The following is a 144,179-nucleotide window of genomic DNA, read 5'->3' on the forward strand; positions in this document are numbered from 1 at the left end:
TCCCTTTAATGCCAGGAGATAAAATAAACCAAACAAGCAACAGAAAAGAACTACCACCATTCCCAATTTCTCCACACTGGCTTTGTGCTGGAGCATTTTTTCCAACATTAGCTAGGCTTGGACTCATCCTACTGATAATCCTGAAGTGAAAGCTTAAAGTTTTCTCAGGTTCTTACTGAACATGCCTCTTGTCTGAGCATGTATATGGCTTTCTAAATTATCCTGTACATGCTGTTTTGATGTTTAAACTAATTAGAGAAAGTCTTTTTCCAATTAAGAACTATGATTTATTTTTATAATGTTATATTATAGTAAAATGATAGTATTTGCCATGTACTAAGAATCTATTACGTTCAAACAATTGTGTCACAACTTGCATATACATTAACAATCTATACAAGAAATCTGCAAGGTGAGTATTATTACCTTTGTTTTGTAGATAAAGAAACTGAAGTGCATAAAAATTAATTAAATTCCCATTGTCACAAAATTAATGTGGCACATTCAATTCTGTCTGTTCAAAAGCCTGAGCAATTTCTACTACACCATTGCACTTTGCTGATATCTTGAAAGACTGAATGCGGGTTTCAAAGTAAATATTCAACTATGTACTGTTCTAGAATAGTCAGATTAAGCAATTACACACGTTTCAGTTCCTCTGCCTTCAATTTCCACCTCTGCAGCATTTATATCAACAAGTCATTTGGAACAGAACCTCACCATAAACCACTGTCTGAGTACCATGTGTGCAAGCTATAGAAATAAACATAGTGAGATCATCAATTTGAATAGAACTGAAGTATATAAAAAGACAGATATTTCATGGTAGCAAGTCTTGTTAATTTGCCTCAAATTCCTAAAGGGCATAAATTTTAGAGAAGACAGAGATCATATACCTTAAAAACAAAACAGAATAACAAAGGCACAATGTTTATTGATTATTTCTACCAGAAAATATTTTGCAAATATAACTGTATCTGATATAACAGATAAATAATAGCTTATCCACAGAAAACTCATCTTTGTTTATAGCACTCATTCTGGAAATAGCAATGCCCACCTCTTGAGGCTCTAGGCATTGGTAAGGTGTTATGTTAACCAAAATGTTACTTATTTGTCACTCTAATTTTCTATCATTCTCTCTCTCTCTCTCTCTCTCTCTCGGTGTGTGTGTGTGTGTGTGTGTGTGTTTGTGTGTATCTTGCAAATTCTAGGAAGGCCCTAGATTATCCTGCTTGGACCTCACTGAAGGAACTGATTTGCAAATTCTTTGTCAAGATCCCCATCTTTCAATGAATCATTTTCATACAAGAAGGACAGAAAATATAGTCTAAGCAGAAAGCACTATGCCATTCTGAACTCCTTTTATCTGGCAATACAATAATTCTGAAAAATTACTGAGTTATATCAACCGTAATAAAAATCCATTTCTAAACTTTCAGCAGTATCAAGTAGTATGAATAAACACTTAAAATATATATATATAATGCAAACCTAAAATAATCATACTAAATGAATCCTATTTTTAAAAGGAAATGAAAACACTTATATAGAAAGTAGAGCTATATCAAAAATAAATTGGATAGATTCACAGGGTGACAGCTCATAGGACATTTTCAGGAATAATATAGTACTTGCATGCTCTCAGATTCCTGCAAAATAAATCTCAGGGTTTTCCAATCAGCCCACAGGCAATTAGACCCTTGCTTGCCTACCCACAAGCATATTCCAGCCAGGCCTTTCTCTACCAATTTTCATATTCTGTGAATGAATTATGAATAAAATTTCCAAATTCCACCAAGCCGACTGTCAGTGTGTATCACCATCCTCTATTTTTGGGCAATAGTGTCAGAAGATACTTTTATGAGTTTTAAAGCTTTTGCAATTTAAATGAGCTTTTTGAAGGACCCATTATTTTATGAGTAAGAACTACTGATAAATAAATATATTTGCATTGCCAGTAACAAACATAGTCTATAGTTTTATTACCACATGACTGCAGGCTAAAGTTTAGGTGCTAAGCTGTGCTAAGCTGTTTCTAGTTTCATATCTCTCTGAGAGCTTTTAAAATATGGAGTATGCCCCCTTGCAGCTTGCCTTGCCTTTTTAAATTAATAATTTAACTTACATTTATTATTATCTCATTATTACTTATCTCTTTCATTAAGGAATCATTACAGCATTAGAGTTTATAGCTACAGGCAAGGGAAATATAAGTATTAACAAGTAGCTTTACTTTATACAGACATAGCTGTGATTTGCAAGCTGACCCAGAAGCAATGTGGATTTTTGTGTCATTAGAAATAATTTTATTAAAAAAAATTAAAATAGAAGAAAACATTTTAATTATTCCTTGGAATAATTCATATCCTGCAGATTTTTTTCCTGCTCAGTAATGAATGTATAATATTAAGATTGAATATATAAATAATTTTCATAATTCAAGAGAAGATAAATATAACTACCTGAGACATTTAATTATGAATGTGATTCTGTTACAGTATATAAAGTAATATACATTAATACTAACGAAAATCTTGAGAATTCATTCTTTAAATACTCATTTCTGTATTTTATGTAAATTGTACTACTCCAATATTGTGGCCTAAAATATACTATTTCATTGGGGAAAAATGGTAAATTATAAGATACATGGTTTCTTTTTTGGCAAACTATTTTTGAATGTTTATTTTTCTGACATTACTAATCTGTTTAATTTTAGAATCTATAATTCGAATTATAGGGTATTTTTATTATTTTTGACAGAGCATTATAATCCACTGACAAATGTTGTAAATTCCATTTTATGTTAGAATATTTTGGATGCTAAAACTTAAGTGTTCTACATAGTAATCATTAGCGATAACTAGTATTTAAAATGCATGTTACTAGTAAACCAAATTATATTAATTTTATGTATTATTGGTACATGTATCTTGCAATCTGCGCACCCCCCTCCAAATTTCCATTCATCTCCAAAAATATATTGTATCTATGGTGTTTTACAGTTTTTTATTTATAATATTAATTCTATCAAAATATAACTTAAGGATTTATTTACAAATATTCAAAAGCAGAAAGATATTCAAGAAAAAAAGTATTAAGTCTTGATAAACTTTACTTTGAAAAAAATGAATTGATAAATTATATATGAGGCCACATACCTCAAAATATCATAGTACTTTGTCATCAAATTCCATAATTTGATTGGTTCATGCTTATCTTAGTTGTATCTAAGTTATCTTATGACATGAAATGTAAAAATAACATAGTCCAAAGTTTTGTTACCATAGTTATAATTACTTGCTTTATGTTTTATATAAATTAAATGGTTGTGTTTGAGTTTATTATAGAGCACTCAGGGCACAGATAAATTGGAATATTAGGACAACATTTAGTGTATTCCTTAATATAGATCTAGCATTTGTCTTAATATAAATAATCTCTCTTACATTAGATGTAATAAATAATAAGGTGAAAATGTAAAAGCTGCTTTTTTATATAGGTTACTATTCATAGAGATTTTATGGCAAGCTAAACCAGAAGAGATACACGTACATACACACACATATGCATGTATGTATTCATTAAAATGTCCGAAAATTGTATTAAACCCACACAGGTGAAAAATGAGTGCTTTACCACACAGCTCATTGAAGAGTTGGTATTTTGGAGATTCAATTTTATCATATGTGTATAGACACATTTAAGTATATACCAATATGCAATAAATGTAGTTCTTATTGGCGAAAATATAAAGATCTTATGAGGTATTGGTTGTATTTAAGCGGTACTCTGTGGTATTTCAAATATTTTCTTTATCAGTTCTCAAACCAATTTTGCCACTCAATTTGATAGTATTATAGATAGAGAATAAGGTGCATTTCAAACTATTTTGCATGTGTGTATATATATTAAATACAAATATAATTTATGCATATAACTAATAGTGTGAAAAATAATGAGAGAAAAAGATATATGAGCTAGTCTATATATAATTTTCAGGTTTGGCTTGGTATTATTTTAGTATGGCTGTCTATATTAGTCTTTTCATAATTTTTTGAAATGTGCTTTATTACTAAGTGGAAGATTACTAAGAAATAGCAGAAAGCCTAATATTTCAATTCAAAACAAAATGGTATTCAAATAAATGGTTCAGTCTCCAGTTAATATGATTTGGGTACTAATATCTTAATAATCACCCTATGTCTAAGTGTCAGTTGGGGAATATACAAATTATTTGACAATGACAGAGCCACAGTATTAGTTGGACTCATTGTAGCCATCTTAAGAAAGTAAGCATTTTAAAACAAAGTCATATTTCTTTTCTTTCTACAGTCTTAATTTTCCCCTACTTTGACCTACTATTTGGAATGTTGCCTTAAGGCTATATCACTGCTGCAGAAGAATGGGTGGGACTTTGCTAGAAGACTGTTAATGCTGTTTCTAATTGGCAGTAGGAGTCTGAATCAGGCCCTCCTCACCTGAGGGTTCAATGCATTCCTTTTGCAAAATTTGTGACTCCATGTGCCCAGAAAATTGGACAGTAGCCTTGGTAATCAGACAGTATTCAGTATCAGCTTGTTAAACAGAAATAACTTGAGGACTTTAAAAATTTTAGGGAGAAAGATAGAAGACTGTCCAATATACGTATTCAAAATACTCACAACTCAAAATTTAGAAGCATGTTCCTGATTATAATATTGCCTTCATCCAAAAACATATGTAATTTGGGGAAAACAGCATCAGTAAACATTTTGTCTTATAACAAAAGTGTCTTTTAAACCTGTACCCTCAGACAAAAATAAGGAAAAAAAGAATAAAAATATAAACAAAACCTTTGAGATGCTTAGGACTACATAAAGTGACCCAACATTCAAATTATCAAAATTTCTGATAGGACAGATCAAAGAGTTTAGAAAACATATTTAAAGAAATAAATCCTGAAAATATCCCAAGTCTAGCAAGAGAGTTAGATATCCAGATATATGAGACCCAGTGATTCCCAGCCAAATACATTCCACAAAAGACTGCAATGCTGCATATTATAACTAGAATGCCTAAAGTCAAAGTGAAAAAAAAAAGAATTGCAAAATCAGATAGAGAAAAGTGTCTCATCACCTATAAAGGAAATGTAATTAAACTATGATATGGTTTTGCTCTATGTCCCCATGCAAATCTCATGTTGAATTGTGATCCCAAGTGTTGGAGGTGGGGCCTAGTGAGAGGTGATTGTATCATGGGGTAGTTTCTAATGGTTTAGCACCATCCCCCAAGTGCTATGTTGTGATAGAGTTCTCATGAAATCTGGTTGTTTGAAGCGTGTAGCACCTCTGCCTTCTCTTCTCTCTCTCTTCCTCCTGCTCCCACCATGTAAGATGTTCTGGCTTCCTGGTCACCTTCCACCATGATTGTAAGTGTCCTGAAGCCTCGCCAGCCATGCCTCCTATACAGCCTGTGGAACTGTGAATCAATTAAACCTATTTTCTTTATAAATTACCCAATCTTAGGTAGTTCTTTATTGCAATGTGAGAACAGACTAATACAGACTAACAATGGATTTTTAGCTGAATCTTCACAGGCCATAAAAGGATTGAATGACATTTTCAAGGTATAGAAAAAACAAAACAAAACAAAACAAAAAAACCTTTTGGTCACAAAATTTATATCCAGCAAGAATAAGCTTCATAAATGAAGGCAAAATAAAGTCTTTCCCAAATAAGCAAATGCTGAGGGAACTATTCACCAACAAACCAGCCCTATAGAACATTCTCAAAGGAGTCTTAAACATGGAAATGAAAGGCCAATATTCATCATGATGAAAACATTTGAACAAGGAAGATAAGTGAATCAGATGTCAATATGGGAGAATTTCCCCAAACCACAGAGAAAAAAAGGATCTATGAAACAACTAGAATACAATTAATAATATGAGAGAAACAAAACCTTAAATATCAATATTAACCTTGAATGTAAATAGATTAAACATTCCATTTAAAAGATGTAGATTAGTAGAATATTTTTAAAAAATCATTCAACTATATGCTGCTTATAAGAACTAATCTATAAAGACACAAATAGACTGAAAGTAAAGTAGTTGAAAAATATATTCCATGCATGTGGAAACCAAAGGAGAGCAGAAGTAGTTATATTTATATCAGATAAAACAGAATTTTATTCAAAAACAGTAAAAAACAACAAGGAATGTCATTATATAACAAGGGGATCAATTTAGAAAAAAAATAACAATTTTAAATGTATACACACACCACACCAGAGAACCCAGATTTATAAAACAAATGTTACTAGACCTAAAGAGAGAGACAGAGAGACACCAATTAACAGATGGCAGGGAAGCTTAATATCCCACTTACAACATTAGACAGATAAGATAGAAAATCAACAAGGCAACATTGAACTTTAATTGGACTTTAGGACAAATGGAACTTACAGACATCTGCAGATCATTCTACCCAAAAACTAAAGAATATATATTCATCTCATTAGCACATAGAGAATTTTCTAAGATAGACCATATTTGTTGAGAAAACAAGTCTCAACAAACTTTTTAAAAGTAAAATTATATCAAGTATCCTTTATGACCTCAATAGAATAAAACTAGAAATCAATACCGAGAGAAACTTTGGAAATTATACAAATATGTGGAAATTAAACAACATGCTCCTGAATGATCATTGGGCCAAGAAAGAAATTAAAATTGAAATGTTAAAAGTTGTTGAAACTAATAAAATTGAAAACACAACGTACCAAAACCTGTGGGATACAGACAAAGTAATCTTCGGAGAGAAGTTTATAGCATTAAATGACTATATTAACAGAGTAGAAAGATTGCAAATTAACAACCTAACATCACCTCTCAAGGAGTGAAGAGTAAGTACAAACCAAACCTAGGCTGGGTGCAGTGGCTCATGCCTGTAATCCCAGCACTTTGGGAGGCTGTGGCGGGTGGATCACCTGAGGTCAGGAGTTTGAGACCAGCCTGGCCAACATGGTGAAACCTTGTCTCTACTAAAAATAAAAATACAAAAATTACCCAGGCATGGTGGCAAGTGCCTGTAATCCCAGCTACTCGGGAGGCTGAGGCATGAGAATCGCTTGAACCCAGAAGGGGGTGGTTGCAGTGGGCTGAGATCCGGCCATTGCACTCCAGCCTAAGAGAAAGAGCGAGACTCCGAAAGCAAACAAACAAACAAAAACAAAAAACCAAACCTATAAACAGCAGAAGAAAAGAAAAATTAAAGCAGAACTCAATGAAATTGAAACAAAAATTATAATGATTTAACAAAATGTTTTTTAAAAAAAAGATAAACAAAATTAATAAACCAGTAGCAATAAAATCCAAGAAGACAGAGGATACAAATAAACAAATTTGGAAATTCAAACTCAACTGACATCAAAGAGAAACAAAAGATCACCAGAGACCATCTTGAACAACACACTCAAAAATTAGAAAACGTAGAGAAAGTGGATAAATTCTTGAAAACATACAACCTCCTAAGACTGAATCAGGAAGAAATAGAGAACCTCAACAGACCAAAAACAAGTTCCAAGATTGAATCTGGAATAAAATAGCTCCAAAGAAAGAAAACCTCAGAACCAGACAGGTTCACAGCTAAATTCTACCAAATGTACAAAGAAAAACAAACAACAATTCTCTTGAAACTGTTAAAAAAGAAAGAAAAGAAAACAAGGAGGAGAGAATTTTTTCTAACTCATTCTATGAGGCCAGTATGATCCCTGATGCCTAAATCGGACAAGGACACAACAATAAAACAAATCTAAAGACCAATAATCAATGTGTATGATAAACATACACATAAAAATTCTCAACAAAATACTAGAAAAGCAATTCAACATCATATCAAAAAGATAATACATAATGATAAAGCAGATTTTATGCCAAGGAGGCAAAGATGGTTTAACATAGGCAAATCAATAAATGTGATACATCACATTAACAGATTTAAAGACAAAAACTATATCATCATTTCAGTAGGTGAGAAAAAAAGCATTTGATAAAATCCAGCTTTTTTTTTTTTTTTTTGAGACAGAGTCTTGCACTCTTGCCCAGGCTGGAGTGCAGTGGCGCCATCTCGGCTCACTGCAAGCTCCGCCTCCTGGGTTCACACCATTCTCCTGCCTCAGCTTCCCGAGTAGCTGGGACTACAGGCGCCCGCCACCACGCCCAGCTAATTTTTTGTATTTTTAGTAGAGACGGTTTCACTGTGTTAGCCAGGATGGTCTTGATCTCCTCACCTTGTGATCAGCCCGCCTCAGCCTCCCAAACTGCTGGGATTACAGGCGTAAGCCACGGTGCCCAGCGAAAATCCAGCATTTCTTTGTGATAAAAATTCCTCAACAAACTAAACCGATAAAGAACATATCTCAAAATAATAACAGTCATATATGACAAACCCATTGCCGACATCATACTGTATGGGGAAGATTTGAAGGCATTTACTTTAAGAACTGGAATAAAACAAGGATGCCTATTTTTACCATTTCTATTCAAGATGACACTGGAAGTTATAGCCAAACCAATCAGACAATAGGAAGAAATAAAAGGCATCAAAAGTTGAAAACAGGAAGTGAAATTATCCCTATTCGCTAATGATTAGATCTTACACCTGAAAAATGTAAAGACCCCACCAGAAAACTCTTAGATTTGATAAATTAATTCACCAAATTTCAGGATACAAAATGAAAGTACAAAAATCAGGAGCAGTTTTATACCCCGATAATGACCTAGCTGACAACCAAATCAGGAAAGCAACAAAACTTACAATCACTACAAACATAAACAAACAAAATACCTAGGAAAATATTTAACCAATGAGGTGAATGGTCTCTACAACAAAAACTACAAATGACTGATGAAAGAAATTATATACGACACAAACAAACAGAAAACTTCCCATTCTCATGGATCAGAATAATTAATACCTTTAAAATGACCATACAACCCAAAGCCATTTACAGCTATAATGCAATGCCTATCAAGATGCCAATGCCATTTTTCACATTGTTAGAAAAGCAATCTATTCTAAAATGTATATGAGACAAAAAAGAGCGTGAAAAGCCAAAGCAATCCTATGTAAAAATAACAAAGCTGGAAATATCACATTATTTGACTTTAAATTACACTTCAAGGCTATAGTAACAAAACCAGCATTGTGCTTGTATAAAAATAGACACATAGATTAATAGTGCAGAATAGAGAACCTAAAAATATTTAAAACCACCTGATCTTCTAAAAAACTGTCAAGCACATATGCTGGGGAAATGACACCCTTTTCAATAAATGATGCTTGAAAAATTGGACTGCCAAGTGTAGAATATTAAAACTGATTACAAAATAAATGTAAGAAGAATGAAAGACTTAAATATAAGAGCTGAAATTATAAAAATACTAAAAGAACACCTACCGAAAACTCTTCCAAACATTGGTCTAGAAAGAATTTATGAGTAAGATCACAAAAGCACAAGCAACAAAAACAAAAATATATAAACTAAAAATCTTCTGTGCAGCAAAATTAATAATCAGCAGAGTGAACAGACAACCTGCAGAATTGGTGAATTTATTTGCAAACTATGCATCTGACAAGGGACTAATATTCAGAATTTACAAGAAACTTGTAAATTAACAACAACATTAACAACAACAACACAAAAAACTCCAAATAATCCCATGAAAAAGTGGGCAAAGGAAAAGAAAACACAAAAGTGGCCAACAGGCATATGAAAAAATGTTCAACATCACCAAATGTCAGAGAAATGCAAATTAAAACTGCAATGAGGTATCATCTGACACCAGTTAGAATGGCGATTATTAAAAAGAAGAAAAGGAAAAGATGTTGGCAAGCATATGAATAAAAGGAAACTCTTACATACTGTTGGTGGAAATGTAAACTAGTACAACTTCTATGGAAAACACTGTGGAGATATATTGGGGATGGGACCCAAGTCTAAATATGAAATTTATTTAATGTTTACATACACCCTATATACATAACCTGAAGGTAATTTTATACAATATTTTAAGTAATTTTGTACATTAAACAAAATTTCGATTCTGATTTGATTGCACCCCATCACATGAGGTTAGGTGGAAACTTTTCCACTTGTGTCATGGTGGCACTCAAAAAGTTTCCAATTTTATAGCATTTTAGATTTAGATTTTTGGATTGGAATGCTCAAACTGTAATATACCATATTTCAAAATAGCTAAGATACTAAAATTTAAATGTCTCACCACAAAAAATAGTAAGTGGGGTGATTAATATGTTAATTAGCTTGATTTAGATATTCCACATTATATACATATATCAAAACATGATATTGCACCCCAAAATATATACAATTATTATTTGTCAATTTGAAATATATGAAAACTGTTTTTGTAAGCAAAATGGAGGTTGCTTTAAAAAATGTTTTGACCTATAAAAATTGTATATATTTAAGGTGTACGATGTAGTATTTTGATAAACATATACATTATGAAGTGACTACCATTTTTAATGATAATGCAAACCATTTCCAATGAAATAAAATGAAGTTATATGTAAAATTATGAAGCATCAAATATAAATAATAACAATGATAATAACGAACATTTATTGAATTTTATTCTAAGTCAATCTGCCTGCTAAATATTTTACATGTATAAAATAATATGGTGGAAATTCAAGATGAAATAAAAATAAAAACAATTAAAGGAGTATAAAACTTTCACAGTCACTCTCAGTTCTCACCTGATCCAGCAGACAATTAATAATTATGTTGGTAGAGGTTTTGATCTATATTAATATAATTTGTTCTAATAGATATATTTAGAATGCTACATCTTATAAACATCCAATACAACAACCTCTCTTCATACCTCTATCAAAAAAATATAATAAATGACTCATTTTATAAATATCTCAAAAGTACAAAAAAGTAGAATTAAAACATATTATCTTACCACAAAACACAATAACTACAAATAAATAGTAAAAGTGAAACAAATAAGTAAAAATAAAAACATGTGGAAGTAAACTATTAATCCTTTTCTCACCTGAAATGTTCTTTGAACAAAACAGCCATTGCAGAATTTCCAGAAAAATAAATACTAATTAAGAGCCTGCAATAATTGTATGGTCATATTAGTCTCTGCATTTATTTACATATTGGTTTGTTTTTATTTTTTATTTTTATTTTTAAAATTTAATTTAATTTCAATAGTTTTTGGGGAAAAGGTGGCTTTTGGTTACATGAATAAATCCTTTAGTGATGATTTATGAGACTTTGGTGCACCTGTAACCAAAACAATGTACACTGTACTCAATGTGGTGTCTTTTATCCCTCACACCCCTGCCACTCTTCCCCCTGCATACCCAAAGTCCATTATATCATTCTTACATCTTTGTGTCATCATAGCTTAGCTTCCACTTATAAGTGAGACCATACAATATTTGGTTTTCCATTCTGGAGTTACTTCACTTAGAATAATGGTCTCCAACTCCATCCATGTTGCTGTGAATACCATTATTTCATTTCTTTTGATGGCTGAGTAGTATTCCATGATATATCACATTTTCTTTATCCACTCATTGGTTTATGAGCATTTAGGCTGGTTCCATATTTTTGCAATTGTGAATTGTGCAGCAATAAGCATGTGTGTATAAGTGTCTTTTTCATGTAATGACTCCTTTTTCTCTGAGTAGATACGCAGTAGTGGAATTGCTGGATCAGATGATAGTTCTACTTTTAGTTCTTTAAAGAATGTCCATGCTATTTTCTATAGTGACTGTACTAGTTTACATTCCCACGAGCAGTGTGAAAGTGTTCCCTTTTCACTACATCCACACCAACATCTACTGTTTTTTTGATTTTTTAATTATGGCAATTCTTGCAGGAGTAAGGTGCTATCTCATTGTGGTTTTAATTTACATTTCCCTGATAATTAGTGGTGTTGAGTGTTTTTTCATATATTTGTTGGGCATTTGTATATCTCCTTTTGAAAATTGTCTATTCATGTCCTTAGCCCACTTTTTGATGGGATTATTTGTTTTTTTCTTGCAGATTTGCTTGTGCTCCTTGTCGATTCTGGATATTAATCTTTTTTCAGATGCATAGTTTGTGAATATTTTCCCCCACTCTGTGGATTGTCTTTTTACTCTTCTGATAATAATTAATCATTATTATTAAATTAATTATTATTATATAATTATATAATAATATAATAACATAATTATTATATAATAATATAATACTATAATTATATAATTATTATATAATAATAAATAATATAATTATATAATTATTATATAATAATATAATTATATAATTATTATATAATAATATAATAATATACTTATATAATTATTATATAATAATATAATGATATAATTATATAATTATTATATAATAACATAATGATATAATTATATAATTATTATATAATAATATAATGATACAATTATATTATTATATAATAATATAATGATATAATTATATAATTATTATATAATTATATCATTATATTGTTATATAATTATTACATAATAATATCATAATATTATTATATAATAATTAATAATGTAATTATATAATTATTATATAATATAATTATATAATAATTATATAATAATATCATTATATAATTGTTATATAATAATATCATTATATAATTATTATATAATAATATAATAATACAGTTATATAATTATTATATAATTATATAATTATATAATTATTATATAATCATGTAATTATATAATTATTATATAATCATGTAATTATATAATTATATGATTATTATATAATTATATAATAATATAATTATATAATTACTATATAATAATATAATAATATAATTATATAATTACTATATAATAATATAATTATATAATTATTATATAATAATTATAATAAGATAATTACATAATTATTATATAATAATTATAATGATTATATGATAATATAATAATATAATAATTATATAATAATATAATAATATAATGATTATATAATAATATAATGATTATATAATAATATAATAATATAATTATTTTATAATAATATAATTCTTATATAATAATATAATTATTATATAATAATATAATATAATTATATAACTATAAATAATTATATAATTATATAATTATAAATAAGTGTATAATTATATAATTATAAATAATTATATAATGATATTATATTATTATAAATAATTATATAATGATATTATTATATTATTATATTATTATAAATAGTCATACAATTTTATTATATGATATTGTTATTATAAATAATTATCTGATAATATAATATAGTTATATGATTATATATTGTATAATATTAATTATATATAATATTATTATATATAATATTATATATAATATAATTTTATGATATATAATCATACACAATATTATTATATATAATATTAATTATATATGATAGTATTGTATATAATATTAATTATATATAATAGTATTGTATATAATATATAATTACATATAATAGTATTGTATATATTTTATATATATTTTATATATAATGTATTTTACTTATAATATATAATATCTTATATAACATATATAAGATATAATATTTATAATATATAACATATATATAATTATTATTATTTTGCTGTGCAGAAGCTCTTAGTTTAATTGGGTCCCATCTGTTTATTTTTGTTTTTGTTGGATTTGTTTTTAGGTTCTTGGTCATGATATCTTTGCCTAAGCTAATGTCTAGAAGTTTTTCAGATGTTATCTTCTAGAATTTTTATGAGTCTTAGATATGAGTCTTTAATCTAGCTTGACTTGATTTTTGTATAACGTGAGAGTGGAGGATCCAGCTCATTCTTCTACATGTGGCTTGCCAATTATCCCACCACCCATTTTTTGAATAGGGTGTCCTTTCCCCACTTTATATTTTGTTTACTTTGTCAAAGAGCAGTTGGCTGTAAGTATTTGGCTTTATTTCTGGGTTCTCTATTCTGTCCTATTGGTCTACTTGCCTATTTTTGTACCAGTATCATGCTGTTTTGGTAACTCTAGTGTTGTAGCATGATTTGAAGTCAGATAATGTGATGCCTCCAGATTTGCTCTTTTTGCTTAGTCTTGCTTTGGCTTTATGGCTCTTTTCTTGTTCCATGTGGGTTTTAATATATTTTTTTTTAGTTCTATGAAGGATGATTGTATTTTGATGGGAATTGCATTATTGAATTTTTAGATTGCTTTTGGCAGTGTGGTCATTTTCACAATGTAATTTCTACCCATTCATGAGCATTGGATTTGTTTCCTGTGTCATCAATGACTTTTTTCAGCAGTGTTTTGTAGTTTTCCTTGCAGAGATCTTTCACCTCCTTGGTTAAGTGTATTCCTAGGTACTTTAGTTGGTTTTTTTTTTTGCAGCTGTTGTAAAAGGAATTCATTTCTTGATTTGATTCTCAGTTTGATCGTTTTTGGTGTATAGCAGCACTATTGATTTGTGTACATTGATTTTGTATCCTGAGATTTTTCCGAATTTGTTTTTCAGTTCTAGGAGCTTTCTGGATGCGTCTTTAGAACTTGCTAGGTATACGATCATATCATCGGTGAACAGTGACAGTTTAACTTCCTTTTTACCAATTTGGATGCCCTTTATTTATTTCTCTTGTCTGATTGCTCTGGTCAGGACTTCCAGTACTATGTTGAATAGAAATGGTGAAAGTGGGCATCCTAGTCTTATTCCAGTTCTCAGGGGGGATGCTTTCAACTTTTCCCTGTTCGGTATAATGTTAACTATGAAAATATTTCAAGAAACGATATAATTGTTTATGATTACAGAGCAGAAGGTAGATGTTATCAAACCCCAACAATTAAAAATACAGATTTATCATGGGCATTGAAAGAGGGAGAGGAGGACTGAAGGGTAATATAAGGGCAAAAATATTTTCACTTATAAAGAGGTTGTATAATGATAATGTACAATATTGGTAGGGCAATGTTATTCTATGAATATGTCAGCATTCTTTCTGTTTCCATTAGTATAGTTATACCCAGTCCACCTGCTAACTTCTTTATTATGTTCTCTTTTTAATTTATCCAATTTGCATTTATGTTTATTTGTCTATAAACATGGGATGGATCTGCAACAATATACACCAAACTACTAATGTGAATAATTACTTGGGTTTAGGTTATGCAATAAAGATTTTCACATGCTACTACTATATATATTATATATAATATATATTATATAGACATATTAGAAATATGAATATAAAAGCAAAATAAGTAAGTGATGTCATATTGAGTTATTATCTAGAAACAAAATAAATACATAGAACAAAATCCTGTTTGATGCCTATCAGAACAAGATAAGGCATTCAAGAGAAGTGAGCTAAGAGTTCAGGAAGAGAAAAAGACACTGCAATGGAAGTTATTTATTTCCAGCCTTAGCTCAGAAAGACATAAAGTAGCCTGAGAACATGGGAGTGTGACAATGGTATGCTACTTGCTTCTCACATGAGCCAAATGATTGCAAGACTTGCAGGCAAATAATGACTAGCTGGTGGGAATAGGGAGGAAAGAGGCAATAGGACCAGGTGAGGTCCACACCCGCTTTTACCATTTCTGTTGCGTCACTAAAACCGTATCAAGTGGCTAGCTTAGAGTGATTTTAAATGTTTCTTCTTTGTCCGCTTTAAGCAGATACAATTCCTCGGTTTTTGCTTTTATTACTATACTTCATTCTCCTGTTCAGCATTTCCAAGTGTCATACGTGAGAGCTCCGTAGGGCCCAGGAGGCACCAGCTGCCTTGCATGGTGGAGGCCAAAGCCACAGATTGAGGGAGGCCCTGACCCTTTTTTGTCTGTGTCTGGCAGAGACGATGTGAGACCAAGACAATTCTTCCTGGCTGCTTGGATAATAAAGAATTTTGGCTGGACCTTTGAGCACACACTGGGATAGTGAGGAGCCAGGGAAAAAACACAACTATGTAACTGAAGCAGATTAATAAGGAATTTAGGTTTTTTGTCCTTGGCCCTCTAGCACAGTGTTCTGTTGGATGTGATAGCTTTCATTGGCAGGCTACGATTATAGGACCTCATTACAGCCTATATCAAGGTGGGTGTGTTCTTCTTGACAGTTCATTTTCATTCAGACTACTCCTTCAAACCACCTAAGGTTGCATTTATTACAAGAATTTATCATCCAAACATTTAAGTAATGAGACCATTTGTCTCAGTATTTTAAGATCACTGTGGTCTTCTGCTTTAACATTTTTGAAGTTATTTTTACATCAATTTGTTCACTGTTATGTGATCCAAATCCAGAAACCCCCTAGTGCTAGAGATTGCAAGGACCTATAAAACAGACAAAATAATAACAGAATGTTTTGGAAATAGACTGAGAAGTACATCATACAATGCTTCCTTAAAGTCAGAATAACCTGCATTATAACTGTAATAAACTTTATTGTTCCTACTTTGATTTTCTTATGCAGCTGCTCCCCTATCATACCTCATCGTTTTAATTATTTTTTAGTCTCCCTCCATTCAGTCACATGCTTATCAGAGAATTCTTAAGTTCTTACAGCTTTGGACAATAACTTCTTTTAGAAACTATAAACTAGTTACAAGGGAAAAGTTACTCAAGATTCAGAAATTTGAAAAAATGGAATATGTGTATTATGTGACCAATGTCTTCACTTTACCTTAGTATGAGACTAAAACGATTCCTCACTGCTCTAACATGCTGAAGAAATCATCTGCGGGGGAGGGAGACAGATACTCAGCTATGATATCAAAGAAAGCAGCATTACTCAGCAGTATCCATCCATGTTTAAACTTTTCAATGTTAGAAATTTGAGGTTGCGTGGTATACTTTATGCTCGTAACCGTTGTGGCTGGAGAATTGGCATTGAATTTACAACATCAGTAGAACAGAAAATGTGATGTATTTTATGCATGTCAATAAAGTAATGACCTGTTCTTGTTCTACAGAGAATAGAAGAAAAAAGTTCCAAACTTTCTATATTTAATGGTCCTGGTGAACAGAGATTATCTTCTACATATTTTCCAGGGCACTTATTTCAACAGGAATCAAATATTAGCTCCCACTGGAACTTCAAACATGAATGCTTATTTAAGCCCCAATGTACTTTTAATAGGAATATAAAAGGCAAATATTATTAAACACAGGAAAATCATAAGGTCTAGATGCATGTGTTTAGAGACTTGTGGTAATGTTGCTTTATTCTGAGTTTTACTGCAGATCTGAAAGGTGATCTATTGTGGAAAAAAAAAACAAAAAACCTGTACCTTTAGTGGAAAGATCCATGACATGAAGTCAATAGACCCATGTTCTCATTTGTATCATACCCCATGACTTGTGCCTTTGGGTAAGTTACTTAATTTGCACCTCAGTTTCCAGATCAATAAAATATAGTTGTTGACATGCTGTTTTCTAACACATACATCCAGTTCTTTGTGCTGTGGTGGGAAAATGTGAACTTTTGACAAATCCAGGTTTTAATCCTGATTCTATTCCTTATCACCAATCACATTAGACCAATGATTAATATCTTTTATTCTCAGTTTCTTCTCTCTATAAAATGGGAATAATATTATCTGACTTCTAGAATTGTAGAGTTAAATTTCATTAGGTAATATATGTAAAGTAAATGGCATAAATTAGGCACTATATATTTGTATACATAATATACACATATATATTTGTTATCTTTATGTTGTTACTCTTTTTCTATAATTCTAAGATAGATATACTTTTTCTTGAAATGATGTGATAGTCACAGCCATATAACTGTCACTTTTATACTATACTATTCTTTAGTTAAATAATGAAGATGAAACACCTAGCAACTGGGGATATTTTTCAAGTTAATAATTTCCAGGGACCTAGGTCAGAGAAATCTTTCTCAGCTGAGCTAATAAAAGCAAGGAATTAGTCTCACTCATAGGTGGGAATTGAACAATGAGAACACATGGACACAGGAAGGGGAACATCACACTCTGGGGACTGTTGTGGGGTTGGGGGGGGGGTTAGCATTGGGAGATATACCTAATGCTAGATGACGAATTAGTGGTTGCAGCGCACCAGCATGGCACATGTATACATATGTAACTAACCTGCACATTGTGCACATATACCCTAAAACTTAAAGTATGATAATAATAAATATAAATAAATAAATAAAAGCAAGGAATTGACTCCAGTAAACAGCTCATTGCAGCATTAATAGAAATTAATTGACTGCCAGGCTTCTCTGCACACCCAAAATACCATCACCAATATCATGCTATGGATTACAATGACAAGCACTATAAGGTATTGGTAAGTACAATCTGAGGACCATGCATATGTTTCTAGAGTACGTGGAATGACTTCACATGCTTTCAAAAATGCTGTCCTATGTAGAATTTGGTCTCAGTTTTAAAGCACTTTATCTAATAAGCTATCACTGAGCCACCATATGTAGGTTAGATGTTCCTCCTCTGTACCCGTATAACATCTATTCTTCCTCTCTCATTGTACTCTTACCTCAGTTTATTTTAAATGCCAATAGCACTCCTTAAGTTTTTACTAGACTGTAAATTTCATAAAGGTAAAGGTCATAATGATCTCATTTACTACTACATCATCCGTGTTTAAAAATAATGCCAGAAGTATAGTTTAGTAAATATTCAGCAAGTAGAAGTTAAATGAAGAGGACATTGGTATGAAACTAAAGTTAGAGGCAACATAAAAAATGTTTGGATTGGTTAAAATTTTGAAGTTGCAATATAATCTAATTTTCAATGGTACTCTTTTCATTTAAAAATTATTCTGACAGCCAGGCATGATGGCTCATGCTTGCAATCTCAGTGCTGTGGGAGACCAAAGTGGGAGGATTGCTTGTGCCAGGAGTTCCAGACCAATTTGGAAAATATAGATGTTGTCTCTACAAGAAAATAAAATGGCCAGGTGCAGTGGCTCACGCCTGTAATCCCAGTACTTTGGGAGGCTAAGGCGGGCGGATCATGAGGTCAGGAGTTCAAGACCAGCCTGGCCAACATATTGAAACCCCATCTCTACTAAAAATACAAAAAAATTAGCCAGGCATGGTGGTGGGTGCCTGTAATCCTAGCTACTCGGGAGGTTGAGGCAGGAGAATCGCTTGAACCTGGGAGACAGAGGTTGCAGTGAGCCAACATCATGCCACTGCACTCCAGCCCAGGCAACAGTTTGAGACTCCATCTCAAGATAAATAAATAAATAAAATAAAATAAGCTAGACATGCTGGTGCATGCCTACAGTCCTAACTAATCAGGAGGCTGAGACAAGAGGGTCATTTGATCCCAAGAGGTAGAAGCTGCAGTGAGCTATGACTGTACCACTGCACTCCAGCCTGAATGACGATGTAAGGCTCTGTCTCAAAAGAATTTTCTCTCTCTCTCTCTCTGTCTATATATATATATATATATATATATATATATGTACACACACACATGTATATATGTATATATATACACACACACATATGTATATATGTATATATGTGTGTGTATGTACATAAGTGTCTGTATATATATATGTGTATGTGTATATATATATGTATATGTATGTGTTCTGAGAAAATCTCCATCACTTATTGTAAAGGAGTACAGAGGAGGAAAGTAGACAGGACACTGAACTAGGAGAACAGAATATGAGATCAAGTTTCACCTTTTCTACTTACTGAGGCATGCAAAGGAAATGAGGATCTGCTGGGTTAAATTGCTTAATTTTTCTGAATTTTAGTTTCCTCACCTGTAAATGGAAGATGCAGATGAAATACACTCTCTTTAGATTTCAAAGGGCACTTGTGAAGCTTAGATACTATGATGTAAAAGTACTTCAAAAATTGTCAAAACTAATGCAAATGAAACATTTATTCAGAATTATATAGGATTATTGAGACAATTAGTATAAAACACATTTTAGACTTATCAAAGCAAGAGCATAATCTGTTTGTATAATTGCAATGTTAAAAAGCCCAATAATGATCCCCAGATATTATATAAAAGAAAATTTTCTGTTAGCCAAGGAAAGGAGTGGTATCAGAATTTTAATCAAGAAGGGACAGAAGTGTTGAGGAAGTATAAGAATATATGCTTCTGATTTTATGGAAACAAGAAAGGCCAGTACCAGAAATATTTGGAACTTACTATAAACTAGGAATTGTCATATGTAGGAAAATACTTATGCAGCTCACATTTAATGGAAGTGACAGATAGAGAAAATAGTGACAGAATTCACCCACGAGCTCTCCGGTGCTTATTATCCCAATAAACTTCATCATCCTTTCTTTCCAAATTCATTTGTATGAGCAGATATTCCATTTCCAACCTCTCAACTCTTCAACTAATAGTGAAATGATGGATAATTAATTTTGTGCCCATTTAAAGTAATTTTACTGTTAAAAATACAAATAAGGATTGTGTTTTAGGTACTTTGATCTTACATATCCAACTCTCCTTCTTACTTTATCAGTTATTATTGCACAAATAAATATATACTCATTCAGAGGTTATGTATGTATCTTAGAAACTTAAAATTCTTTCTTAGTGCATATATTCCTCTAAGTAAAATATTAAACTAATGGGGTAATGAATGTGAACCGAATTTGTTAGAAACCAAGAGACAGAACTTTAAAAGTCTAGTTAACCTAATATGATAGTAGGGTATATATTTTTTTAAACTTTGTTTCGCACAGGTCATATAAGGTCAGTAAATCATGCAAATTCTGAGATAATCAAATTCAACTTCTATTTTCTATAAAGCTGAAACAGTATAAGTATATGCCACAGTGATTGATATTTGTATTTCTTCCTAGATTTAACATCATCAGATATGACATTTTCTGATTATACAGATAACATTTTATAATTCATAATGCCTTTCGAAACCCAAAATAAACTTTCTTATGTTTCTAATTAGATTAAAAATAACTTTGTTATTTGAGCTAATTTTATATTTTAGCCCCCCAAATGCAGAATATATTTTCATTTACTCACAACCCACATCCCTCTCACTCCAGATTGTAGACCGTTCTGTTCTAAATACAAACTCTCCTTTTTAATTTTTTTTTCTATTTAAAAACTCTGTGCTTAAGATTTAAAAACGTGTCACAAAAATTAGTTATTCTTACTAGTAACAGATTATAGATAAAGTAGAACTGAGAAAAAGGATTCATTCAAAAAGCATTTGGAAAATACTTTGTATAGGCATGAGTCAGTATCCCTGACTACATGCAGCTTGCATTTTAAGACAATATACCATAAAAATAAAGCACAGGAAACTCGTATTTATCCTGGGGAGGGCCAACAAATGCTTTGGAGAGCAAGTTCTATTTTAGCTGCACTTTGAAAGGTGGCTATGCATCTATTAGGCAAAAAGTAGAGATATTCACATTCCAGGGATAAAAAGTAGCTATTTCTGAGAAGGGATGCAGTACAGCAAGTTTGAAGACAAGAAATAATCTTCATGTAACATAAGAAAGCAAAAATGAGCATGATATGACATGAGGCTAGAGTGGTAGGAAAGGACGAGAACATGAAGGCTTTTGTGGATTACATTACAGAATTTTTCTCTCATTATAAAAACCATGGGAAGCCATTGAATGGTTTTATATTTGTATCTTTTAGGGGATTAATGGCATGAATACAATCCTTTCTCTTTGCCTGGTATAGTGTGAGGTGAGACACATTGAACTGACTGGATTCACTTTAAATGCGTGATCATTGACAATGAGTGTGTGTATTACTTTGTTTTTACACTGCTATAAATGACTACCTGAGACTGGGTAATTTATGAAGAAAAGAGGTTTAATTGATGTACAGTTTTACAGGCTTATCAGGAAGCATTGCTAGGAGGCCTCAGGAAACTTGCTGTCATGGCATACAGTGAAGGGGAAGCAAGCACATCTTACATGGTGGCAGAAGAGAGAGAGAGAGAGCAAAGAGGGAATCACAACACAGTTTTAAACCATCAGATTCCATTAGAAATCACTCACTATCACAAAAACAGCAAGAGGGAAGTCTGCCACCATAGATTCAATTACCTCCCACCAGGCCCCACCTCTGACGCCTGGGGATTACAATTTGAGATGAGATTTAGGTGGGGACACAGAGCCAAATCATGTCATACCACTCCTAGCCTCTCCCAGATCTCATGTCTTTTTCACGTTTCAAAACCAATTACGCCTTCCCAATAGTCCCTCAAAGTCTTAACTAATTCCAGCATTAACTCAAAAGTCCAAGTCCAAAATCTCATCTGAAATAAGACAAGTCCCTTCTGCCTATGAGCCTGTAACATCAAAACAAGTTAGTTACTTCCAAGATACAATATGGGTAGAGGCAATGGGTAAATGTTCCCATTCCCAAAGTGAGAAATTGGCCAAAACCAGGGTCTACAGTTACCATGCAAATGCAAAACCCAGCAGGACAGCCATCAAATATTAAAGCTCCAAAATGGTCTTCCTTGACTCCATGTCTCACATCCAGAGCACACTGATATAAGGGGTGGGCACCCAAGCCCTTGGAAAGCTCCACCTCTGTGGTTCTGCAGAGTAGAGTCCCCATGGCTGCTTTCATGGGATGGCATTGAATGCCTGCAGCTCTTCGAGATGCACAGTACAAGCTGTCAGGGGATCCACCATTTTGGGGTCTGGAGGACAGTGGCCCTCTTCTCACAGCTCAACTAGGCAGTGCCCTAGTGCGGACAATGTGTGGGGCTCCAACCCCACATTTCACCTTCACATTGCCCTAAGACAGGTTCTTCATGAGGGCTTTGCCCTGTAGCCAACTTCTGCCTGGACATCCAGGCATTTCCATACATCCTCTGAAATCTAGGTGGAGGCTCCCACACCTTAACTATTGCCTTCTGTGCACCGCAGGCCCAACACCACGTAGAAGCTACCAGGGTGTGGGGCTTGCACCCTCTGAAGCAATGGTCTGAGCTGTACCTTTGTCCCTTTTAGCCACAGCTGGAGCTGGAGTGGCTGGAATACAGGGTGACATATCCTGAGGCTGCACAGAGCAAATGGTCCCTGACCCTGGCCCATGAAACAATTTTTTCCTCCTAGGTCTCTGGGCCTGTGATGGAGTGGGCTACTGTGAAGGTTTCTGATATGCCCTGGAGACATTTTTTTCCCATTGTCTTGGCTATTAACACTCTGCTTCTCTTTAGTCATACAAATTTTTGCAGCCAGCTTGAATTTCTCCCCCAGGAAAAGGGCTTTTCTTTTCTACTACACGGTCAGGCTGCAAATTCCCCAAACTTTTATGCTCTGCTTCCCTTTTAAACATAAGTTCTAATTTCAGACCATCTCTTTGTGAACACATATGACTGTACACTATTAGGAGCAGCCAGGCTATTTCTTGAATGCTTTGCTATTTAGAAATTTCTTCCAGCAGATACCCTAAATTACCTCTTTCAAGTTTAAAGTTTCAGAGATCTCTATAGCAGGGGCAAAATTATGCCAGTCTCATTGCTGAAGCATAACAAGTGTGACTTTTGCTCCAGTTCCCAATAAGTTCCTCATCTCAATCTGAGACCACCTCAACCTGGACTCTATTGTCCATGTAACTATCAGCATTTTGGTCAAAACCATTCAACAAGTCTCTAGGAAGTTCCAAACTTTCCCACATCTTCCTGTATTCTTTTGAGCCCTTCAAACTCTTCCAAACTCTGTTCATTACCCAGTTCCAAAGTTGCTTCCACATTTTCAGGTATCTTTAGAGCAGTGCCCCACTCTCCTGGTACCAATTCTCTGTATTAGTTCATTTTCACAGTGATATAAATAATTACCTGAGACTGGATAATTTATGAAGAAAAGTGGATTGACTGACTCACTGTCCCATAGCCTTAACAGAAAGCACGGCTAGGAGGCCTCAGAAAACTTACAATCATGGCAGAATGTGATGAGGAAGCAAGGACCTTCTTCACTTCATTGTGGAGAGAGAGAGAGAGAGAGAGAGAGAGGCAACAGAGAAAGAGAGTGAAAGAAGAGGGAAGCACTAAACAGATTTAAACCATCAGATCTCATGAGAATGCACTCACTATCACAAGAACAGCAAGGGATAATCCCACCCCCCTGAATCAATTAACTCCCACCAAGCCCCTCCCCCAACACATGGAGATTAAAACTCAAGATGAGATTTGGGTGGGGACACAGAGCCAAACAATATCAGTGTGCATTTCACACTGCCCAGCAATATGATTATATTTTCCAGGCCCATACTCTCTTCTACTTACTACGGACTATTTCAAACTTTCTTTTCACCTCAAATCTTCAAAATCTCACCACATTGCCACTCTCAGTTAATTCTCTTGCCTCTCATTTCAGTAAGAAATTGGAATAAATCAGGAGAGAATATCCAGCCCCTTCTACCACATCTACCAAGCTGATTGGCAACTGTGCACCAAAGGGACTCATAATTTAATAATATCATACAAAACAAGAAAGGCTTTACTGATAAAAGCTACAAAATGGTGGTCAACAAGAAGAGTATCAAGAGAAGCATATGACGTTCACAGTCCTTTCATCATCTCATGGAGAGGCATAATGAGATTTAAGTAATCTATAAGACATGCAGTAGATTTTTATTCCAGTGTAATGACACTGACCACTCTTGCTCTCCAATTTTATAGGGTACAATAGAAAGAATTTTAAAATTACCCCCAGTAACCTTCATCCTTCTATAAGCCCTTTCTCCTGAAGTAGGGGTAAAACCAGTGAATGTGATGAAGGATCCCTTCTGTGATCATATTATTAATAAATTATATAAGCTTATCCTGAGTTTGCCTGATGTAAGCAAGTAAGCTCTTCGAAAGCAGAGAGCTTTCTTTGCCTTTCTATTTCATAGAATAGGAAGTCAGAGAGATATTCAAAAGCAGAGAGCTTTCTCTAACTTTGTTTCATAGAATAGGAAGTCAGAGAGACATTCTACAACTGGCCTGGAAGAAAGCAAACATCCATTGTTGTCAACTGCCTATGAGTTCCACATGACAAATAACTGCCAACTGCCTTTAGGAGAAGAGAGTGGTCCCTGAAAAACAACAGGAAGATGGTGCTACAGTTTTATAATCACAAGGGAGTAAATTCAGCCAGCAAATAATGAGCTAGAAAGAGGCCACCAAGTTCCAAATAAGAACCAGACCCTGAAAAACAGCTTGATTTCAGCCTAGAAAGACCCTGATCAGAGAATCCAGTCATGCCATGCCCTTATTTCTGACCAACAGAAACTGAGATAATACATTACTATTGCTTTAATCCACTAAGTCTGTGCCCATTTTATTATGCAGGAATTGAAACTAATACACATGTTGGTACCTAGAAATGAACTACTGTCATACCAAATATGTGTAAATGTGGAAGTGGCTTTGAAACATGAAAATGGAGAAAGGCTAGCAGAATTTTCAGGAGCATGGAAGAAAAAAGTCTAGATAACCCTAAATACGCTTTTAATACAATTATGAGGTTAAAGATGCAAGAGAAAATTATGAACATACTTTTGGAAACTGGAGGAAGGTAGATGATTGTTATGTAGTGGTAGAATGTTTAGCAAAATTGGGTCCTGCAGTTATGTGGAAAGCAGAACTTGTAAGTGATGAACATAGACATAAAGCGTATTAGGCCATACACACATTGCAATAAATACCTGAGACTGGGTAATTTATGAAAAAAAAAGAGATTTTATTGGCTCACAGCTCTGCAGGCTATATAGGAAGCATAGCAGCATCTGCTTCTGGGGAGGCCCCAGGAAACTTACAATCATGGCTGAAGATGAAGGTGGAGCAGGCACATCACATGGTGAAAGCAGGAGTAAGAAAGAAATGGGGGAGACAGCACACACTTTTAAGCAACTAGATGGTATGAGAACTCAGTCACTATCACAAGGACAGCACCAAGAGGATGGTGCTAAACCATTCATGTAAAATCCATCCCCATGATCCAATAAGTTCCCACCATGCTCCTTTCCTAACATTATGGATTACATTTCAACATTTGGGTGTGGATACACATCTAAACTACATCATATAGCTAAGGGGATTTCTGAGAATAGTTGTGAAGGTGTTGCCTAGTTTCTTTTGGTTGCTTACAATAAACATGAGAAAAGAGAGAGATAAATTGAGGATACGTTAAACAAAAATAAAACAGCATCTGATGATATTTTAAATTCTTAGCTTCTCAAGATGGCAAAAGGTTCTAAAAGCAAAACATAGCTGTTGAAAGTGTGGCATAGAGGAAAGCTGAGTCTCTATGATTTTTTACTAAAACCTCAGGGAGGTTAAAAGATAAAAATATTCAGTCAGATAAAAACCTCTTGAAACAGTTTAAGATTATGAGTTGGAGCCTCTCTTAATCACACCAGAGGTCCTCTAGAAAGCTTAAGAAGACTATGTCTCAATCATTTGAGCAGAAGCTAAAAATATGTAAGAAATTATTTCAGAAAGATATGTGGGCCAGGTTTTAAAATTTATTTTATTTTTTTATTCTTTATTTATTATTATTATTATTATTATTTTTTGAGATGGAGTCTCCCTCTGTTGCCCAGGCTGGAGTGCAGTGGCACGATCTCAGCTCACTGCAAGCTCCGCCTCCAGGGTTCACGCCATTCTCCTGCCTTGGCCTCCCGAGTAGCAGGGACTACAGGCGCCCACCACCACGCCTGGCTAATTTTTTTTTTTTTTGTATTTTTAGTAGAGACGGGGTTTCACCATGTTAGCCAGGATGGTGTCGATCTCCTGACCTCGTGATCCACCCTCCTCGGTCTCCCAAACTGCTGAGATTACAGGTGTGAGCCATCACGCCTGGATTTTTTTTTTTTTTCTGTTGGAGTGAAACCCAGAGCAATTCATGCAAGATCCACGTGGTTCTTGAGTATAATATATCAACAGAAACACTGCCAGGTATATCTGAAAGACAAAAGGAATACAAAATAAAAGAAAGCTGTCAGATCCTCAAAATTCTACTGGCAATGAGCAGGTTAATAAAACCACTGGATGCAAAAATATACCAAATTTCATAAAAAGAAGAGGGACTCAGAGAGTAGCATCAAGAGCCCAGGAAAATCCAAAAGCCCAGTGAGTCTATGCAAGAAGGCAGAGAGGAGAACCAAGAGTGTAAGGAAATTATTTCCAGGTTTTAAAACCCAATCAAGAAAAATCCAGCATTTGCCTGGTTGGATATCCAACTGTTTAGACACACGACTCCTTTTTACCTTTTTTTCCCCCACTTTTTGAATCAATGTCTAAAGCTATTTTCCTATGCTTGTTCCACCATTGTATGTTGGGAGTAGTGAGAAAAAACAACTTGTCTCATTTCCTTTGTTGGTCCTCGTATGGAGAAGATTTTCATGCCCAGGAGCCTTATTTCCACCTGAGCACATAAATTACATAATAAGATTTTGAACTTTGAGCTAAGATAATCTAGGTGAAATTTTTCAACTTGAGCTAATGAACTACTAACACTTGGATGCAGATGATGAAATTTTGAATTGGAGCTCATACTGGGAAAAAAGGTTGAGACACTTAGTATGGAGCAAATGTATTTTGCATGTGGGAGGGAACTATATCATGGAAACCAGAATCCATACTGTGGTAGGCAGAATTATCTAGGTCCCCTGATGTCAGTCTTGTGATTTATATGATGTGGAAAAATGAATTTTGCAGATGTAATGAAGTTTACTAATAAGTTGACCTCAAGAAAGATCTGAGTGGGCTTAACCTAACCAGATGAGTCCTTTAAAAGCAGAGGGATTCCTGGCCAATTTCAAGAGTAGGAGAGGAGCATGTCAGAAAGATTGGAGCAGCCTGAGAACATTCAGCTCAAGAGAGATATCCCATTGCTAGCACTAAAGATGGAGAAGGTTACACGGAAAGGATCTGAAAGCTACATATAGCTTCCAGGTGACAGCCAGCAAGGAAACAATGACCTCAGCTGAAAGAAAGTAAATTATGTCAACCTCAATGAGCTTAGACGTGAATTCTTCCCTAGAGCCTCCAAATAAGAACATAGTTCTACTGACATATTTATGTTCACCTTGTAAAATCCTAAGGAAATAATCTATGGGAGCCCACCCAGACTTTCAACCTACAAAAAAGTATGAGATAATATATATGCTGTTGTTTTAACCTTCTAAGTGAGTGGTAATTTGTTAAGTGGCACTAAACATGAGAGACACCTTATCTAATGAAAATATATTCAGACTACTGGAGTGCCAAGATGTCTAGGCTTAGGTGACAACAGTTTGAAAGAGGTATCTTGGAAAGGGAACTGCCTCGTATCTACATCTTTGCAAAGATGTAGCCCCTTCTGTTTGAGTTACAGAATGGAAAAGAAAGCTTCAGTCACCTGTGAACTGAGTTCAAATGCAGCCCATCCTGCTGGGAGATGAAGTTGATCAGCAGAACCAGCTTCATCATTGCCCAGGCATCCCATATTGCATTCTTAGGGTAATTTTCAGACATTCCTTCATGTCTCACCACATCTATCTGCATCTATTCAAATATAATCTACCTTTCCTTAACATTACTATGTTCAACTATTCTGTTCTCCTTTCTAAGACCAGATACTCCACTTGTGCACTCTAGCCCATGTAACGTAAACTACTCAAGCATATCCCTCTAGCAATATTCCCACTTCTCTTAATTATCAAACTTTCCTCTACTGGATTATTCTCATTAGTATGCAAACATCCTGTTAATCCTATAATCTTAAAAAATACAGTAGTATGTAGGGATACATTCCACGATTCCCAGTGAATGCCTGAAACCACCACCAATATTGATTCTTATGTATAGTATATATTTTTTCTATACATAATACATACCTACAATAAAGTTTAATTTTATAAATTAGGCACAGTAAGAGATTAACATCAATAGCTAATAATAAAATAGAACAATTTTAACTATATGAATATCACTGCTCTTGCACTTCAAGGCCATTATGAAGTAAAATAAGAGTTACTTGAACACAAGTACTGAAATACCAGACAATCAATCTGATAATGGAGATGACTACTAAATGACTAAAGGAGGGGTACCATAGACAGCATGGAGTAGCTGAACAGAGTGGTAATTCACATTCTGAGCAGGATGGAGCAGGATGGCACAAGGCTTCACCATGCTACTTAGAAAAGTATGCAATTTAAAAATTTATAATTTTTTTCTTTCTGGATTTTTCCAGTTAGTGTTTTTGGGCCATGGTTGACTATAGGTAATGGAAACCATGGAAAGCCAAATCTCAGATAAGGGGGATCTACTGCAAAATAAAATGAAATAAAGTCTTTTTTATCTCTCATATTTCTGTAGCTACTAGCTGTTTTTTTGTTTGTTTCTTTGTTTGTTTTTTATCTACCTTGCTCATGCAACACTCCTTGAACAAATAGTTGATACCTTGCTCTCTACAAATGCACTCCATATTTTCTTGGACTCATTTCAATCAAAATTTTGCCACTCCACTCTTTTCAGGACTGTCAATGACCTCTATAATGTTAAATTCAATAGCCACTTTCAGTCTATCTTACTTGACCTATCAGTAGCATCTAACACAGATGATAAAGTGTTCTTCTTCTATCTCACAACCACTTCTTTTCAGCCACATTGATGGCTCTTCCTTATCTACTCAACAATTAAATATTGCAATATTTCAGTATTATTTGTTTTTGTTTTTCTTCCTGGAGCAGATCCTGGTTAAATACCAATAAGAACACAGAGAAATAAAGCATGGAAAGAAAACAACTAGGCCAGGTACGGTGGTTCATGCCTGTAATCCCAGCACTTTGGGAGGCCGAGGCGGGTAGATCACCTAAGATCAGGAGTTCGAGACCAGCCTGACCAACATAGAGAAACCCTGTCTCTACTAAAAATACAAAAAAAAATTAGCCGGATGTGGTGGCACATCCCTGTAATCCCAGCTACTTGGGAGGCTGAGGCAGGAGAATCACTTGAACCTGGGAGGCAGAGGTTGCGGTGAGCCGAGATCATGCCATTGCCCTCCAGCCTGGGCAACAAGAGCAAAACTCTGCCTCAAAAAAAAAAAAAAAGAAAGAAAGAAAGAAAAAAACTAATGTAGGGTGAGTTATCAAACAAGTTTTTGTTGTATCTTAGAGGAAGTTTATCCCAGTAGGCATTATGAGAGGCAGTGTAGAACATACACCATGTTGTTGTCCCACAGAAGGTGTGAATGAAAAAAGATATTTCACAACTCTTATCATGGACTGGAAGGTGCTCCTGAGTGAGTTTTTAGTTTTCTGTGTGTAAGGAAAGATTAGACTTTAGTGTCCAGAGGTAATCTTTAAAAGGAGACAAAGGAAAGATGCATAGTTGCTGACCATTGGAAAGTGGGCTGGTATACACAAAAATTATAAACGTCAAGGGGATATGGGGAGGGCACTGATACCATCAGCTATTCTTGAGATATGGTTTTAGGACCCTTAGTCTTAGAACCCTTTCTATTTTGTCACTACCAAGTCCCTTTGTGACCCTAACCAGTCTCATGGATGTAAATATATTCTGCATACTGTTGACTCCTAAGTTTATATCTCTAGCATGGACTTCTCTCTTTACCTTCAGACTCATATATCCAACTACTTCCTTGACATCTCTAGTTGAATGTATAATCTGCATGTCAAATTAATATGTATAAACCAAACTTATGCTGTTTCTCTCCAAAATTATTTCTTCTTCATTCTTCTGTGTATCACTAATACTGTACCACCAACTACCTAATTGCTCAGGCTAAAATCCTGGCATTATTCTTGATTTTTCTTATTCACACCCCAGTTTGGTGATCTCCCAAATAATTTGATCTTCCAAATGGTCTATTTCTGCTTTTGCCCCCTGCTTCAAGTCTATTCTTGACACTGCAGCCAGAATGGTCTTCTAAAAATATAGGTCAAATCATGTCATTTCTATGCTCAAGATTCTCCAGTGGTTTTCTATCTCACTCAGAGAAAAACAAAAGAAATTTACATTAATTTTAATATCTTACATAATTTTATTGCCCTAATGTTACTATTATTTACCAGATACAAATTCAAATGTGTTTGAGACCATAATTTATGCTGTTAAGCCTTATCCAATCATACTTCCAAAAGCTATGTTTTCTTCCTTAGGCTCACTCAAACATACTATGTTCTATATACATTTTTAGCAGTAATTGTTATCCATCTTTGCTTATATTAATTTCAGTATAAACTATTATTGCTTTACATTTATACTTTTAGATATCAGATAATGATAGTTGTGTACATTTAGGAATTCTTAGAAACACAGTAGTTCAACACTTCATTTACAAAGGAAGACATTGGGATCTAGAAAAACCAAGTAACTTCCTATAGTTGATAGTAGACCTGCACTTAGAAACCTGGCTTCATGTCTTTTTTGCTCTTCTTTTCACTGTTGCCTACCAAGTCAATTATGCTATATCCATAAGAACAAAAGAGAAAACAGAAAACAAGCAAAAACTGAGTCTCAAAAACCCTGTTTTTGTTTCATTGTTTGTTTTTAAACAGACATGGGTCTTGCAGTGTTGCCCAGGTTGGTCTCAAACTTCTGGCCTCAAGCAATCTGCCTGCCTTGACCTTCCAAAGCGCTGGGATTACAGGAGCCCTTGCACCTGGACAAAACTCTATTTTATTTGTTTTTTCTTACTGTTAATTGACACATAATTGAACATATTTATAGGGTACGGTGTGATGCTTTCATACATGTAACCACTCTGTGTATTTAGCATATTTATCACCTTTAATATTTATCATTTCTTTATGGTGAGAACATTCAAAATCTTCTCTTTTGGCTATTTTGAAATATGCAATATTGTTAACTATAGTAACCCTACTAGGCAGTAGAACACCAGAGCTTATTAATAACTTTTTATCTGGCTGGGCATGATGACTCATGCCTGTAATCCCAGCACTTATGGAGGCTCAGGTGTGGTGGCACACCCCTGTAATCCCAGCTGCTTGGGAGGCTGAAGCACGAGAATCGCTTGAACCCGGGAGGTAGAGATTGCAGTCAGCCCACTCCAGCCTGGATGACACAGTGAGATTCTGTCTCAAAAAAAAAAAAAAAAAAAAAAAAATGATTGTACTCATTTACATTCCCACCAAAAATAAAGTTTCCCATTTTTCTGAATCTATGTCAGTGTTTGGTGTTTTTTTTTTTTTTTTTTTTTTTTATAATGGCTATTCTAATTGGAGTGAGGTGACATTTTACTGGGGATTTGATTTTTATTTCCCTGATAATTAGTGATTCAAAAACCCTGTTTTGAGCCTTGCGATCAGGAATTTATTCAAAGTAGAGCTAAAATAGCTAATAATTCACAGGAGAAAATAAATGATTTTATAGAGACAGAGTCTGAGTATAGACGAAAAATTAATGCCACATTTAAATTTGTTGATTTCTCATACTATAGAGGATTAGAAAGTGTAACATAAGGTAATTATTTCTAAAGTTAATATTGAAGGAAGAAACTAGCTATATTCTCTGATATTTTGACTGTGTCCAGTAAATTGTAAGAGGTCGAGATATGACCTACAGTATTCTTGGATCTATGTCACAACAAATCATGTTTAATGGGATTCTTAATACAGCATATATTTTTTCTTCAAAAGGTGACTTCTGTAGAATCATCCTCATATTGTATCTCTTGCCAGTCAACATGTGAGCTTTAGAAATTAATCACACATCATTGCTGAGGCTTTCATTTCTATCAAAATATTTTCTACAAAAACAAAAGTGGTAAATAATTTAACAGTTGGAGAAACTAAAGCGGATTTTCAGCAAAAGCTCTCCTTTGCCTAACCCTTTGATGTGGAGAAGAGCAGGAATAAGATGAGAGTTTAGTCAGTGTAACTTCCTCAATAAATCTACCTATATTCAGCAGCATAAAGTACTTTTTGAAATCCTCTAAACATAGCAGTCAGAAAAAAATGAAAGGAGGAAAGCATAAAGCAGCAAGAAATTAGATTAACTATCCCAGTGAAGGTACCCTAGAGGGAAAATAATTTGATTTTTCACAAACATACCCAGCGCAAAAGATGAATAAAAACTACCTGCTTTTATTGTATTCCTGCCTGCTAGGATGGCTTAATGCTTTGCATACTTCATAGCTATTGGTCTTCAGAAAGAAACCTGTTCGAAATATAGTGCAGTTTGGGGTTTATATCCAGTGATACTCTGAATATATCAGAGGGTGGAGACAGGAAAGTAATAAAGGAAATTTAAAGTCCAGCGGGTGCTTGATGGTTTCTAGGTAGTTAGCATCCTAATTTAGAAATTAATTGGAAGATTAAGCAGGAAATGTTCATTGCCAGCTTTGTCATTTATTTGTTTGCATTTTTCCTCTGCCAGAGTACTTAATAAAGATGAATAACTCTTAAATATGAAATTATGATAACAAATGGATACCACATAGTATTACTAAAAAGAGTAAGATCTGAATTGTTTTCCCCTTCAGAACTTAATAGTACCGTCTTTTTAATAAGCAGAAACAAACAAACAAACAAAAATGAACAAAACCAAGTCTCTGGGGTGTCTTTTATATGGGTAATTTAAAGGTTTTATATAGGCTTTGCAGTAGTTACTCCTGAACATTCCATTTTTTCACCTCCTTTCTTACCATTTGATTTATGGCAGAGATCTCAGCAGCAACAACGGAAGCCAAAAGAAAAATAAAATAAAATAATATCATCAAATGCTGGCAGAAAAATAGCTTTTAATCTAGAATTGAGTACCCTGAAAGTTATCTTTCAATAATGACAACTATACTTTCATATAGATAAGAACTAAAACAGCTAACCACCAGTAAACCTTTCACTAAAGCAAGTTTTAAAGAATGTAATTTGAGGAAGGGAAATGACAGAAAAAATTCTTGATTATAAAAGTGAAAAATAATAAAAGAGGTTGCTAGTAGATTACATGTAGATTAATCAAATTTTTCAAATAAAAGAATGACAATTTTGTGATTTATTTTAAAGTTTGTTTTGAAGTGGATTGTTTGTTTTATAGGTGTTAAAAGAATTTTGCATGATTGAGGCAGAAAGTCAAGTTTATAATTTGTTAAGAATGCATGGTAAAACTTCAAGAGTAACCATTAAAATAAGAGACATTTCAGTAATATAAAAAGGCAAGGTATCCAACAGAATATATTATTGGCACAAATATCAATTAACAAAAGCTCAATGACAAAAAATATGTTTTTAAATATGTATTTAGAAATTATGCATACTCTCCTATGTTACTCATAAATCAAAGAATTTATAATGAAATATTAAACATATATCTGAACAAGAATGATGATGTAAGTAAAAATAGATGGGATGTAACAGCGGTAGTATATAAAGTAAAACTACTGACTGTAAAGGCTTATATAATAGAACAAGAATCAGCAAATATTTCTGTAAAGTGCTGGATAGTATACATTTTTGACTCTGCAGGCCAAAAGATCTCTTCCACAGTTCTTCCACTCTGCCTCAACTCAAGAAGCCGTACATATTATGTGAAGATGCGAAGGTTGCTCTGTCCCAATTAAATTTTATGAACATTGAAATTTGGATTTCATATAATTTTCATGTGTTCCAAAATGTTATCCCTTTCTTATTTTTCATGCATTTTATAAAATAAAAATCATTCTTAGATCGCAAGCCATAGAAATATAGGCGTCGAGCTAAATTTGGCTCATGACCTATAGAGACTTGTAACAGAAGAAATACTAAAAATGAATGGGCTAAGTGTTTAAGAATTTAGGGGGAAAAAGCATCAGCTAAGATAATTTTATTAATGAATTTCTGCTTGTCAAAATATAATTACCTTCTGCTACTTTTTAAAATCTTATTTGAAGTATAGTTAAAGGCTCCAAATCTATTCTCCATACCCGTTACCTTCTCTCTCCTGCTTTATTTTATTTCTCTATTATTATTATTATTATTGTTATACTTTAAGTTCTGGGGTATATGTTTAGAACGTGCAGGTTTGTTACATAAGTATACACGTGCCATGATGGTTTGCTGCACCCACCAACCTGTCATCTACATTAGGTATTTCTCCTAATGCTATCCCTCCCCTACTCCCCAACCCCACAACAGGCCCTAGTGTGTGATGATCCCCTACCTGTGTTCATGTGTTCTCATTGTTCAACTCCCACTTATGAGTGAGAACATGTGGTGTTTGATTTTCTGTTCTTGTGTTAGTTTGCTAAGAATGATGGTGTCCAGCTTCATCCATGTCCCTACAAATGACATGAGCTCATCCTTTTTTGTGGCTGCATAGTATTCCATGGTGTATATGAGCCAAATTTTCTTTATCCAGTCTATCACTAATAGGCATTTGGGTTGGTTCCAAGTCTTTGCTATTGTGAAGAGTGCTGCAATAAACATATGTGTGCATGTGTCTTTATAGTAGAATGATTTATAATCTTTTGGGTATATACCCAGTAATGGGATTGCTGGGTCAAATGGTATTTCTAGTTCTAGACCCTTCAGGAATCACCACACTGTCTTCCACAATGGTTGAACTAATTTACACTCCCACCAACAGTGTAAAAGCCTTCCTATTTCTCCACATCCTCTCTAGCATCCATTGTTTCCACGATATTGATTCGTTCCTTAAGTTGATAAGCAACTTCGGCAAAGTCTCAGGATACAAAATCAATGTGGAAAAATCAGAAACATTCCTATACACCAATAATAGACAGAGAGCCAAATCATGAGTGAATCCCTATTCACAATTGCTACAAAGAGAACAAATTACATGGGAATACAACTTAAAAGGGATGTGAAGAACCTATTCAAAGAGAACTACAAACCACTGCTCACAGAAATAAGAGAGGACACAAACAGATGGAAAAACATTCCATGCTCGTGGATAGGACGAATCAATATTGTAAAAAATGGCCATACAACCAAAGGTAATTTATAGATTCAATGCTATCCCCATCATGCTACCACTGACTTTCTTCAGAGAATTAGAAAAAACTACTTTAAATTTCATATGGAACAAAAAAGAGCCCTATAGCCAAGACAATTCTAATCAAAAAGGACAAAGCTGGAGGCATCACGCTACCTAACTTCATACTATGCTACAAGGCTACAGTAACCAAAACAGCATGTTACTGGTACCAAAACAGATATATAGACCAATGGAACAGAACAGAGGCCTCAGAAATAACGCCACACATCTACAACCATCTGCTCTTTGACAAACTTGACAAAAACAAGCAACGGGAAAATGATTTCTTATTTTATAAATGGTGTTGGGAAAACTGGCTAGCCATATGCAGAAAACTGAAACTGGACCCCTTCCTTACCCCTTATACAAAAATTAACTCAAGATGGATTAAAGACTTAAAGGTAAGACCTAAAACCATAAAAACCCTATAAGAAAACCTAGGCAATACCATTCAGGACAGGGGCATGGGCAAAGACTTCATGATTAAAACACCAAAAGCAATGGCAACAAAAGCCAAAATTAACAAATGGGATATAATTAAACTAAAGAGCTTCTGAACAGCAAAAGAAACTATCATTAGAGTGAACAGGCAACCTACAGAATGGGAGAAAATTTTTGCAATCTATCCATCTGACAAAGGTCTAATATCCACAATCTACAAAGAACTTAAACAAATTTACAAGAAAAAAAAACCCATCAAAAAGCAGGCAAAGGATATGAATAGACACTTTTCAAAAGAAGAAATTTATGTGGCCAACAAACATATGAAAAAATGTTCATCATCACTGGTCATTAGAGAAATGCAAATCAAAACCACAATGAGATACCATCTTCCACCAGTTAGAATGGCGATCATTAAAAAGTCAGGAAACAACAGATGCTGGAGAGGATGTGGAGAAATAGGAATGCTTTTACACTGTTGGTAGGAGTGTAAATTAGTTCAATCATTGTGGATGACACTGTAATGATTCCTCAAGGATCTAGAACCAGAAAAGTCATTTGACCCAGCAATCCCATTACTGGGTATATACCCAAAGGGTTATAAATCATTCTACTATAAAGACACATCCACACGAATGTTTATTGCCACACTGTTCACAATAGCAAAGACTTGGAACCAACCCAAACGCCCATCAATGATAAACTGGATAAAGAAAATGTGGCACATATACACCATGGAATAGTATGCAGCAATAAAAAAGGATGAGTTCATGTTTTTTGCAGGGACATGGATGAAGCTGGACACCATCATTCTTAGCAAACTAACACAAGAACAGAAAACCAAACACCACATGTTCTCACTCATAAGTGGGAGTTGAACAAAGAGAACACATGGACACAGGGAGGGGAACATCACACACTGAGGACTGTCATGAGGTGGGGGGCTAGGAGAGGGATAGCATTAGGAGAAATACCTAATGTAGATGACAGGTTGATGGGTGCAGCAAACCACCATGGCACGTGTATACCTATGTAACAAACCTGCATGTTCTGCACATGTATCCAAGAGCTTAAAATATAATTTTAAAAAGGAAAAAAATGTTTTTGATTTTCTTAAAATTTTTGAGACTTGTTTTGTGGCCTATCATATGATCTGTCTTGGAGAATGTTCCATATGTTGATGAGAAGAATGCATATTCTACAGGTGTTGGGAGATTGTTCTGTAAATACCTGTTAAGTCTACTTATTTTAGGGTATAGTTTAAGTCCATTGTTTCTTGGTTGACTTTTTTTTTTCCTGAAGATCTGTCTAGTATTGTAAGTGGAGTATTAAAGTCCCCCACTATTATTGTGCTGCTATCTATCTCATTTCTTAGGTCTAGTAAAATTGTTTTATAAATTTGGGGCGCCAGTGCTAGGTACATATGAATTTAGGATTGTAATTTCTCCCTGCTGTACAAATTATTTTATCTTTATATACTGTTCTTGTCTTCTTTTTTTACGGTTTTTGCTTGAAAGTCCGTTTTTTTTCTGATATAAGAATAGCACTTCTGCTCACTTTGGGTTTCCTTTTGTGGGGCATATATTTTTTCACCCCTTTACTTGAAGTTTATATGAGTCCTTATGTGTTAGGTGAGTCTCTTGAAGACAGCAGATACTTGGTAGATTTTTATCCATACTGCTATGCTGTATCTTATCTTTTAAGTGGAGCATTTAGGCCATTTACATTCAGTATGAATATTGAGATGTGAGGCAGTATTCTATTCATCATGTTAGTTGTTTCCTAGTTACTTTTTTTTAACTGTGATATTGTTTTATAGATCCTGTGAGATTTATGCTTTAAGGATTGGGTCATATCAAGCTTTTGTCTCAACATTTAGAACTCCTTTTAGAATTTCTTGTAGAGCTGATTTGGTAGTGACAAATTTCTTCATCATTTGTTTGTTTGAAAAAGACTTTACCTCTCCTTCATTGATGAACCTTGGTTTTACTGGATACCAAATTCTTAGCTAACAATTATGTTGTTTAAGGAAACTAAAGATATGACCTCAATCCCATCTGGCTTTTAAGGTTTCTGCTGAGAAGTCTGCTGTTAGTCTGATACGCTTTCCTTTTTAGGTTATCTAATGCTTTTGTCTCACAGCTCTTAAAATTGTTTCCTTCATGTTGACTTTAGATAGCATGATGACTATGTGCCTTGGTGATGATCATTTTGCAATGATTTTCCCAGAAGTTCTTTGAGCTTCTTTTATTTGGACATCTAGATCTCTAGCAAGGCCAGAAAGTTTTCTTCAATTATTTTCTCATATAAATTTTCTAAACTTTTAGACTTTTCTATCTCAGAAACATCAATTATCCTTAGGTTGTAATTTATTTTAAATTTCTTTAAGGTGCTTTTACCTTTCTCTGGTATCTCCTTGAGTAGCTTAATTATCAACCTTCTGAAGTCTTTATCTAGCATTTCAGAAATGTCATCTTGGTTTAGATCTATTGATGGGGAACACTTTTTATACTGTAGAGTTTGTATGAGTTCATTTCTCAGACCACCTATACTGTAATCATCTTTGTCATTATAACATATAATATAGATTCTTTGTCCAGACACCAAGCATGCCCAATCAAAATCTCAGAGAGGAGAGGACTGAAACTGCTCTTTTTAACAAGCTGTCCAAATGATATGATGCATGTATACCTAATTTTGAGAACCATAACAATAGAGGGTAGTTAAGTCTTGAAAATTAGCCTTTTGTTAAGGTCTACTTTTTCCCTTCATGCTATTACTTAAGTTTTGCCTAACTTTAGAGAGTTCTTAACTTAGAAGGGCTACCAGTCGGTTCATCATTAGTATAGTTGTCAAAGGAAGCTTTTTGACAGCCCCTTACTAGACCAACCACAGGTTTGAAGAATACCACATACCCATACTGCTTCTACCAAAAAACACACCACTTCCCCACCAACCAAAGCCTCTGCTGGGGGCTGCAAATCTATTAGATTAATTTCTTAAGGAAATCCTTGATGATTTGTCCCTTGATTAGGTTAAAATATGATATTGCACAGGATAATTAATGTATTTGGTTAATGTTCTAATTTTCAGAGAGAAGGGCCCTGATGGTGTGAGACACAGATAAATTCTAATAGAGAAGAACAGAGGAAAGATCTGCAACATTGTATTACTTCACATGGAAAGCCAGAAGAATCAAGAGATTACACAACATCCATATATGGTGATATTTTTGATAAGGGAAGAAGTGTCAAAAAGCCAAAAATATATGTGTGAGATTCACCAAAAGAGAGGAAGATAATAAAACAAAATATGCCTTATTCAAAGCTGTGAGATATTATTACTAAGGAATTCACCACATTTATTCAAAATGCCAACTCAGCGTCATGTATCCCTATATTTTGTTTAAATTTTGAACCTAAACAAGTTTTCTAGCTATTTCAAATGTTTTGCATACTTCTGTGCACTTGTAATTTAAATTTTACAGTTTCAAACGTGAAGTTAAAAAAAAACCTAAGGTAATGTACCAAAATGATCTATTATATTCAGGGCCATATGAAATTATTCAAATTAACCTTTTTGAATGTTGAACATTTTTGTTTTAGATTAGATTAGGTTGTGCTTAAAGGATAGCCCAGTTGAATAGCAGGTAAAATCAGGCATTAAGGTGCAAACCTTTGAAATTTGTTCTTTTCAAGAGGTTCAAAAAAGCTTCATAAATCTCTCTTTATGGGGAAAAATATCAAATATATTTAAGAACACTAAGAACTCTCAATTGTACATTTCAAGCCAGAAATATAATATGTTTCTTGCTGATAAAATTGCTTAAGTAACTCCTAAAATTATTATCTTCTCTTGGAAATCTCAGCTTATGCACATATATATACTATTGTCTTTCTTCTCTAAAGTTATTATGTAGCAGAATTTAAAAGCACTGATAAGGAAAAGTGTCTGTTTAGGTACATTCTGTGTCTATACTTGCTGTTCTATTTTCTTCAAGATGTTAAAATTAATCATTGATTAATAAGTTGTTGGTGCCTTACCCTGTGCTCTGTATATTTGTAGTAACTGAAAGAAGGTTTGGAGTGGGAGTTGAAGCTCAACTAAAAATGCACGATTAGCTCACTGTCATAAAGGAGTTGATACAATCAAGTTGCTGAGAAGAGACATGGACATATAACCCAAGGTGAGGGAAACAGACAATAGGATATAATTATGAGCCATGTGCTTACTAGTATGCTTAAGAACTATATAAGGTCAAAAAAGGGAGAAAGTTGGCTGAGATAGTCATAGCAAGCTATACGGAAGAGGTGAGGCTTTAGCTCAACACTGAAGGATGGGTAAAAATTGAATAGGAGGAAATAAAGAAATGGCATACTGAGCAAGATCAGCATAAAAAGTAAGAGGAATGATAAGTCTTCAATACTATTTTGTGAAGCAGTAGAGAGGTAAAGTGGAATATTCAGTGGTAAAGATATTGTTATTTTCTTTCATTTCCAACATTTGACAGAATCATTATTATTAGCAGCATAATGCCTTAGTACAATTTATTTTTAGTGAACATGACTCAGCACAGTAACACTGAAAGAATTAACATAGAGAGAGAGAAATAAAGAAAAAAAATATTAAAATTATATAGCTGCTCACTTAAAAAGGGCATGTTCAGGAGAAGAAAATTGGTTGATAAAGGAATATTGATAATGCCCAAATGTTGTGACAGTATTAGAATTAGAAATTTGGCTTGAACCACACGAGCAAGCTATTCTTACCTAATTACGCTGCAGTGAATTCATTTGCCTTAGGAAATTTTATTTTTCAGGTTATTTCTCAATTTTATGATATCATCCTATATTTCTTATGTCTTTTACCTTCAAATTTATGAAAACCTTTTATATTATCTTGCTATTTTGTCTTCATTCAGTTGATTCTCAAACCACCACAACCTGCATTTTGTTCTCAATGTAATAGTAAACCTTGTATTAATTTGGATTATTAATACATCCTGTCAAACTTAATAGTAACTTCTAATACTAATATAAATAGCTTTGACACTAATAGAAGTATAACACTTTTTTTTTCTTTCAACTTTTTTTTAGATTCAAGGGGGTACATGTGCAGGTTTCTTACATGGGTAAATTCTGTGTCATGCGGTTTGTTGTATAGATAATTTTGTGACACAGGTCATCAGCATAGTGCCTGATAGCTTTTTAATAGTCATCCTTCTCCCACCCTCCAACCTCAGGTAGGCTCCAGTTGCTATTGTTTCCTTCTTTGTGTCCATGTGTACTTAATGCTTCAGGACATAGGCATGGGCAAAGACTTCACGACTAAAACACCAAAAGCAATGGCAACAAAAGCCAAAACTGACAAGTGGGATCTGATTAAACTAAAGAGCTTCTGCACAACAAAAGAAACTATCATCAGAGTGAACAGGCCACCTACAGAATGGGAGAAAATTTTTGCAATCTATCCATCTGACAAAGGGTTAATATCCAGACTCTACAAGGAACTTAAATTTACGAGAAAAAAACAAACAACCTCATCAAAAAAGTGAGCGAATGATAACATTTATGTGGCCAACAAACATATGAAAAAAAGCTCATCATCACTGGTCATTGGAGAAATGCAAATCAAGACCACAATGTGATACAATCTGACACCAGTTAGAATGGCCATCATTAAAATGTCAGGAAACTACACGGAATACTGTGCAGCCATAAGAATGAATGAAATCATGTCCTTTGCAGCAACATGGATGGCAGCTGTTATGCTAAGTGAATTAACACAGGAACAGAACCTAATACCACATGTTCTCACTTGTAGGTGAGAGCTAAGCATTAATGGGGTTGTTTGATTTTGGCTCAATTTGTTTAAGTTTCTTATAGATTTTGGATATTAGACCTTTCTCAGATGTATAGTTTGCAAATATTTTCTCACATTCTATAGGTTGTCTGTTTGCTCTGTTGATAGTTTCTTCTGTTGTACAGAAGCTCTTAATTAAGTCTCACTTGTCAATGTTTGTTTTTGTTGCAATCGCTTTTGGTGTCTTCATCATGAAATCTATGCCCATTCCTATGTCCAAAATGGTATTACCTGGGTTGTCTTCCAGGGTTTTTATGGTTTTGGGTTTATATTTAAGTCTTTAATACATCTTGATCTGATTTTTGTATATGGTAAATGGTAGGAATCCAGCTTTAATCTTCTGCATGTGGTTATTCAGTTATCCTAGCACCATTTATTGAACAGGAAGTCCCTTCTTCATTATTCATTACTGTTGGTTTTCTGTAAGATTAAATGGCTGTAGTCGTACAGCCATATTTCTGAGTTCTCTAACCTATTTCATTGGTTTATATGCCTGTTTTTGTTTTGTACCAGTATCAAGTTATTTTAGTTATAGTAGCCTCATAGTATAGTTTGAAACCATGTAACATGATACCTCCATACCTCCAGCTTTTTTTTTTTTTTCCTTAGGATTGCTTTGGCTATTCAGGATCTTTTTGGTTTCAAGTGAATTTTAGATTTTTTTTCTAGTTCTATGTAAATTATTTTTGGTAGTTTGATAGAAATAGCATTGAATCTGTAAATTGCTTTGGACAGTATGGCCCTTTTAACAGTATCACAATATTGATTCTGCCTATTTGTGAGCATGGAACGTTTTCCCATTTGTTTGTGTCATCTCTCATATCTTCCAGAAGTGTTTTGTGATTGTCATTGTAGAGATCTTTTACATCCCCGGTTAGCTATATTCCTAGGTATTTTGATAATTTTGCAGCTATTGTGAATAAGATTGCATTCCTGATTTGGTTCCTATCTTGGATTTTATTAGTGTATAGAAATGTTTCTAAATTTTGTGCATTTATTTTGTATTCTGAAACTTTGCTGAAGTTGTTTATCAGATCTGTAATTCACATTGTCTGTGAAGAGAGATACTTCCTCTCTATTTGGATGCTTTTTTTTTTCTTCTTGCCTGATTGCTCTACCTAAGACCTCCAGTACAGTGTTGAATAGGAGTTGTGAGAGTGAGAGTGGGATTCCTTGTTTTCTTTTGGTTCTCAAGGGGAATGCTTCCAGCTTTAGACTATTCAGTATGATGTTTGCTATGTGTCATAGATGGCTCTTATTCTTTTGAAGTATATACTTTGAATGTCTAGTTTGTTGTGGGTTAATAACATGAAAGGATGCTGAATTTTATCAAAAGCTTTATGTGCATCTGTTGAGATGATCATGTAGTTTTTGTCTTTAGTTCTGCTTACGTGATAGATCACATTTACTGATTTGTGTATAATGAACCAACCTTGCATCCCAGGGGTGGAGCCTACTTGATCATGGTGAATAAGCTTTTTGATGTGATGCTGGATTTTGATTGCCAGTATTTTCTTGAGCATTTTTGCATTGATGTTCATCAGGAATATTGGCCTGAAATTTTCATTTATTGTTGTACCTCTGCCAGGTTTTGGTATCAAAATGATGCTGGTCTCATAGAATGAGATAGGGAGGTGTCCCTCCTCCTCAATTTTTTGAAATGGTTTCAGCAGGAATAGTACCAGCTCTTTTTTGTATGTCTGGTAGATTTGGCTATGAATTCATATGGTTCAGGGCTTTTCCTGATTGGTAGGTTTTTATTACCAATTCAATTTGGAAACTATTATTTATCTGTCAGGGATTCAATTTCTTCTTTTTCAATCTTGGGGGCTTGTATATTTCTAGAAAGTTATCAATTTATTCAATGTTATCTAAGTTGTGTGTGTAGCAGTATTTGTAATATTCTTTGAGGATTTTGTATTTCTGTGGGCTTAGTGGTGATGTCCTCCTTGTCATTTCTGATTTTATTTGGATATTGTCTCTTTTTTTCTAAATTAGCTTAGCTAGCACCATATCTATCTTATTCATTTTTTTCAAAGAACCAACTTTTGGTTTTGCTGATCTTTTGTATGGCTTCTCTCATCTCTATTTCAGTTAGTTCAGGCCTTATTTTGGTTATTTATTTTCTTCTGCTAGCTATAGGGTTGGTTTGCTTTTGTTTTTCTAGGTCCTTTAGGTGTAATGTTAGTTTAATAATTTGAGATCTTTCAAAGTTTTTGATGTGGGTGTTCAAAACTATCAAATTTTCTCTTAACACTACATTAGCTGTGTCCCAGAGATTCTGCTATGCTTTATTTTTGTTTTCATTAGTTTCAAAGAATTTCTTGTTTTCTGCCTTAATTTCATTGTTTATCCAAAAGTCATTTAGGAGCAGATTGTTTAACTTCCGTGTGATTGTATGGTTTTGAGAGATCTTGGTTTTGTTTTCTATTTTTACAGTGCTATGGTCTGAGAGTGTGGGTGGTATGATTTTTTAAAAAATTTTCTTGAGATCTGCTTTATGGTTGAGGGTTTGACCAATTTTAAAGTATGTTCCATGTGCAGGTAAAAGTAATGTACATTCCGTTGTTGTTGGCTGGAATGTTCTGTAGACGTATGTTAGGCCCATTTTGTCACGTGTCAAATTTAGAACCCAAATATCATTGTTAGTGTTCTGCCTCAATGATCTGTCCATTTTTGTCTGTGGGGTGTTGAAGTCTCTCGCTATTATTGTTTGGTTATTTATATCTCTTTATAAGTCTCTATGCACTTGTTTTATCAATCTGTGTACTCCAGTTTTAGGTGCATATTTAGTATAGGTTAAGTCTTCTTGTTGAATTGAATACTTTATCACTATGAAATGCCCTTCTTTTTCATTGTTTTTGATATAATGTCTATTTTTTTCTAAAATAAAAATAGTGACATCTTCTCTCTTTTTGTTTTATGTTTGTTTTGATAGATAGTTCTCCATCCCTTTACTTTGAGCCTATGGTTGCCCTTGCATGGGAGATGGGTCTCTTGAAGATAGCATAGAGTTGGTCCTGATTTTTTATCCAACTTGCCAGTCTGTGGCTTTCAAGTGGGAATGATTGGCTCATTTCCTTTCAAGGTTAATATTGATATGTGAGGATTTGATCCTTTCATTTTGTTATTAGCTGGTTGTTATGTAGACTTGATTGTGTATTAGCTTTATAGTTTCAACTGTCTATGTACTGGAGTGTGGTTTTGTGGTGGCTCCTAATGGTCTGTTGGTTCCACATTTAGTACTCCCTTAAGAACCTCTTGTGAGGCAGGTCTGATGGTAATAAATTGTCTTAGCATTTGCTTATCTACAAATAATTTTATTGCTCCTTCACTTAAGAAGCTTAATTTGGTTAGATAGGAAATTCTTGTTTGGAATTTTTTTTCTTTAAAACTGCTGAATATAGGACCCTTAATTTCTTCTGGCTTGTAGGGTTTCTGCTGAAAGGTCATGTGTTGCTTCATTTCTGGGTGTTTCCAGAGACATCTGAAACATCAGATGTCTGATGGTTTCTCTGTATTTCCTCATGTTTGCAGCCATGCTCCCTCTCAGTGCTCTGAGAGTGTGGACTCCTTTCCTACTTCAGTGCTGGCCACAGACCTTGGCTTGGCACTTCCAGTCTGTGCACTGCAGGCCTGGGGCAAGCTTAGACTTTTTGCTTACTCCCCAGCTTATAGAAAGCAAAGTTGGAGACATTGGCAGTGGCAATGGCAAAGCACCTTTCACTAGTGTCTTAGGGCTCCACTCCAGAGAAACACAGAGCCTTGGCAAGTTGGATTGATCAGCCTAGGGTGGGAAGACTGTGTTGTGAGCCCAAGATAGGAAGCCCTGTGTGGTGAAGAGTAGGAGATCTGAGGGGCTTATGGGGAAAACAGTCTAACCTTTTTTTTGTAGGGTGACTGCAATGTGCTGGAGGTCCAAGCACTCAGGCTCTCTGTTTCTTCCCTAGCCCAAGGGCAGTAAGGATAGTACCACTGCATTGGTAGTGGCAGAGGGGCTGTCAGTTGTCTCTAAGAACACCACCCCAGAGAGACAGAGCCACTTCCAATGGGAATGTTTAGCTGGGGTGGTGTGACTCTGCTGTGGGACCAAATCTGGGGCCCTACCCTGTGAAGAGTAGAGGGAAGAGTCTTACAAGGAAGGAGACTGGGCTCCTCCCTGTATGGTGTCTGCAGTGTGCTGGAGGTTCCAGTAAAATGATCAGTTTTGGGTATGTTTTATCAGCAGTGTGAAAATGGACTAATACAAGCATTTCACACAAAGTTAAAAAGATTACTTCAGACTTCTTTAGTTTATGCAGTTAATAGTCACAAACATTTCAGCCCTCCATGAATCCTGAAAGGTTTTCTTTTATTCTAACATCACAATTTCTAAAGTGATTAGAAACCTGCATTTAATGACACCTGTTAGAGTTCTATAGCTGACTGTAAACCACCTTCTAAAGAGGATTAAAACCAGACAACAATGATCTGTGGATGATAAAAAGCCTTAGGACAGCCACCATCAAAAACACAATTGACAAAGAAATTTGGTTACCTTTGTGGCATATAAAAGTTTACATAAAAATTATAACTATTAATAACATACACTAGGCCATATTAGAATTATAGGAGTTTCCCATGATTTGGAACATATACCAAACATTAATGCAAATACAGCCCAAAGAACACTAAACACAATTTCATATTTGACAGTGCTTTCAGTATGATTTTTATACCAAATACATCAAATGTCACCATTGCATTAGTGCATTATTGACATCAAACCCAATTCTTGAGAAAACCTTATAGACAAATATGTTTAATCTTAATTAGTTTGACCATAAGGTAAGATTCTTACAAACATTTTATAACTCTTTACAATTTTTTTGTTAAAGAGCATATTATAAGCAGGTTTTTGCTCTAAGAAAAACCTCTTGTGCTTTTACTTTAATGCTTAATTTATAGAAAAACTGAATAATACCCCTTTAACTTTAGTCAAAATGTTCACACACAGAATTAATTTCTTTTACAATTAATTTTTCACAAACCTTCCACAACTTGTTTAAACCTTCAGCTTTATCCTAACTTAAAACAATTCTTAACCCTTTAATTTAGGCAGAAAAAAATCCACATTCCCATCACTTCTTATAATCTTTTACCAAAAGTATTAATATATTCTACTTCCCTTACACACTTCATGTGTAGAACTGTTTTTTTCAGTAGTCTGAAATACATGTTACAATGTTAACTCTCAGTGACTTTTACTTTTGGTGAAAACCTTGGTAAATTTGGGATTTTAATTATGTACTAGGTGTGGAGCCTAGCCTAGGACACACCAGGCAGAAGTGCAGGTAAGGGTCTTTCTAACTCCACATGTCCTAGGTCTTACCTAGCTGTAAAGCAGGCAAGTTGTACAGTTGAGTCATAGCGGCATTTTATGAAGAATTTTCTTTGCATAGTTAGAGGGCATGGCTAATTCCACATGTCCCCAGGCCTTATCTAGAATCTAATGCTTCAAGGTAGGTAAATTAAACAATTTTCAAAAGTCAAAGAAGCAGTTTATGACCTTAAAGCATTTAGTAAACTTAATATCTGACCTATGTAATTTAGACCAAATGTTTATATTTTTGAAGATATTTTTATTTTACCAATAATCTTTAAAACTATCTATTTCCAAAAGATTATTAAAGTCATGTGAACTAAAAGGCATTACACTTTTTACTTTTCTGGCAAAATATCTGATTTAACCACTTATTATTTTTAAGCCAATTAAAGCTTTTTTTTATGTTACACACACAACACATATAAATACACAGACAGACAGAAGATAAAGGACTCCTTTACTCTCTAAGCCAGGAATTGGACTCTGAACTCAGGACACCATTGTGAAAAGAGAAAGGATGGCCATAGGTTTACAAGGTCAAGCTCCCAAGGACATACAAGACAAGAAGGAAACCTCATCCAGATTTTTTCAGGTAATTGCAATGAAGTTTGTAACTGAGCAGTCTGCTGGGCTGTCTTGAAAAGTGGGCTTACAAGTGCCCTAAGCCTGTGTTCTATTCTAAGGTACCCCCTCCATTACAGAACACAGAAAGACACACAAAGCACACCAAATTCACTACAGTTAATCAAAACTTTACAGAGAAGATAAACAGTGATTTTTACCATTCATTCAACCAGTTTGCACAGAGAGAGAGAGAGGAGAGCATTGCCTGAGGCAGGATGGGGAAGGGGAGGCACTCAGGGAGGCCAGAGGAAGACCCATTCATTACAGTCAACACTGAAAAGTTCAGGCGGCTGCTTGTCATTTGTGAAGGGATCTTTTCCAGCAGTCACATCAGCTCTCAAATTTCCCCTTTTTTGGGAGGAAAAAGCTCCCTATGTCCCATGATCCTGTGCATACCTAATCCTGTCACCCACAACTGTCAGCAAAGAGTACAAGGCAGATTATTCTAAAGAGAATAGAAGTTAACATCCCGCAGTGCCAAACCCGTTCTTAGACAAGAGAGATTTTACAAGTGAGACTTTACTGAGAGGGGCGCCTAATCCCCTAAATCTTAGAAGGGACTCTAATCCTCCTAAGTTGGGCCTCCAACCCAAGGCCCTTCAAGCGTCCTTGCCTTTTATTAAGAGGGCCCTCTAACCCAGTCCATCCTAGGAGACACTCTAACTCCCTTAAGTTGGGCCTCTAACCCAATCCCATTCTTTACCTGGATATATGCACCCCACTTACCCAAAGTTGGACAATCAGTGCTGCAGTCTATTTCCTTTGAGTGGGAGGGGTCTCCTCAGTATTGTTGCTTCATGGTCACCAGAAAGATGTTCAGGAAAGGGATGTTGATCCAGACCCCAAGAAAGAGTTCTCGGATCTCATGCAACAAAGAATTCAGGGCAAGTTTGTAGAGTAAAGTGAAAGCAAGTTTATTAGGAAAGTAAAGGAATAAAAGAATGGCTACTCCATAGACAGAGCAGTCCCAAGGGCTGCTGGTTGCCCATTTTTATGGTTCTGGTTATTTCTTGATGATATGCTAAACAAGGGGAGGATTATTCATGCCTCCCCTTTCTAAACCATACAGGTAACTTCCTGACGTTGCCATGGCATTTGTAAACTGCCATAGCAATGGTGGGAGTGTAGCAGTGAGGATGGCTAGAGGTAACTCTTGTGGCCATCTTGGTTTTGGTGGGATTTAGCTGGCTTCCTTACTGCAACCTGTTTTATCAGCAAGGTCTTTATGATCTGTATCTTGTGCCAAACTCCTATCTCTTCCTGTGACAAAATGCCTTAACCATCTGAGAATGCAGCCCAGTAGGTTTCAGCCTCATTGTACCTAGCTTCTATTCAACATGGTGTTGCTTTGGTTCATACGCCTTTGACACAGGTCTACATTAACCTAAAATCTAGTCTCTGTCTACTCTACTACACTGTTATGACACAGGAAGTAAAGGACTAACCTCATTTTCTGTAGATTGTGAATGTGAACCTTGCATAGGACAAAACACTTTCACTGCATGGACATTTTTTAAAAATTTATCTATTCATTTACTCACTCATTCTTTTCATTTTTTAATCATCCTATAGAAAAAGCTTCCCTTTTTGCCTCTGAAGATTCATTGAAAATCATTGGCAAAAGGGAGATTCATAGAAGAAAATGTATACAAATTTATGTGTTTATAGTTTTATAAGAAATGAGAGGCTTCAGACTGAAGACCCAAGGACACAGGGGAAGTTGTCCATTTTTATACATAGGTGTAGACATGTAGAAATATGATTAGATAATCTTAACAGACTGAAAGGGGAAACCCAGCAATTTCTGTCCAATTACATGCTTTTTGACCTCTCTATGCAGTATTCTTTCTTTCTGTGTGTGGGGCAGAATTCTTTCTGGAGGGAGGGTGTTATTACCTTCAACCAAACATGGTAGCTTAGATTATGTCCTTATGACCTGTTTTTACAAAGAAAGGCAGAAGGAGAGTTAGAGTAATATTTTTAGGCTTTATGGCTAGCTTTGGGGAAAAAAGATTCTGGTTTGTAAGACTTGCATTGAAGAAGAGGGATTCTAGTTTCTATTTCTAGCCTCAGGCAAGAATGAGGGGGTCAGAGACAGGAGGGCAGAAAAAATCAGAGAGAAAAATTTGCTTCTGAAGCTATTTCTGGGGACTTCATCTTGGAGTATGGTTTATCAAGTCCCAGTAATCCATTTAGCTACCAATTTATTACATAAGCACAGTATGTTCTAGTGTGGAAGATTTCAATAACTTGGTTTAGCTAGGAAAACCTTGGGTCACATACATTACAATTAATTTTTTTAATAAAATAGATTAAAAATAGAATGTTTCTGGTTGAAATTCAGGTTTGAGTGGCTTGAAATAATTTATTCAATATAGTTATAAGTACGTGTCAAAGTATTGTTTCAAATTTGTAAGAGGGGAGACCTAAAACAGGTCCAGGTCAATTGATCGAGAGTAGAAGGATGGCTACAAGAAGCTAGGAAGGGTTGCCAGGGATTGGAGGAGAGTTGGGGATGTTTAATGGTACAGAAAAATAAAAAGAATAAATAAGACCTAATATTTAATAGCATAATAGGGTGATGATACTCAATAATAACTGTACATTTTAAAATAAAGATTGTAGGTGGATTGTTTTTTAACTCAAAAGATAAATGCTTGAGGAGATACATACCCCATTCTCCATGATAGGCTCATTTCACATTGCATGCCTGTATCAAATCATCTTATGTACCCTATAAATATATACACCTAAAATGTACCCATAAAAATTACAAATAAAAACAAAAAAGAGGTCAATTCAAATATAACCTCCAACTAGAACATTTTGATAGAAAAATAGAATTATTAGAAAATTATTGTTAGGGCAGGTGTGGTGGCTAAAACCTGTAATCCCAATACTTTGGAAGGCTGAGGTAGGAAGATGGCTTGGGCACAGTAGTTAGATCAGCCTGGGAAACACAGTGAGACCCTGTCTCTAAATTTTTAAAAAATATAACCAAGCAATTTGGTACATGCCTATGGTTTCAGCTACTTAAGAGACTGAGGCAGAAGCATCTGTTGAGCCCAGGAGGTCAAGGCTACAGTGAGATGTGATTGCACCATGGCACTCTAGCCTGGATAACAAAGTAAACGCCTGTCTTAAAAAAGAAAGAAAAAAAAACATTGTTATTTATTATTGCTATAATAAATTGGATGCAAGGAAAATAATTTCCATTTAGCTATTATTTGACATCTTACTGAAATTAAGCTGATGGCCAGTTGAAGAAAGAACCAACAAAATTGCCCAATATATTCCAGGGCCTGAGGCAAGAGTATACATGGAGGTTTACAAACAATATGAATAAATATTTACAAGTTATAAATTAAGCTAACTGTTTAGCAAAATATCTTCTTGACAAGATATAGTTTCATAAAGACCTGGAAGATCAGATTCTGGCTCAGAACTCTCAGATTCTTTAGAATTATGTATCGTATGTGGCAATTCCAGGAGAACCATCCATAATCTGTCTCTCATCTCTTCCCATCCCTGTTTTTTGTGAACTATACATCAAGGAGTCTTGAATGCAGGTGTGTTGACACCTCAGTTTGCATGTCAAAGCTATGTCCACACTTTCACCTTTGCATTCGGCTACCTCTTGGCTAAACCTCAAACCTAGGGTTATACACACTACCAGATTTTCTACCTTAGTTGGATGGATCCAGGGAAAAAGCTCAGGTAAGTTTTAAACTCAGAGCCATTTGGGCAGAGAATGTCTTGGATTTCATATTTAGGGGAGGAAAGGGTTTTCTCTATTTCTCTACTCTCTGAGGGTTTGATAACTGCATCTATGAAATAACCTGAAAGAGACAAATTAACAGCAGAAAAGGCATACAAATGTATTCTATGCACAGGGGCATCACAGCAAAAAAAAAAAAAAAGTGAAAATCCCAAAATCCAGTGAGATGTAGAAGCTTATATATACTCTTCATAGGGGAGAGGAGATATAGGGAGCTTAGAGGAGAATATATGATTTCAGAAAAGATGAATGGGGCTTTAGGAGAAGATATTGAGAGAGGAGAAAAGAAAAAACTGGTCAGGCAGACAGGGTGGGTCCTTAGTTGAATTCTTTCAAATAAAAACACAGCCTGAAAAATCAAGTTGCAGGAACACATAAAGGGACTTGCCCAGGGGGCTTGGCTAAGACATCCCCACAGCCACACAGATGAGAAAGTCTACAGAGGAGACTTGCGAAGACATGCCAACAATGGAAAATTCCAACCCCTGACACATTTGCAGTAAGGAGAACAAAGGAAGATGGAATAACTCAAGCTAAGGGCCTGCATGCACACTAGGATGATGGGGCAGAACTACCAGAAATGCACACCTTATACAAATGAGATGCCCAGCCCCTCTGTTGGTTTCTTATAAAAGCCTCTATATCCAAAGTGTGAATCAGCAACCCATTTTTCTGGGACCCCTCTCTGTACCAGGGAGCTATTCTCTTTCTTTCATCTATTAAATTTCTTCTCTAAACCTCACCCTTTGTGTGTCCACATCCTTGATCTCCATGGCTGTGAGATATTGAACCCTGGGTGTTACCCTAGACGACGAGGCCGCTTCAGTATGATAGTTTGCATCAGTTTTTCTGAGTGTGATGCCAACTTCTAGTTTTACTCTCCTGTGATGAGTTATCTTCCCTGTTTAACACAACCCCTGGGGAGAGAATGGGTGACAATTGAGTATTTATTGGAGGATTTGTCTCTGGACAGACAAGGCTTCTTCTGGCTGCTACTGCCCTCAAAGTACCCTCAGTTCAAAGTAAGTAGCATACAAAAATGACATATTTTTGTGACATTTCCTGGCTTCTTTATAGTAGAGAGTGGTCTAAGAAACAGGTAGAGGCTAGAGACCCAGGTGCACATGTTCACTTGACCTGTGGTCTCTTCATGCTGTGGAAAGTGATGTAGCCATAAAATATACAGAGTGGGTTCCTCTAAAGCAGGGCTGAGGACATAGCACCCCAAAATGTGACTGCAGGAGACCAAAACGTGCAACCCCAAAATATACATTGATAAATAAAAATAAAATTCTATACCCCTAACTGACTAAACAGACCCTCTCTTGGCCACAGAAACCTCAGAGAAACCTTGGAAGCTGAGTTCCTAACCATGACAGGATGGGAGATTAGATACACTTCATTATACCCCTTCCTTCTCTAACAGCCATTAGGCTTTCTTCCCTAAGAATTAAACAGAAACTAGCCCTTTCAAAAAACTACTAGCTTATATTTCCAGGTACAGAACAATGACAAGATTAGATTAATCATTTCTTCATCTTTCCCTGAGACTAGATGAGATTAATCATTCTTACACCTCTCTGTGAGAAGTCTACTTCCCCTAATCCCTTTTCCTTCAAATGTTCACCTTATCTTAGGTAAAATGTGGGTTTACTGGACACTAACTAAAGTCTTACAAGTATGTGATCATTTTTTCTCACTGCTGCCCCCTGCTTTGAAAAATAACGTATAAATGCAAAACCTCCTGAGAATGTCTTTTGGAAAAACAGTCACCGATGCTTCTGTAACTTGCGTTTTTCCTAGGTGCAGCCTCAAGCTGGCTTAATAAACATTCATTTGAGACTTATGCCTCAATCACTCATTTTGGTTGTCAACCTCTTTGCCATATTATTATTTTCATCTGCTTATTTTGAGAGACTGCAGACACAGTAGTAGATCTGAAAAGCTGCCCTTTTATGAAAAAAATTTACATCTATAAACAGAATTGTTACTAGTAAGAATATCTGTATCAAGAAGAGAGCTCCTCTAAGACCATCTTTATTACCTGAAGGACTTTTATCTGCACAAAAAGGCAACCTTTGTTTGCCATACATTCCTCTTCTAATCCTCCTAAAATTTGTCATCACCACTCCCAGAAGCCGCATGCCCCTATGTTTTTCTATAGCTCAGGATGCTATACAAGTCCTGATCATATGTCCTTTCTTTAAATTTCATATTTCTGTGGGATTCTTGTGAATGTGCATGTAATTAAAAAGGTATTTTTTCTCTTCATCGGTCTTATGCTAATTTAATTTATAGCCAAGCCAAATAACTTAAATGGGTGGAGGCATGCTATTTTTTTCCTTCACTACAGGGCCCAGGGCATGGGACTTTCTCTCTGGGGCCTAACAGAGGTACCAAGCAACTAATTTTGTTACTAGAAAAGGGTGCTGATTCAGACCCCAAGAGAGGGTTCTTGGATCTCGTGCAAGAAAGAATTCAGGGCAAGTTTGCAGAATAAAGTGAAAGCAAGTTTATTAGGAAAATAAAGGAATAAAGAATGGCTACTCCAGGGTTGCTGGTTGCCCATTTTTGTGGTTATTGCTTGATTACATACTAAACAAGCAGTACATTTTTCAGGAGTTTCTGGGAAAGGGGTGGGCATTTCCCTGGAGTTGAGGGTTCCTCCTCTTTTTAGTCCATGTCGGGTAACTTTCTGATGTTGCCATGGTATTTGTAAACTCTCATGGCACTCGTGGGGTAGCAGTGAGGATGACCAGAGGTCACTCTCTTGGCCATCTTGGTTTTTATGGGTTTTAGCTAGCTTCTTTAGTGCAACCTGTTGTATCAGCAAGGTCTTTATTACCTATATTTTGTGCTGACCTCCTATCTCATCCTGGGACTTAGAATGCCTAACCATCTAGGAATGCAGCCCAATAGATCTTAGCCTTATTTTACCCAGCCCCTATTCAAGATGGAGTTGCTCTGGTTTAATCGCCTTTGACAATTTCCTAGAAAAGCCCTTAATCACATCATATTACATCCAAAAATTGCTTAAGCATTTTATACAAAATAGTTGTTCATTTTTCAGAGTTTGTAAATTATACTATACAAAAATATTCTGTTACATGCTAGATTTATAATAATGTTATTTATTGGAGCAGTGGTAGCCTTCATTCTCTCCCCTTAACATACACGTGCAAAATTATGAATGCACCTAGTAGGCTTTGTGAGAATTCCCATAATGAACAACTTTAAAACTACTGATCCGTTATAAAGGGTATAAACTTTGAAAATCAGCCCTGAATTCAAATGTAGTTCAGTGATTGTCTTTTTTTGCAAACTCGGACAAGTTATTTAACCTCTTGGAATTCAATTTCATTGTTTATCACACAGGAATAACTTTAAATGCTTTTCAACATTTCAGGAGAACAAAAAGATTGTGCAGATTTGCCTTCAGTTACCAGGTATCCACTTCCTGAGAATTTAAGTAATACAAGGATTCAAGTTATAGAGCACGGTGATTTGAGAACATTCGAGAGAAGGTTCTATAAAGCAAAACAAGTTCCACAAATTGAAATGGCAAAGAACAGACTCCAGTGTACGTATCGAGGTCTGTGAAAGACCAGGGTGGAAATCTGTTTAACATTACCTGGTAGTCTAATTATATTTATGTACCTGGCATGCTTTAATTGGATTTGAGAATCTATGTATTCTGTAATAGATGTTAAGTATCCTTTTAAGGACAAAAATGGTAAGCATATATGAATCCTAAGGACTAAATTTAGGCTTTAATTTTGTCATGAGAGATAATGAGAAAGATCACCTGAAGAACAAGACAATTAGGTTATATTTTTAAGAATTAGTAGACAATGGCTTTCAATGGCACCATCTGTTTTTACTAATCCTTTTACAGTTCATAGAGAAGAGTTGAGAGTAAGAGTGAGAAAAAACGTATGTGACTCGAAACAAAAGAACAAAGGCAGCAGTGAAACCAGCAAAATATGGACAAATGCTGACTTTGAAATAAAAACATAGTATTTATAAAGAGCTGGGGTTGGTAGATTTATGACATAATTTGAAGAAGCTATTCATGTCATCCTCTGCTCCAAAAAATTTGAAATTTTCCAAGAGAAACACAATCATTCAGATTGACATAGTCCTCTTTAAGGAGGTTGAGGGGGGAAGATCACTTGAAGCTAAGAGTTCAAGACCTACCTGGGCAAGAAAGTGAGACTTCATCTTCACAAAAAACAGAAAATAAATTAGCCAGGTGCAGTGGCATGTGCCTGTAGTCCCAGATCCTGGAGAGGCTGAAGTAAGCAAATTGCTTGAGCTCAAGAGTTCAAAGGTGCAGTGAGCTATGATCACACTACTGAACTCCAGCCTGGGTGACAAAGTGAGTCTCTGTCTCTAAAATCATCATCATCACCATCCTCCTCACCATCATCATGATAAATAAAAAGCCTAGCTCTGTATATGGTAAAAAATTAGCTTCCCTGACCCTTTGTATATAAAATTATATTATATAATATTATTTTCAGCTACAATTGAATATAGTTGTATATTATAAATATTGCATACATGTTACACATTTTGAATATTTTATAAATATTGTATGCATTTATTAAATCAGATTAATTATCAAGCTACAAGTAAAGTCAGTGGATTAAAATAGAAAGTTGTTTTGGGGGAGGTTTTACTTCATTTACTTTGCTATAAAAGAATATATGAGGCTAGGAAATTTACAAAGAGGTTTATTTGGCTTATGGTTCTGCAGGCAGTACAAGAAACATGGCACCAGCATCTGCTTCTGGTGAGGGTCCCTGACCCTTTGTATATAAAATTATATTATATAATATTATTTTCAGCTACAATTGAATATAGTTGTATATTATAAATATTGCATACATGTTACATATTTTGAATATTTTATAAATATTGCATGCATTTATTAAATCAGATTAATTATCAAGCTACAAGTAAAGTCAGTGGATTAAAATAGAAAGTTGTTTTGGGGGAGGTTTTACTTCATTTGCATTGCTATAAAAGAATATATGAGGCTAGGAAATTTACAAAGAGGTTTATTTGGCTTATGGTTCTGCAGGCAGTACAAGAAACATGGCACCAGCATCTGCTTCTGGTGAGAGACCCAGGGAGCTTTCAATTATGGCAGAGGGAAAGAGGAGCAGGCGTGTCACATGGCAAGAGGGAGCAAGGGAGAGGAGGTGCCAGGATCTTTTTAACAATCAATTCTTGCACAAACTATGAACTCACTTGTTACTGTGAGGATGGTGCCAAGTAATTCATGAGGGATCTGCCCCGATAACCCAAACACTTCCCCCTAAGCCCCACCTTTAACATTTTGTATTAAATTTTTACATGAAACTTGGAGGGGACAAATATCCGAACTATATCAGGGTGAAAGGTCTAAGAAGGAAGAGCCTGCAGTTGGTAAGGCTGGTTTGGCTGAGTTAACTCTGGCCAATTAAGAGTTCTAGGTAGCTGAAAAGTACTTGTGGCCTGAAGAGCAGTCAAAAGAAGGAACATAAATATATGCTTAAATATATGCTTAGGTAGATGGTGAAAGAAAGGTTATTACTATGAGTCAAAACTACTTAATAAATCCATCTGGCACTCTCCCCTCAATTTTCTACAGCAAAGGCCAAGATCTATTTGTAATTTTAAATGAGATTTTTACTAAAGTCTTTGTTGTAATGGAATGGAATCATGGCACATAGAAACTTAAAACTGAATGGACCTTTCTTAGAGTCTACAGATCTAACAACCTTAACTACCTCACCTTTATCTCTTGTGAATACCCTTGAGCATGTCTCCCCTGCCTCAAGTCTTGCTCTCTGCAACTATAAATTCCAAAGAAAGTTAAGCTAATTTTCAAAATTGCAATATTATTATGCAAAGCAATTTAGCTTTATTTTCCCATGTCATATTAGAATCTAGATTTAGCTTGGTACAAAAAAAGATGCAGTAAATGATTCTCCATTACAAAGGACAGCAATCTACCATCGAGAGTAATTTGCCTTTATATTGGCAAACATTGGCAGGAATTTTTAAAATAGCAGTTTTTCCTCTCTACTAGCAGGTAACTTAAAAAAAATGTGGTTCAGTTTCAACTATAGTACCTTGCAATACTCTGTTACATTTGCTTAACAAATAAAGAAACAACTTATAAGAATGTAATTTACCTTAATTTAATTCAACAAAAATTTATTGAACACCCAAATTATGAAACTAACACATGGTAAAACTGAAACAAGAACTGGGTCTTCTGATTCGTCATCCAGATATCTTTTTTTTCCACCCTACATTGACAGTTAAAATAAAAATACTGTTTTCAACATAATAATTCAATCGTCCATTTGACTATTCCAACTGACCTATGTTGCCAACTAAGTTATATTCTGTTGAATATATTTTCACATGTGTATTTGTCTTCTATATATTCTCTTTGGTAAAATGTCTCTCTGTGTCTTTGGCCCATTTTCTAATTGGATTGTTTGACCTACTTCTGTGGGTTGTGCTTCTATTGGAAGTCAAATTTTTGGAGCCTTTATGATGTTTCTTTATTCTGGTTGAATTATCTGGTGTTGCTGAGGCTTCCAGTTGTTCTTTGCTGATGCTGCCTGACAGACTAAAGCAGACTAATTAGACAGGGCAGTCTGGTACCTCTAGGAGGGGGAAGGAAGCCTCCAGCCTACACTGCAGAAGAGCGTTTCTCTGTCTGAGTGCTTGTTATTTCAAGATTCTTTTTGTGTGGAACAGAAACCACTTCCGAGCATGGGTGGCTTGTTGAGACAGGATCCCCTTATCCCCTTGGTCAGTTCCATAAGCCTGTCTCTGTCTCTGTATCTCCAAGCAGGGGTAAAATATCTCAGGCACAATGATAATGATAATGACTACAATGAGAAAGGAGGGCATTTCCCTGGCAGCTTATTGTCCCTATTGATCCTCCTTTTAGGTGGTGCAATCTGGCCTTCTTGTTTGGACTACCATTCAGTCCATGGGAGTAGTTAGCCTACCTGGTCTGTCCTTTCTTGCTTGGTTTGGTGTCAGGAAATGCTGGCCTGTATGCTTCTCTTCAGTTGGTTTTGTAGAGGGGGAACATAAGAAGCCCTGCCCCTATGTTCTTCCAGTTCTTAGGTCCCCAAGTTCACACTTCTCTTACCATCTTTCAGAGTTCTCCTTTGTTTGTCTCGTCTGTTAATTCCAGGATTTATAGTTGTACTCAGCAGGGAGGAGGAGGACAACAGGAGCTGTGCTATCTTATCTAGACAGGAAATCCTATACAGTACTTTACTTCTCAAGCAATGTTTGCCTCATTATTCCAAATTTATAATAGGTGTTTATTGACATCCTAAAATTATATAGTTCTGGTAACCTTTTACTGGGAATCTGACAATATATTACTCTTGTCACCATCTTTTGTTTCATTGCCTTCCATGGCCCATTAATTTACTGAACTTTAAATATATATGTATACATAAATATATACATATATACATAAATATATACATACATACACATATAATATGTATATATGTTTTGTTTATTGTGATCAAGTTCAAAACCTGCCTGTTTTTGAAACTTGTCCATGAGTCACACAGATTCCCATAAAATCCCACAGATTCCTATTTCCTTTGTATATCCAAAAATTAATTATAGCCAGTCTTATAATAAGTGTTAATCTTATCTTCCTTATTCTTAAGAATGGTCATCTTTCTAGAGCAGCGTTTCTCAACTGGGAATTATTTTGCTTCTTCCCCACCCCACCCCCACAATATCCAAGAGATATTTGGAAATTTTTGGAGGTTGATTTTTTTTTCTAACTTTGAGCCCAGTGCTAGTGCATCTAGTGTGTTAAGGTCAGTGAGGCTGATAAATGTCTTACTATACAAAGGACAGGCCCCCACAATAAAGACTTACCTGCTCCAAAATTTTAAAAGTGCTGAGGTTGACAAACCCTGTTCCATTTGCTAGCACAATACTTCTCCATTGTTTGTCAGAAACAAACAAGAAAACTACTTTAGTAACCCCATTTTTCTATGAAATAGAAAATGTGTTACTTTTTTTTCAGTATTTTCTTTCTCCATTCTCCCTGTTCTAAAGGGCTAAATCTTTCTACTTAGCCCTTTAGACATGCGAATATAATATTTACTTTCCCTTCCCCAGGCACTCCCCACAGGGCAAGTTCATCTGTCTATGCCTCCAACATGAAATGCCTACCCACCAGGAGGTTGCTTTGAGAGATAACAATCAATTTTTAGAACAAAGGATGTGTTCTACAGAACTCACACCCACCAGGAAGTTGCCTCAAAAGATGACAGTCCCTAACAGGGACATGGATGCAGCTGGAAACCATCATACTGAGCATACTATAGCAAGGACAGAAAACCAAACACCGCGTGTTCTCACTCCTAGGTGGGAATTGAACAATGAGAACACTTGGACACAGGAAGGGGAACATCACACACCGGGGCCTCTCATGAGGTTGGGGAGGGGGGAGGGATAGCATTAGGGGATATACCTAACGTAAATGACCAGTTAATGGGTGCAGCACACCAACATGGCACATGTATACATATGTAACGAGTTGTGCACATGTACCCTAGAACTTAAAGTATAATAATAAAAAAATTTTTTTAAAAAAAAGATAACAGTCAAAAGCATGCCTGCTACTATCTCTCTCCTGGAGAGATTTTGGTGACCTTTACAACCTATTTCTACCCATGAAGACGACAGCCTCACTGCCCAGTACATAATGCACCAAGGTAGCGTGCAGATTCCCCAACCTTGCTCACTTCCTCTCCTAACTTTTAAAAATTTCCATGTTCTGCTTCAAAAGTGAAGGGTATCCTTAAAGGCAAGAAATCTGTACCTCTTCCCCTAAACTAACTTTGGAATAAGTCACTTTCTTTGTACAAGACCTCTCTCTTGTTAATTAGACAGCGCTGAGTGTGTAGACCTGCTTTCAGTTCCAAATCAACTTGTTTTTCCTAATAGGCAAGAACTATTTACAGTCCCACATTTTCAAAGACAGTCTGGACATCTCCACTTGACTGTTTTCAAATTTGCCAAACTAATTATGTGCAAAACAAAACTTACTACTTTCCCCAATTCTTTACCCATTTTAAAAGAGTTAACTTTATCATAATCTCCTTAGTCTTTTAAATTAGAAATTAGAGAGCCAAATTCGAATTCTCTTGTCTCTAAAGCCTCACATTTAATTAGCTAATAAAATTGGTCATTTTATGATACAACCATAAAGCAATTTTAATTGCCCTTTGAAGTTTTTGACCTAAATATGTAGGGCCTTTGCACATGTCCTTTCTTGTTCATAAAATTTTACTTCCACCAACTTTCTTAACATAAAATTTTCCAACTTATGATTTAAGAACCAGATCGAGTACAATGTACATAGGACCATTCTTGGACTCCTCTTCTTCTGAGCTTTCACAGCATTCCTATAACGCACTTCATGTTTTATTTATTCCAACATCTCCCATGCTAAGAAGTCAGATTCTGGGGAAAAAAAAAACATAATTATTATTCATCTTTGTATCTCTAGTACCTACTGTGGTGCCCAGAAAAAGGATGCTGACTTACTGAGTAAATGAATTAACAGGTAGGTAATTGGACATATGTATGAATGTAGGCAAATTAACACAATTCAAATTGGAGTTTCTAATAGACTCCTTTGTCAATGCCAATGTTAAAAAGCCTTGTGAATTGCATTTGCTATCACAGAAAATACATAAATTATAAATTAAAAATAGATGTAAAAAAGTTAAAATATTGTTTCAATATATTGACATTTCCATCAAAGTATAAACTTTGTGAATTTTGATCTGTCAAATGTGCCCTAAGATGTTTCTCTAATCACATATGAACAAACACTACACTATATAGGCCACTCACAATAAGATTCATAAATAAATAAGTAATGGATATTTTAAAATTGTAAATTTTTGCACATCAAATTCAACTCAAGCAGAGGTAGTCATGACTACAGAATTTGACATAAACTAATATTAATAATTTCTGTTTGCTACTACAAATGTGTTGAATGTATTCTTCTTATAGAGTGATTAAAGATAGCTTTTGGTTTTATTTAATGTTCTTTAAAGGTTAATCATGATACATTTTATATAATACATATTTTCTATATATTTTTTCTAAAATTATATTAAGGCAGCCTAGTGATTTGCTAATGTATTAATGTTTATACTTTAAATAATATGAGTGCTTCTTTTCCCATATCTAAATGTTAGAAATGTGCATTCAGGCGAAGGAAGAAATGTCCATAATTTACTCCTCAAATTTACATCCCATTTTATTGTCTCCTTAGCCATAAAGTGATCTGCAACCTATTTTTCAGAAAACATTATATTCTCCTTAGTGAAAGGGACATAATTTGAACTATAATAAGAAAATAGAAACAATTGTAAATCATTTTCAGATTATAAAAGTTTACTAATGCTAGCCTATGGTTGCCAGCATTCAGACCACTTGTTTACTCATACTCTTTACATTGGATGGTAGGTAGGAAAAAAAGACTTAAAATTAAAACTTGTCATTTATCTTTGTTACTAATCTTCTAAAAGTGTTTCTGAAAGAAAATATCAATATATTTAATTAAGATAAGTTTCAAATTACCTATTAAATTTAGTTATTCCTATGTCCTAAACCATGCCTAATGAATTGAGAATAACAAAAATGAAGAAATTCAGAAAATGCCACCATAAAATATGATTTGGTATGTTTATTACTTTGAACTAAGTTCACTTGGGGAACAGGTAATGCAGGCAGAGGCTTTCTCAGAGCTCCGCTTGTCTACTTAAAGATAGATCTTCCAAAAAGAACTTGATTGTCATGAATCCCCTCCACAGAAATCTTGTCAACCAGGGAAGATAAATTTGGATCAAAGGAGACAAGACTATAGTGACTTCAGGCCTAGACAGACTCTCACTTGTTCTTCTGAGAGCTGCTTCAAGAGAGGTTTTATTACCTGAGAGACTTTTTATTCACATAACAAGACAACTTTTATTCACCATGCATTTCCTCCCCTTATCCTCCTGTAACTTGTTGCCACCACCACCCAGAATCCCCAAGCCCCTATACTTCTCTGTAGGTCAAGATGCTATATAAATATCAGTGATCTGACCCTTGAGTCTCATATTTTGTAAGACAGCAATGCAGATATATGTAATTAAATATGTTTTTTCCTCCTGTTAATCTGTCTTATGTCAATTTAATTCATAGTCTAGTCAAAAGAACTAGAAGGGTGAAGAAAAGTCATTATTTCTAATAAAGATGGAGTTGTGCTGTTTCCCAGGCTGGTCTGAAATGCCTGGACTCAAGCCATTCTCCCATCTCAACCTTGCAAAGTTCTGTGGTTACAGGTTCGAGTCTGTGAGCTTGGCCAAAAGTCATTTTTTGCTACCCTACAAAGACTTACCAAAAAATGACTTTTCAAAGCATAACTTCTGATTATTCAAACCTTAAAGAAAAATATTGACTAATTAGAGATATCAGTCATTCAATTAAAGTATTTCTATTTTAAATTAATAGGGAAAACAGTCTTAAATGACTAATTATTCATGATGTTTAGTGGTACACTTCCTACTTTATTTATAGAATTTTCTATATAACTTTCTATGAATGTGAATGTATTAATTTATTCATTTATTATTCCTACATTTATAAAGTACTTGTTATATTGTTGCAGGAAGTCAGCGACCCTGAATGGAGAGACCAGCTGGAGCCGCAGCAGAGGAACATAAACTGTGAAGATTTCATGGACATTTATCACTTCCCTAATAATACTCTTATAATTTCTTATGCCTGTCTTTAATCTCTTAATCCCGTTATCTTCATAAGCTGAGAATGTACATCACCTCAGGACCACTATTGTGCAAACTGATTGTAAAACATGTGTGTTTGAAAAGTATGAAATCAGTGCACCTTGAAAGACAACAGAACAACAGCGATTTTATGGAACAAGCGAAGATAACCATAAGGTCTGACTGCCTGTGGGGTCAGGTAGAATAGAGCCATATTTTTCTTCTTGCAGAGAGCCTATAAACGGATGTGCAAGTAGGAGAGATATGGCTGAATTCTTTTCCCAGCAAGGAATACCCTGGGGAAAGAATGCATTCCTGGGGGGAGATCTATAAATGGCCGCTCTGGGAGTGTCTGTCTAATGCGGTTGGGATAAGGACTGAAATACGCCCTGGTCTCCTGCAGTACCCTCAGGCTCACTAGGGTGGGGAAAAACCCCAACCTGGTGAAATTGAGGTCAGATAGGTTCTCTGCTCTCAAACTCTGTTTTCTGTTGTTTAAGATGTTTATCAACATAATATGTGCACAGCAGGACATACACCCGCATCAGTAATTCTAATTTTGCCCTTGCCTTGTGATCTTTATTGCCCTTTGAAGCATGTGATCCTTGTGACCTACTCCCTGTTCGTACACTTCCTCCTCTTTTGAAATCCCTAATAAAAACTTGCTGGTTTTGTGGCTCAGGGGACATCATGGACCTACAGATATGTGATGTCACCCCTGGAGGCCCAGCTGTAAAATTCCTCTCTTTGTACTCTTTCTCTTTATTTCTCAGACTGGCCGACACTTAGGGAAAATAGAAAGAACCTACGTTGAAATATTGGGGGCTGGTTCCCCCAATATTATATGCTAAAAGTCATGTTTGATAATGGTATTACAAAAATGATCGATACTTGACCTTACTCTGAAGAAACTTATGGAGCCATCAAAGAGACATACATGTATAAACAACCATTTACTTTCACGAGGGATAAGTGATAGTGAGATCTCCATATTTCAATAACCTGATTAATATTAAGCCAGGCATATTAAAAATCATTTTTAGAAACTGATTTTCAGATGACCTTTTGTGAAATGAGAAAAAAATGCAGGATGTATGAACAAAAGGAGTTTTAACTACAAGAACAAAGGGAAAGAAACCATGAAAAGTTTAAAAATCTTCTAATTCTGAAAATGATTAGCCAAAGTAATTCTCCTTATGTTATTTTAGCATTAGGGGTATCCAATAATTTTGAATCTAGTAAGTGATTGATATTTGATTTGAAATCAATGGAAAATTAATTGTAGGCATTTTTAAATTTCCCTACATAAGAATTAAGATGGATGTTAATGGATAAGTAGTCAATGGTATTTTCTCTCCAAGTATAGATCACAAATATAGAGTCTTTACACATACACACAAACATACATGTGCCCACACACACACAGAATAGATGTTTTAAAAAAATTGCTTTCCATTTTCTCTCATATTCTGTAATAGAGAAAAACAAACAAACAAAAACAAAAAAACAACAATAAAAAACTTCTCATTCTTCTTTCACTGTATGTGCCAGCTGGAGCTGTTTTGCATCAACTCAAAGCTAGTGGGACTAAGTTCTCTTGGCCAGTGGACTAAAAATTGCTTTGCATTGTAGACTGTCTGGCAACTTTGTCGCCAGACACACTTTCTTAGGGGTCAGTGTGTTTAGGATTATGTATGGACAGTGACTTAATGTAGTTTCTCTGCCTGAGATTTGTAAGGGCCAAGAACATTCCTACTAGACTCCTTAGCAGATTACTTTCAGATTTCTACTTTTTAGAGAAAGAGGTGAAAAAAATTGGCCGGAAAAAATATTTTGCAAATAATTCAAAGTAATCTTGATGAGATTAGGAAAATCTGTCAGTAATCTATCCTCTAGACAAATATCAGAAGTGGCAGAGTGAAAGAATATTACAAAGTAGAAAAAATAAATACTGGAAAGAAATGGGTTTAATTAAATTCTAATGAGATTTTCTGAGAGTCATTGTTTTTATTGCACATTTTTGGTTTTGTGCTGTTTATTAGGATTCTGAATTTACCAGCTTTGCATAAGATAAATTAAGCTTGTGGGGGGAAATAATTTTACTTTTGTAGTCATTAATTTAAAAAAACTGAAGAACATGGCAGATTACCAATCAATATTGTAGTTATTTATTTTGTCCTAATAAAACTCCAGAAACATTTTAGCAAGCCTTTATAATACATGATGTGAATTGCTATATTTAGCAATAAATAGAATGTCATGTCTGTCATACATTCGAAAGAATAATCACAAATAGTTTGGCAATATCCATTTATTAAAGATCCAATGTTTTCAATAACAGTTGTGTTATTTTCTAACTCTCAAAAAATCTAATTTGCATGGTGGCATTATATTTATTGGGTTCCAAAGAATTTATATATTTAGAATTTTTTTAATTTATGTATGCTTTATAGTAGAATGAATTTAGGGTTTTTTTGGTAAAATAATCATTTGTGAAAAACTCCCATTGAGTTTTTATTTAAAACTGTTTTTAATTTTTTGTGAGTAAAAAATAGCTGTGTAAGAGATATTTTGATATAGGTATATAATGTGTAATAATCACATCAGGGTAAAGGGAGTATCCATCACCTCAAGCATTTATTCTTTGTGTTATAAACAATCAAATTATACTCTTTTAGTTATGTTAAACTGCATATTTAAATTATTTTTTATTATAGTTACTCCATTTTGCTATCAAATACTAGATCATACTAATTTTTTGTAACTATTTCTGTAATGATTAACCATCCCAACTTTTCATCCATCTTCTCACCACCGTTCTAAGTCTCTGGTAACCATCCTATTCTCTATCTTCTTGAGTTCAATTGCTTTGGGTTTTAGGTCCCACAAGTAAGTGAGAACATGTGATTGTCTTTCTGGGTCTGGCTTATTTCAATTAACATAATGATTTCCAGTTTCATCCAAGTCTTTGCAAATAACAGGATAGAATCTTAAACATTTTTATGGCTGAATAGTACTCCATTGTGTATATGTACTACATTTTCCTTATCCATTTGTTTGCTGATAGATATTTAGGTTGTTTCCAAATCATGGCTATTGTGAATACTGCTGTAATAAACACGGGAGTGCAGATAATTCTTTGATATACTGACTTTTTTTCTTTGAATATATACCTAGAAGTGGGATTGCTGAATGATATAGTAGCTTTATTTTTAATTTTTCTAGTAATATTGAAACTGTTCTTCATAGTAATTGTATTAATTTCCGTTTACACCAACAGTGTGCAAGTGATCCCTTTTCTTCACTTCCTCACCAGCATGTATTATTGCCCATCTTTTGGATATAAACCATATAAACCATATTTGGATGGGCATGTGTTATTGCCCATCTTTTGGATATAAACCATCTTTTGGATATAAATGCTATAAGTGAGATTATATCGCATTATAGTTTTGATTGGCATTTCTTTGATGATCAGTGATGTTGAGCACCTTTTTGTATGCCTCTGTGCCATTTGTATGTCTTTTTCTGAGAAATGTCTATTCAAATATTTGGCCTAATTTTAAATTTGATTAACAGATTTTATCCTATTTAGTAGTTTGAGCTCCTTATGTATTCTGGTTATTAATCTATTGTCGGGTAGTTTGCAAATGTTTTCTCTCATTCTGTCGATTGTCTCTTCACTTTGTTAAATGTTTCCTTTTCTGTACAGGAGCTTTTAACTTGATGTGATTTTATTTGTTCATTTTTCCTTTTGTTGCTTGTGTATGTGGGGTATTACTCAAAAAAATATTTGCTGAGTCCAATGTCCTGGAGAGATTCCCCAATGTTTTTTACAGTAGATTAATACCTTGAGGTCTTAAATTTAACTCTTTCATTTATTTAGATTTGATTTCTGTATTTGATGAGAGACAGGGATTTAGATTTTTTCTTTTGAATAGGCTATTTAATTTTCCCAGCACCATTTATTGAAGAGATTGTCATTTCTCCAATGTGTGTTCTTGGCATCTTTGTGGAAAATTAGTTTATTCTAGGTCTATGGATTTCTTTTTGAGTTCTCTGTTCTTTTGCATTGGTCTTTGTGTCTGTTTTTATGCTAGGACCATGCTTTTTTGGTTATGATAGCCTTGTCATATAATTTAATTTCAGGTAATGTTATTACTCCAGTGTTGTTATTTTTGCTCAGGATAACCTTGACTATTCTTGCTTTTTGTGGCTCCATATAAATTTTGAGGATGTTTTGCCTATTTCTGTGAAGAATGTTATTGGTATTTTGATAGCGATTGCATTGAATCTGTAGATTGCTTTGGGACTATGGGCATTTTAACAAGATTGATTCTTTCAATTCATGAGCATAGAATATCTTTCTTTTTTTGTGAGTCTTTTTCAATGTCTTTAATCATTGTTTTATTACTTTAATTATAGAGATCTTTCACTTCTTTTAATTCTTAGGTATTTAATTGTAGCTATTTTAAATGAGATTATATTTTTATTTCTTTTCCAGATTATTCACTGTTGGCATATAAAAATGCTACTCATTTTCATATGTTGATATTTTATCTTGAAAATTTACTGAATGTGTTCATCAGTTTGAATTTTTTTTTGTTGGAGTCTTTAGGTTTTTCTAAATATAAGATCATATTTTCTGGGAACAAGGATCATTTGATTTCTTCCTTTCCAATTTGGATCCCCTTTGTTTATTTCTCTTGTCTGATTGCTCCAGCTAGGACTTCCAGTACAATGTTGAGTAACAATTGGTGAAAATAGGCATATTTGTTGTATTCCAAATCATTTTTTTTAAAAAAGGGTTTCAGTTTTTCCCCATTCCATATGATACTAGTTGTGAGATTGTCATATATAGCTTTTATTATGTGGAGGTATGTTCCTTCTATACCCAGTTTTTTTGTTTGTTTGTTTTGTTTTGTTTTGTTTTTGAGACGGAGTCTCACTCTGTTTCCAAGGCTGGAGTGCAGTGGCGTGATCTCAGCTCACTGCCGGCTCTGCCTCCGGGGTTCACACCATTCTCCTGCCTCAGCCTCCCGAGTAGCTGGGACTACAGGTGCCCGCCACCACGTCCAGCTAATTTTTTTTGTTTGTTTGTTTTTTAGTAGAGATGGGGTTTCACCATGTTAGCCAGAATGGTTTCGATCTCCTTACCTCGTGATCCACCCACCTCGGCCTCCTAAAGTGGTGGGATTACTGGCGTGAGCCACCGTGCCCGGGCTTTCTATTCCCAGTTTTATGAGGGATTTTATCATAAAGATATGTTGAATTTTATCAAATGCATTGTCAGCATCAATTCAGTCATACAGTTTTTGTCTTTCATTCTGTTAACATGTTTTGTCACATTGATTGATTTGTTTATGCTGAACTATTTTAGCATTCCTGAGATAAAACCCATTTGGCCGTGAGGAATTTTGTTTTTAATATTTTGGTTTGGTAATATTTCGTTGAGAATTTTTGTGTCAATGTTCATTATTAATATTGGAGCAAAGCTTTATTTTTTATTATTTTGGTGTTTTCTTGAAAGGTTTTGTTATCAGGGTAATATTGGCCTCATAGAATGAGCTTGGAAATATTCCTTGCTCCTGAAAAGGTACCCGAAAATGTGGAAGCAACTTTGAAACTGGGTAGCGGGCAGAGGTTGTAACAGTTTGGAGGGCTGAGAATAAGGCAGGAAAATTTGGAAAAATTTGGAACTTCCTAGAGACCTGTTGAATGACTTTGCTCAAAATGCTGATAATGATATGGACAAAGAAATCCAGGCTGTGGTGTGGTGGTCTCGGATGGAGATGAGGAACTTGTTGGGAACTGGAGCAAAGATGTCTCTTGTTATGTTTTAGCAAACAGACTGGCAGCATTTTGCTCCTGCCATAGAGATTTGTGGAACTTTAAACTTAGGAGGCATTATTTAGGATATCTGGCAGAAGAAATTTCTAAGCAGCCAAGCATTCAAGAGGTGACGTGGATGCATTCAAGGGGTATTCAGATTTAAAAAGAAAGTAGAGCATAAAAGTTCAGAAAATTTGCAGCCTGACAATGTAATAGAAAAGAAAATCCCATTTTCTGAGGAGAAATTCTGGACAGCTGCAGAAATTTGCATCAGTAACGAAGAGCTGACTGTTAATCCCCAAGACAATAGGAAATATGTTTCCAGGGCATGTCAGAGGTCTTCATGGCTGTCCCTCCTATCACAGGCACCAGAGGCCTAATAGAAAAAGTGGTTTCATGGGCCAGACCCAGGTTCCCTATGTGCAGCTTAGGGACTTGGTGTCCTGCATCCCAGCTGTTCCAGCTGTGGCTGAAAAGGGCCAATGTAGAGCTGAGGTCATGGCTTCAGTGGGTGGAAGCCTCCAGCCTTGGCAGCTTCCACATGGTGTTGAGCCTGTGAGTGCATAGAACTCAAGAATTGGGGTTTGGAAACCTCCGCCTAGATTTCAGAGTATGTGTGGAAATGCCTAGATGTCCAGGGAGAAGTTTGGTGCAGGGGTGGGGCTCTCATGGAGAACCTCTGCTAAGGCAATGCAGAAGAGGAATGTAGGATTGGAGGTCCCACACAGAGTCCCTACTGGGGCACCACCTAGTGGAGCTGTTAGAAGAGGGCCACCATCTTCCAGCCCCCAGAATGGTAGATCCACCAACAGCTTGCACAGTGTGCCTGAAAAAGCCACACACACTCAACACCAGCCCATGAAATCATCCGGGAGGGAGGCTGTGTCCTGTAAAGCCACAGGGGCAGAGCTGCCCAAGGCCATGGGAACCCACCTCTTGCATGAGTGTGAACAGGATGTGAGACATGGAGTCAAAGATCATTTTTGAGCTTTAAGATTTGACTGCCCCATTGGATTTAGAACTTGCATGGAACCTGTAGCCCCTTTGCTTTGGCCAATTTCTCCCATTTGGAACAGCTGTTATTTACCCAATACCTGTACCCCCATTGTATCTGGGAAGTAACTAACTTGCTTTTGATTTCACAAGCTCATAGGAGGAAGGGACTTGCCTTGTCTCAGATGAGACTTTGGACTGTGGACTTTTGAGTTAATGCTGAAATGAGTTAATACATTGGGGGACTGTTGGGAAGGTATGATTGATTTTGAAATGTGAGGACAGGAGATTTGAGAGGGTCTAGGGTGGAATAATATGGTTTGGCTGTGTTCCCACCCAAACCTCATTTTGAGTTCCCATGTGTTGTGGGAGAGACCCAGTAGGAAGTAATTGAATCGTGGGGCAGGCCTTTCCCATGCTGTTCTCATGACAATGAATAAGTCTCACAAGATCTGATGGTTTTAAAAGGGGAGTTTCCCTGCACACTCTCTTCTCTTGTCTGCCGCTAAGAGAAACTCTTCTCTTTCACCTTCTACCATGATTGTGAGGCCTCCCCAGCCCCGTGGAACTGTAAGTTCATTAAAGCTTTTTCTTTTGTAAATTGCCCAGTCTCAGGTATTTCTTTATCAGCAGCATGAAAACAGACTAATACAATACCAGAGTAAGGACTAGGAACCAAGTTTACTTACTATTAATTTATTGTTTTTATTCTTTTTCTTAATTGGCTTCCTGCAAAATAAAATAAAAGAATTTTTTTAAAAAACTAAATAAGATTAGTTAATATAATTCATGTGTATATAAGCTATACATTTTTTTCAGGGCTTTCAAATTACATATATGCACTATCATCACTCGTGTATTTATTTTTTTCTCTGTTAAACTTTATATATATTTAAAGTGGAAAAGCTACTCTGTAGCAGGTTACCAAAATGATATCTCTTTAATTGCTTCAACTTCCAATTTTTCAGATGTGTGTGTGTATGTGTATGTGTGTGTATACATATCCTGTGCATAACAAAATCCAAGAATTAGATAGAGTTAATCTTTACCATCCAGGAATATACCAAAAAGTGTAACTGAAAGATACATGAAAAAAGCTAGAGGTAATTAAGTAAATTAAAATAAAAAGCCCAATAGGGGTGAAAAAAAGGAAAATTTATTGCACATGGAGACCATTTTATTGATTCAAAGAATTGGTCACATTTTAAATTCGCACTTTTTCTGCATGTCCTATTGATACTATGAAATAAACTTGAAACATTCATTAGAATGTATTTCAACTTTTCAGCCACTTGTGTTGATTCTATGTATCCTATGCAATTTTTATTCAATCCTGAATAAAAAGCCATGTTGTTGTTTAGATAACTGGAGACCAAAAAATAGTGGAAGAGTATTTAGTTGCACATCATATAAAAGTAACAAAGGCAGATTTGGGACAACTTTCACTTATTTGAGCTCCGAGTATGTTTAGTTTGCGTTTTTTAACATAGTATGATTACAGAAAACGTCCTTAAAACACCTTTTGTTCATAATCTCAAAATCGATTAAACAATTTATGCACATATTAATATAGAATTCAAATACAAATAAAAGGGTATCTTAATTTTTCTTAAGCCAATGTGGTAACTTACCAATAAAAAAGGTGAAACAAACAAAATCCAGTGAACCTTGTGTTTCTGTTCAGGTTGCCAGCTTCCTAAAAGTGCTGTCTGCTTGGCAGAATATAGGAAGTGTTTGGGCACTGCAGAACTACAGAGTAATATTATTTCCTTACAGATAGATTAGCTAAATGACAATGATCTCACGCAGATGATTCAAATTGAGAAAAATACCTAAAATTTGAGAACAAAGATATGCAGTGTCTTGTTTAATACATGTTGATAATAATGTCGCCTATTAGGAAAAAATTACCCATATAGCTCCCCTGCTGTAATCTCTACATTCTTGTTGTTAGGATTTGCAATTAACCTTAATTAGATTACTTTGTTTTTTCATGTAGTTTTAAATTAATGTAGTAATTAGCAATATTTAATTTTGAGCTGTGTTGTCACCATTTGCAGATACACTTTTATCAAAACATGCAAAGCAGATACTATTCTAGTTGGTAATAGGTCATGCTGCCCTTGGAAAATTTTACTTTTATTAGTCTTTCTGTTTCCTAATTGTTGGAGTGGTTCTAAAAAACCTTTTGTACTTGTAAATATCACTTGTACATATAAGGGGGCATTAATTGAAGGTTTCCCATTATGTTTTATTTTACTGGACACAATATTAATCAATCACTTAATTTCTTCATTATTAGCTGAAATTTAAGTGAGACTTTTTTTGATATGCAAGAGATACAAAAAAAGTTTTAGAAAAGACACTATCTCTGCATAAAATACCAAAGTTGAGTTCCAACACATGATTGACTAAAGTGATGCAGATTCCTCTTCTGCTAGAAACACATACATAGACTATGATAGATGTATTTTACAAGATTTGTAGCTGAGATTAAAAGATAAAGAAATTCCCAAGTGCTAGAAACAAAAAAGGAATTTAAAGCCAGAAAAGTAAATTAAGGCAAATACCATAGTGGTCCTGATGGATATTAGACAAATGGCAAAGGGCTTGGTTTTTAATATCTAGAAATAAAGCAAATGCATGGCTTCAGGACTGCCCAGTGTGGAATGTGGGTCCTGAGAATTTGAATTAAACCAGTACCTTTTATTTTAATTCAATCATTGAAAAGGGATTGGAAAATTCCTACTCCTAAGCAGCTCTTGGGTTCTCAGGTAGAAAAAAAACCAAAACAAAAACAAAAAACACAAAACACATCTTATAAGAAATTGAAAGTGTAAGTCTGTCCTATGTGCAAGCTCCAAATTAATGCCACTCATTTAGTGCAACAGTCAAGTTTAGACAGTAACGATGAAGAGAAAAACTGTCTCATGCAGGTAAAACCACTGAAAATATAACAGGGGAAAAAATCTTCTCTAGGAAAACTATTATATACAGGTTGTTTATGGGGGAATAAAGAGAGGTTACTTTCACTGAAGATGTCACTTGTCATCTGAGGATACAAATAATAAGGAAATAAATTCAGCAAAAGAAACAAACATGATAATTTGTTTTCCAGTTACAAGAAGTAATAAAATAGTATGAAAGAGACCATAAAGTTAACATGTTTATAATGAATCATAAATAGAATACTTCAGAAAAGGAAAAAATGCAAAGAAAAAAAGGATGCTATGACAATGACAATTATTTAAACAGAAATTGTTTATTAACAATTAATTACACAGAAACCAAGTACCTGTTCAAAAACAGAGATTCTCAGGTTTCATGTAATTAAAAACAACAAAAATTATGGGCTCCTGGTTGTGTTTATGAAAGAGCAAAGTTTAAAGTAAAGGAATGAAAATGATATATTATAAAAACACTAAGCAAACAAAAGTTGTTGTAGCTAAATTAATATAGACAAATTAAACTTTAGGTCAAAAAGTATTACAGAAATTAAGACACAGATGTCTTAGTAATGAAAGGATTTATTGAAAAGGATGCTAAAAATTCTAAATGTTTATGTATCTCAATTTATACTCAAAATACGTAAAGCAAAACTTGACACAACTGAAAAGAGAAAGAGGAAAATTTACAATCCCAGTAGGAGGCTTTCACACACAGTAACTGATCAAAAGAAGCAGAACAAAAAATTATAAACAATATAGAAAACTTGAACTTAATTCCATATAAAGAACTCTACACAAAACATATGCCATGTAGACATTTTCTTGAAGTATACATGGAACATTTACCAAAATATAACATACTTGGTGTTTAAAGTAACATTTAATATGTGTCAAAGAATTAAAGTCATAGAGATTATTGTCTCTGACCACAGTGAAATAAATCTAGAAATCACTAATATAAAGAGAATTTTTAAGAATTATCACTTTTTGAAAATTAAACAACACATATTTAAATAATCCATGGATCAAAAAACCAATCACAACATGAATTGAAACATATTTTCAGTGAATGCAAATTAAAATAGGACATATCAAAACATGTGGAACACAGCTATAGAAGAATTATAGACAAATTTGTAGCCTTAAGTTATGATATAAAAATTAAAAGCAGACATGGTGGCATGTGCCTATAATTCCAGCTACCTAGAAGGCTGAGGCAAGAGGATTGCTTAACCTTAGGAGATCAAGCCAAAGTGTGCAACATAGTGAGACACCATCTCTAAATATAAAATAAAATAAAATAAAATAAAATAAAATGAAATAAAAGATTTCCAATAGATATTCTAAGCTTCCTTTCGAAGATCATGAAAAATTAAGAGGAAATTAAAATGCAATGAAGTAGAAAGAAGAAAATAATAAATTTAAAAGCAAAAATAAATAAAATAGAAAGTTAATATACACTAAAGAAAATTAGCAAAACCATTTGTTTTTTGAAAGATTAAAAAGGATTAAACCTCTTCCAAGACTCACCAAAAAAGAGAAAGAAAATAAATTAGCAGTATCCAATTTTAAAAGAACATCATCAAAACTTTTATAGATATTTTTAAAAATGAATATTATGAACAGATTCTTGCTCATAAAACTGACAATTTTGAATAAATTCACAAATTCATAAATTTTTTGAAAATTCACCTTAGAAGAACATGGAGAAATAGGAAAACTTGAATAGTCTTTTGCATATTAGATAATTAAATTTCTACAAATAAATTTCTTCTATAAAGAAAGATCTGCACACAAATGACTTACTGGTGTCATCTTCCAAATATTTAACTTAAAAAATAACAAAATTTACCCAACTCTTCCAGAATGTAGAAAAATACAGAACATTTCCCACTTCATTTTATAAGGTCAGAATAACTTTGAGATAAATGTCTGATGAGGCCATAAAAAAATTACAGACAAATATCTCTCATCAATATAGATACAAAACTCCAAAGGCAAATATTGGTAAATCAAATCTATGATATAGAAAATGGATTTAATTACAACTACCATAATGCAGATTGATTTAATATTAGAAAATAAATTAATATGATTTACTACATTAGCAGAATAAATGATAAAAGCAATATGATTACCTCAACAGATGTGGGAAGAGCATTTGAAAAATCCAAAATTTAGTTGTTATTTTTAAAAATCTCATAAAAGTGATTACAAAAGATCAATTTTTTTAAGTATCTAAAAAAGCCATTGGTAATATTTTATATGATTATGAAATATTGTATGGTCATTCCCTGAATTCACAGACAAGACAAAGCTCTACACTACTACATGTTATTTTCAGCAATGAACTAACTGTAAGTCCTTTCAAGTGCAATGAGATGAAAAGTGTCACTTTTCTAGATGACATGATTCTATGTATAGAAAACCCAAAATAATCCACAACGTAACTAGTAGAATTAATAAGGAAATTTAGCCATGGTACACGATATGAGGTGCATATATAAAAGTTCATTGTAACTATATTTTCAATAAACAATTAAAAATATTAAAAAATAATATACAATAGCATTAAAAATTTCAAATATCTAGGAATAAATATAAACAAATACATCTAATATATTTACATTGAAAACAATAAAACACTGCTGAGAGTCATTAAAGAGAACCTAAACCAATGGAGGAATATAGCAAATTCATGAGACAGTATTTCTACCACAACAATTCTTATTTTGAGTTATAGATTCAATGTAATATTAATTAAATCCCACAAAGTTTGTATGTTTGTGTGAGCATACATTGAAAATCTGATTCTAAAATCTATGTGAAAAAGAATAAAATGCAAGGAATTATACTAATGGGTAGAGTAGTGCTTCCTTATCTTCAGGGGATATATTTTATGACACAAAATGGATGTCTGAAATGATGGCTAATATCAAGCCCTATGTATACTATTTTCTCCTATACATATATATCTATGATAACACTTATTTTATAAATTAAGCATAATAAGACATTAATAAAAATATAATAAAATAGAACAATTATAAAAATGTACTGTAATAAAAGTTATGTGAATTTGTTCTTTCTTATTCTCTCTCTCTCTCTCTCTCTCAGTATTTTATTTTACTGAACCACAGGTAACTGAAATCATGAAAAGAAAAATTGTGGATAAGGAGAAACTACAGTATTGTATTAGTTTGCTCAGGATGCCATAACTAAACACCACAGATTGGGTGGTTTATACAAAGGAAACATTATCTCAAAGTCTAAGATCAAGATGCTGGTAGGGTTAGTTTCTGATAAGGCCTTTCTTCCTGGCTTACAGCTGCCTTCTTACTGTGTTCTTACACTTTCTTTCCTCTGTGCATAAGTATATACAGAGAGACAGAAACACAGAAAGCACACTCTCTGATGTCTCTTCCTTTCTTGTAAGAACACCAGTCCTATCAGATAAGGATTCTATGCTTAAGACCTCACTAAGCCTTAAATACCTCCTTAAAAACTCTACCTCCAAATAGAGTGAATTTAGGTTTAAGACTTCAATGTATGAATTGTGGGGGAAAACAATTCAGTCCATATTAGATATCAAGATATATAAAGTTCATAAATATAAGTGTATTACTGGCAAAAGAAAGAAAAAAAAAGACAAGGAAGGAGAATAGAGTCCAGAATCAGATCCACAAATATATAGACATCTTAGTTACAAGAAATAATTCATGAAATTAAGTAAAGGATAGTTTATCTTATTAATACATGGTGTCAAGTCAATTGGATGTTGATATTGTAAAATAAAAAAAAAACTTATCCTTAACATCTGTATTAGTCCATTTTTTACACTGCTATAAAGAACGACCTGAGACAGGATAATTTATAAAGAAAAAAGTTTTAATTTACTCATAATTCCACATGGCAAATGAGGCCTCAAGAAACTAACATTCATGGCAGAAAGTAAAAGGGAAGCCAGGCATGTCTTACATGATGGCATGAAAGAGAGAGATTCAGGGGGGAAGTGCCACACACTTTGAAACCATCAGATCTCATCAGAACCCACTCATTATTATGAAAAGAGCATGAGGGAACCACCCCCATGATCCAGTCACCTCCCACCATGTCCCTACTCCTACATGTGAGGATTACCATACAAGATGAGATTTGGGTGAGGCCACAGAGCAAAACCATGTCATTCCACACCTGGCCCCTTCCCCAGATCTTATGTCCTCACATTGCAAAACACAATCATGCCTTTGAACAGGCCCCCGAAGTCTTAACTCATTCCAGCATTAACTCAAAAGTCCAAGTTAAAAGTCTCATCTGAGATAAGGCAAGTCCCTTCCACCTATGAGCCTGTAAAATCAAAAGCAAGTTAGTTATTTCCAAAACACAGTGGGGGTACAAGCATTGAGTAAATGCGCCCATTCCAAATGGGAGAAATTGGCCAAAACAAAGAGGCTACAGGCCTCATGCATATCCAAAACCCAACAGGGCAGTCATTAAATCTTTAAGCTCTAAAATAATCTCCTTTAACTGCATGTCTCATATCCAGGGCATACTGATGCAAAAGGTGGGCTCTCAAGGCCTTGGACAGCTCTGTCCCTGTAGCTCTGAAGGGTGCAGCTTCCATGTGTCCTTTCAGAAGCTGGTGTTGAGTGCCTATGGCCTTTCCAGATGCACAGTGCAAGCTGCAGGTGATTCCACCATTCTGTGGTCTGGAAGATGGTGGCCCTCTTCTCACAGCTCCACTAGACAGTGCCCCAGTGGGGACTCTGTGTGAGGGCTCCAAGCCCGCATGTGCCCTCTGCGTTGCCCTAGCAGATGTTCTCCTTAAGGGCTCCAGCCCTGCAGCAGATTTCTGCCTGGACACTCAGGCGTTTCCATACATCCTCTGAAATCTAGGCAAAGGCTCCCAAAGCTCAACTCTTGTCTTTCTGTGCACCTGCAAGCACAACAACAGGTGGAAACCACCTAACTTTTGGGCTTGCACCCTCTGAAGCAATTGCCTGAGCTGTACCTTGGCCCCTTTAAGCTATGGCTGGAACTGGAGCAGCTGGGATGCAGGGCACCATGTCCTGAGGCTGCATGCAGCAGCAGGGCACTGGGCCCAGCCCAAAGCCCATTTTTCCCTTCTAGGCAGGCCTTCAGGCCTGTGATGGGAGGGGCTGCCTTGAAAAGCTCTAAAATGCCCTGGAGCTGCTTTCCCAATTGTCTCGGTTATTCACATTCAGTTCCCAGTTACTTACACAGATTTCTGCAGCTGGCTTAAATTTCTTCCCAGAAAATTGGATTTTCTTTTCTACCACATGGTCAGGCAATAAATTTTCCAAACTTTTATGCTCTGCTTCCCTTTTAAACATAAGTTCCAATTTCAGATCATCTCTTTGTGAACACATATGACTGTACACTTTTAGAAACAGCCAGGTTACATCTTGAATGCTTTCCTGCTAAGAAATTTCTTAAACCAGATACCCTAAATCATCTCTCTCAAGTTCAAAGTTTCACAGATCTCCAGGGCAGGGGCAAAAAGCTGCTAGTCTCTTTGTTAAAGCATAGCAACAGTGACTTTTGCTCCAGTTCCCAGTAAGTTTCTCACCTCCATCTGAGGCCACCTCAGCCTAGACTTCTTTGTTCGTATCACTATCAGAATTTTGGTCAAAACCATTCTACAAGTCTCTAGGAAGTTCCAAACTTTCCCACATCTCCCTGTCTTTTTCTGAACCCTCCCAATTATTCCAACCTCGTCCTGCTACTCAGTTCCAAGGTTGCTTCCACAATTTGAGGTATCTGCATAGCAATACCCGACACCTGGTATCAATTATCTATACTAGTCCATTTTCACACTGCTATGAAGAACTACCTGAGACTGGGCCAGGTGCAGTGGCTCATGTCTGTAATCCCAGAATTTTGGAAGGCCAAGGCAGGCAGATTGCTTGAGCTCAGAAGTTCAAGACCAGCTTTGCCAACATGGTGAAAACCTATCTCTACAAAAAAAAATAAATAAATAACTAAATAAAATACAAAAATTAGTAGGGTGGTGTTGTGTGCACCTGTAGTCCCAGCTACTTGGGAGGCTGAGGTGGGAGAATGGCTTAAGCCTGGGAGGCAGAGGTTGCAGTGAGCCAAGATTATGCCATTGCAATCCAGCCTGAGTGACAGAGCCAGACCCTGTTACAAAAACAAAACAAAACAAAAAAAACCTATGTAAGACTGGGTAATATATAAAGAAATGATGTTTAATTGACTCACAGTTTTGCATGGCTGAGGAAGTCTCAGGAAACTTACAATCATGGTGGAAGTTGAAGAGGAAGCAAGGCATGTCTTACATGGAGGCAGGGGAGAGAAAGAGCAAAGGTGGAAGTGCCACACATCTTTAAACCATCAGATCTCATGAGAACTCACTGTCATGAGAACAGCATGGGGGAACTGCCCCCATGATCCAGTCACCTCCCATCAGGTCCCTCCCTGACATGCGGGGATTATAATTTGAGATGAGATTTAGGTGGAGACACAGAGCCAAACCATATCCACATCTATCATATGCAAAAATATTTTGAGATAGATAACTGGTTTACTTATGAAAGATAAAACAATATAACTTCTAGAAAATTAAGAGAATATCTTTGCAAATGTAAAATATACAGACTTCTTAAATAGAGCCCAAAAGGCACTAACCATTAAAAACATATTAAAAAGATGTCATTAAACTTAATTTCTTTATATCAAAGATACCATCAAACAGCAGAGTGGGAGAAGATATTTGTATTATATTTATGTGAGAAAAATAGTAATAAGAACATATTTTTAAAATACAACAAATAAGTAAGACAAAGGCAACCCAATTTTTAAAAAATGAATCAGTCAGCAGGTCGAAACCATCTGGCTAACACGGTGAAACCCCATCTCTACTAAAAATACAAAAATTTAGCCAGGCATGGTGGTGAGTGCCTGTAGTCCCAGCTACTCAGCAGGCTGAGGCAGGAGAATGGTGTGAACACAGGAGGCGGAGCTTGCAGTGAGCCGAGATCCCGCCACTGAACTCCAGCCTGGGTGACAGAGTGAGACTCGGTCTCAAAAAAAAAAAAAAAAAAAAAATGAACCAAACACTTAAATAACTTAAATAGGCACTTCAAAAAATATTTCCTAATGGCTAGTAAATATGTGAATCTTACTTAATTTTTTATTCGTCAGAAAAATACAAATTAAAACTACAATAAAATGCCACTATTCTTTCACTACAAACACACACACACACACACACACACACACACACACATATATATATATATATTTTTTTTTTGAGATAGAGTCTCACTGTGTGCCCAGGCTGGAGTGCCCTGGCGCAATCTTGGCTGACTGCAACCTCCGCCTCCTGGGTTTAAGACATTCTCTGCCTCTGCCAGGCATGGTGGCTCATGCCTGTAATCCCAGCACTTTGAGAGGCCGAGGTGGGTGGATCACAAGGTCAAGAGTTCGAGACCAGCCTGACCAACATGGTGAAACCCCATCTCTACTAAAAATACAAAAATTAGCTGGGTGTGGTAGTGTGTGCCTGTAATCCCAGCTACTAAGGAGGCTGAGGCAGGAGAATTGCTTGAACCCGGGAGACGGAGGTTGCAGTGAACCGAGATCGCACCATTTCACTCCAGCCTGGGCGACAGAATGAGACTCCGTCTCAAAAAAAAAAAAAGAAAGAAATTTTCTGCCTCAGTCTCCCAAATAGCTGAGATTACAGGCACGTGCCACCACCCCCAGCTATTTTTTTTTTTTTTTTTTTGCATTTTTAGTAGAGATGAGATTTCAGCATCTTGGCCAGGCTGGTCTTGAACTCCTGACCTCGTGATCCGCCCACCTGGGCCTCCCAAAGTGCTGGGATTACAGGCGTGAGCCACAGCGCCCAGCCTACAAACACTAATATTTTTAAAAGAATATGTTATATAAAGTCTTAGAAAGACTGTGGAGACACTCAAACTTTCATACATTGTCCACGGGAGTGTAAAGTGTTATAATCACTTTTGAAAGCTATTAGCAGCATGTATTAAATATCAATATAAATATATGTTATCATACAAAAATTCCACATTACCTAACAGAAATTTTTATTTTTAGCTACTAAAATAATGTCCAAAAATATTAATGTAGGCTTTGTAAACAGCCAAAAAGTTTGAAAACAACCCAAACTTTCATCAACAGTGGAATGAAGAAATACATTTTTATATATTTATACCGTGGGATGCAAGGCTGCAATAGAAAAACTGGCAAGGCAAAGTGGCGCACATCTGTAATCCTGACACTTTGGGAGGTTGAGGCAGGAGAATCCCTTGAGCCCAGAAGTTAGAGATCAGCTTGGGCAAAATAGTGAGACCGTGTCTCTACAAAAAGTAAAAAAATAAATAAATAATTAGCCACGTGTGGTGGTGCATACCTGTGGTCCCAGCTACTCAGAAGGCTGAGGCAAAAGGATTGCTTGAGGCCAGGAGGTTGAGGCTGTAGTGAGCTGTGATCACACCACTGCAATCCACCCTAGGTGGCAGAGCAAACCCAGTCTAAAAAAAAGAAAATAATAAACTATTATAAGCTACAGCATAAATGAATCTCAACGATATAAACTTGAGTAAAAGAAGCAAGACACTATAAGGTTAATACTGTATGATTCCATTTATTTGACGTTCAAGAATAAGCAAAACTGCTCTATTGTACTAGAAGTCAGAATAGTAGTTCCTTTGAGAGGGTATCGACTGAGAGGTGACATGAGGGAGACTTCTGTTATGGTGGAGTAAAATTCAGGTCACAGTACTCCAAAATGTGGCACCTTGGCATTTAAGGAAACGGCAAAAGTGGGAAAGTCATTGTCTCATTTCCTTTGCCTTTCTTTTCTCCCCTAAAGCAGCCCATAAAAGAACTATCTGACCTTTTCCTAAAGTAGGTCATAAGATCTTTATTTCCAACGGGTCCTACCTATACCCAGAGAAAAGGAATGGCACCCAAAGAAGTCAAGGAAAATACGATAGGCCTTGCTAGGTTTTCATAACTTATTACCATTAGATCACACCCTTTGTCCTCCAATCATGCTTCTGCATGACTGGTTATAAAAATGCACAGTTTTCTGGGGCCGGGTGCTGGGACCCTCACCCGTAATCCCACGCTTGAGAGGTTGAGGTGGGAGAATCACTTGAGCCCAGAAGTTGGAGGCTGCAGTGAGCTATGATCATGTCACTGTACTCCAGCTTTGGTGAAAGAGTGAGACTCTGTTTCTAAGAAAAGAACAGCAACAATATGTGTGAGTGTGTGTGTATATATATAGTGTGTGTGTGTGCATATATATAAACACACATATTTGTATATATATATTTGTGTACAAATATGTGTGTATATATACAAGCACAGGCACACACACACACACATGCACACATACAAACATACACAGTTTTACCTGTTTGGGTCTTCATTTCTGTGTAACATAAAATTTATAACAAATACATTTGCATGCTTTTTTATTGTTAATCTCTCTTTTTTTATAGGGGCCTCAGCCATGAAACTTGCAATGGGTAAGGAAAAGGAATATTTTACTATTTCTTCTTTAGAGTGGAAATAGTCTTTATTTTAATACAGGTAGTGGTAATAGGATTGTACACACATATAAAAATTAATCAAGCTGTACTCTTAAGAATACCAAACTTTACATTGAAGTCAGAAAAGCAAGAGTAAACTTTAAAAATAAACAGCGATGTAAAGTCATTTGAGTGCTACCAAGGTAGTAGTAGAAAGCTGTCCAGAATAATCTCAGTGTTGAAGAAAAACCAAAAGAAAAAGCTTGGGATTTATGGCTAGTTTTCTTAAAGAGGCTGCTAAGCAGTCAAGAAAAAGAACAGAATTTGACACTTATTCAGATTTCAAGAAACAAAAATCTCAGCTGAAGTTCGGCACCTACCAAGAAATAAAGGCCCTAAAAAACCCACCAGGATTTGAATTGCACTACTGAAATGTTAGGTTCCAGATGTAAATGTAAACCCGAAATATTTAGTGTAACAATGTCTGATGTCTGGTTTCAAATTGGTTCCTGAAATTAGATAAAGATGATCTGGGATTACTAGTATTTTTAAACACTTGCCAGAAGAAAACATAAATACTGTCTCAATAATGATAAAATTATAAAGCCTAAAATTATTTTGACAATTTTTAATGTAGAATCTTCAGCATTCAATATAATAATTAGACATATAATATTCAATATAATAATTAGACACATAATATTCAATATGATAATTAGACACATAAAAGATTCACAAGCAAAAGAAAATAATAATGGATTATGATAATAGAGAGAAAATAGATAATAAAACTGATTTAAATGCCAAAAAGATATATAATCTACGTAGTATATATGTATTTTATACTATATTTTATACAGAATAATTTGTAATATATAATAATATAGTAGTATATATTATCCATAATATATATTATAGATAATATATATTATATTGACTACATATTATAGTGTATATAGTCAATCAAGAAATATATATTATATATACCTTTATATATGTGTTTATATAATATGAGCATAAATATATTGATTGTATTATATTTTTTATATATAAAATGTATCGTACATTATATTTTTATATATAATATGTATCGTACATTATATTTTTTATATATGATATGTATCGTACATTATATTTTTTATATATAATATGTATCGTACATTATATTTTTATATATAATATGTATCGTACATTATATATTTTATATATAATATGTATCGTACATTATATTTTTATATATAATATGTATCGTACATTATCTTTCTTATATATACTATGTATCGTACATTATCTTTTTTATATATAATATGTATCGTACATTATCTATTTTATATATAATATGTATCATACATTATCCATTTTATATATAATATGTATCATACATTATCTATTTTATATATAATATGTATCGTACATTATCTATTGTATATATAATATGTATCGTACATTATCTATTTTATATATAATATGTATCGTACATTATATTTTTTATATATAATATTTATCGTACATGAAATTTTTTATATATAATATGTATCGTACATTGTATTTTTTATATATAATATGTATCGCACATTATATTTTTTATATATAATATGTACCACACATTATGTATTATATATAATATGTATCGTACATTATCTATTTTATATATAATATGTATCGTACACTATATTTTTTAAAAATAATATGTATCATACATTATCTATTTTATATATAATATGTATCATGCATTATCTATTTTATATATAATATGTATCGTACATTATCTATTTTATATATAATATGTATCGTACATTATCTTTATTATATATAATATGTATCGTACATTATATTTTTTATATATAATATGTATCGTACATTATATTTTTTATATATAATATGTATCGTACATTATATTTTTTATATATAATATGTATCGTACATTATATTTTTTATATGTAATAGGTATCATACATTATATATTTTATATATAATATGTATCGTACATTATCTATTGTATATATAATATGTATCGTACATTATCTATTGTATATAATATGTATCGTACATTATCTATTTTATATATAATATGTATCGTACATTATCTTTTTTACATATAATATGTATCGTACATTATATTTTTTATATATAATATGTATCGTACATTGTATTTTTTATATATGATATGTATCGTACATTATAATTTTATGTATAATATGTATCGTACATTATGTTTTTTATATATAATATGTATCGTACATTATATTTTTTATATATAATATGTATCGTACATTATATTTTTTATATATAATATGTATCATACATTATATTTTTATATATAATATGTATCGTACATTATATTTTTTATATATAATATGTATCGTAAATTATATTTTTATATATACTATGTATCGTACATTATCTGTCTTATATATACTATGTATCGTACATTATCTTTTTTATATATAATATGTATCGTACATTATCCATTTTATATATAATATGTATCGTACATTTTCCATTTAATATATAATATGTATCATACATTATCTATTTTATATATAATATGGATCGTACATTATCTATTTTATATATAATATGTATCGTACATTATCTTTTTTAAATATAATATGTATCGTACATTATATTTTTTATATAAAATATGTATCGTACATTAAATTTTTTATATATAATATGTGTCGTACATTATATTTTTTGTATAAAATATGTATCGTACATCATATTTTTTATATATAATATTTACCACACATTATGTATTATATATAATATGTATCGTACATTATCTATTTTATATATAATATGTATTGTACACTATATTTTTTATATATAATATGTATCATACATTTTCTATTTTATATATAATATGTATCATACATTATCTATTTTATATATAATATGTATCGTACATTATCTATTTTATATATAATATGTATCGTACATTATCATTATTATATATAATATGTATCGTACATTATATTTTTTTATATAATATGTATCGTACATTATATTTTTTATATATAATATGTATCGTACATTATATTTTTTATATGTAATATGTATCGTACATTATATATTTTATATATAATATGTATCGTACATTATCTATTTTATATATAATATATATCGTACATTATCTATTGTATATATAATATGTATCGTACATTATCTATTTTATATATAATATGTATCGTACATTATCTTTTTTACATATAATATGTATCGTACATAATATTTTTTATATATAATATGTATCGTACATTGTATTTTTTATATATGATATGTATCGTACATTTTTTTTATATATAATAAGTATCGTACATTATATTTTTTATATATATGTATCGTGCATTATATTTTTTATATATAATATGTGTCGTGCATTATATTTTTTATATATAATATGTATCATGCATTATATTTTTTATATATAATATGTATCGTACATTATATTTTTTATATATAATATGTATCGTACATTATATTTTTTATATATAATATGTATCATACATTATATTTTTTATATATAATATGTATCATACAGTATATTTTTTATACATAATATGTATCGTACATTATATTTTTTATATATAATATGTATCGTAGATTATCACACTGCTATGAAGAACTACCTGAGACTGGGCCAGGTGCAGTGGCTCATGTCTGTAATCCCAGAACTTTGGAAGGCCAAGCCAGGCAGATTGCTTCAGCTCAGAAGTTCAAGAACAGCTTTGCCATCATGGTGATAACCTATCTCTACAAAAAAAAATAAATAACTAAAGAAAATACAAAAATTAGTAGGGTGGTGTTGTGTGCACCTGTAGTCCCAGCTACTTGGGAGGCTGAGGTGGGAGAATGGCTTAAGCCTGGGAGGCAGAGGTTGCAGTGAGCCAAGATTATGCCATTGCAATCCAGCCTGAGTGACAGAGCCAGACCCTGTTACAAAAACAAAACAAAACAAAAAAAACCTATATAAGAATGGGTAATTTATAAAGAAATGATGTTTAATTGACTCACAGTTTTGCATGGCTGAGGAAGTCTCAGGAAACTTACAATCATGGTGGAAGTTGAAGAGGAAGCAAGGCATGTCTTACATGGAGGCAGGGGAGAGAAAGAACAAAGGTGGAAGTGCCACACATCTTTAAACCATCAGATCTCATGAGAACTCACTGTCACGAGAACAGCATGGGGGAACTGCCCCCATGATCCAGTCACCTCCCATCAGGTCCCTCCCTGACATGCGGGGATTATAATTTGAGATGAGATTTAGGTGGAGACACAGAGCCAAACCATATCCACATCTATCATATGCAAAAATATTTTGAGATAGATAACTGGTTTATTTATGAAAGATAAAACAATATAACTTCTAGAAAATTAAGAGAATATCTTTGCAAATGTAAAATATACAGACTTCTTAAATAGAGCCCAAAAGGCACTAACCATTAAAAACATATTAAATAGATGTCATTAAACTTAATTTCTTTATATCAAAGATACCATCAAACAGCAGAGTGGGAGAAGATATTTGTATTATATTTATGTGAGAAAAAATAGTAATAAGAACATATTTTTAAAATACAACAAGTAAGTAAGACAAAGGCAATCCAATTTTTAAAAAATGAATCAGTCAGCAGGTCGAAACCCTCTGGCTAACACGGTGAAACCCCATCTCTACTAAAAATACAAAAATTTAGCCAGGCATGGTGGTGAGTGCCTGTAGTCCCAGCTACTCAGCAGGCTGAGGCAGGAGAATGGTGTGAACCCAGGAGGCGGAGCTTGCAGTGAGCCGAGATCGCGCCACTGCACTCCAGCCTGGGCGACAGAGTGAGACTCGGTCTCAAAAAAAAAAAAAAAAAAAATGAACCAAACACTTAAATAACTTAAATAGGCACTTCAAAAAAAATTTCCTAATGGATAGTAAATATGTGAATCTTACTTAATTTTTTATTCCTCAGAAAAATACAAATTAAAACTACAATAAAATGCCACTATTCTTTCACTACAAACACACACACACACACACATACACATATATATAGATATATATATATTTTTTGAGATAGAGTCTCACTGTGTGCCCAGGCTGGAGTGCCCTGGCGCAATCTTGGCTCACTGCAACCTCCGCCTCCTGGGTTTAAGACATTCTCTGCCTCTGCCAGGCATGGTGGCTCATGCGTGTAATCCCAGCACTTTGAGAGGCCGAGGTGGGTGGATCACAAGGTCAAGAGTTCGAGACCAGCCTGACCAACATGGTGAAACCCCATCTCTACTAAAAATACAAAAATTAGCTGGGTGTGGTAGTGTGTGCCTGTAATCCCAGCTACTCAGGAGGCTGAGGCAGGAGAATTGCTTGAACCCGGGAGACGGAGGTTGCAGTGAACCGAGATCACACCATTTCACTCCAGCCTGGGCGACAGAATGAGAGTCCGTCTCAAAAAAAAAAAAAGAAAGAAATTTTCTGCCTCAGTCTCCCAAATAGCTGAGATTACAGGCACGTGCCACCACCCCCAGCTATTTTTTTTTTTTTTTTTTGCATTTTTAGTAGAGATGAGATTTCAGCATCTTGGCCAGGCTGGTCTTGAACTCCTGACCTCGTGATCCGCCCACCTGGGCCTCCCAAAGTGCTGGGATTACAGGCGTGAGCCACAGCGCCCAGCCTACAAACACTAATATTTTTAAAAGAATATGTTATATAAAGTCTTAGAAAGACTGTGGAGACACTCAAACTTTCATACATTGTCCATGGGAGTGTAAAGTGTTATAATCACTTTTGAAAGCTATTAGCAGCATGTATTAAATATCAATATAAATATATGTTATCATACAAAAATTCCACATTACCTAACAGAAATTTTTATTTTTAGCTACTAAAATAATGTCCAAAAATATTAATGTAGGCTTTGTAAACAGCCAAAAAGTTTGAAAACAACCCAAACTTTCATCAACAGTGGAATGAAGAAATACATTTTTATATATTTATACCGTGGGATGCAAGGCTGCAATAGAAAAACTGGCAAGGCAAAGTGGCGCACATCTGTAATCCTGACACTTTGGGAGGTTGAGGCAGGAGAATCCCTTGAGCCCAGAAGTTAGAGATCAGCTTGGGCAAAATAGTGAGACCGTGTCTCTACAAAAAGTAAAAAAATAAATAAATAATTAGCCACGTGTGGTGGTGCATACCTGTGGTCCCAGCTACTCAGAAGGCTGAGGCAAAAGGATTGCTTGAGGCCAGGAGGTTGAGGCTGTAGTGAGCTGTGATCACACCACTGCAATCCACCCTAGGTGGCAGAGCAAACCCAGTCTAAAAAAAAGAAAATAATAAACTATTATAAGCTACAGCATAAATGAATCTCAACGATATAAACTTGAGTAAAAGAAGCAAGGCACTATAAGGTTAATACTGTATGATTCCATTTATTTGACGTTCAAGAATAAGCAAAACTGCTCTATTGTACTAGAAGTCAGAATAGTAGTTCCTTTGAGAGGGTATCGACTGAGAGGTGACATGAGGGAGACTTCTGTTATGGTGGAGTAAAATTCAGGTCACAGTACTCCAAAATGTGGCACCTTGGCATTTAAGGAAACGGCAAAAGTAGGAAAGTCATTGTCTCATTTCCTTTGCCTTTCTTTTCTCCCCTAAAGCAGCCCATAAAAGAACTATCTGACCTTTTCCTAAAGTAGGTCATAAGATCTTTATTTCCAACGGGTCCTACCTATACCCAGAGAAAAGGAATGGCACCCAAAGAAGTCAAGAAAAATACGATAGGCCTTGCTAGGTTTTCATAACTTATTACCATTAGATCACACCCTTTGTCCTCCAATCATACTTCTGCATGCCTGGTTATAAAAATGCACAGTTTTCTGGGGCCGGGTGCTGGGACCCTCACCTGTAATCCCACGCTTGAGAGGTTGAGGTGGGAGAATCACTTGAGCCCAGAAGTTGGAGGCTGCAGTGAGCTATGATCATGTCACTGCACTCCAGCTTTGGTGAAAGAGTGAGACTCTGTTTCTAAGAAAACAACAACAACAATATGTGTGAGTGTGTGTGTATATATATAGTGTGTGTGTGCATATATATAAACACACATATTTGTATATATATATTTGTGTACAAATATGTGTGTATATATACAAGCACAGGCACACACACACACATGCACACATACAAACATACACAGTTTTACCTGTTTGGGTCTTCATTTCTGTGTAACATAAAATTTATAACAAATACATTTGCATGCTTTTTTATTGTTAATCTCTCTTTTTTTATAGGGGCCTCAGCCATGAAACTTGCAATGGGTAAGGAAAAGGAATATTTTACTATTTCTTCTTTAGAGTGGAAATAGTCTTTATTTTAATACAGGTAGTGGTAATAGGATTGTACACACATATAAAAATTAATTAATCAAGCTGTACTCTTAAGAATACCAAACTTTACATTGAAGTCAGAAAAGCAAGAGTAAACTTTAAAAATAAACAGCGATGTAAAGTCATTTGAGTGCTACCAAGGTAGTAGTAGAAAGCTGTCCAGAATAATCTCAGTGTTGAAGAAAAACCAAAAGAAAAAGCTTGGGATTTATGGCTAGTTTTCTTAAAGAGGCTGCTAAGCAGTCAAGAAAAAGAACAGAATTTGACACTTATTCAGATTTCAAGAAACAAAAATCTCAGCTGAAGCTCGGCACCTACCAAGAAATAAAGGCCCTAAAAAACCCACCAGGATTTGAATTGCACTACTGAAATGTTAGGTTCCAGATGTAAATGTAAACCCGAAATATTTAGTGTAACAATGTCTGATGTCTGGTTTCAAATTGGTTCCTGAAATTAGATAAAGATGATCTGGGATTACTAGTATTTTTAAACACTTGCCAGAAGAAAACATAAATACAGTCTGAATAATGATAAAATTATAAAGCCTAAAATTATTTTGACAATTTTTAATGTAGAATCTTCAGCATTCAATATAATAATTAGACATATAATATTCAATATAGTAATTAGACACATAATATTCAATATGATAATTACACACATAAAAAATTCACAAGCAAAAGAAAATAATAATGGATTATGATAATAGAGAGAAAATAGATAATAAAACTGATTTAAATGCAAAAAAGATATATAATCTATATAATATATATGTATTATATACTATATATTATATAGAATAATTTGTAATATATAATAATATAGTAGTATATATTATATATTATATATAATATATATTATATTGACTACATATTATAGTGTATATAGTCAATCAAGAAACATATATTATACATACCTTTATATATGTGTTTATATAATCTGAGCATAAATATATTGATTGTATTATTTTTTATATATAATATGTATCGTACATTATATTTTTATATATAATATGTATCGTACATTATATTATTTATATATAATATGTATCGTACATTATATTTTTTATATATAATATGTATCGTACATTATATTTTTTATATATAATATGTATCGTACATTATATTTTTATATATAATATGTATCGTACATTATATTTTTTATATATAATATGTATCGTACATTATATTTTTATATATAATATGTATCGTACATTATCTTTCTTATATATACTATGTATCGTACATTATATTTTTTATATATAATATGTATCGTACATTATATTTTTATATATAATATGTATCGTACATTATCTTTCTTATATGTACTATGTATCGTACATTATCTTTTTTATATATAATATGTATCGTACATTATCTATTTTATATATAATATGTATCGTACATTATCCATTTTATATATAATATGTATCATACATTATCTATTTTATATATAATATGTATCGTACATTATCTATTTTATATATAATATGTATCGTACATTATCTATTTTATATATAATATGTATCGTACATTATCTTTTTTATATATAATATGTAACGTACATTATCTTTTTTATATATAATATGTAACGTACATTATATTTTTTATATATAATATGTATCGTACATTATATTTTTTACATATAGTATGTATCTTACATTATATTTTTTATATATAATATGTATCATACAATATCTATTGTATATATAATATGTATCGTACATTATCTATTTTATATATAATATGTATCGTACATTATCTTTTTTACATATAATATGTATCGTACATTATATTTTTTATATATAATATGTATCGTACATGAAATTTTTTATATATAATATGTATCGTACATTGTATTTTAATATATATTATGTATCGTACATTATATTTTTTATATATAATATGTATCATACATTATATTTTTTGTATATAATATGTATCGTACATCATATTTTTTATATATAATATGTACCATACATTACCTATTATATATAATATGTATCGTATATTATCTATTTTATATATAATATGTATCGTACATTATCTATTTTATATATAATATGTATCGTACAATATATTTTTATATATAATATGTATCATACATTATCTATTTTATATATAATATGTATCATACATTATCTATTATATATAATATGTATCGTACATTATCTTTTTTATATATAATATGTAACGTACATTATATTTTTTATATATAATATGTAACGTACATTATATTTTTTATATATAATATGTATCGTACATTATATTTTTTCCATATAGTATGTATCTCACATTATATTTTTTATATATAATATGTATCGTACATTATCTATTTTATATATAATATGTATCGTACATTATCTTTTTTACATATAATATGTATCGTACATTATATTTTTTATATATAGTATGTATCGTACATGAAATTTTTTATATATAATATGTATCGTACATTGTATTTTTAATATATATTATGTATCGTACATTATATTTTTTATATATAATATGTATCATACATTATATTTTTTGTATATAATATGTATCGTACATCATATTTTTTATATATAATATGTACCATACATTACCTGTTATATATAATATGTATCGTATATTATCTATTTTATATATAATATGTATCGTACATTATCTATTTTATATATAATATGTATCGTACAATATATTTTTTATATATAATATGAATCATACATTATCTATTTTATATATAATATGTATCATACATTATCTATTTTATATATAATATGTATCGTACATTATCTTTTTTATATATAATATGTATCGTACATTATATTTTTTATATATAATATGTATCGTACATTATATTTTTCATATATAATATGTATCGTACATTATATTTTTTATATATAGTTTGTATCGTACATTATATTTTTTATATATAGTATGTATCGTACATTATATTTTTTATATATGATATGTATCGTACATTATATTTTTTATATGTAATATGTATCGTACATTATATTTTCTATATATAATATGTATCGTACATTATCTATTTTATATAAAATATGTATCGTACATTATCTATTGTATATATAATGTGTATCATACATTATCTATTTTATATATAATATGTATCGTACATTATCTTTTTTACATATAATATGTATCGTACATTATATTTTTATATATAATATTTATCGTACATTATATTTTTTATATATAATAAGTATCGTACATTATATTTTTTATATATAATATGTATCATACATTATATTTTTTATATATAATATGTATTGTGCATTATATTTTTTATATATAATATGTATCGTACAGTATATTTTTTATATATAATATGTATCGTACATTATCACACTGCTATGAAGAACTACCTGAGACTGGGCCAGGTGCAATGGCTCATGTCCGTAATCCCAGAACTTTGGAAGGCCAAGCCAGGCAGATTCCTTGAGCTCAGAAGTTCAAGACCAGCTTTGCCAACATGGTGATAACCTATCTCTACCAAAAAAAATAAATAACTAAATAAAATACAAAAATTAGTAGGGTGGTGTTCTGTGCACCTGTAGTCCCAGCTACTTGGGAGGCTGAGGTGGGAGAATGGCTTAAGCCTGGGAGGCAGAGGTTGCAGTGAGCCAAGATTATGCCATTGCAATCCAGCCTGAGTGACAGAGACAGACCCTGTTACAAAAACAAAACAAAACAAAAGAAACCTATATAAGACTGGGTAATTTATAAAGAAATGATGTTTAATTGACTCACAGTTTTGCATGGCTGAGGAAGTCTCAGGAAACTTACAATCATGGTGGAAGTTGAAGAGGAAGCAAGGCATGTCTTACATGGAGGCAGGGGAGAGAAAGAGCAAAGGTGGAAGTGCCACACATCTTTAAACCATCAGATCTCATGAGAACTCACTGTCACGAGAACAGCATGGGGGAACTGCCCCCATGATCCAGTCACCTCCCATCAGGTCCCTCCCTGACATGCGGGGATTATAATTTGAGATGAGATTTAGGTGGAGACACAGAGCCAAACCCTATCCACATCTATCATATGCAAAAATATTTTGAGATAGATAACTGGTTTATTTATGAAAGATAAAACAATATAACTTCTAGAAAATTAAGAGAATATCTTTGCAAATGTAAAATATACAGACTTCTTAAATAGAGCCCAAAAGGCACTAACCATTAAAAACATATTAAATAGATGTCATTAAACTTAATTTCTTTATATCAAAGATACCATCAAACAGCAGAGTGGGAGAAGATATTTGTATTATATTTATGTGAGAAAAAATAGTAATAAGAACATATTTTTAAAATACAACAAATAAGTAAGACAAAGGCAATCCAATTTTTAAAAAATGAATCAGTCAGCAGGTCGAAACCATCTGGCTAACACGGTGAAACCCCATCTCTACTAAAAATACAAAAATTTAGCCAGGCATGGTGGTGAGTGCCTGTAGTCCCAGCTACTCAGCAGGCTGAGGCAGGAGAATGGTGTGAACCCAGGAGGCGGAGCTTGCAGTGAGCCGAGATCGCGCCACTGCACTCCAGCCTGGGCGACAGAGTGAGACTCGGTCTCAAAAAAAAAAAAAAAAAAAATGAACCAAACACTTAAATAACTTAAATAGGCACTTCAAAAAATATTTCCTAATGGCTAGTAAATATGTGAATCTTACTTAATTTTTTATTCGTCAGAAAAATACAAATTAAAACTACAATAAAATGCCACTATTCTTTCACTACAAACACACACACACAAACACACACATACACACATATATATATATATATATATTTTTTTTTTTGAGATAGAGTCTCACTGTGTGCCCAGGCTGGAGTGCCCTGGCGCAATCTTGGCTCACTGCAACCTCCGCCTCCTGGGTTTAAGACATTCTCTGCCTCTGCCAGGCATGGTGGCTCATGCCTGTAATCCCAGCACTTTGAGAGGCCGAGGTGGGTGGATCACAAGGTCAAGAGTTCGAGACCAGCCTGACCAACATGGTGAAACCCCATCTCTACTAAAAATACAAAAATTAGCTGGGTGTGGTAGTGTGTGCCTGTAATCCCAGCTACTCAGGAGGCTGAGGCAGGAGAATTGCTTGAACCCGGGAGACGGAGGTTGCAGTGAACCGAGATCGCACCATTTCACTCCAGCCTGGGCGACAGAGTGAGACTCCGTCTCAAAAAAAAAAAAAAAGAAAGAAATTTTCTGCCTCAGTCTCCCAAATAGCTGAGATTACAGGCACGTGCCACCACCCCCAGCTTTTTTTTTTTTTTTTTTTTTTTTTTTTGCATTTTTAGTAGAGATGAGATTTCAGCATCTTGGCCAGGCTGGTCTTGAACTCCTGACCTCGTGATCCGCCCACCTGGGCCTCCCAAAGTGCTGGGATTACAGGCGTGAGCCACAGCGCCCAGCCTACAAACACTAATATTTTTAAAAGAATATGTTATATAAAGTCTTAGAAAGACTGTGGAGACACTCAAACTTTCATACATTGTCCATGGGAGTGTAAAGTGTTATAATCACTTTTGAAAGCTATTAGCAGCATGTATTAAAAATCAATATAAATATATGCTATCATACAAAAATTCCACATTACCTAACAGAAATTTTTATTTTTGGCTACTAAAATAACGTCCAAAAATATTAATGTAGGCTTTGTAAACAGCCAAAAAGTTTGAAAACAACCCAAACTTTCATCAACAGTGGAATGAAGAAATACATTTTTATATATTTATACCGTGGGATGCAAGGCTGCAATAGAAAAACTGGCAAGGCAAAGTGGCGCACATCTGTAATCCTGACACTTTGGGAGGTTGAGGCAGGAGAATCCCTTGAGCCCAGAAGTTAGAGATCAGCTTGGGCAAAATAGTGAGACCGTGTCTCTACAAAAAGTAAAAAAATAAATAAATAATTAGCCACGTGTGGTGGTGCATACCTGTGGTCCCAGCTACTCAGAAGGCTGAGGCAAAAGGATTGCTTGAGGCCAGGAGGTTGAGGCTGTAGGGAGCTGTGATCACACCACTGCAATCCACCCTAGGTGGCAGAGCAAACCCAGTCTAAAAAAAAGAAAATAATAAACTATTATAAGCTACAGCATAAATGAATCTCAACGATATAAACTTGAGTAAAAGAAGCAAGGCACTATAAGGTTAATACTGTATGATTCCATTTATTTGACGTTCAAGAATAAGCAAAACTGCTCTATTGTACTAGAAGTCAGAATAGTAGTTCCTTTGAGAGGGTATCGACTGAGAGGTGACATGAGGGAGACTTCTGTTATGGTGGAGTAAAATTCAGGTCACAGTACTCCAAAATGTGGCACCTTGGCATTTAAGGAAACGGCAAAAGTAGGAAAGTCATTGTCTCATTTCCTTTGCCTTTCTTTTCTCCCCTAAAGCAGCCCATAAAAGAACTATCTGACCTTTTCCTAAAGTAGGTCATAAGATCTTTATTTCCAACGGGTCCTACCTATACCCAGAGAAAAGGAATGGCACCCAAAGAAGTCAAGAAAAATACGATAGGCCTTGCTAGGTTTTCATAACTTATTACCATTAGATCACACCCTTTGTCCTCCAATCATACTTCTGCATGACTGGTTATAAAAATGCACAGTTTTCTGGGGCCGGGTGCTGGGACCCTCACCTGTAATCCCACGCTTGAGAGGTTGAGGTGGGAGAATCACTTGAGCCCAGAAGTTGGAGGCTGCAGTGAGCTATGATCATGTCACTGCACTGCAGCTTTGGTGAAAGAGTGAGACTCTGTTTCTAAGAAAACAACAACAACAATATGTGTGAGTGTGTGTGTATATATATAGTGTGTGTGTGTGCATATATATAAACACACATATTTGTATATATATATTTGTGTACAAATATGTGTGTATATATACAAGCACAGGCACACACACACACATGCACACATACAAACATACACAGTTTTACCTGTTTGGGTCTTCATTTCTGTGTAACATAAAATTTATAACAAATACATTTGCATGCTTTTTTATTGTTAATCTCTCTTTTTTTATAGGGGCCTCAGCCATGAAACTTGCAATGGGTAAGGAAAAGGAATATTTTACTATTTCTTCTTTAGAGTGGAAATAGTCTTTATTTTAATACAGGTAGTGGTAATAGGATTGTACACACATATAAAAATTAATTAATCAAGCTGTACTCTTAAGAATACCAAACTTTACATTGAAGTCAGAAAAGCAAGAGTAAACTTTAAAAATAAACAGCGATGTAAAGTCATTTGAGTGCTACCAAGGTAGTAGTAGAAAGCTGTCCAGAATAATCTCAGTGTTGAAGAAAAACCAAAAGAAAAAGCTTGGGATTTATGGCTAGTTTTCTTAAAGAGGCTGCTAAGCAGTCAAGAAAAAGAACAGAATTTGACACTTATTCAGATTTCAAGAAACAAAAATCTCAGCTGAAGCTCGGCACCTACCAAGAAATAAAGGCCCTAAAAAACCCACCAGGATTTGAATTGCACTACTGAAATGTTAGGTTCCAGATGTAAATGTAAACCCGAAATATTTAGTGTAACAATGTCTGATGTCTGGTTTCAAATTGGTTCCTGAAATTAGATAAAGATGATCTGGGATTACTAGTATTTTTAAACACTTGCCAGAAGAAAACATAAATGCTGTCTGAATAATGATAAAATTATAAAGCCTAAAATTATTTTGACAATTTTTAATGTAGAATCTTCAGCATTCAATATAATAATTAGACATATAATATTCAATATAATTAGACACATAATATTCAATATGATAATTAGACACATAAAAGATTCACAAGCAAAAGAAAATAATAATGGATTATGATAATAGAGAGAAAATAGATAATAAAACTGATTTAAATGCAAAAAACATATATAATCTATATAATATATATGTATTATATACTATATATTATATAGAATAATTTGTAATATAAAATAATACAGTAGTATATATTATATATAATATATATTATATATAATATATATTATATATAATATATATTATATGTAATATAAATTATATTGACTACATATTATAGTGTATATAGTCAATCAAGAAATATATATTATATATACCTTTATATATGTGTTTATATAATATGAGCATAAATATATTGATTGTATTATATTTTTTATATATAATATGTATCATACATTATATTTTTATATATAATATGTATCGTACATTATATTTTTTATATATGATATGTATCGTACATTATATTTTTTATATATAATACGTATCGTACATATTTTTATATATAATATGTATCGTACATTATATTTTTTATATATAATATGTATCGTACATTATATTTTTATATATACTATGTATCGTACATTATCTTTCTTATATATACTATGTATCGTACATTATCTTTTTTATATATAATATGTATCGTACATTATCTATTTTATATATAATATGTATCGTACATTATCAATTTTGTATATAATATGTATCGTACATTATCTATTTTATATATAATATGTATCGTACATTATCGATATTATATATAATATGTATCGTACATTATCTTTTTTATATATAATATGTAACGTACATTATATTTTTTATATATAACATGTAACGTACATTATATTTTTGATATATAATATGTATCGTACATTATATTTTTTACATATAGTATGTATTATACATTATATTTTTTATATATAATATGTGTCGTACATTATCTATTGTATATATAATATGTATCGTACATTATCTACTTTACATATAATATGTATCGTACATTATCTTTTTTACATATAATATGTATCGTACATTATCTACTTTACATATAATATGTATCGTACATTATCTTTTTTACATATAATATGTATCGTACATTAGATTTTTTATATATAATATGTATCGTACATGAAATTTTTTATATATGATATGTGTCGTACATTGTATTTTTTATATATAATATGTATCGTACATTATATTTTTTATATATAATATGTATCGTACATTATATTTTTTGTATATAATATGTATTGTACATCATATTTTTTATATGTAATATGTACCATACATTATCTATTCTATATAATATGTATCGTATATTATCTATTTTATATATAATATGTATCGTACATTATCTATTTTATATATAATATGTATCGTACACTATCTTTTTTATATATAATACGTATCATACATTATCTATTTTATATATAATACGTATCATACATTATCTATTTTATATATAATATGTATCGTACATTATCTTTTTTATATATAATATGTATCGTACACTATATTTTTTATATATAATATGTATCATACATTATCTATTTTATATATAATATGTATCATACATTATCTATTTTATATATAATATGTATGATACATTATCTATTTTATATATAACATGTATCGTACATTATCTTTTTTATATATAACATGTATCGTACATTATATATTTTATATATAGGACATTATATTTTTTATATATAGTATGTATCGTACATTATATTTTTTATATATAATATGTATCGTACATTATATTTTTTATATATAGTATGTATCATACATTATATTTTTTATATATAATATGTATCGTACATTATATTTTTTATATGTAATATGTATCGTACATTATCTATTTTATATATAATATGTATCGTACATTATCTTTTTTACATATAATATGTATCGTACATTATATTTTTTACATATAATATGTATCGTACTTTCAATTTTTTATATATAATATGTATCGTACACTGTATTTTCTATATATAATATGTATCGTACATTATATTTTTTATATATAATATGTATCGTGCATTATATTTTTTATTTATAATATGTATCGTACATTATATTTTTTATATATAATATGTATCATATGTTAAATTTTTTATATATAATATGTATTGTACATTATATTTTTTGTATATAATATGTATCGTACATCATATTTTTTATATATAATATGTACCATACATTATCTATTATATATAATATGTATCGTATATTATCTATTTCATATATAATATGTATCGTACATTATCTATTTTATATATGATATGTATCGTACACTATATTTTTATATATAATATGTATCATACATTATTTATTTTATATGTAATATGTATCATACATTATATATTTTATATATAATATGTATCGTACATCATCTTTTTTATATATAATATGTATCGTACACTATATTTTTTATATATAATATGTATCATACATTATCTATTTTATATATAATATGTATCGTACATTATCTATTTTATATATAATATGTATCGTACATTATCTTTTTTATATATAATATGTATCATACATTATATTTTTTATATATAATATGTATCGTACATTATATATTTTATATATTATATGTATCGTACATTATATTTTTTATATATAGTATGTATCGTACATTATATTTTTTATATATAATATGTATCGTACATGATATTTTTTATATGTAATATGTATCATACATTATATTTTTTATATATAATATGTATCGTACATTATCTATTTATATATAATATGTATCGTGCATTATCTATTGTATATATAATATGTATCGTAAATTATCTATTTTATATATAATACGTATCGTACATTATCTTTTTTACATATAATATATATCGTACATTATATTTTTTATATATAATATGTATCGTACATTATATTTTTTATATCTAATATGTATCGTACATTATATTTTTTATATATAGTATGTATCGTACATTATATTTTTTATATATAATATGTATCATACATTATCTATTGTATATATAATATGTATCATACATTATCTATTTTATATATGATATGTATCTTACATTATCTATTGTATATATAATATGTATCGTACATTATCACACTGCTATGAAGAACTACCTGAGACTGGGCCAGGTGCAGTGGCTCATGTCTGTAATCCCAGAACTTTGGAAGGCCAAGCCGGGCAGATTGCTTGAGCTCAGAAGTTCAAGACCAGCTTTGCCAACATGGTGATAACCTATCTCTACCAAAAAAAAAAAATAACTAAATAAAATACAAAAATTAGTAGGGTGGTGTTGTGTGCACCTGTAGTCCCAGCTACTTGGGAGGCTGAGGTGGGAGAATGGCTTAAGCCTGGGAGGGAGAGGTTGCAGTGAGCCAAGATTATGCCATTGCAATCCAGCCTGAGTGACAGAGCCAGACCCTGTTACAAAAACAAAACAAAACAAAAAAAACCTATATAAGAATGGGTAATGTATAAAGAAATGATGTTTAATTGACTCACAGTTTTAATATTTTTGGACATTATTTTAGTAGCTAAAAATAAAAATTTCTGTTAGGTAATGTGGAATTTTTGTATGATAGCATATATTTATATTGATATTTAATACATGCTGCTAATAGATTTCAAAAGTGATTATAACACTTTACACTCCCTTGGACAATGTATGAAAGTTTGAGTGTCTCCACAGTCTTTCTAAGACTTTATATAACATATTCTTTTAAAAATATTAGTGTTTGTAGGCTGGGCGCTGTGGCTCACGCCTGTAATCCCAGCACTTTGGGAGGCCCAGGTGGGCGGATCACGAGGTCAGGAGTTCAAGACCAGCCTGGCCAAGATGCTGAAATCTCATCTCTACTAAAAATGCAAAAAAAAAAAAAAAAAAAAAAAAAAAAGCTGGGGGTGGTGGCACGTGCCTGTAATCTCAGCTATTTGGGAGACTGAGGCAGAAAATTTCTTTCTTTTTTTTTTTTTTTGAGATGGAGTCTCACTCTGTCGCCCAGGCTGGAGTGAAATGGTGCGATCTCGGTTCACTGCAACCTCCGTCTCCCGGGTTCAAGCAATTCTCCTGCCTCAGCCTCCTGAGTAGCTGGGATTACAGGCACACACTACCACACCCAGCTAATTTTTGTATTTTTAGTAGAGATGGGGTTTCACCATGTTGGTCAGGCTGGTCTCGAACTCTTGACCTTGTGATCCACCCACCTCGGCCTCTCAAAGTGCTGGGATTACAGGCATGAGCCACCATGCCTGGCAGAGGCAGAGAATGTCTTAAACCCAGGAGGCGGAGGTTGCAGTGAGCCAAGATTGCGCCAGGGCACTCCAGCCTGGGCACACAGTGAGACTCTATCTCAAAAAATATATATATATCTATATATATGTGTATGTGTGTGTGTGTGTGTGTGTGTGTGTGTGTGTGTGTGTGTGTGTTTGTACTGAAAGAATAGTGGCATTTTATTGTAGTTTTAATTTGTATTTTTCTGACGAATAAAAAATTAAGTTAGATTCACATATTTACTAGCCATTAGGAAATATTTTTTGAAGTGCCTATTTAAGTTATTTAAGTGTTTGGTTCTTTTTTTTTTTTTTTTTTTGAGACCGAGTGTCACTCTGTCGACCAGGCTGGAGTGCAGTGGCGCGATCTCGGCTCACTGCAAGCTCCGCCTCCTGGGTTCACACCATTCTCCTGCCTCAGCCTGCTGAGTAGCTGGGACTACAGGCACTCACCACCATGCCTGGCTAAATTTTTGTATTTTTAGTAGAGATGGGGTTTCACCGTGTTAGCCAGATGGTTTCGACCTGCTGACTGATTCATTTCTTAAAAATTGGATTGCCTTTGTCTTACTTATTTGTTGTATTTTAAAAATATGTTCTTATTACTATTTTTTCTCACATAAATATAATACAAATATCTTCTCCCACTCTGCTGTTTGATGGTATCTTTGATATAAAGAAATTAAGTTTAATGACATCTATTTAATATGTTTTTAATGGTTAGTGCCTTTTGGGCTCTATTTAAGAAGTCTGTATATTTTATATTTGCAAAGATATTCTCTTAATTTTCTAGAAGTTATATTGTTTTATCTTTCATAAATAAACCAGTTATCTATCTCAAAATATTTTGCATATGATAGATGTGGATATGGTTTGGCTCTGTGTCTCCACCTAAATCTCATCTCAAATTATAATCCCCGCATGTCAGGGAGGGACCTGTTGGGAGGTGACTGGATCATGGGGGCAGTTCCCCCATGCTGTTCTCGTGACAGTGAGTTCTCATGAGATCTGATGGTTTAAAGATGTGTGGCACTTCCACCTTTGCTCTTTCTCTCCCCTGCCTCCATGTAAGACATGCCTTGCTTCCTCTTCAACTTCCACCATGATTGTAAGTTTCCTGAGACTTCCTCAGCCATGCAAAACTGTGAGTCAATTAAACATCATTTCTTTATAAATTACCCATTCTTATATAGGTTTTTTTTGTTTTGTTTTGTTTTTGTAACAGGGTCTGGCTCTGTCACTCAGGCGGGATTGCAATGGCATAATCTTGGCTCACTGCAACCTCTGCCTCCCAGGCTTAAGCCATTCTCCCACCTCAGCCTCCCAAGTAGCTGGGACTACAGGTGCACACAACACCACCCTACTAATTTTTGTATTTTATTTAGTTATTTATTTATTTTTTTTTGTAGAGATAGGTTTTCACCATGTTGGCAAAGCTGGTCTTGAACTTCTGAGCTCAAGCAATCTGCCCGCCTTGGCCTTCCAAAGTTCTGGGAATACAGACACGAGCCACTGCACCTGGCCCAGTCTCAGGTAGTTCTTCATAGCAGTGTGATAATCTACGATACATATTATATATAAAAAATATAATATACGTTACATATTATATATAAAAAATATAATGTACGATACATATTATATATAAAAATATAATGTACGATACATATTATATATAAAAAATGTAATGTACGATACATATTATATATAAAAAACATAATGTACGATACATATTATATATAAAAAAATAATGTACGATACATATTATATATAAAAAACATAATGTACGATACATATTATATATAAAATAGATAATGTATGATACATATTATATATAAAATAGATAATGTACGATACATATTATATATAAAAAATATGATGTACGATACATATCATATATAAAAAATCTGATGTATGATACATATCATATATAAAAAATATGATGTACGATACTTATCATATATAAAATAGATAATGTACGATACATATCATATATAAAAGAGATAATGTACGATACATACCATATATAAAATAGATAATGTACGATACATATTATATATAAAATAGATAATGTACGATACATATTACATATAAAATAGATAATGTATGATACATATTATATATAAAATAGATAATGTACGATACATATTATATATAAAAAATATAATGTACGATACATATTATATGTAAAAAAGTCAATGTACGATACATATTATATATAAAATAGATAATGTACGATACATATTATATATACAATAGATAATGTATGATACATATTATATGTAAAAAAGATAATGTACGATACTTATTATATATATAATAGATAATGTACGATACATATTATATATAAAAAATATAATGTACGATACATATTATATATAAAAAATATAATGTCCGATTCATACCATATATAAAAAATATAATGTACAATACATATTATATATAAAACATATTATGTATGATACATATTATGTATAAAAAATATAATGTGCGATACATATTATATATAAAAAAGATAATGTACGATACATATTATATATAAAATAGATAATGTACGATACATATTATATATAAAATAGATAATGTACGATACATATTATATATAAAAATATAATGTACGATACATATTATATATAAAAAATATAATGTATGATACATATTATGTATAAAAAATATAATGTACGATACATATTATATATAAAAATATAATGTACTTTACATATTATATACAAAAAATATAATACAATAAATATATTTATGCTCATATTATATAAACACATATATAAAGGTATATATAATATATATTTCTTGATTGACTATATACACTATAATATGTATTCAATATAATATATATTATATATAATATATACTACTATATTATTATATATTACAAATTATTATATATTATATATAATATATAATACATATGTATTATATATAATATATAATACATATATATTATATAGATTATATATCTTTTTTCATTTAAATCAGTTTTATTATCTATTTTCTCTCTATTATCATAATCCATTATTATTTTCTTTTGCTTGTGAATTTTTTATGTGTCTAATTATTATATTGAATATTACGTGTCTAATTATTATATTGAATATTATATGTCTAATTATTATATTGAATGCTGAAGATTCTACATTAAAAATTGTCAAAATAATTTTAGGCTTTATAATTTTATCATTATTCAGACAGTATTTATGTTTTCTTCTGGCAAGTGTTTAAAAATACTAGTAATCCCAGATCATCTTTATCTAATTTCAGGAACCAATTTGAAACCAGACATCAGACATTGTTACACTAAATATTTCGGGTTTACATTTACATCTGGAACCTAACATTTCAGTAGTGCAATTCAAACCCTGGTGGGTTTTTTAGGGCCTTTATTTCTTGGTAGGTGCCGAACTTCAGCTGAGATTTTTGTTTCTTGAAATCTGAATAAGTGTCAAATTCTGTTCTTTTTCTTGACTGCTTAGCAGCCTCTTTAAGAAAACTAGCCATAAATCCCAAGCTTTTTCTTTTGGTTTTTCTTCAACACTGGGATTATTCTGGACAGCTTTCTACTACTACCTTGGTAGCACTCAAATGACTTTACATCGCTGTTTATTTTTAAAGTTTACTCTTGCTTTTCTGACTTCAATGTAAAGTTTGGTATTCTTAAGAGTACAGCTTGATTAATTAATTTTTATAATTATATAAAAAATATATTGTACGATACATATTATAAATAAAAATATAATGTACGATGCATATTATATATAAAAATATAATGTACGATGCGTATTATATATAAAAAACATAATGTATGATACATATTATATATAAGAAACATAATGTAGGATACATATTATATATAAAAAACCTAATGTACCATACATATTATATGTAAAAACATACTGTACGATACATATTATATATAAAATAGATAATGTATGATACATATTATATATAAAATAGATAATGTATGATACATATGATATATAAAAAATATGATGTACGATACATATCACATATAAAAAATATGATGTATGATACATATCATATATAAAATAGATAATGTAGGATACATATTATATATAAAAAATTCAATGTACGATACATATTATATATAAAAAATATAATCTACGATACATATCATATATAAAATAGATAATTTACGATACATATTATATAAAAAATAGATAATGGACGATACATATTATATATAATAGATAATGTACGATACGTATTATATATAAATTAGATAATGTATGATACATATTATATATAAAATAGATAATGTATGATACATATTATAGATAAAATAGATAATGTACGATACATATTATAGATAAAATAGATAATGTACGATACATATTATATATAAAAGATAATGTACGATACATATTATATATAAAATGTATAACGTATGATACATATTATATATAAAGTAGATAATGTGTGATATATTATATATAAAATAGATAATGTATGATATATATCATATATAAAATATATATAATGTACGATATATGTTATATATGAAATATATATAATGTATGATATATGTTATATATAAAATATATAATGTACGATATATGTCATATAAAATATATATAATATACGATATATATTATATATAAAAGATATATAATATACGATATATATTATATATAAAAGATATATAACATACGATATATATTACATATAAAAGATATATAATATACGATATATATTTTATATAAAAGATATCTAATATACGATATATATTATATATAAAAGATATCTAATATAGGATATATATGATATAGAAAAGATATATAATATACGATATATATGATATATAAAATATATATGATATACGATATATATTATATATAAAATACATATGATATATATTATTTATCATATATATCTTATATACATGATATATAAAATATATCATATACATGATATATAAAATATATCATATACATGATATATAAAATATATCATATACATGATATATAAAATATATCATATATAAAATATATCATATATGATATATAAAATATATCATATATGATATATAAAATATATCATATATGATATATATAATATATAAAATATATAACATATGATATATATTATATATAAAATATATATAACATGATATATTTTATACATAAAATATATATAATATATGATATATTTTATATATAAAATACATATCATATATAGTATATCATACTATGTAGTATATACTATGTAGTATATAATACTATATAGTATATCGTACTATGTAGTATATAAGATATAGTATATAATACTATATAGTATATCATACTATGTAGTAGATACTATATAGTATATAATACTATATAGTATATAATACTATATAGTATAGTATATATACTCTATATAGTATATGGTATATATAGTAAATAATATGTATAATAGATATAGTATATTATATATACTATGTAGTATATTTAGTATTTACTATATATAATATATATGGTATATTATATATACTATATACTATAGTATACATTGTATAATATATAGTACATATAATATATAATATATATTTTCTAAGAAGTATATAATATATTAGACAATACATTATAATATACATTATATAATATAGCATATAATATATTATATAATATATAATATATTATATAAAATATTATGTAAAGTATTATATATTACATATCATATATAATATATTATATAATATGTTATATATTATATAATTTATAATCTATTATATAATGCATTATATATTATATAATATGTTATATATTATATAATTTATAATATATTATATAATGCATTATATGTTATATAATATGTTATATATTATATAATTTATAATATATTATATAATGCATTATATATTATATAACATATAACATATGAGATAATATATTATATATTATGTAATTTATAATGTATTACAGAATATATAATACATTATATAATATGTAGTATATAATATATTATATATTATATAATACGTATTATATAATATATAATATATTATATAATATGTATTATATAATATATATTATATAATGCGTATTATATAATATTATATAATATATAATACATTATATAATATATATTATATAATATATTATATAATATATAATATATTATATAATATGTATTATATAATAGATAATATAATACAGTATGTATTATATAACATATGATATAATATATTATAGTCTATATTATATAATATATAATATATATATTATATATAATTTATATAGTATATAACATATATTATATACCATATATTATATATAATGTATATAGTATATAACATGTTATATATTATATATTACATAATGTATATATTATATAATATATTATATATTTTATATTATATATAATGCATATAGTATATAATATAATGTAATATATACTATAGTATATAGTATATAATATGATATAACATATATTTCAGTATATATTATATAATATATAGTATACATAATATATATTCTGTATATTCTATATAATATAGTATATATAATATGTACTACTATATATTATACATTATATACTATTATACATTATATATAATATATACTAGTATATATTATATACAATATATACTATATATAATGTATACTATATATTTTATATATACATAATATGTATTATATATTAGGTGTATATATACTATTATTATATGTATAGTCAATTAAGGAAAATGATTGACAAGTCTCAATCATTTTAGGAGGTCTATTTGCCAAAGTTAAGCACACGTTCCTGAGAGATATTTATGTGTCTTTCTCTGAAGATGATTTTGAGGGCTTCAATATTTAAAGAGAAAAGGGTGGGATATTGAGAAATACAAAATTTTTATGTGGGGCGAGGTAGGGAAATATAGTCCTTCATGCCTTTGTCTGGCTCAATGAATCTGCATTTTTACAAAAAATAAAGTAGACAATAGGGCAGAGGAAACAATCCGATATCCATTTCTCTCATGTGGGCAGAGGAATTACTTTGAGTTCTGACCTATGTCCCTGCACTGGTGTAGATAAGCTCTCACAATACCATGGTAAACTTTAACAGAAATGCTTCAGGGTAAATATCTTTAGGCCCCAAATAAATTTCCTTGTAGGCAAAATGTCAGGTAGGTATGTAGCTTTTCATCTTTGTATCCATCTTATTTAGGAACCAAAATGGGAGGCAGAGTTGCATATATTATCTATCTATCATCTATCTATCTATCCATCTATCTATCTATCTACCTATCTATCTATCTATAATAGTGACAAGGCCTAACATAAATTTAATTTTACCCCACATAAAAGAGGAGAGAGAGGAATATGCAGAAACAGCAAACAATATTTGGAAAAATAACCATTGGCAGTTTGCCAAAAACTGGCAAGCGCTATCAAGCCACAGACTAAAGAAGTCTTACAAATACCAAGGAGGATAAGAAAATAGTAAACATGATAAAAATCAAAGAAAAAGAGAAATTATTAAAAGTACCTGGGAAAAATAGGCAAATTACCTTTAAGAAAACAAAATAAGACTGATACATATTAATGTGTTATAAAATAACATTGGCAAATAATTTATTAAATACTAGGATAATAGTCAAAAGATATGAATTTTACTCTTGGCTCTTCCTCTGAAAAGTTACATAAGTAGCACTCAGTTTTCTCATCTATGAATGAAAATTCAATATTTTATCCTTTAAAAATATGTAAGCGCAAGATGAGAAAGACACTGTTGGAAAGTAATTTGCGGAAGGGAAACTAGGATTTTTAATTGATCAAAATGTTAGTAACTGTAGACAGTGTGATGTGGCTGCTAAATAAACAAGTAAACAAATAAATTATTTGACTTTATTAAAAGTGATAGGGATTAAATAAAAGGAGGTGATAGTTTTAATATATTCTCTCTTGGTTTGAGCACATCAGGCATGTCCAGTTCTGAGCAGCACTTGTTAGTAAGAACATGGCAGATGTGGACAAGGCATTATCAAGTGCAGCATAAACTTTCAAAAATATGTCAAAGTAGGAATTAAGATGACTTAGGATTTTTACCTTGGAGAAGTGTGTATTTGGGGTGGCAACGGGTTTATGAAACAATTATTTATAAAGATTTGACAGCCTGTCAAATGAAGATCAAATCAGTAATTATCTTACATTGTTTTAGAAAACACAATAAAATGGAAGGTTTAAGAAGGCAAATAGCCAGGCACGGTGGCTCACACCTGTAATCCCAGCAGTTTGGGAGGCCGAGGCAGGCGGATCACCTGAGGTCGGGAGTTCGAGACCAGCCTCACCAACATGGAGAAACCCCAACTCCACTACAAATACAAAATTAGCCAGGCATGGTGACTCATGCCTGTAATCTCAGCTACTTGGGAGGCTGAGGCAGGAGAATCGCTTGAACCTGGGAGGCGGAGGTTGCCGTGAGCTGATATCGCGTCACTGCACTCTAGCCTGGACAACAAGAGTGAAACCCCTTCTCAAAAAAAATAAATAAAATAAAATAAAATAAGAAAGAAGGCAAATAAATATAGATAGCTTGAGTTCAAAGTTTAGTGCCCTTCTTTAATGACTGTGTGACCTAAGATGTACTAGTCAGGATTCTCCAGAGAAACAGAATAAATAGGGTATTTATGATGTTTATTTATTAATTATCAGGAACTTGCACATGTAATTATGTAGGCTGACAAGTCCAAAATATACAGAGCCAATGTTTCAGTTCCAGTCTGATGGTCCGAAACTGTTGTAGAATCAAGAATAGCTGATATCCCAGTTTGAAAATCTTCAGGCAGGAGAATTTCTCTTATTTAGGTGATTTAGGTGAGAGAGAGGAAGCCTTCTTTTCTATTCAGGCCTTCAACAAACTGAATGACGCCCACCTACATTATAAAGGGCAATCTGCTTTACCCAGTCCACTGATTTAAATGCTAATTTTATCCAAAAACACTCTTACAGAAACACACAGAATAATGTTTAATCAAATATTTGGGCACCTAATGGGCCAGTCATGATCGCACATAAAATTGACTGTCACAAGAAGCAAGTTACTAAACTTCTCTCTGCCTTTGTTTCCTCATCTATAAAATGGAGCTAATAATAGCGCCTAGCTCACTGGCTCATTGCAAGAATTGAATGATAAAAATACTTAAATAGGTACTTCAAAAAGTCACTGGAACATAGAAATTTTCAATAAATATAGGGTAGCATTGTTTCTAGTGCTCAATATACAAAGTTGTCAAATGATTATAATTTGTTATAATATGATACAAGACTATGAGCCAAAAGGAAGCTATATTTTAACACAATTCCAAAGTCTAAGAGCAGAAAATCAAGCTTATCCTTACACTTTACAATATCTTTGCATATAACAACCTAAGAATTTTTTTAATAATTGACAATTGGTAATATATTTTAACAGTATTTTCAGTACTTTATGAAATTACATTTGATAAAGTTCTAGAGAAACTTTAGTTTCTATTTTACTATGAGAAGCAAACAAAATTAGATTATTTTAGTATAATTATAGAAAATTATGTCTAAAGTAAGACAAAGCTATTTTGAACCACTTAAAGGGCTGGATTTTAGAATAACATAATATAAATTTTTTTTATCATATCAAAATGCATACAAAAATGCTAAATAATAAAAATATCAAAAAGGTGTCCCATCAGGTTTCCTTGAATGGAGAGGTAAAAGTCATTTGTAATTACCAGTAGACTTTTGCTGTAAATTATTAAAGTTCTAAATTCTTAAAAAAAAAAAAAAACAGGAAATTTTCTTCACTAAGTTAAAAGCTTTTCATTTGGTATTTTCTCATAATTGCTTAAGAAAACTTTTCATCATAACAAGTACAAAGATAAAATTCATCCTGGCTAAACATGGTTTGTAGCACTTTTTTTTTTTTTTTTTTTTTTTTGAGACAGAATCTTGCTCTGTCGCCCAGGCTGGAGTGCAGTGACACAATCTTGGCTTATTGCAACCTCTGCCTTCCAGGTTCAAGCGATTCTTCTGTCTCAGCTTCCCATGTAGCTGGGATTACAGGCGTGTGCCACCACATCCAGCTAATTTTGTATTTTTCAGTAGAGACAGGATTTCACTATGTTAGCCAGGCTGGTCTGGAACTTTTGGCCTCAAGTTATCAGCCTGCCTCCACCTCCCAAAGTGCTGGGATTACAGGCATAAGCCACCACGCCTGGCCATGTAGTATTTTTAATTGCTAAAGTATATTAATGTTAATTTAATGTAGGAAAGAACAAGTCATAGGTAAATATGATATTTTAAATAAATGATTTGTTTTTGTACTCAAAGTGTGACCCTTCCAAGTATATCACCCAGAGTAAGAAACTGCAGCAGTTATTCAGTTATCTTCTTTCATTTAAAATACCTATTTCCATATTAATATTTTATTGCATTGATTGTGACAGTTTAATGCTATACTGTACAGATGTCATCTCAGAAAGTGTAAACACTGAATGAATTAAATGCAGAAGAAGGCCTCATTCTGTCCAAATTAAAGCATATCACAAGTTACTACTATATTTATGACAGATTTTCACCTCATACCAAACACTTTATCTTTAGAAGTTCAACAAAACACAGCCATTCTCCACTTTGAGAACATTTCCTGACTTATCACTGACATAAGTGTAAATCTGATATTTTTCCCTTTTTGTAAAGCAAAAATAGAAATCCATGCATACCTGCTTACTTATAATTGACATCCCCCATCTCCACCCAATAAAGGCAGGCTGGAAAAGAATATAAGACTTCTAAAAACTGCGGGATTTTGTTTTGTTTCTTTTCTACTACCATATTATGTATCAAGATAGTTTAACACTCATGTTAGAAGGCAGTGTCCCAGTAGTCCCATAAAGTCTGAGACTTTTAAATTTAAGAGGGTAATAGTAGCTCCCTTGCTACTATAAAGTCATGTTCATATGAAGAGTATTGTCGCAGACCTGTATGGCACTTTATTTACTTTTAATCACCTCCAAAGAAACGTTAATTAGTGTTTTCAAATTACCAAGACTACCATAGAAGTGTACCGAGGTTTTCGGAGCTACCTTAATGGCTTCTATGCAGGAAAGAAAGAGGTTTCCCTCCCTTCTTCCTTCTCTCATCTTAATTTTAATCATATTTATTCTGTTTTTTTCCTTGTTTGTATATAATGCTAGGTGATGTTAAAACATTATTTATGACACTTGTTACAGACTGGTAAGGCAGATTATACCTAGAAAGACTATCATAGTAGGTATGGTTACTACCACAATAGGATTTTGCTGTAGAGGAGAGAGATTGAACTCCATTCTGATTACAAAAATAAAAAAAAATTTAAAAAAGTGGGCATTTGTATCCAAAGGACAGGGTAGGTGTCTGCGGATAAAACAATTACTAACATTTGAATCAATTTGAAACATCAGTTATAAGGGGAGATTCTGGCTAAACCAACATAACAAGACCATTGCTGAGGGCAACCCAGGTAGTCAGACATCACCTGGGGGATGGTGGAGGATGAAGAACCCTATTACATAACAAGGGTGATCATATATGAAGGGTAAATGCCAATGGATATATTAGCTGGAAGATTATTTACCACTTGCTTAGGAAAATTAGCTGCGGGGATGCCCACCTGCTTGGAGCTGCGGCCGAAGTCCCGCACCACTTGGCCCGGGCAGAAGTAAGGCAGATGTTCCATAACGCTGTCTGCTTGGGGTATGGGCTGCGGCCCGGTCCGCGTGTTTTGCGGAGCCGCAGTTGACGTGGTGCCTGGACCCCGACCAGCCGCGAGGCAGGAGCATGGGCTCTGCCTACCGTGGGGGCGCACCAGGGGTCGGACAAACTCAAGAATAGTTTCTGTTGGAATAACTATTTTAGTCAAGAAATCGAGTAACACAATATAAAAGCAAGCTGTTTGATCTGGGATGATCTTATCTGTTTACATACTTGGGGTTCCATAAGGAAAAACAGAGGTTTCTCCCCAGAAGGGAGCCTGATGCCTTCTCTGTTTACTTTAAGGAATCCCAGGCTCTTACACACTATTTTAGGTCCCTCATGAAGCAAAGGAAAAAAAATAGCAAGAGAAAGGTGAGACAGCAGAAGTAAATGAAGAAAACAGAATTTAGTCAACTGAGAAGAAAAAGAAAAACCTTTGCTCAAAGAAGAAAAGATCATAGGCGAGAAAAAAACATAAAAGCCTCATAAATACGAACACACACATGCACACACACACACTTCTTTGATGCTAGCTTTTAATTAAGCTGACTTTTAAACATTGAGCTTCTTTAAAAAAGTCTTTTAAAATCTCATTACCATATTTTAGCTAGGACAAACTGCTGATATTTCAAAAGTAACAAGTATCAAACCAGAAAGGACTTGATTTAGGAACCAAACCCAGGCTGTCACGGGAAAAAAGAAGGCAGAACCTTAGCTACAACAGAATTGCAGCATGGGGCAACAGCCATTGCTCTTTCAGTTTGGCTTGGCTAGCAAAAAGGTGGCCTTGTTATGTAAATAAAGCCACTTAAGTAGTCTAATTAAAAATCTTTCCTTTGTGCTTTTTTTCTTTTGGCTGGCCTTTTTTTCTGCTCCCTGCCACCACCTTTTTGTGCAGGAATTTAGCCACTTCAGACGCCTTGTTTCCCATAAATTTGAACTTTATATTGGATTTGATTACGTCAGATAGAGTTGGTCAAACCAATGCAAAAAACTGAAACAACAAGAAAAACAGAAACGACAAAAAACAGAAACAACAAGAAAAACAGAAACAAACTACAACAATAACAAAAAAAATTTTAAGCAAAACAAATGATGCACACATTATACAATTACCGAATGCTCTAATGGTAAAGAGGAATTAAGACCAGCTGGTTGTTAATCTTAACTTTTGCTAAGATAAAAACCCCAATTCAGCTATTTACGTAGGGAGGAGTCTCAGGCTGAAGACTGCTATCTACTATCCTAGAAGCAGGAGAAAACTCAAACTTGCCTTCTCTGTTGGAAGTGAGCTCAAACTCCAGAAAGGCGTTACCTGCCTTGCATTGTCATGAAAGCAGAAAAACTTGCCTTCCTCGTTGGAAGCACGTAAATCTCCAGAAAAGGCATTGTACAGAAAAATAAACTTTAGATCTCAACCAAATTTTGGGAGATCAGGGATTTTCTGGAGGGAGGGGAGCTCCCAGGCCTCAGTAAATTATTTTATTAGTTTGAGCCATAAAAGTATTTCAAGCTAGTACCAAGCACCCATAGGAGATTTGTCAAAAGTCAAGGACACCTCCATTCAGAATCCCTTTGTGGTCACCAAATTGTTAACACAAAATATCTGAGACAGCTGTCAGTCAATTTAGAAAGTTTATTTTGCTAAGGTTAAGGACACACCTGTGACACAGCCTCAGGAGGTCCTGATGACACGTGCCCAACGTGGTCAGGGCACATTTTCATTTTATACATTTTAGGGAGACATGAGACATTAATAAATATATGTAAATTGTACATTGGTTCAATCTGGAAAGGCAGGACAACTCAAAGAGGGGAGGGAGCTTCCAGGTCATAGATAAATAAGAGACGATGAATAAAGGAGGGAAGGGGTTTTTATGTCTAATGCAGGGTCCCTACCTCTGTGTCACTCCCCCATGGGCTGGGGTTGGACTGCACAATCTAAACTGACCCGATTGGCTACTTGTGATTATTTTCCCAAATAAGGAAGGGAAGGGGGATGTGTGAGTGAGTTACAATGGTAGGACTTGTGGTTTCGAAGGGTAGAATAGGTGCAGAGCGGGTAACTAAGGGAACAGATGTGAGTTATAGATTAAAACTGATGGGAAGGTTGTTTAGAGTAACTAGAGGCAAGGAGGCATGGAGAACAAGAAAGTTGAGTTTGAGAACAAAGAACAAGGAAGTTAACAGGCTGAACCTTTGAAGAGAAATTCAAAGAAATTCATTGTATCTTACAAGTTTTTAAAGAAGAGTGTAGTTTAGACACAAAAATGTCTTTGTTAAAAAACAAACAAACAAAAAAACTAAAGTGCACTGTAAAAGCATCACATGGTCTAGCCTCATAATAATTCTTCCTTTTTGGAGACCCAGGATTCAGTGTGGGCTCTGCTCAGAACTCAGAAATCCAGTTAAAAGGTAGGTAGACTCTGTCTAAATAAAATTGATCTCCTTTTATAATCCTATGATAGATTTCTACAAATTTATGTTGGATTTGACATCTATCTTTAATCTCCCTCCAGCATCACCAGACTTTCTCTCTGTATTTTGAGATGTAAATTTCACTATGCTATTTTTTAACCTAAGAGTCCTTTAATATGTAAATGAAGGGCCTTCTAGCTGACAATTGCCTGGGGTAATAAAATAGGAAATTGGAAGTCTAAAATAGGAGGAAAAAATAGAGGCCTTATGAATATATAAGATTTACTTCTATCTATGTATCTAATACATCTATGCATTTATGTATCATGTATATGATGTTTCACTACTAAAAATGTATAAAATAGCTCTAATTAATTGGCTAAAATGCTTAAATCAAATACATTACCAGAAAAATAGAGACTTTAAGCCAAGTGCTTTTTAACGTTCCTGTGATTTAAGTAAATATTTAATAAATAAGCTATTTTTTAAAATATTGGTGATATAGGATAAAAAATGCCTTGAGAATTGTTAACATACATTGTCTCTGCTAGATGTCAAAATTTGGCATGAGTGTTATAAAGCTATGAATGCAGCTTAAAAGAGAGTTATCTTCGTTTATGTAAAATTTAATAAATAAAACATTTAATATTGTTCAGTTAATGAAAACGACAAAATTCTGACTTATTGGAAAAAAAATAATTTATCTAATCTTAAAATTTTTGCTTAGGAAAACCTGAAATTCACAGGTTATAAAAGTGGTTAACAAGGAAACAACTTTAAACAATAACTATCACAGTTTTCATAAGTAATCTGGTTAAACTATTAAAAAAAATTAGGTAAATGTAATGGAATGTTTAAAAGTAATCTTGTCATATAATATAAAATCTAATGTTATATTAAGCAAAATAATAGCTATTCATTAAATGTCTAGGTCATTTCCAATTTTCTTTAAATAATAGGAAAATATTTTTTAAAAAAGAACTGGGATTTTACTTAAAACTAATTTTTGTCTAATTCAAAGGTTATTTTAAAGTTTTTTAAAAAATTAGGTAAAGGCAATCAGTGAATAAAATCAACGTAAAAAATGTTATAAAGAGGTATCTTTGGCAAGAAAGGTTAAAAGGAAAATAAGTTTATATGAGAACGAATCTTGTATGATAAATTTTTGTCTTAAAATAAAATAAATGGTTATTTAAGACAGAGGGTGCCCATTACTGGGTATATACCCAAAGGATTATAAATCATGCTGCTATAAAGACACATGCACACGTATGTTTATTGCGGCACTATTCACAGTAGCAAAGACTTGGAACCAACCCAAATGTCCAACAATGATAGACTGGATTAAGAAAATGTGCACATATACACCATGGAATACTATGCAGCCAGAAAAAATGATGAGTTCATGTCCTTTGTAGGGACATGGATGAAACTGGAAACATCATTCTCAGCAAACTATCACAAGGACAAAAAACCAAACACCGCATGTTCTCACTCATAGGTGGGAATTGAACAATGAGAACACATGGACACAGGAAGGGGAACATCACACACCGGGGACTGTTGTGGGGTTGGGGCGGGGGGAGGGATAGCATTAGGAGATATACCTAATGCTAAATGACGAGTTAATGGGTGCAGCACACCAACATGGCACATGTATACATATGTAACAAACCTGCACGTTGTGCACATGTACCCTAAAACTTAAAGTAAATAAAAAAAAAAGAAAAGACAGAGGGTGCCTAGGTTAAAAGAGAAACCCAAGCCTGTCATAAAATATTTCATATCAAGTTGTCTATAATTAAAGGGAAATAATTTATAATAGTCTCTCTAGAGATTGGGTTATTGATGTAAAAACGCTTATGCACTAAAGAATTGGTTAGAACAATGACATTTTCTTAAGGGATTGATTTACTCTTAATAAACTATAAGATATTTTAACTTTTTAACCCAAAAACATAATTGTCTCACCATTTTCAGTTTTCTTTCCCACTTCAAAAGGCCTAAAATAATGACTCTCTCCCTCAACTAATTCTCAAGCTTATGGAAGTTCCCCCCACGACCCCCCACCCTCAGTTGCTGTTTGTTGTGGCCTAATGCTAAGAATGTTTTTCTTGAAGGTCTAAATGAAATGTTTTCTTCCAATATAGTATTCTGTGCACCGCAGAAGTTATTTTCTTTTGCCTTTTGGCAACTGGCTGAAAAAATAGATTTTACATTTTATTGAAATAATTCTTATGTCATTATTATTAAGTTTTAGTTTGCTTAGAAAAAACTGAGAATAATTTTTTTGTAAGCTAAGGTTATTACATCCATGTAACTTTCTGTATGTGCCTTTAAAGTCCTTGTGCCATTGAGTTACAGGGCTTTGACTCTTGGACCTAAAAAGGACACTGAGTCCTGCTAAAATCTTAAACACTGACAGCAGTTAAAGTCTCATCTTCAGACCTGGTAGAAGATGCCATTCACAATAAACTGTGTTTGTGAGACACAGAGCCAAACATTAAAACTGTTCGACTTGGCCAGGAATGGTGGCTCACGCCTGTAATCCCAGCACTTTGGAAGGCCGAGGTGGGTGGATCACCTGAGGTCAGGAGTTTGAGACCAGCCTGGCCAACATGGTGAAACCCCGGCTCTACTAAAAATACAAAAATTAGCTGGGCATCGTGAAGGGTGCCTTTAATCCCAGCTACTTGGGAGGCTGAGGCAGGAGAATTGCTTGAACCTGGGAGGTCAAGGTTGCAGTGAGCTGAGATCGCGCCATTGCACTCCAGCCTGGGCGAAAAGAACAAAACTCTGTCTCAAAAAAAAAAAAAAAAAGAAAGAAAAAGAAAAAGAAAAAACTGTTCAACTCCTCAGAGCCCAAGGACTATCATGGAAGAGGTGGGCATGTAAGATTGTAAGGGCTGGCTTTAAGAGATAAAATTAGTTCAGTTTCTCTAGAAATTAACTATTAATATCAAAGGCACACTGATGCAAAACCAGCATCTGGGCCTCGGTGACTGATTAACAAGGTTTTATTGGAGCATTAACCCACTCAATACAAAATTATAAAGATTACAAGAAGGTTAATAGAAATTATATTGTATGGTCAAGATGATTAAATTTTATAGGTTGTTTACAAGATGTTGAGAGACACATTTAATTGACCTTACACTGTCTTTATTAAGGATTATTGTTTGGAAAATTGTTTCCTCTCTCAAATAATAAAGGTTTCCACCTTTTTTTGAAATCTGTGGGTTATTACTTTGGCTAAATGAATGACCTGTTTTACAATGACCTGTGATTCTATTCTGGCAATATAAAGTGTTTTAAACTTTTTATGTTCAGCAAGCTTTCCAAAATTAAGTTCTAACTTCAGTCCTCATTAATTTTTGGATTTTGGTTTCCTGAAGTCCAAAAGAGACATATTTGGCTTATTATCATACAAGAAGTATTGTCAAATATGAAACAGTGTTTAATCTTCTTGGGATTATATTTATATAAATGTATTATTAGTGTGTGTTCCAGAATTGTATGAAATTCCTGTGATTCTAATATGTCTTAACGTATGTTATCAGTAGTAATTATGATTATTATGTAAAATCGGTGTATGCCATAGAAGTAAACAAATTTCCTTGTCAATTGTGTCTTTAGCTATGCCTGTTCTAAAACTTGTCATCTACAGTTCTTTTTACTTTTATCCTTTTCCAAAGATGTTTTTATAATCAGCTATAGGATTCTGACAGATGCTGTCAAATGCAGGTTTCTGATAACTATGGAGATTGTTACACTAGAATACAGAGAAAACTTCCAAGACTCCCAAGGAGAGTTAAAATGTTGATGAGTATCAAGCAGAACAGGAGTTAACTGCATGGACTAAACTTATAGAAGACTGACATAATCCTTTTATGAATTTTTGCTTTAAATATTGCTAATCCTTTGTTTTTGAGAGCCGAGAAAACTATTCTTCTGAGCTATTTGCAGCTTTTAAGAATTGGGTAAAGTATACTCAGATAAACAAAATATGGAACATATTTCTCTCTACCTGATTTATACAAAATTTGAGAAGTAGTTGTGAGTATTCTTTACTTATGGCAATGTAGTTATTTACATAAGTGCATTAAGAATCTGTTTTCTTTTGTAACAGGACACAATTGGAAACACTGGTTATTTTACCAGTGTCTTGACTTGAATGGGGTACTTTCAGATACAGACTCCTTTAAGGAATTAAAGTTAACTTATACAGCCAATAAAAGCCCCTTGGGAAAACTGGCATAATACCTTGTCTAGGCAGCCCTGTACAGACTCCTGACCTATGGTAAGTAAAGAATGTCACTTTCTAACAGGCCCAAGAGCCCCAAGTTTTCCTGCACCCTAAAAGTGAGGAATTCACTCAGCTAATACAGGTATTTGTAGGCACAGAATGGGCTTAAGGCATTAAAGTCAAATCTGAGATCCTTTATGAAATTAAGTTGCAACAAAGCCAAAAAAAAAAAAAAAAAAAAAAAAAGAAGAAGAAGAAGGAGCCTGTATGGCAAATAATTATTTTTTCTCACTTTATGAAAATACTCAGGCCAAGTATCATAAGACTAAAACTTATCTTCCAAATGAATTTGTACTATAATTAGTCTTTACTGAAAATGGGGACTGGAGAGAGAAAAATTGTGTTTCAAAATCAACTATAGTACACCTGTTATTAGCTTCTCGTCTTGCATAAGGCTTTTCAATTTTTATTATTTTCTACAGTTTGGACTAAATTCTGAAACTTTTTGTGGTTACAAGTCCCCAGTATAATGTTTTCCATTTCTTTTCCTTCTTTCTTTTACTTTTAAAATTTTTTTCTAATTTTAAATCACTGAAAACTAAGCTGAGCTTTCTTAAAGCCTTGCAAACTGAAGTTAGGCAAATTAAACTTCAGAAGAAAATAAAAGCAACTTGTTTACATACATAAGCCACTCTCATACCTGCCTACTGATATATGAACTTCAGAGTTATATGGCCTACATTGATTTTCCAGAATTTTTATATTTTCATTTGTTGTTGTTTTTCACCTTCCTCCCACTATTTGCTCTTCACAGGATGTGAGACTTCACAACCTTCTAAAAATGAGTTTTCCTAACAACGTGGGACCTACCCGTCTAGGAATAAACCATCCTAGCCATGAGAAATCAGATGAAAACTGGGACCAGAGACTCTTTTTCTTCTAAAATGCTTTTTCTGAAAGATTTTAAAAAGAAAAGAAGGGAAATGTGAAAGGAAAATAAAATTTTAGACCCCAACACCACTAAGCTAAAGGGAAAAGTCAAGCTGGGAGCTGCTTAGGGCAAATCTGCCTCCCATTCTATTAAAAGTCATTCCTCTGCTTACTGAGATAAATGCACATCTGATTGCTTCCTTTGGAGAGGCCAATCAGCAACTCAAAAGAATGTAACCATTTGTCTCTTATCTACCTATGACCTGGAAGACCCCTCCCCACTTTGAGTTGTCCCACCTTTCCAGATGAATCCAATGTACATCTTAAATATATTAATTGATGTCTCATGTCTCCCTAAAATGTATAAAATGAAGCTGTGCCCAGACCACCTTGGGCACATATCATCAGGGCCCCCTGAGGCTCTGTCATAGGTGCATTCTTATCCTTGGCAAAATAAACTTTTTAAATTGACTGAGACCTGTCTTAGATATTTTGGGTTAACAGACAAAATAACCAACTTTGCTTCCATTCTTAAACAATACTAAGTTTTGCAGATACAAAACATTTGTAATAGTCAAGTGTTTTTATGAATACTAATATATTATTTAAAGACCTATAAGCATCTTATGTGTTTTAAAAAATGATAGTAATTACTGAGAAAAAGAAAATAAAATTACAAAATTGCAGATAATAGATCAATAAAGAAACTTTTCAAACCACGATAATGTAGTTCAACCTTCTTATTTTTAATATGAGAAACCAAAACACAGGGAGATTGACTATTACAGGTTTACAAGGTTTTCTAGCTCCCAGTTTAGTGCTCTTTCTCTTCTGTTAGCTTGCCTTCAAATTCTAAACGTTTAGATGTTTTTAAACTATACATATTCTGAGTTATTCAATTCAGAAATAACAGACACAATTTCTTTAAAATAACTCCAACATTTGAAATCTACATATTATAAGAGACCAGAATATGCCATTCCAAAATGTGACTGTAGGAGACTGGAATATATCACATCAAAATATGTCTCTTTAGCATAGGATTATGTGCTGATTATTTTGAGAAACATAAAAGATAGGAATAGCTCTGAAAACAAAGTACAAGCCACGTTTTGTAATGTAAATTTACATTTATAAAGGAAATCTCCATTTGTAGGTGTGTATTTCTCTCTGTATTAGAAAAAGAAGGATGACTCTAAATCACAATGGAATCTTATCATTTGAAAAGGCACAAATTTAAATCTGCAATACCAACCTTGTTTACTGTGCTTTTTCTGGTCACATTTCCATAAATAATCTCCCTCACAGTCTTCTTTCTTTGCTTTTACCTGAAAATGACATTTAAACCTGAATTCTATGCCACATCTTTGGGAGTTTCTCTTTTGCTGAGTTTTCTCACATTTATATATGAGATATATGTGGAGTCCTAATTAGGGAAAAGGAGTCAGGCTGACAAGACCAGGGGGAAACAAACAGAGCAAATAAGCTTTAAGCATGCTTTCTTTCATGGTCCAGGGCATCCAAACAAATAGAGGAAGCAGATAAACTGTAGATCTGCTGTGTGTGTGTGTGTGGTTTTTTTTTTTTTTTTTTTTTTTAGTAGTACAGGATACATTTGGCCTTCCTGACCAGATAACATACACAACTCACAAACTCCCTGCGTACCATCAAACACGTCAATTCAAACACCTCCACTAACAGAAGAATGCAAGTTCACCCCCCTGCTAACTTTGCATTATCAATCAGCCCAAATCCCATTGTATAAAATCTTCAGCAAGCCTTCGTTTATTTGCTGTCGGCTTCTCTCATGCAGACTGCCCATTGTCTCTCTGGCAATGTATTTTACTACTTTCTTTTTAAAAAAAATCTGCCTTCCTTTACCTACAACTGTCTTGGTAAATTTTTTTACCCCTGTGCCACTGGCCATCGTTCACCCACAACATTTGGTGACCTGTATAGGAACCTATCTCTATGTGGGGCTCCCTCTGCTCCATATGGGGGAACACTCTCTCTTCTCATGGGGAAATCTTTTCCCTGTATCTTTCCTTTTCCCAACTTGAGACCCTTGGCTGACAGTATCTAAGTGTAACCTCCCAGCGGGTTCACCTTCTCCACTGCCTAGAGTAAGCGGATTTATCAAGACAGGGGAATTGCAATAAAGAAAGAGTAATTCACACAGAGTTGGCTGTGCAGGAGATTGGAATTTTATTCTTACTGAAATCAGTCTCCCTGAACATTTGGAGATTGGAGTTTTTAAGGATAATTTGGCAAGTAGGGGCTCAGGAAGTGGGGAGTGCTGATTTGTTGGTCGGGTTGGGAATGGAATTATAGGGGGTTGAAGTGAGTTTTTCTCCATGTCTTCTGTTCCTGCGTGGGATCACAGAACTGGTTGAGCCAGATTACTGGTCTGGGCTGTGTCAGCTGATACATCAGAATGCAGGGTCTGCAAAATATCTCAAGCATGGATCCTACATATTACAACAGTGATGTTATTTCCAGGAGCAATTTGGGGAAGTTTAGAGTCTTGCAGGTTCCAGCTCCATGACTCTTAAACCATAATTTCTAAGCTTCTAGCTAATTTGTTAGTCCTGCAAAGGCAGTCTAGTCCCCAGACAGGATTTTGTTTTGGAAAAGGGCTGTTATCATCTTTGTTTCAAAGATAAACCATAAACTAAGTTCCTCCCAGAGTTAGTTCAGCCTACGCCCAGGACTAAACACAGACAGCTTGGAGATTAGAAGCAAGATGGAGTCAGTTAGCTCAGATCTCTTTCACTGTAATAATTGTCTCACTTATAATTTTTGCAAAGGTGGTTTCATAAGCACAGAGGCAATTGTGAGTCTCTGGCATAAAGTTAGGGGCTAAGATGTTAGAGACTGTTAGAGACAGGATACACTCCAGTGGGACTGAAATGTGTCCATGTGGAAATGCCTGGCCACCACCACCACCCAGTTTGGGTGAGGAACCTGAGTCCTTTTTCTTTCTTCAGTATTTCAGTGGCCGTTTCCTAGTAGCTCTTTGGTAACTGAGGGTAACTGGCCCAACTGGCTGGGGCCACTCTCAGGTGTTGCCTGAAGGCCAAAGAGTGGACAGAGATAGCTGCCCTGTCGGAAGGGGGAGAAATTCTCTCCTGTCTTTTCTTGTTATTGTCCATGATTCCTACATGTAATGCAATTAGCGGTGGAAGCTTGTTCAGGGCAAATTCACACACACTTCAGGTGACTTAAACCTTCACTTTCTCATTCTAAATTCTCCTATAGAGTCAGCTAGCGATCTGTTTCGGACATTGCCGAATTAGATGATCTCGAACAGCCTCAGAATGTTGAGTTTCCTCCTCACCCCTCTCATGGGCTGGCACAGGGCACAAATATTTCTTTGCCCTTTTTTCCACATACCTGGACTGATCACTCAGTGTAAGTGCGTTCTTGGGCTGGCCACCCAGTGTAAAGCCCACAAATGTCCAGGTAGTCTTTTCTAACAGGTGGGATGGCCCTTTAGAAAGTGCACCCTAAGTTTCCTAGCAGACAGATGTGAAACCATTTTTATCTTAGCAGACACCCTGAAAATGCAGTTCATTAGCTACTAGCGGTGCATTTTCCAGTCCCAACATGGGGCAAGCCCCATTCAATCCTTCAGACTCACCTCTAGGGTATATTTTAAAGAATTGAAGCAAATTTGACTCCCAAACCTTCACAAGGAAACATCTGATTTTTCTTTGCAAGATGGCTTGCCTTCTCTGCCACAAGCTCAACCAGAGGAAATGGAACTACCCTGAAAGTTAAAGGGCCCACGGGACAAAACCCCAATCCCTAATGGCCTTAAGCTAAAGGAGCACTTTACTCTGGTTAAAACAGCTCACCTTAACTGGTAAATCACCTTAACTGGTAAATTTACTGGTGTAAAATTTACACCATGTAAATCTAGAATGCAAAGGCTCTCCCTAACAGGAGATAAACAAAAGTAGCAAAGATGCTAATCCTGCACTCTGCAGTGGCTGAAAGGCTCACCAGTCTGCCAGTAAAAGTTAACCCTTTCTTCTCTCCTTTCTTTTATTTTTTCTCATTTTCTGTTCAATCTAAAAATCCAGACGTAAAAGGGGAAAACAAAACAAAACAAACAAACAAAAAAACAGTCTCTAACATCCTAACCCCTAATTTTATCATTCTGTTTAAAACTCAAGCTAGTTACATATTATGGCCTGTTTTGTGCACATTTTAAACCAATTGTCAAATTACAACAAGAAAAATTTGAAGTTCAAATGGTTAACTTACACTATATAAAGTTAAGTATAGTTTTCTAAAGCTTTCTATCTTCCTCTTTAAAAAAAAAAAAATTTTCCCAGCTGGCCGGGCACCATGGCTCATGCCTGTAATCCCAGCACTTTGGGAGGCCGAGGCGGGTGGATCACCAGAGTTTAGGAGTTTGAGACCAGCCTGGCCAACATGGTGAAACCCCGTCTCTACCAAAAATACAAAAATTAGCTGGGTGTGGTGGTGGATACCTGTAATCCCAGCTACTCGGGAGGCTGAGGCAGGAGAATCGCTTGAACCCTGGAGGCGGAGGTTGCAGTGAGCCGAGATTGTACCATTGCACTCCAGCCTGGGGGACAAGAGTGAGACTTCATCTCAAAAAAAAAAAAAAAAAAAAAAAACCTCTCCTTGCTTTAAATCTGCGTTTACTAAGTTACTGCTGCTGAAATAAGACTCATCATTTATGGCGTAACTAAAGTGTAAACATTAAAAACCCATTTAAAGTTAAAGAGTAAAATAGGTTTTGTTAAACCAAGTTGCCAAAAAGACTGCTTTACCCAAAGTTTGCTTTGCAGCTTTCCTTGGATTGCAAAGTTTTAGCCATGTGAACAGGTTCCCATTTTATCTGAAAAAAAACTTAAGTTTTATAGGTTGGTAAGTTTATAATGCTGTCTCATGGATAAAGTTCTGAGGTAAAAGCTATTGAATCCTTGTGTATGTATGTATATATGTTTAAATATGTCTATGTAATGTACATGTAATATTCTGTATTTTTTTATTTAGCATGCTACCAAATTGGAATATAAGTAAATGAGTACTCAAATGCTTTTCAAGTTCACATGAACCTTTACCAAATAAGCCAGCTTTAAAATTATTGGTAAAATTATTTCAAAAATGTTTTAAAATCTGTCAATATATATTTTTGTTTAGGTTTACTGACCTCAAAAAATATCTCAGCCATTGGAATTCTGTCTTAATTCTCTGTATCTGTCTATTATTTGTATGGTATGTGTGATGTTTTTATAAATGAACTCTAATTAATTGGCTTAAATGAAAAGTAAGCACTCGAATCAAACATATTTTCAAGAAAAAGAAATAAAAACTTTAATGCATTTAGGTCACAGGACTATAATCTTTAAAAAACTAAAAACAGTTAAAAATATCACTGGTAAAAAAAAAATGTCTTACAAGTTTATACATTTGGTCTAAACTAGGCACCCATTTACCATACTGTTTGGTAAATGTTTTAAGGCCATAAACTGCTTCTATAACTTTTAGTAATTGTTTAACTTGTCTGTTTTACAGTCACTAAATTCAAGGTAAGGCCTGAGAGCATACAGTGTTAGCCAGGTCCCCTGGCTAGGCCGGAGAAAGTTATGGTCTCTGCAATCTTATACATCTTTAAAATTGCTTGCTTACTAGGTTTTTTATCAAAAATAAAAGTTGCTAAGAGTTAACACTGTAATGTGCTTAAGACTATTGGAGAAACAGTTTTACATGCAAGGTATAGTATTAGTCCATTTTCACACGGCTGTAAAGACATACCCGAGACTAGGTAATTTATAAACAAAAGCAGTTTAATTGACTCACAGTTCCACATAGCTGGGGAGGCCTCAGGAAACTTATAATCATGGTGGAAGGGGAAGAGGCACATCTTACATGGTAGCAGGCAAAAGAGAGCATGTGAGAGAGATGGAAAAGCTACCATTTATGAAACTGTCAGGTCTCATGAGAATTCACTCACTATCAGGAGAACAGCATGGGAGGAACTGCCCCTATGATTCAATCACTTCCCTCCCTCAACACATGGGATTACAATTCAAGATGAGATTTAGGTGGGGACACAAAGCCTAACCATATCAGGTATAAAAGAGAACTTAAATGTGTTTCCTGGTAAAAGGGTTAATCTTGTAAAAAGTTCTCTGGTTGGCTAAAATGAAAAGGGAATCATTTAGGTTTTCAAGTATTAAATACTCTAAAGTCCAGAAAATAACATATTTAGCTTATTTGGCATATTAAAATCACACAGGATGTACTGTCAAATATAAAGTGGTGTTTAGCATTCTTTAAACTGCATTTATATTATGGACTATTGGTGGGTGTTCCAAAATTGTATAAAATTCCTGTAATATTTCTCAGTATATGTTATCAGTAATAATTGTAATTATTTTGTTAAATTATTGTGTGTCACAAAAATAACCAAATATTAACTGTGGCTGTTCTGAAACTTTTGTCACTCACAATTGTTGTAAGACTTCTAAATTGTTTTAAAACTTTTGTCAATCACAATTGTTTTACCTTAATTATATTCAGGTTGGTTTTATAATCAGCTATAGAACAACAACAGGTGTTCTTAAATGCAGGTTTCTAACAACTTTAAAGATTGTAACATCAAATTGAAAAAAAAAACACACAAAAAACTACTAATGTGTTCATAAATATTAGAGCTAATGTGTTCGTAAATATTAGGCAAAGTAGGAGTTAATTATATTTTATAAAGTAAACTAATGAAAAACCCAAATAATTTTTATGGCTTTTGGTGTAAAATATTACTAATTTGTTTGTTTTTCAGAGTCCAGAAAGACTTTATTCTTCTAACCTATTTATGAAACCCACTTTGCAATAATTATAACTGAGGAAATTATGACAGTGAAAGGGATTAGACCTAACCAACTCCATCTTGCTTCTAATCTTTAAGCTGTCTTTGTTCATTCCTAAGCATAGGCCAAACTAACCATGGGAAAGAATTTAGTTAATAGTTTAACTCTGAAATCAAATTGATAATAGCCTTTTCCCAAAAACAAAAACAAAACAAAACAAAACAAAACAAAACAAAACCTTCTGGCCTTGGGACCAGTATGCATTTGTAGGACTAACAAATTAGCTACAAGATTAGAAATTACAGTTTAGGGGCCACATAGCTCTGGCTGCAAGCATCTGTATCTCCCCAAATTGCTCCTGAGAATAACACCACTGTTGTGAAGCATATGATCAGCGCATGAGATATTTTGCACACCCTACATTCTGATACCCCAGTTGACACCCCACAGAACAGTAATCTAGTTCAATCAGTTCTGCAATCCCACCCAGTAATAGAAGACAGCAAGAAAACCTCACTTTGACTTCCTGTGATTCCATCTCCAACCCAACCATTCAGAGCTCCCCACTTCCTGAACCCCTACCTGCAAAATTATCCTTAAAAATTCTGATCCCTGAATGCTCTGGGAGACCTAATTTCTCCAGAATTTAAAAACTATTTGCAAGTATACTTAATTTATGGCAGTATAGTTATGTGCAGAAGTTCACTAAGAATCTCCTTTCTTTTGTAACAGGACACAATCGGAAACACTGGTTATTTTACCAAAGCCTTAACTGGAATGGTATACTTACAAACTGCTTTAAGGGATCAAGTTAACTTATAAAGCCAATAAAATCCACTTGGCTCCTTCAGGCAGACTGCCCATTGTCTCTCCAGCAACATATTTCCCTACTTTCTTTAATAATTGTCTTCCTTTACCTACAACTGTCCTGGTAAATTATTTTACCCAGTGCCACTACAATATACATATCAATAAACTTGTGTTTTTGTCTTGTTAATATTAATAAGTATTTTGTTACGGGGGTACTGTTGAAAACTTAGAAAGATAGAAGAAAAATTATTTTTTCTTCCCCACAATGTCCTTCTGTGTATAAAGTGCAAACCTGGCAGGTGTATGTGTGTGTGATGCTCTCGAATGTATGTGTGTTTTACTCTTGCTTGTATAAAAACTACCCAAAATGTATTTCCTTAAAATATGAGATTAAACAAAATGGATCAATAGTGAGAAACTATCATTTTGAGTTTAGTTGGTGAAATCAACCACATCACTCCAAGCAAATCATTTACATGGTCAAAGTGGATGGAATCTATGTTTAGGAATGATTTCAGAAATCTTCTATAAAGACAAGAAACAAGAAACAGGATTCCTTTGATATTCCTGATCTGACATTCTCTTAAACAGCAGCACTTTTAATTTATGCCCTGAGACTCTCAATCAGCATTGAAATTACCATACTGCATAGCAATAACTTTAGTTCAAAAATAGTCATTGTTTACCAGATATTCTTGATCTGACCAGAGTCACCTTCTCATCTCCAGTGTTAGGAACAAGTCAATAATTGAAAAACTGCCTACACATGATGTCATAAATAGGGTCATATAAATAGTAGAAAAGAAATGGCCACTTTTATTCCCAAGGAGGAATGACTATTTCTGTCAATAATAGATTCTATATTTTCTAACTGGCTCCAAACAACCATTGTAGCTCTAAGTTTGCTCGTAGGCTATGTAAACCAAAAACTATTTGAGACAAGTCTCAATTAATTTAGAAGTTTATTTGCCAGGGTTAAGGACATGTCAGTGACACAGTCTCGGGAGGTACTGAGAATGTGTATCTGAGGTGGTTGGGCTACAGTTTGATTTTATATGTTTTAGGGAGACGTAAGACATCAATCAATACACGTAACATGTACCTTAGTTTGGTCTCAAAAGACAGGACAAGGCAAAGCGTGGGGTGGAAGGTGTTTCCAAGTCATAGGTGGATTTAAAGATTTTTTTTATCAGCAATTCATTGAAAGAGTTTATCTAAAGACTTGGAATTAATAGAAGGGAGTGTCTTAGTTAAGATTAGGGTATGTGGAGACCAAGGTTTTTATTATACACATGAAACCTCCAGGTAGTAGGCTTCAGAGAGAATAGATTGTAAATGCTTTTTCTTAGACATTAAGAGGGCCAGATTCTTAGTTAATTTTCTCCTGGATTAGGAAAAAGACATGAAAAGGGAAAAGGATTCTCTACAGAATGTAGATTTTGCCCACAAGGGACAGCTTTGCAGGGCCACTTAAAACATGTCAAAAACGTGTATTTTGGAATAAAACACTTTGATTTATTTTAGGGCCTGCTACCTGTTATGTTATTTTCTGGTTGCAAAGAATCTGTAAGACTGTTTTGTTAGTCTTAAGGCCTCTGTTTTAATGTTAAATGCTGTTCCGCTCTGTCTCAATTTCAAAAGGCGAAGAGTATGAGGCCCCCAACCTCCACTTCTCATCATAACTGATGACCAACCCCCACTTCTCATCATATCCTGAACTAGTTTTTTAGGTTAATTCAGGAATATTCTTGTCCAAAAGGAGGAGTCCATTTGATTGGTTGAGTTCTCAGAATTTTATTTTTGGTTTACAGCTATTATTGGTGTAGAACAACTAGAATATCTAAGAATGTAATTGTTTGCAATGTTACTAAAGCATGAGTAAAAGTGAACCTCTCACATTGTATAGTTGTTTAAATGACAAGAGCTATCAAAAAAAGTCACAGTGTTACACAGAAGAATCTTTTAGGAAACATGAAAAGCTTATTTCATTTTAAGGCTATGTTACTGATTAATCCTGAAACTATTTAGAAATTCAGACTTTTAATGTCAGCATTGTTTTCAGCATAATTGTTCAATCACTAAATACACATGAATTTTACTGTGTCTGTGTTGGTTTGAAAATTAGAGAGATGCTAGCTTTCATCTATCTTTTTTAATTGTAAATTTTGGAGTTGCAAGGATTCCATTTTGTATTTGGAATGTTATGCAAAAGTTGGATTACTACGCGTTAAAGAAAATGGATTTAGAAATATAATAGCAGGTTGCTGGATAAGCTTTAGCCATTAGAAAATCTATTTTTAAAAAGGAAATAGAAGAACATTATTTTACACTATGACATAAAAATCCATAACTGCATTTGACTTGTACATCTGGGACAAGTTGTATAATTATATTGCTTTTTACTTACAATTTTACTGTTTAAAATTTACAGGCTCCAACGTTTAATTTGATTATTTTATTAAGGTTGAGAAAAATTCTCAACACTATTAAAAACCTGGAAATAAAATGAGTCCTTAAAAAGCATTCCTTCATTTAAAAATGGTGGTTTCAAATTACTGCTCAAAATATAATTCAGCTACTATTTCTTAAATTAAAATATTTCAATATATAAGCAATATATTTAATTAGAGCTGTTTCATTTTGGTCTATAATTATGACATTAAAACATTTTAGGACATTATAGCATTTCTTTGGAATTTGAATTCAAATATGTGTGCATTTATCACATAAAACAATTCACGAGATAAAGCTGTACTCTAAACCTAACTCTACATTCAGCTAAGGTTTTAGCTTAGTATCTTCTGTCATATGTACTCTCTATCTCAATTATAATGGCAGAATGTTATGTTAAACTTAAAACAATAGAAATGGAAAAGAAAACGTGTCAAACAGATTCTAGCATTATTGAAGGATTGACTTTATGATGTTACTGAGAATTACTAAAAATCCCTAGGTCTGATTCCCAAAAAAGCCTGCCATGACATCCACCAAAATTCCAACTCTTGGATAGTCCTTTGGTTTAGATAATCAAATTTAAGTTAGTATGTTAATATTTTGATATCCTATTAAAATAAATTAGTTTATTTGATTGGCTGGCCAAAAATAGGCTGTGATAGGCCTTAAAGAGTACCTACATTTGGGGCCTAGAGCCTGCCAAGACTCAAAGGCTAGTAGGCATCTGTAGATAGGTGTCAATCCATATGAAAGAGTATCAATAGGAAATTAAGAGCCCACTCCCCTTCATTTCTCATATTAGTAGAGTTTTAATATCCTGCCTGATCAGAGTAAAGAATTACATTGCTAAATTCCTCCTGCTGTTGAGGTTTTAGACCATTTATTGCAATGGCGTCCTATTTGGTGCCCTGTCTTATCCTGCCTCAACCCTGCGACATACACCATTCCTAATCTTCAGGTTTGCTGAGGTGGATGAGGATGGTTGAGAGTAAAGAGCTTATGTTTCAAGATTGTTTTCAAAAAATTGACAAAACATTTTGTAACATTTACAATGAATTTAATAGCACCTTAATATATTGCCAACCATAGCATTTGCATGGTTTGAGGAAAAAGAATGTGTGTGCTTGTGCCCGTGTGTGTGTGTGTGTGTGTGTGACATTTATTAAGTCTATAAAGAATGTCTCTCTTACTTGCAAATCGGTGACTCTCTTACGAATCCACAGTGTGCAGACTGTGCTCCTCTGTGAATCCTCTGCTTTAGAGTATACTTGGCCAGTTTGGGAAATTAGGTTTACACATTTTGGGTATGTCTAGATAGGATGAAAACAAAGAAAAACAAAAAATTGTTAATCCAACAAAGCTATACATTGAAAATTGAGATAGGTATCTTAATCCAGTAACTGATTTATTTGAAAGAATCATCAGGACAGAATGACAAATTATTTCTAATATCTAGTTTTTGAGGAAGGTGAAACACAAATGCATACTCAAGTTCATTATGAATTACTATGACAATATGGCAACATGAACAAGTTTTCATCCTTAGAGAAATGTATATGTATATAATTTTATTGTATTATTATTATTATTTTTTTAATAGAAATGAGATCTCGCTATGTTGCCCAGGCTGGCCTTGAACTCTTGAGCAACAGCAATCCTCTTGCCTTGGCCTCCCAAAGTGCTGAGATTACAGGCATGAGCCACCATGTGTGGAGATTATATGTATATATATATATAAATTCTAAATAAATAATTTATACATCCGAAAATAGATAACACACATACTCACATACACATACATACACAATGATCATTTCTTGAAATTAGTCTCAAGATAAATGGGTACAAAATTTGTTTTCTTCTGTGGTTAGGGCCTTAAATCACCGACTGTTTTCTCAACAGACAGGGAGCATATTTTTAGCTACTGGAAGATAACGCAATCAGATTCATCCATTTGAGACTTCTTATTTGTCTAAAAACAATAGCAAAAGGACTCAAGGGAAATACACTGAAAACTCATGACTCTTCCACTATGTCAATATATAATGTGAATATTTTTGCATGCTTGCTGTTAAATATACATAAATATTCTTTGGAATTAATTTATCATCATATAGAAATCTTAATTTATGATAAGTGTGACATTTATAAGGGTCACTGATTACTGAAATACATGCACTCTACTCTGTTGTCATTGATTTTTCACCTTTGATTAAAAATCTGAAGGATATCTTGTATATTCTTAGATTTCCTAAAAAATCACTGAATTTCACAGAACTATACAATTTATTTTTCATTAAAATAATGTTTATTTATATGAAAATATATATTTACATATATTGAAATGAAATTTCTCTAGTGTGTTAAAAATAAATGACAGAAAGGAAAAATTTCTTTCTCAAAATCATAGTGAACTTACTATTCCCTTGTATAGTTGTTCTCAAATATATATTCAAATCAGATAGTATAATATAGTGTTAAGGATCTTTGAAATGTACAATAAATTTTGTATAGCTTAAACTTTGATGATGATTTTGGACATTATAAGGAGATACATTAACATCTCTGTAAAATTCTTCAATTAGAACTGTGTTATGTAGACTTAAAATCAAGCATTAAAGACAACTTTCCTAGTATACACAATGTGACTTTAATGATCAAATGTATTTAGCATAGGTTACATAGACACAGGATTTTAACTCAGAAAACTCAGATGCCAACATTTTAAAATGCACGTTAATGTTTTTAAAAATTAGCAATTACAGAAGGTATATTACTTCAAAAAACTGAAGTTTTATGCATTTATGATAATATAATTTATACTACTATGCTAATCATATATTATTTAGGGAAAATGAAAAATAGTGTAGAAAATATAAATTACTCAATTTTACCCAAGGAAAAATAGAAAACATGAACAAATCAATAGCTGTCAAAGAAATGGGAAAAGTTATCAAAGAATCACTACATTAAAAGTAACAAGCCTAGGAAACTTTTTATGTAAATTCTTTCAAAGAACACTCTTTTGATTCTATATAAACTCTCTTAGAGCATGGAAAAATATAAAAACTTTCCAATTCATTTCTCACAAGTAAAATAATCTTATAAAAATGTTTGAAGCATAGTGCAATAAAATATTAATTGATGTATAATGAAATATACCAAGTTCTAAATTAAAATATTACAAAACCCAATTCAGAAAGGCATTGGAAGAATAACATCATGACCAAAAATGGATGCTTTTAGGAGCTCAACCGTTTCTGTCAGTGTAAACTGCTGTTCAAAATGAAAAACTAAAATAAAATGTAATTCAAATAATGTAAGCATGATTATAATGTTAGAAAATCTATTACTATGATATTCCTGATGAATATTTTAAACATAAAAAAAAATTTCATGCACAGTAGGTATTTGTTTGTTTCTGTCTTTTTCGGAGACCGGGTCTTGCTCTGTTACCCAGGTTGGAGTGTAGTGGTGCGATCACAGTTCACTGTAACCCTGAACTCTTGGACTCCAGGTATCCTTCCACCTCAACCCCCTGAGTAGCTAGGACTACAGACACATGCCATTATGCCCAGCTAATTTTTAAAATTTTTTTGTAGAAGTGGGAATCTCGCTATATTGCCCAGGCTGGTCTCAAACTTCTGGCCTCAAGGAATCCTCCCACCTTAACCTCCCAAAGCACTCGAATTACAGGCATAAGTCACCATGACTGGCAGCCCAGTGGGTATTTCAAAGATTCAACAAGCACACCTTTATAATACATGCATGTAAATTAGGAATTGATGGATATTTCAACATAAATTGACTATTTCACTCTAGTGTTCAAAACCCTCACTGTGGGCCGAGCATGGTGGCTCATTCCTGTAATCCCAGGACTTCGGGAGGCCAGAGCAGGAGAATCACTTAAGGCCAGGAATTTGAGACCATTCCTTTTGGCTTCTCCAAGCATGCATTTCTTCCTTCTATGTGTGTAGCAGGACCCTCTCTGGAATGAGAGTCTTACTAGCTACATCCGTATAAGGCAGGTCAGATAATTTCTTTATGGCCAATTTTTACACAAATAAGGCAAAGGGACATCAGAGTCATATTTTCAGGTTTTGTGGCCGACACTGGGGAAAGGAAATTCTTGTTTCTAAGACCCACCTTGGGGAAGAGAAATTCTAGTTTCTATGGTTAGCCTCTGAAGAGAACAGGACTGAGAGACAGAAAGGCAGAAGGTGAGAGAAAAAACTTTTCCTTCTGAGACTTTTATTTTGGGGTATTATTTTCTGAGCTGCAATGTGATGAAAGACTATAGAACTATTTACAAAAGCATGTTCAGCATTTATCAGAAGGCAAAACTTCCATGAGAGGAAATGCATCTTTTCTTTCACTAGACATGGTCATGCTAGCATGTGATATCTGGATCTCCAGAGGCTATCCTGCAACCACAAGATGAAATACTATTTTTACACTGAATATGGCACAGCAAAAAAGTGAAAAGAAAACTGGTTTCTGACAATATTTTTGAGTTGCTAATTTAACCAAATTTAGTGCCATTCTAATTCGGGACTTCTGTGAGCTAATAAATCCCACAATAATTAGATTACATTTAATGAGTCTTCTTTTACTTTTCATTGATAGTATTCTACCAGACACATATACATTATTACATTATCCCAAATAGAAATAATGAGAAGTAGTTATTAACACCACTGCACCAACAGTAAATTTAGTATTTGAGAGAATACTGGCTGGGCGCTGTGGCTCACACCTGTAATTCCAGTACTTTGGGAGGCTGAGGCAGGCAAATAACTTGAGGTCAGGAGTTCGAGACCAGCCTGGCCAACATGGTGAAACCCCATCTCTACCAAAAACACAAAAATTAGCCAGGCATGTTGGTGGGCACCTGTAATCCCAGCTACTCAGGAGGCTGAGGCAGGAGAATTGCTTGAACCCGAGAGGAGAAAGTTGTAGTGAGCTAAGATTGCGACATTGCACTCCAGCCTGGATGATAAGAGTGAGCCTCCATTTCAAAAAAAAAAAAAAGGAAAAGAGAATACTGACATGCCTTAAGTCACTTAGCTCAAAATTTTGTAAGGATTCAAACATAGGTGTTCTTACCTCTAAATCTTATGCTCTCAGCCATTATGCCAATGTCTTCTGTTTTGCAATGATGAATATAATACTGTATATATTATCATCATTTATTTAACGCTGTACTGTTGTTTTTCACATTGTTTTATAAGTAATATAATGATGAATATAATTTTTATAAATCTTTTATACCATATCAACTTTTCTTTAGAAGTAATTAGTAGAAATAGAATCACTAGGTTTTTTTCATGAATACTCTAAAAGTAATAATATTCTAAAGGAACTCCTATTTTTTTTTGCTCTCCAACTACTAAAACAACTTCTCTCCCTTCATCTTATCTACCGTTAAGGCTAAGAATAGGGTCAGAAAGGAAAATGGGAAATGTAAGGTATGTCTCAGTCACACAGGTGAGAGAAAAGCCCTCACTTTCTGGTACAGTGCGTTATAGGAAAGAGAAATGCCGGAAGAGGATTTTTAAAAGATAAAGGAGATGACTGAGATCAGTGGAGAAGCTTTTTCCTTGCTTCCTTTTCAGAACTCTGAGAAGAAAACACCTTACAAGTTCCCCTTTCATAGGGTAACTGTATCCACATAAAAATGATGACACAGAGAGAGCCTGGATTTATGTTCTCAAACTGTCTAAGTCCGATGTAATGGAAAAGAGACACAGAAACTCCTTCATGTCCAAAGGCTGAGTATCTCCTTGGTGAGCAAGCCAGATGGCAGCGACAATAAATTATATTGAAAAACTGAGCTGCAAACCAAATGAGATGTACATCCAGACTGCTGGAAATTCCCAAAACCACCAGAGGGAAGGTATGGCCAAGTCAGGAAGAAGAACTACAAGATTCAGTCTAAGTAAAAAGGAAACAAACTGTGAGTTATACCAGCAATAGAATCCAGCTTTGGATCTCATCAGAATGCCCAACAAAGGAATTGGACAAACCACACCTCAACAAATAACCAGTACACACCAAAAGCCTACCATAGAGCTAAAGTTTGCCTGTACCAAAGAGCCAAGGTAATGTAAACCTTCTATGTTGGTCACTATCATAAAGAGAAGGGGAAATGAAAAGACATCTGAAAAGTTTGGTAACACAAAAGGCTAATTGCGTAAAAAGACTTTTAAAATTTTAGATCAAAATGAGTATCCCATATCAGAATAACTTGAGTTTTTATTTTCCTTCTTAGCTAGTGAAGGTTAAGTTGGGATGAGTTCTTTTAGAGAATACCAGGGTCAGCTATGCAAATAAATAATATAAACAGTGTAGGGTAACTAGATATATAACCTCACTGTAATATGTTCTAAAGTTCTCAATTCATATTGTTGAAATCATCAACCAGAAAGGAAGATTTGATTTATACATTATACACTTGATTTATACATTCATACATTAATACTATAGTGTTTAAGTATATTCTTTCTTGAAATCTGGCAACCCTTGGTATCACTTCAAAAACTCATTAAAATTTAACAATATGAAAAATTAAAAATTAAAAGTGTTACTTTAATTTGCATTCCTTTTATTACTACTGATGTTGAACATTTGTTCATCTACTCATTGGTCATTTGTAATTCTTGTTGGGTTAATTGCCTCTTCATGATACCTAACTTATTTCTTGTTTTGAAGTTTTCTTCTGAAAGGGTTTGTATATTTTTGGTTAAGTTCATCTATTAGAATATTTTTTCTTTGTTTCCTGTTATGAATTAGAACAATCATTTCCGTGATATTGTTGTTTTTCCCAAGTGACCATAGCTAATATATAAAAAAGTTATTCATTGTTTTCAAACTTTTTAATGAAGAATAAACTATAAACAATAAAATAGTTAAAATGTACTACTTCTAAACAGACACTTTTACATATGTCTATATAGTTCCACACCGTTGGTTTCAAGATGTAGAGCATTTCTGACACTCCAGAAAATTCTCCCGGGTCCCTTCTCAGTCATTTTTCCCCAATGGCAACCACTATTCTGACTTCAATCTCCATTGATTAGTTTTGCTTATTCTTAAACGTTACATAAAGGAAATAATACTGTTATGTACTATTTTGTATCTAAGCCATTTATTTTTACTTGTTTGTTATGGATTTGGAGACTTTCCTAAACACTATTTTCACAGCATTGTGGCATAATCTACACAGCAAGAATACCAACATAGCTCTACCAGAGAGAATCAAGGAGCAACGGTAGTAAGAACAACCTTTTATAAAGGCTTTACAAGAGGCTTCTCCTTAGGTCTCACTGGACAAAATTGGGTTATGTGATTAAATCAATCACTGGGAAGAGAAATAGATCACCATAATTGCATTTCACTTATGTAGTTTATTCCCTGGAACTGGAGAAGAAAACATTTATCCTGAATATGTAGTTGTGTAGAGAATGGATACTCAAGCAACATTTGAGTATTGCCAGTGAAAAAGAAAGTTTGGAATAGGGAAGGAGAATGTGACTATGGTTTCCAACATTGGCTAGCACAGTGTTTAGGAAAATTATCATAGTGCTTGATTCATAGTATAAAAAGTTTAAAAAGTATTAAAATATAAAATAATCTGTTATTACTGATAATTCAAATAAGATTAAATTTTAGGGAATAATGAAATAGGAACATTCTCTCATTTTATTTGTTAGAAAGTAGCTTATAACCTGTATGATTAAAATCTTGTTTTAAGATAAATGAATAAATATACAAACACATATTGTGTGCAGAAAAGAAAAAGAAGGAAGAAAGAAAAGAAATGAACACACACACTGGAAAACAAAGAACAATGTATAACAGTGAATGTCTGAAAATTGAAATAACAAATGATTTCACTAAAAATTCTAAATTCTCCACAGCTTTTGTTATCAAAAATAGCTATTTAAATATAGTAAAAATATAGAGAAAAACAAAAATATAATTTTCAATTTTGTATTTTATTTATGCTAATTATAATCTATATTGTCATTGAATAAGGTAATTAATTCATGTGTCATTGAGCATTTAAAGATTAATTAACTGTTGCCAAGCTCATTGTTAAATGAATTGCTTCTCTGGGAGATACAGCTACATCTTGGAATATTTTATTTATAATGCATTTGACCTATTCACTTGTGATGTTGGACTACAGTGCATCAAACTTAGTCTAATTATGCTTCTGTTATATACTATACACATTTGAACATTCTCAAAATGAAATGATGTATAGACTTGTGGTAGGCCAAATAATGCCTATTCTCTTTCCGCAAAAAAATAAAATAAAATAAAAATTAAAAATTAAATAAATGCCTACATCCTAAACTGTAAGTATTGAACTTCACATGGCACAAGGGGCTTTTCAAATGTGATTAAGTATCTTGAGGTGGGGAGATTTTCCTGGGATACTCATGTGGGGTCAGTGTAATCACAGGGTCCTTATAACAAGATGAGGGTCAGAGTTATAGAAGAAGATGTGACAATAAAAATGGAAGTTAGATTGATGCAGCCACAAGGCAAAAAATTTGGTCAGCTTTTAGAAACCTAAAAAAGGCAAAGGACAGAATTCCTCCTAAAGCCTCAGAAGTAATGCAACTCTGCAGACAACTTGGTTTATTTCTTTAAAACCCAGTTTGTACTTCTGACCCCTCAACATGTCAGAGAATATATTTGTGTTTTATCAAACCATTAAGTTTGTGGTCAGCTGCTACAGAAGCAATAGGATATTAATATCTTTCTATACTTTGCTACATTTTGGTTTTTCATAAGTTTGTAGGAGATGATAGAATTATTTTTATGTGTCTCTCATTTACAGAGATAAAGTAATATATGTGTTTTTTTAAACTGATTTTTTCTTATGTTGATTAATAAATCATTGTTTTTCCTGATGTTCACAATTCAGAATATGCTAGCTTTGGTCAAGTGGGTGAACATTTTCTGAAGAGTTTTCAAATCAGTTTCTGAGTCTGTTTTACTTCATATATGAGATTGTTTTCCTTAATACATATATTACCACAGGCATGCAAAATAACATGCCCTGAAAGTAATATTATTTTTTCTAAAAATGATTAATTCAACTCATAGAGAAATGTATAATTCTGAAAAACTATATATCCAAGCTATTCAATATACCATCTTTATTATATCAGTTAGTAAGAAAAATTTTTTAAAAATAGACTGAGTCAATATATTTTTGGCAATTGCTCCAAGTTTCAGGAAATTATTGAAAATCAGTTAAAATAAAATAGATTGTATACATTCATTTAAAAAAATGAATAATGGTGGTCCATTTATAATTCAGTATCAGTATAAATAATAACCTTTTTTCAAATTAAATCACTTGAAGGTCCTTATATTATTAATATATCATTTTATTTCTAATGCGATTTTAATGAAATTTTTTTTTGAATTGAAAAAAAGTATTTATTCTAAGTGGCACAAGTTTTTAGGCTTACTGTTTGTTTAAATATTAGTAAAAGAGGAATTGGTGGAGAAGGGTTTTTTGATGTCCTGCAACATGAATTTATAGCTCAGAGAAAATTACGGCTAGTGATTACTGGCAGGAGGAGAGAAGAGAATGGAAGATAATGAAAAATAGCCACATTGACAAGGATTGAATCAGAGTAAAACCATACAATAAAAGTAATAGTTTTCCTTATGCATGTTCCATTGTATTGGGGGATACAGCTATAATCATCTTGGGCTTAGTCTGACTGCAACCATAGAAGCAGATGACAGCCTAGCTGTTTTAGAATTCAAGCCAGTGGTTCCAAATTCCTCATGCCTAACCTTTCTACCCCACTTGGCTTGCTCTAATAATAGAGAATTCTAATGAATATTTTAATGTATCAAGTATAAATGGAGATTTTGTGGAATATTTAACCCATATCAGTAATCTGCCTATTTAAGTATTATGTAGCTTATCTCTTTATTAACAATTTTCAATAATCTAAAATTTAAAGTGCTTGCAAAATATGTCTGTGCGTGATCATGTGTGCATAAGCAAAGTCTATTAACTACCTCAGAGAGTATGTACATCAAGAATTATTAGGAGGGGCTATGTTAGTGGAAAATTGATTTTCAGGATTCTAAAACTAGTGATCTAGGCTTTTAGATGAATATATAAATAAAGCAAGAATCACACATATGAAAGAAACTTTTTAATATACTAAGTCACATGTATTTGATATTCAGGTAATTGTGTGTATGTATATGCATCTTTACCAGAAAAAAACTCATTTGAGAAAATAATAGAAATAATAATAAGCAACTGTAATGTACCCTTGGAGTCCAATGAAAAGTGTAAATTATTCCTTCACTGTTTTCCTTGGGTCATCTTTTAGCCCACAACAAATAATTTCTTCTGGGCTTGTAGAGACCCTTTATCTCTTCTCCCTCTAATCATCCTGTCTGCCATTCAGTTCTCCCACCCATGATTCTTGTTCTTTTATCCCACTTCTATCGCTGTCCAAAAGAGTTTCCATAAGAAGAGCACCTACAAGAAAAAAAAACCTTCATAGTATTGATGTGTTTTTATTGAGGAGCTTTGATTTATTGTTATGATTAAAGAACCCTTCTCTTCCAGTGCTGAACTAAACACAGTAGGCAAATAAAACAGAGAACTTATCAATCACTACCACCGACTCCTCATCAGGCAGAATATATTTTGTGTTAAGGTTTTTAAATTCAAAAATATAAATATTCAACTACCATTTGTATCTGGGTTAAAACATACACACACACACATACAAATACACACACACAGAGTACTTTCAAATTTATTATAGTAATTGACCTGTAGTATTTTGAAAATATTTAAATCATGCTGAACATTTTAAATTCACATATGACATTAGGTACTCAAATGCCTTATTCTATAATAAGCATATCCCCAAAAGTGATACCAGATAGCTTTTGTTGTTTGGAGTTATTTTTGTACCAAATTACTTCTATTGAATGCCATTCTCAGAAAAAGCTTGGCATGAAGTGCCTCGAGCATATAACCGGGTTGTTGAAATGCTACTGTTTTCTGAAAATCAAGTTTTCGAGAGAGAATGATGACATTGTGTGCTGGAAAGCGGAAGACAGAGCAGCAAAGTTAACAGAGTATATGAAACAGGTGTTTGGCAATCTAAGGAAACAAAGGCTTAACATCACCGTCTATGCCAAAATTCATATTTACGAGTATTTTTTCAGATAATCTTATTTATGCTTACAATTAAAAATAAACATTGGCAAGGATGCTAACATGAGTTAATCCGGCAAATAAAAAATTAAAAGTAGTCTTTCTCTCTTTCTCCTGCTTCCTACCCATACCCATTTGTGTGTGTGCACACTTGTGCGTGAGTCTGTGTTTATATATGTATTTTTATATATATGTATGTATGTATATGTATATAATACATGTCTTAGAACATACATACATTAAAGACGTTTTCATAAATCATTTCCATAATCATTGCCAAAAATGTGTATCTAAATATTTTTCTTGTGGTTGTTAATGAGAATTGACATATAAGAATTCTCTGTGTTATGCCAAAATGGGTATTATAAAGTTATTTATTGTAAAGAACCATAGGGTAAGGCAGACATAATTCAAGAGTTTATCAATAAAGTCAGCCTCCACTGCTGCTTACTCAAATGAAGACAGATGTTGAAAAAAGAACTAGCTTGATTTAAATAAAACTGGTCTGTTATTTGTAAAAATAATACATTTGGGTAGGTGCTAATCTGTTACTGTTATTGCCTTTTGTTTTTAATGAAGCTGGAATACATAAACTCAAGTCATCTAATCTGAATGATATTTAGAAAGGTTATACTTGTTTAAGAAATATAAACTCCAGCTATAGATCATCTAACAACTGGTTAGAAAACAAATGAGTTAGAAGCACTTACTGTGGGAAATGTTAATAACCAAGCAGAACACATTGGATCATTCACCTCCTAGTAAAAGGGGTTCCATTTGGCCACACTTTCCGTTTGTCCGTTTAGTAAAATGACTTAAGATTTTTTAATTGATATCATCGTGTTTGCTTTCTAGTGCCTGCTAGAGAACATGTTTTTTAGATTACACACCCTGATTTGGTAGGCAGT

The sequence above is a fragment of the Pan troglodytes genome, chromosome X (genome assembly GCF_028858775.2).
Source record: "Pan troglodytes isolate AG18354 chromosome X, NHGRI_mPanTro3-v2.0_pri, whole genome shotgun sequence".
NCBI lineage: Eukaryota > Metazoa > Chordata > Mammalia > Primates > Hominidae > Pan > Pan troglodytes.